At 47.9% G+C, this 144179-nt stretch overlaps 2 protein-coding genes across 5 annotated transcripts; one reads left to right on the top strand and one right to left on the bottom strand.

The window, feature by feature from the left end:
• The first annotated feature begins 25897 nt into the window (after positions 1-25897).
• LOC119950611 (mannan-binding lectin serine protease 1-like) lies at positions 25898-78995 on the top strand. 2 transcript variants are annotated; one of them, XM_038773197.1, is made up of 5 exons: positions 25898-26045; positions 28552-28768; positions 31590-31764; positions 72325-72456; positions 78171-78320. In XM_038773197.1, the coding sequence occupies exons 1-5, from the start codon at positions 25948-25950 to the stop codon at positions 78287-78289; spliced, it is 741 nt and encodes a 246-aa protein (XP_038629125.1). In that variant the 5' UTR covers positions 25898-25947; the 3' UTR covers positions 78290-78320. The 2 variants fall into 2 exon arrangements, with proteins under 2 accessions (XP_038629125.1, XP_038629126.1); XM_038773198.1 differs by lacking the exon at positions 78171-78320 and adding an exon at positions 78877-78995 and having other exon boundaries at positions 25912-26045.
• A 1368-nt stretch (positions 78996-80363) lies between these two features.
• On the bottom strand, positions 80364-117310 carry tardbpa (TAR DNA binding protein a). 3 transcript variants are annotated; one of them, XM_038822172.1, is made up of 6 exons: positions 116892-117310; positions 114347-114510; positions 113555-113695; positions 111848-112018; positions 110283-110427; positions 80364-80704 (listed from the first exon to the last, which is right to left on the bottom strand). In XM_038822172.1, the coding sequence occupies exons 1-6, from the start codon at positions 117127-117129 to the stop codon at positions 80622-80624; spliced, it is 942 nt and encodes a 313-aa protein (XP_038678100.1). In that variant the 5' UTR covers positions 117130-117310; the 3' UTR covers positions 80364-80621. The 3 variants fall into 3 exon arrangements, with proteins under 3 accessions (XP_038678100.1, XP_038678102.1, XP_038678099.1); XM_038822174.1 differs by lacking the exon at positions 80364-80704 and adding an exon at positions 106234-107405 and having other exon boundaries at positions 116892-117309; XM_038822171.1 differs by lacking the exon at positions 80364-80704 and having other exon boundaries at positions 108692-110427.
• Positions 117311-144179: the final 26869 nt, after the last annotated feature.

Raw genomic sequence — 144179 nt, 5'->3', positions numbered from 1 at the left:
TCAGCCCCCTCACGTTCCATGTGACCAGCCGAATCTGGGGGGTCCTCCCCCTCCCTCCGTGCCGATCAGCCATAGCTCTCCCTCAACCCACCACGTGCCCAGGGAACCCCCCCCAAGCCCGTTCCCCACGGTGGCAGACCCCCCTCCCAACCCCCCCCCCCCGAGCCCCCCGCCCAAGCCCCCCCACCCCCCCCAAGCTAGGTCCCCCCCAGCTGCGTTACCCCTAACATTGTACTTCCGTAAGTCAGCCGACTCCTGCTGATCCCGGCTACTCCCGCCATACCAGTGACCCCCCCCCCCCCCCCCCCCCCCCAATGCAACATAACCACCAATCCCCCCTCCCATTACCGGCCCCGCCTCCAACTCCTCCGGTGCGGGAAGAAAGCACCGCGGGGTCCATCTCGAACCCCGCGCTCCAGTCCTGATAAATCCTAATGTCCGCATTCTCCCACCTGCTGCTCCTTTCCTTCTTCGCCCATCTCAACACGCACTCACGGTCGACCAAGCACTGAAAGCGGGCCAGCACAGCCCTGGGCGGCTCGTTCAGCCTGGGCTTCCGCAGCAGCACTCGATAGGCACCCTCCAGCTACAGGGGTCCCCGGAACAACCCCGCACCCATCAACGAGTTTAACATCAGGGCCACGTAGGCCCCCAAATCCGAACTTTCCAGCCCCTCCGGGAGGCCCAAAATCCACAGGTTCTTCCGGCGGGAGCGGTTCTCCATCTCCTCCATCCTTGCCAACCATTTCTTGTGAAGCGCCTCGTGCGACTCCACCTTCACTGCCAGGCCCAGGAGCTCGTCCTCGTTCTCTGAAGCCTTTTGCTGCAGCTTCCGAATCTCCGTGACCTGAGCCGTCTGAGTCGCCATGAGCTCGTCCAGCGTGGCCTTAAACGGCTCCAGGATCTCAGCTTTTAGCTCCCTGCAGGAGCGCTGAAGCAGCTCCTGCTGCTCCCGCGCCCACTGCCGGTTCCCCGCCCTGCCGCCATCTTATTTTTTCAGCCTCGCACCTTCTTCTGCTGCAAAGTCGACTTTTTGACCGCTCCACTTCTAGTCCAGCCCATCCACCGGCCGCTGAGCACAGTGGATGTGTTCCCACCTGGGGAAAAGCCGAATCAGCGCCGTTGCGGGCCCTTAAAAGAGCCCGAAAGTCCAAAAATAGCGGGAGCTACCGAACGTGCGGCTTAGCTCCGCATCGCTGCAACCAGAAGTCCCGTCCCCGCTTCTTCAATGGCCTTGGTGAGATATTTTCACAGTTGTTCCCTCTGCTGCTAGAATTCAGCTTTCATAAAGGCCCTCATGTCAGCTTGAGGCCTCTAAGCCCGCCCTTCCCCCGCCTGCATGCTGGAAGAGGCTTTTATCTTTGCTGCAGCTTCAGCCAAATCTTTCACTGTTTCTGCGGGTCTGGTAACCAAGAAACATATCATTCCTGGGGGAAAGTACTCCTCCAACATTCACCTACGCCTTTTCATCAAAATTCCATTTTGATTAAAAAAGAGCTCTTTTCTGTAACCTTAGGCAGGAGCTGCCTTGTGTGTGACCACTCACTCCATGGTGCACACCGGAAGCCCTGAGGGGTGACTTAATAGGGATATTTAAAATTATGAAAAGTTTGGATAAAGTGGATACAGTGATAGTGAGCGATATCTTACCAGAAAATGACGAAATGTCAGTTCTGGTGTGAAAAACAGCCGTCGGCGGAATTTCACGTAGGATTTTGAGCCTTTTAAACAAAGGTTTTTTTCACCACATGAATCACCCCACACACTTGGCGGCCTTGCGCTGATTCACTCACTAATCACTGCAATCACTGGGGAGCTCCATATAAATGCCGCCCCAGCACTTGTTCCAGATCCATTGCCGGTGAGATGGCAGCCAGGAAGCCTACTCCAAGATTTTCCGAGGGAGCACCGACCAGACTTCTGGATGGAGTCTGGCAGGGATGAGCCGAGCTGTACCAGCACTCCAGGATGAAGCCCCATGTCAGGTGCACCCTGAGCAGTGAAGATCCTGAAGAATCATGGCTACCTGAGGGCTCCCCTCCGATATCTCCCTCGAAGGTGAAGCCACCAGGGTCACTCTTTTGTAGACCCTGAATGTGATGTCACAACAGCGCCCGGTGAATATTCCATGAGGGGAGGTGCTCGCTAATGACATGCTAATGTATAAAATGAGGTTCTTGGGCTCTGTAGCCATCTAAGATGGACACTGGGCTACAAAATGGAGAACTGCTAAGGCTGCAGGAAAAAACAGTCTTAGTGAGGACAAACAGCTTGCAGAAGACTAATTTGCATTCTGCACGTACAGAAACCAGTTTCTGGCCAGGTGCAGAGTTTCAGCCAAAGGTGCAAATGGGAAACAGATCTGCATAGTAATGAGGTGATCCAGATCCAGACCCCGCACAATAGAAACATTTAAGTATCAATGGATACTTTTCCGTAGACGCCCAGACAGAATGGCGCCAAAGCAACCAACACAAAGAGCCGTAGGGACCGCCCCACCCATCGAGGAACGACCCTCAGATTGGGGAGTTTGGAAGATATCGATTGGGAGAGGCCCAATCGATACCTGGCAGGTGAAAGAACCGCCCCAAGGGGGCACGGACTTCTAGGACCTATAAGAGTAGGTCCCGCACATGGTTCGGTCTGCTTGCTCCGGCCCAAGTCTGTTGTTTTGCTCCGGCCCAGACTTGTTACATCGCATCCTGACTCCAGTTTCATCACCGGCCGTTGAGCCTCAGCCACCGAACTGTAAGTGCCAATACAACGATCGCTACGTGATCCAGACCTTGCTAGATCTTGACAACTTTACGAATCAGAAAGTTGCAGACCAAGAACGGGACGAAGGCCTTGTTCCCTGACCTTGCCCGTTCCTGTCTAGATAAGTATTTAGTTGTTTAGTATTAGAAGTAAGTTAGTCTCTTTAGCGTATGCATGTGTATTTATTATATTTGTTATAATAAACACCAATCGTTTGGACTTACTAATCGGTGTACGGATTTATTACTTTGAACCTGACATTGATATACTTGTGACGGTGTCTCAATACGGCACCTGGCGACTCCGAGCATAATTACATATACAGAGCCATAGCAGTGTTAAGCACACGGCCTTTAAACGGAGGCGTGTTAATCACACTCCAGTAAAACGAGCAACAGCTCCCACGGTAGGACTCGCACTATTTCACTGGAGGGGGCGCGCAGTGGAGATTGCAAATCCCAATCATGCTGGAGAGCATCCGTTTTTTGATTCTCTGCGGATTTTGAGCGAGCCCATGCCGACTTTCTGACGGACGGAGAGAGAGGGCTCAAAATCACTCCCAATGTTTCTTATGGGGAACAGCACAACTTGAGGCCTTCACTATAAGATAGTCACCAAAAATCCAAAAGGGAACTAAAAAAAAATCTTCATCCAAAGAGAATGTGGCACTCACTCTCCATAAGATGTAAGAGCGAAAGTAGGCCATTCAGCCCATCGAGTCTGCTCCGCCATTCAGTGAGATGATGACTGATCTGATGTGATAATCCTCAACTCCACTTTCCCATCTTATCCCCATAACCCTTGATCCCTTCCTGATTAAAAATCTGTCCACCTCATCCATGAACACACTTAACAACCCAACCTTTACAGCTCTCTGAGGTAAAGAATTCCACAGATTCCCTACCGTCAGAGACAAGAAATTCCCTCCACATCTCTGTCTTAAATGGGCGACTTCTTACTCTGAGATTATGTCCTCTGGTCCTAGACTCTCTGACAAAGGGAAAGAACCTCTCAGCATCTACCCTGTCAAACCCCCTGAGAATCCGATATAACTCAACAAGGACACCCCTCATTTTTCTAAACTCCAATCTTCTCAATTCTCCTCAGAAGAAAATTTCTCCATCCCTGGGATCAACCTAGTGAACCTTCTCTGGGCTGCCTCCAATGTCAGTATATCTTTCCTTAGATAAGGGGAGTGGTTGCAGAAAATAGTCTAGATGCATTTAAGGGGAAGCTTGGAGATGAGGGTGAAGGGAATAGAGTTACGACGATAGATGTAGATGAGAAAAGATGGGAGGAGACCTTTGTGTAGCATGAATGCCAACATGGATTTATTTGTCTGCGTGGCTTGTTTCCATACTGTGTTTTCAATGTAATCCTATGTAAACGTAATTAAAGTCCCAATTAGGGGTAATTTTCCTGGCCAGGGTGGGTGGTGTGACCTCCTTCATCACTTGCGGTGTCCACTGTTCTGTTCTTAATTGGACGGCGGACCCTCAAGAGAGGTAAAGTTGCTGAGGTGGTCCCACAGCTGGGAGAAGTGGGCCTGGGATCCACCTTTCACCTCGGTGTCAGGGTCCCGGCACCCCACTTAAAATTCAGGCCAGTTTGTTTCTCCCACAGCTGAATATCTCCAACATTTTCTATTCTTTCATATGTCCTTCATCTACAGTTTATTGTTTTTGCATAGACCATTGGGTCTGCTGTCCCTGCTTTCCATGGAAGTACTAACCTCCACAGGCGTTAATTGTTTTTCGATGCAACGTGTAAATACCACTTTCTACAGATGTGGGCATGCAAGTAAACATTTAAAAAAATATTTAGTGTATCCAATTCATTTTTTTTCCAATTAAGGGGTAATTTAGCGTGGCCAATCCAGGCAAACATGGGGAGAATGTGCAAACTCCACATGGACAGTGACCCAGAGCTGGGATCGAACCTGGGACCTCGGCGCCGTGAGACAGCAATGCTAACTACTGCGCCAACGTGCTGCCCTGCGTGCAAGTAAACATGATGATTGCAGATCACCTTTGGCTTCAGCTTGGCATTCCTCTAGCCGGTACTATCAAATTTTGCCATAAAATAGGCATTAGGTCCCTTATTAGCATAATGTCTATTTCTGTCAGTTACCAAAGACATTGAAATATTGTGTGAAGTAAATGTTTTTATTTTAGATATTTTGGAGGTTTAGGGGATTATTTTGTGAAGCCGGCTAGTGGCCATGTATGTGTTGGTGTGTGAACATAATCTAATTATGCTGGGGACTGTGTGCCTATAGGGTTGGTGTCATCAAAGGAGCCGAAGTGTAAAAGCCATGCACTTGAAGTAAATTTGGCTAAGTGAATTTTCTATCAGCGATGAGACATGGATAGAAATTTGCATTTGGAGATAATGAAGGTTTTTTGTGTTCAGCTGTTAAATTTCAATGGGAAGTAAAAGGGGTTTATAACTTGGAAAAGGTCATAAAAAATATGGCAGATATAATACATTTTATTTGACCTGAAGGTGGTGGCAATAGGGAAAACATTTTTACCTCCTGGGAAAGGTGAATTTCAAAGAAGGATAAGGACAATGGAATCAAGATGAAAAGAGGCGAGGCTACTTAAAAAGAGAAACTGAAAGGTTTGGGTGAGTGGCCATGTAAGACCTCTTGGAGTGTGCCTTGTGCTGGAAGAGAACTGTCAGGAATTAAAGTGAGGCAGCTTCAGCTAACCCAGAAAAGTTTTTTCAGACAGCAGGGTTTTGTTTTGAAGTTTCTTTAATTTTCCACAGCAGAGTAGGAGTAGGATTGAAGCCCTGTGACATATCTCCTTTACAGCAACTGTGGGTTTGCCTTGTGGTAATATTAATTGGATTTTTAATAAATTAAATGTCTGTGGTAGTATGACTAGAGGTACTACGGTACCTGGGAATGTGAGCTACCATTGGTGGAGAAGGCTCGCTGCTCATTGGCCCAAGTGTTTGCTTTTCATTGGTCGGGACGTAAGGTAGCTCCGCCCAATGAGGCGGGGTATAAGGATCCGTGTTTCCAAACAGCCATCCTTCTTTCTTACTCGAGCTGCTGGGGAAACATCTTGTAGATTAAAGCTTTCAATTTGGACTACTCCTTTGTTTCAGTAGTTATTGATTGCGCATCAATGTCTGTAAGGGATTGTTGCCCAAAGGGGTGTGCATTTGTGAGTCGTCAAACCTAGTAGGAAATCATCATGGGGAATAATCTGTAAGATTAATTTTAACTGTGTACCTGTAATTTTGTGTGTTTAAATTATTCTTTCTTTTGCTAGTAAATGTTCTCATTTTAATATTTAATATCGCCAAAGGTGTTACTAGAATTTATGGCTTCTGACTTCAGTACCCGTATCGTCTTGTGGTAAAAATACCAAAAGAAAAAAAGAGTTGTGATAGCCAGGACAGGGGATGTTTCTTGCTCGGTTCCCGCCTGCTGCGGCCGTTGGACACCACTGCCTGTGATCGACGACACCGCGATGCACGGCTTTGCGACCCTCCCATCACCCGCCGCCGACCCACCCGCAGGTCGCAACACCGACTTTGAAAATGACTGCATTAGGGCAACGTCTAGGGGAAGACTGCTGCAAAGTTGGCACTTTTAAATCTTAGCTGGAAGCTGGACGAAAGGAAGAGAAGTGGCATATTGGTAATGTCCCTGGATTAGTAATCTTGTGGTGCAGGTGAATCTTCTGGGGACATCGATTCAAATCCCATCATGAAAGCTGGTGGAATTCAAATTCAATTTGGAATTGAAAGTTTGGGTGGAATTTTCCGCCACCCGTGGAGCGTTTTGCAGAGGCCGTCTGCCATTGGCTGGCTGTGGGATGGTTCAATCCAGCCGCTATCAACGGGTTTTCCCGGGGTTTGCGCCCTCCACCGCTGAGGTACCTGTGGTGGGGAGTCACCGCCAGCAGGAATGCTTTGTCCCTGGTCTCAGTAATGGTAACCATGAAACCCGATTTGGATGCATAGCCTGGTTTTCTGTTGTAATCCTATGTTGGAAAAACACACGGGCAGCACGGTGGCGCAGTGGGTTAGCACTCTGCCTCACAGCGCCGAGGTCCCAGGTTCGATCCCATTTCTGGGCCACTGTCCGTGTGAAGTTTACACATTCTCCCCATGTTTGTGTGGGTTTCGCCCCCACAACCCAAAGATGTGCACAGTAGGTGGATTGGCTACGTTAAATTGCCCCTTAATTGGAAAAAATTAATTGGGTACTCTAAATTTATTTATTTTTAAAGTTGGAAAAACCCATGTGGTTCACTCAAGTCCTTTAGGGAAGGAAATCTGCCATCCTTACCCAGTCTGGCCTACATGTGACTCCAGACCCACAGCAATGTGGTTGACTCTTAACTGCCCACTGAAATGGCCGACAGCCACTTACTCCAAGAGCAATTAGAGATGGGCAGCAGTACATCCGTAAAACAGTATTTTAAAAAAAAATCACTCTCTTGCCAGTCAATCAACTTTCTATCAAAGCTGAAACATCTCTTATTCCGACAGGACAAGACAGATTTTTTTTAATGTTATGTGGAAGATATAAAAGCAATTACAACTCAGGCAGTACTCAACCTCTCTAAAGGAGATGATTTCCTATGTGAGCTATCTGCAGCAAACTCATAAATGTGTCCTCTACAAACCAAGTTTAACAACTGCATTATCCAGGAGGAATCTTCCCCCTAAATTTTCTAATATCTTCTGGCAGGCAGTCTTTGATTTAACGGCAATGGTTGCATCCGTACAGCAGCTGGCTGTGGTGGGCAGGAGCATCTCCATTTTCCACAGCTTACACTGACACCTTGTGGTGAAACTGAGTCTTTGTGAGGGCAAGACAGCATGATCAGAAATAAAGAGCTCATATGTTTTTGACCCAAGCCGTATGTTGCGCAGTGGCTTAAATTGCTTAAATCAAACAGCGCACTCTCTTTTTAACTTGATGTGGAGATGCCAGCGTTGGACTGGGGTGAGCACAGTAAGAAGTCTGACAATGCCAGGATAAAGTCCAACAGGTTTGTTTCGAATCACTAGCTTTCAGAGCACTGCTCCTTCTTCAGGTGAATGCATCGTGCATCTTTGACTTTGTCTGCATGTATGTTTCTGGAACCTACATCTTCATTTATCGGAGGAAGGAGCAGTGCTCCGAAAGCTAGTGATTCGAAACAAACCTGTTGAACTTTAACCTGGTGTTGGAACACTTCTTACTCTTTTTAACTTGGGCATTGTCGCGTTATTCACCCTGGGGTAACACGGACTGCAACACGATGCAGATAAATAATAAAGCAGACACTGAACGTAGGCGTTGGTTCAATAAGATTTATTGAACTTCAGTAACGAAGCACACAGCTGTCTCTGGGTTGACTCTCTGCTACTCTAAGTAAACTAACTCTAACTATCCAGACCAGGCTAGCCCTGATCCATGTGTAGAAGGTGTTGAATGATTTGTGCACCCTGACTGTCACTACAGTTGTCACCAGTGGAAAGAGGCAGAGTGCTGATGCCTCGTGTGTTTTATAGTTGGAAGCCCCCTCTGGTGTTCAGCCTGGTGATTGGTTCTTTTCTGTTCTGTACATTGATTGGCTCACCTGGGTGTCTGTCACTGCCTGCTTTTACCTCATGATGTGCATGGCTGCATATTTTGATATCCCCCTTTTTAAAAAAAAAAATTGTCGGTTGCTTTTCACATATACGACATATTTACAGAAGTAACTATTTATAGCAATTGGTGAGTGAATGCATATGTATATGTAAGGTGTCTAGCATGCAGAAAAATAACAGTGTATATACAAAGGAACTATTTATAAGTCCAGTCATTGGGGCTGTTGTCAGATTCTTGTCGACCGCCTGAGAGGTGGAGGTGGGGATGATGGCATCTTGACAGGCGGGTATGCAGCCAGATTCGTGGCCTCGTGGAGCGAGGTGTCCGGAGAAGGCATAACGACCTCTGGGAATGTGAGATCCGGTGGTGGGCTGGCAAGTTTGCGTAGTGCCCTTCTGTTGCGCCTGACAATGGATCCATCAGCCATGCGAACCACAAACGACCTGGGAGCAGCCTGTTGAACAACAACAGCTGGAGCTGTCCAGCCTCCACCAGGCAACTTGATATGAACAGCGTCCTTCAGAGAGAGCACGAGTAGATCAGTAGCATGGGCATCATCTGTCAGCTTTTGCCGGGTTCTGATTTGCTGCATCTTTGCAGCACTGGAAGGTGATCCAGGTCAGGTAAATGAATGGCCGGAACAGTCGTCCTCTGGATCCATGGCGGGATCAGGGTCCATATCCAGCAGCCATTGCTGCACACTTTGAACGCGTCTGCATTGGAACTGGGATCGCTGGCCCCCTATCGGAGGTGCAGACCTGCACAAGGCCGCATAATGGCCAGGCTTCTTGCAGTTGAGACATCGCCTGCCTCTTGCAGGGCATTGTCGCTTTAAATGGGCGGTGCCGCAGTTGGGGCACGTCATTACGTCAACGTCGTGACGCTCCGTGCGTCGTGGCACATGCGCAGTGCAGTCAGCCACCACTCGCACCTGCGCAGTGTAGTCTTCGGCCGCGTCGTGTTCCCGACCGTGGTGCACATGCGTGGGACCCCTGGAAAAACGCGCAAAACGGCCGCCTTGATCGATGCTCAGGCTCCACATTCGAGCCTATACACTCTCAGCCTCGAGGGAGGCAAGTTGGTCCTACTTTGCCGACTTAAGGCGGGAATACCGACTTTTCGTCTGCTCATGGACTTTGCACATCTTGATGGCTACTGGCAGGGTCATATTTATTATTTTTAGGAGCTGCTCCTGCAGGGCGTCGGAGTGGACGCCAAACACGATCTGATCCGTGATGAGGGAGTCGGCGGTGTCACCATAGTTGCAGGATTGCGCTAAAATGCGAGATGAGTTAGAAAAGACAGGAAAGGCTCATCCTTACTCTGAAGGCGCTGCTGGAAGACATAATGCTCAAAGCTCTCGTTCATTTCGACTTCACAGTGACTGTTGAATTTGGCTAAGACAGTCTGGAACTTGGTCTTGTCCTCGCCGCCCTCGGCAAAAGTGAGTGAATTGAAGATTTGGATGGCCTGGTCCCCCGCAGTCGATAGGAGCAGCGCGATTTTTCAGGCATCGGACGCACTTTCGAGGCCCGAGGCCTCAATTTATAGACTGAACTTCTGCTTAAAGACCCGCCAGCTGGCGCCAAGATTTCCGGAGATCGGGAGCTGTGGAGGTGCCTGGATCTTTTCCATGTCGCTGGAAGGCAGTTGCTGGTCGTCAGTGAATTTTCGAAGGTAAATTACTTAGAAGCAGTAGCCACTCCTGGTATCATGTCGTGTTATCCACTCTGGGGTAACACGGACTGCAACACGATGCAGATAAACAATAAAGCATACACCAAATGTAGGCGTTGGTTCAATAAGATTTATTGAACTTCAGTAACGAAGCACACAGCTGTCTGTGGGTTGACTCTCTACTTCTCTAAGTAAACTAACTCTAACGATCTAGACCAGGCAGCTCTGATCCACGTGTAGAAGGTGTTGATTGATATGTATACCCTGACTGTCACTACAGTTGTCACCAGTGGAAAGAGGCAGAGTGCTGATGCCTCGTGTGTTTTATAGTTGGAAGCCCCCCCTGGTGTTCTGTCTGGTCATTGGTTGTGTTCTGTTCTGTATGTTGATTGGCTCACCTGGGTGTCTGTCACTGCCTGCGTTTACCTCATGATGTGCATGGGTGCATATAATGGCAGGCATGAGTTTGTTTATTTTACTTTTGTGACTTCTGCACTTTCAGAGGTGCCAACAATTTGGAGATGACATTAGCCCAAGGTGATGTCTGCTCTTTGAGAGTCAATGCTACTATTCTGAAGATGGGGCAGGACAGTCCGCCAAGACACTCTGTTCAGTATCCATCCCTCAACCGACATCATTAAAATTGATTGATCTGCTCTTTGCCCTTTGTGGGATCCTGCTGTGCAGAAATTGGCTGCCATATTTCCTCAAAGTTTAAGCAGGGACCAAATGACTGAGGGTGCAAAACAGAAAAGTTCTCACCCTCGATCACCATGGGAAGGCACATTGGGGACACGCTTCCTTAATTGACCGGAGACTTCTGGCCCTCCACCCCACGCCCCCGGCCCCCGCACCACTCCAGTCTACAACTTGCAGTGAGATCATGCCCCCCAACCTCTCTCTCTGCCCTGGAAATCTCCCCGAGCATCTCCTATGCTCCATTCCCCAGGTGTCCTGGTACTTACCAGCAGTGTGGTTCCCAGGAACGGTGCTGCAGTGCCTCTTCCGGCCACTGGAGCACTGTGCCTGGATGGGTTGGAGATCTCTTCAAGGTAGGGCTTCCTTCCAAGTGCGGACAGAAGTCCTGCCTGCTGCCAATCAGAGCTCATTTGAGCATAAAATGGCAGCGGGCCTGTCAGAGTTGGCAAGAATGCGTTCCCAGGGGAATCGTTAGGTGACAGGCTCCGAGCACTTGTCATCCTGAAAATTCAGGCCTATCTTCTTTTCTTGACACTTTTACAGGATGTTGGTCATTTTTTATTTTGTTGTTTAAGTTCACTGTAATCTCAGATCTTCAATGCCTTTTCAGTCTTTAATACAGCTGTGGATGATACAGCTGTGACAATCTCCTCTGGAGTTGAATCCTGTTCCTTTTCTGATGTTTCTTCCCACAGTTCTTCAGGGGAGCACCAAGCTCCTCAGAGTGTCCTGAGTTCTCCTCTTCTCATCCCAGAGCGTCCGCGGGTCAATACTCTTCAGTCTCCTCTTTTGGATCAGCCTTTCATTGAAAAGTCTTTGCTATCCTTACTTCACCCCACGACTGATGACTCTGACCAATAGGCATGTTATATGTTAAAAGAAACTTTAATTTAATCACCAAATTAACCACATTATCATCAAAGAAGCTGCTTCACAACTAACAGTTAAACAGTTCTTAAGCAAAAAGAAAAACTTTAACTTACTATCCACACTTGCCACTGATTCCACATGAGCAACCCGACACAGTTCAAAGTCCACTCATAAATAAAGTTAGCAATCAAAGAACAAAGAACAAAGAAAATTATAGCACAGGAACAGGCCCTTCAGCCCTCCCAGCCTGCGCCGATCCAGATCCTTTATCTAAACCTGTCTCCTATTTTCCAAGGTCTACTTCCCTCTGTTGCCGCCCGTTCATATACCTGTCTAGATGCCTCTTAAATGATGCTATCGTGCCCGCCTCTACCACCTCCGCTGGTAAAGCGTTCCAGGCACCCACCACCCTCTGCGTAAAAAACTTTCCACGCACATCTCCCTTAAACTTTCCCCCTCTCACCTTGAAATCGTGACCCCTTGTAACTGACAGCCCCACTCTTGGAAAAAGCTTGTTGCTATCTACCCTGTCCATACCTTTCATAATTTTATATACCTCAATCAGGTCCCCCCTCAACCTCCGTCTTTCCAACTAAAACAATCCTAATCTACTCAATCTTTCTTCATAGCTAGCACCCTCCATACCAGGCAACATCCTGGTGAACCTCCTCTGCACCCTCTCCAAAGCATCCACATCCTTCTGGTAATGTGGTGACCAGAACTGCACGCAGTATTCCAAATGTGGCCTAACCAAAGTCCTATACAACTGTAACATGACCTGCCTACTCTTGTACTCAATACCCCGTCCGATGAAGGCAAGCATGCTGTATGCCTTCTTGACCACTCTATCAACCTGCGTTGCCACCTTCAGGGTACAATGGACCTGAACTCCCAGATCTCTCTGTACATCAATTTTCCCCAGGACCCTTCCATTGACCATATAGTCCGCTCTTGAATTTGATCTTCCAAAATGCATCACCTCACATTTGCTTGGATTGAACTCCATCTGCCATTTCTCTGCCCAACTCTCTAATCTATCTATATTTTGTTGTATTCTCTGAGTCCTCCTCGCTATCTGCAACTCCACCAATCTTAGTATCATCTGCAAACTTGCTAATCAGACCACCTATACCTTCCTCCAGGTCATTTATGTAGATCACAAACAACAGTGGTCCGAGCACGGATCCCTGTGGAACACCACTAGTCATCCTTCTCCATTTTGAGACACTCCCTTCCACCACTACTCTCTGTCTCCTGTTGCCCAGCCAGGGTTACTTGCTGTTCTCTTTGTAGACCTTTGGAGAGAGGCTGTTTCAGGAGCAACCTGAAAATCCTTCCGTCTTGTCAGACACAAATCCTATGACAAAACTGCCCAAAGCACAGGCAGACCTGGCTCCTTCCATCAATAACATCATCTGTATTCTACTAAGATGTCCCATGCCTTGCTTAGCTAGGTCTAAACACCATCCCTCATTAATTATCTACACCCTAGAGAACCTCCAAAAACATAAACAATATTCTATTAGCCATCTCGGAGACGGTGGAATAGTGGTATTGTCACTGGATTAGTAAACTAGGGATCCAGAGTAATCCTCTGGAGGCCCAGGTTCAAATCCCGCCACTGCAGGTGGTGAAATTTGAATTCAATAAAAATTTGGAAATGTCTCACAAAAGCCCATCTAGTTCACTAATGTCCTTTAGGGAAGGAAATCTGTTTTCCAACCTGACCTGGCCTACATATGTTCCAGATCCACAGCAACGTGATTGACTCTTAACTGCCCCAAGAGCAATTAAGGACGGGCAATAAATGTTGGCCCAGCTTGTAACGTACAAACCCCATGAACAAATAAAACATTTTTTAAAAAATCTTTCTGTAAACAATGGTTAAAATCAATGATTATCTCACCTTTATGACTCCTTAATCACAGCTTTAGCAGACATACTGCCTGTGTGCAATTTAAGCCAAAGCTTTTAATAGCATTACTACAACAAAATATAAAATAAAATATCTAACAATTTCCTACATACATCACGTATGTGCCTACTCTATAACCTGCTTAGATGTGGTCCTAATAAATAAGTGTTAAGAAGATACTACAGTGTGTCTACGTCTGTCAAAGAACCATGTCGCATGCCTAGAATCCAAGTCACAAAATCCAATCTCGGAACACAAGGCTTTTTGGCTGTGCTGATTTAGGGATACAGTTGGCTGGCCACCATTAACTTCAAAGTTCCTGGGCCAGGGAGGGAACAGAACCACCAGACCAGTTGCTCCCCCTGCTGGAGAGTGTTTTTTCAACATGGTTAGAGTTGGGCTCGTTCATGAAAGGGTCTGCCTGGCCAAATGCTCACCATCAAGTTTTGTATTTGAATAAAAGTGACTTGCGTGATCATTGAAAATTGAAGCTGGACCACATCTGCATTAGTATCTCTGGAAGAGACTAGGGAGTGGGGGGGGGGGGGGGGGGGGGGGGGTTGGGGGGGGGGGGGGGTGATAAATGGCAAAAATTGGAGGAGGAGAATTGGTCAATTTATTCAACAGAACACAGCTGGGCAATGAACAATCTATATCCCTGTATAATCCATTGGAATTTGAAACAATTGCCTCATGTTTAGCTTACAGAGCCACTTCCACTTTGGCTGGCTCTGTAAAAACTTCTGTTGAAATTCCTGTGCTTTCTACCCCATTTATGTTGCAGGTCAAACCCACAAAACAAGGAGAGACTGAATACTTACAGGTCCTTAGATGTCATGATGTGGGTCTCTAATTTCTTTCTGTTAGAATCTCGGGTGATGCCAGGCATCGACTTGCCAGCCAGATTGTCCCATACTCCCATCTCACCAAGATGTCCTCAAGCTAACAGTAAAGTTGAAACAGGGGTGCTTTGAAAGCATTGCTGGGGAAGAGTGATGATATCCATCTTGCTCTTGAAATCCACTCCAAAATGGTCCAGCATCATGTGAACTCCTGATGGGGTGAAGACTGAGAACTCAACTCCCTACTCTCCCACACATACACACCCATGCCGGATATACAAGAGGGAGAAAGAGGTTGAGTATTGTTCCAGCCTGATTTGGAATTATGGCAGACATCACAAATCACGCAACCTCTCCAACTGGGAGAGCCAGTTTAGATCCGAGATCATGCTCGCTATGGACAAGTGGTTGAACGGACACCACATCCAACTCCTACCTCACATAGATAGAAAATGGTAGAAGGTGATGGAACAGTACAAGTGAGACAGCACATGTGTGCAGTAGCTTCCACAGGCACAACATTCTACACGGTTAAAGCAGTCATCTACACAATTCACAGACCAGAGATGCTGAGTTTATTGAGAGATCCAGATGACACTCAGATTGGTGAACCTACAGAATCACCTGCAGATTCTTTTCCTGCTCAGCAGAGCCGGAGAGATCATGAGTAGGACTCAAATCCCAAATCTCCTCCAAAGGAGCTGGCGACCCATTTGCGTCGTCTAGTGAAACCACCACAGCAGTTGTCTCTATAAACAAGACATTTAAGTCAGGGACTCTGGGGTGGAGGTGGGGGGGGGGGGGGGGGGGGGGGGGGATGTTATGTAGTGTAATGGGGAGACTGAGTAGGGGAGATGTAGTATAAGGGGTTCATTTTTACTGTGCGATATGCTGATAAACACAGTCCACACTGTCACAGGAAATGATGCAATGTCTCATGATCTTGCTCTCCCGTGGTGAGATTCAGCCTGCAGTAAGAGATGTTCCAATAAAGAGCTAACATTTTCCATAACTCAGCGGACACCCTAAATATGCGGTGTTAGCACAACGAGACCGAGAGTATTATAATTCCTGTGTCCCCTGCTGTGGAGACATTATTAATGTTTTCAATGGATTTTCAAAACGGCTAACATCAAAATTACGCCCCCCCACCTCCACTCCTTGATCTGTTTATGGGGCTTGGTGTCTGATGCACTGGAGAATCAGCCTAGACAATGTGTAGGAGGAGACGGAGAAGGCTGTGGTTGCTAAACATCCTGTAGCCAGTTTAGGCCCAACCTACAGGCCTCAATTCCAGCCGGCTGCCAAATCTCACTTAAATTTATGTGGCAGCTCATCTCCTCTCTACTCCTGTTAATCTAATGGCCTAAATACAGCACGGCCTTCTCATTAAGATTTCATTAGACTTTCGGACAAACACCTGTGTCACGGGCAAGTTCAGAGGCATTTATGCGCAACTTCTTCGAGAAGCAATCATCTTGTAATCAGGCTCTCTACTCACTGGTTATATCAAAGTGAAGAAAAAAAGAAAGATTGATATTCATGCTGAGTCCCTGCGCCGAGCTCAATCTGAACCCAAAGCACCATATCGCTCACTTCCAGCAAGACAGCAGCCTGTGTGCACTGCATGGGTGTGTGGGCGTGGGAGAGAAAGGAGTCGAGCTCTCAGTTATGGGCTTATCTTTCTCACTCCCAGACAAAAGCTTAATACAGTCAGACGGGGCTGCTCCATGAACATTTTAATGCCAGTGTGTGAAAGAGTTCATTTCAAATGGCTTAAACTGTCAAAAGGCGGGCTGAGGATGTCTGTGCAAGCTCATTAAGGGTTTGTCTGCGGTGGTCACAAATTTACCCCATGTTGTTTGGTATAAAGCTGTTAGGAGACAAAACATGATCGAGTGTACTGGCCAGGCAACAAATTGGAAAATGAAACCTGAAGGAATTAAGGAAGCAGCAGAGGAGTAATTTTCACACAGCAAAGCTCCCACAAATGATATTGAGATAATGACCAAGTAATCTGTTGTTTGCGATTTGGTTGACAGAAAGTAGTTGTAGTGGTGCCCTGGGTCCTATTACGTCCAGTTGAGAAAGCAAATGGTGTCTCTGTGGGAAAGTGCCCCTTTGAGGGGTGTGTTTTGGGAGGGACATGTGATCCGTTCTGCCAATCAGGCCAGAGTGCGCAAATCCTGGGGCTGAGCGCCTGTTTTTCCTGGCAGTTTGGAGTCTGGGGTTGTGGGGTGCAGTAGCCTTACCTCGATCTCTGTAAACAGTTACCTACCTTGATAAACCGTTTATTCATTCAACTACTTGGTGGTCGCTGTCATAATATACACACAAGTATATGATGGTGCAGCCACACACACTGACTGACACACTGAAAGACCAATCAACACACAGAACACAGCAGCCAATCACCAGACAGGGCACGGTCACTATAAAGCCAGAGGGCACTAATTTTCTCGCTCATTCGGGATGCAGCCTCTGAGACAGCCAGAGCCCGTAATCAGTAGCACGAACCATGTGCTAGCAGTATAGTCTGGTCAGGTTAGCCATGGGTCTTCAGTCAACCTAACATAGTGTCGACCCACAGTGCAAGTATGTTTAACAGCTCATAGTTAAATAAAATAGAGTTGTACTTCTACAAGTGTTGGTAGCCTGTCTCTCTCACTGCTCTGGTAAACGCAGTCCTCACAGACCCAGCATACCGAACACATCAGTCGCCAGTCATTTAAGATACGACATTAGGCGACAAGGATTCATCAGCGTGCCTTCCTACTGCGACAGAAATCAGGAGAGCAGGCCTTGGGAGGAAGCCTTTTTTTTGAAGCAAACTCATTCAGCTGTGTGTGTCAAAATGCCTCTTTTTGGGAAACTTGAGCCATTCGACCCTAATAAGAAACAGTGGGTGCTATATGTCGATGGGTGCTATATGTCGAATGCCTGCGCTATTTCTTCAAGGCCAATGACGTGGTGGGAGGGGGAGAGAAGCAGCGCTTAATCCTATTAACAGCCTGCAAGGCCCGACCCATAACCTAGTTAAGGATCTGAATTCTGAAGATGCTCCTGCCTCCAAAACCTTCAAGAAGCTACTGGAATTAGTCAAGGGACATTATCACCGGCAGCCCTTGGTGATAATGCAGCGATACCGATTTAAGTGAACGATTAGAACCCTAGGGGAAATGTAATCGACATTCGTGGCTCGCCCAAAACAAACTGCCGAACACTTCGAGTTCGGGTCCGCAATCAACGGCATGTTGGGATACAGGCTAGTCTGTGGTGTTTACAACACAGTTATACAAAAGAAATTAATGGCAGAAACACAAATTACCTTCAGGGGGCACTCTGCCATAGTCTCGGGTTTGTTCGAAAGATTACACATTCGAATGTCTAGCATTCTCTCAGTACTGCGCTGGGATGTCTGCCTGTATTATGCACTCAATTCTCTGGAGTGGGACTTGAACCTGCCAGTTAACTTGAGGGGAAAGTCCTATAAATTGAGTCACGGACCCATTGAAGATTAAAAACACAACATTCCAGAAAGATACAGCAGGCCCATCTGAGATGAACAATTTAAATATGGACCTTTCACGAGCAGTTTTAAATAAAGCTCCCTCCACTCTCTCTACTGCAACAATGTGCCACAGAGGAACACCGCATATTGCAGCTTATGGCTTGTTCCCAATTAGCTGAGCAATTATGGATCCTCTGGAACCACTTCCCAGTATTAGTCAGGTGTGGGGATACGAAAATTAGAGAGGATGAGAAGGTTTAAAGATACTGCGCAGTTGTCCACTTCGAGCAGAGAAACAGAATGGCAGAGTATTATTGAAATGGTGATAGATTGGGAAATGTTGAGATACAAAGGGACCTGGGCGTCCTTGTACACCAGTCACTGAAAGCAAGCACGCAGGTTCAGCAAACAGTTAGGAAGGCAAATGGTACGTTGGCCTTCATTGTAAGAGGACTTGAGTACAGGAGCAAAGATGTCTTACTGCAGCTGCCCAGGGCCTTGGTGAGACCTCACCTGGAGTAGAATGTGTAGTTTTGGTCTCCTTATCTAAAAAAGGATGTACTTGCCACTGAGGGAGTGCAACGGAGGTTCACCAGACTGATTCCTGGGATGGCAGGGTTGCCGCATGAGGGGAGATTGGGTCGCCTAGGCCTATATGCACTGGAATTTAGAAGAATGAGAGGCGATCTACTGAAACATATAAAATTCTGACAGGGATGGAGAGACTGGATGCAGAGGTGTTGTTTCCTCTGGCTGGGGTGTCTAGAACAAGGGGTGGCAGTCTCTGGATATGGGGTAGGCCATTTAGAACCGAGATGAGGAGAGATTTCTTCACTCAGATGGTGGTGGACCTATGGAATTCTCTACCACAGAAGGCTTGGAAGCCAAGTCACTGAATGCATGCAAGAAAGAAATAGATTTCTAGACTCAAGGAAAAGTGCGGGAGTATAGTGTTAAGATCGAGGATCAGGAGACTTCCAGTGACAGGCATATGCTGAGCAATCACACATCAGGTGGCTCTCCTCCAGAATACAGTAAAATAGGTACTTTTGGGCAGATTTAGCCTGAGAATTGGGACTTATTCTACCCGTAGACAGAAAAGGAAGAGAATAAGAGCAACATGCCAGCAAATGGGAGCTCAAGAGGCCACAGGGAAGCCAGAAGCGGTGGAAAAGTGCGGAAGCAGCGAGCGAGCGAGCGAATCGGCGGTCCAATGAGGCATGGGGTAACCGGCCACCCCCAAGAGAGAGGGAGACTAATGACCCAAACAACGGGCTCCTCCCCCCCACCTGGAGAGGGATGGAAGACATTCCTAACCAAGGAATTGTCCACGATGAAGGAGGAAATCAAAGTGGGGGATCCAGGTGGCGGACGCGCTGGTTGGCATGCAGACGGCGCTCAACGGAATGGGGAAGAAGCTGGAGGCTCAGAGGAAGATAGTCCAGGAATGCGAAAAGACATCGACTGGCCGGAGCAAAGGATTGTAGCTCTGGAAGCCAAAATAAAAAGGTTTGTGGTGACCCAGGGGGCCTTAAGGGGAAAGTCGAGGAACAGGAGAAATGCTTCCGCGCCAACATATTCAAATACTGGGCCTGCCAGGGGGGATCGAGTGCAGGGACTGACTATGTGGCCCAGATGCTGGGCAGCTTGGTCGGAAGGGACAGCTTCCCCAAGCTGCTGGAGATTAATAGGGCCCACAGATCACTCCAACCAAAGCCCAAGGCTGGACTGCAGCCAAGGGCCAATAATCACCAGGATCGGGAGAGTATCCTGCATTGGGCCTGGTAGACCAAAGTGATCGGTTGGGAAGGACACAGAATATCTGGTGTACCAAGACATTGGGGCAGACCTGGCAAAGCGCAGGGCCGGGTTTAACCAAGCAAAATCGGCCCTGTACAAAAACGGAATAAAATTTGGAATGTTATTCCCAGTCAGACTCTGGGTGTCATTCCACACCGGCAGAGGCAGATGAGCTTGTGTGGGTTAACAGCGTAGACAAAAGGCAGGTAAAGCAGCGATGAGGAAGACGCAGGGAGAGGAAGGAGGAAGAAAAGTGATGGACATGAATAATTATTACCGCCTCGCTTCGAGCAAGAGCACCAGCTCACAGGAAGGAAGGGGGCGAGGGCAGCGGAGCGCAGGAAAGGGTGAAGAGGAGACAGAGGAGGTGGGAGACAATTGATTGGGAATAGGCGGGGGAAATATCAGCCCCGGGAGGGGGTGGGGGGGGGGGGGGGGGGGGGGGGGACATCATACTAGCAGGGAAAACTAGTGCCAGGAGGTATGAACGAAAGGTGGCCCAACGGGGAAGGAGATCTGTAGGGAAGGGGAGGGGGGGGAAACCACAGGGGTAGGGAAGGGGATGGTAGGATGACGAATAGGGAGCGAGGTATGGGGGGGTGGAGGTGGGTAGAAAAGAGGACAGAGGAGGGAAGGGGCTCACAGGGGGAGCATAATAATAAGGAAGGGAAGGGTTTTACATTGGCTTCAGCATGTCAGGCTCGGGCTGAAGGAACAAGATGGTGCCATAAGCAGCCACTTTGGAGGGTGCCTCAACAAAGGAAAACCCCGGAGTGCAGGGACCTGACCTGACCTCATGTTGAGTACGGCAACCTCGGCCATTTTGGATGGCCCCAAACAAAAGGAAAGCCTGGAGTGCAGGGGCTCATCCATTAGATAGTTATGGGTGCAGGAGGGGGCGACAGAAGCCCTGACCAGGATAGCCAACTGGAACGTCAGGGGACGTAACGGCCCAGTGAAAAGATCCACAGTCTTCGCCCATCTGAGAAGTTTGAAAGCCGACATAGTCTTCCTCCAGAAGACGGACCTGAGAGAGAAGGACCGACTGCGCGTAAGGAAGAGTTGGGTGGGACAGACCTACCATTCCTGCTATGGGACGAGAGCTGGGGGGGGGGGGGGGCAGCTATTTTAATAAGCAAATTTTATTATGGCGACAACGACGGTTATGGACTAAGTGGGTCAGTACGTAATCGACATAGAATTTACAGCGCAGAAGGAGGCCATTCGGCCCATCGAGTCTGCACCAGCTCTTGGAAAGAGCATCCTACCCAAGGTCAACACCTCCACACTATCCCCATAACCCAGTATCCCCACCCAACACTAAGGGCAATTTTGGACACTAAGGGCAATTTATCATGGCCAATCCACCTAACCGGCACATCTTTGGACTGTGGGAGGAAACCGGAGTACCCGGAGGAAACCCACGCACACACGGGGAGGATATGAAGACTCCACACAGACAGTGACCCAAGCCGGAATCGAATCTGGGACCCTGGAGCTGTGAAGCTATTGTGCTATCCACAATGCTACCGTGCTGCCCTAATGGTCAATGGTCAGAGGTGTCCCAGACGAGGCACTGGTAGTCCTGGTAAACCTGCACGCACCCAACTGGGACGACATGGATTTTATAAAGAAGACTGGCGGAAATCCCCGACATAGATACGCACCGACTGGTTATGGGGAGGCACTTTAACTGCGTGCAGGACCCATTGAAGGACCGATCAAACCCCAGAATGGGGAAAATGACCCGGATGGCTCGGAGCTGGGAATGTTTATGGGACAGATGGAGGCAGTGGACCCATGGCGGTTCCTGCACCCAGAAGAGAAGGAATTCTAATTTTTCTCACCAGTACATAAGTTCAATACCCCCATTGACTTCTTTGTAGTGAGGAAATCGGCGCTTCCAGAAATAGCCACGGTGGAATACTCCGCGATTGTAATCTCCGACTACCCTTCACATTACATGGATGTGAGGTTGGAGATGGGCCATGCCCAATGCCCACATGGAGGTTGGACATGGACTTCTTGGCCAACAAGATCTTCTGCCAGAAAACATCACAGACCATAGGTGAGTAAGTTACGAACAACTGGAACGGGGAAATCTCACCTTGTGCGATCTGGGAGGCACTGAAGGTAGTGATTAGGAGAGATTATAGCCTGCAAGGCTCGCAGAGATAGGGAAGAGAGGGCAGCTAGGCAGCAACCGGTCGACTCCATCTTGGAGATTGGCAGAAAATACTCCGAGGCCCCGACTGTAGAGCTTCTGGCGGAGAGGAAAAAGCTACAAATGGACTTTAACCTGCTATCTACCAGGAAGGCAGTGCACCAACTCCGCCAGACACGGGGGATCTTTTATGAGCACGGAGAGAAGGCTAGCCGCCTGCTGGCTCACCAGCTGAGAAAGCAGGCAGCTACAAGGGAAATAGCCCAGGTGAAGGATAGCTGAGGCAGACTGGTAACTGAACCAGGCCAACAAAGTATTTGAGGCCTTCTACCAGGGAATGTACACCTCTGAGCCCCCCAAAGGGGACTCGGGGATGAAACGGTTCCTCAATGGGCTGGACATGCCAGTCATGGGGGATGACAAATGGGAGAGCTGGAAGCAACAATAAAACTGGGAGAGATCATGGAGAGTATCAGGTCCATGTAGGCAGGGAAGGCACTGAGACACGGGGATGAGACAGTTCCTCAATGGACTGGACATGCCAGTTGAATGGAAGTACCTCATTGAGGCTAGGGACAGGGTGAAACACCAATAAAATGCCCCCAAGGCGAGCGTTTGGACCAACACCAGCAGCTCTGAATACTTCCAGTTGCACAGAGGCACCAGGCAGGGATGCCCGCTGTCCCCGGACCATGTTCGCCCTGGCAATTGAACCCCTGGCAATCACCCTGCGAGACGCGAGAGGTTGGAAGGGTATCCAAAGAGTAGGCAGAGAACACAGAGTCTCGCTCTATGTGGATGATCTCCTCCTCTACATCTCAGACCCACAAAATGGCATGAAAGAAATCATGAAACTTCTGGAAGAGCTCGAGGCCTTCTCAGGCTCCAAACCCAACCTGGGAAAAAGCAAGATTTTCCCTGGGAACCGGAATGGGGAGGGGCAGCGCTGGAAGGATTCCCATTTAAAATAGCCTGAAACAAATTCCGCTACCTGGGGATCCAGATAGCCCATGACTGGACACGGATCCACAAGTGGAATCTGACCAGTCTGGCGGAGGAAGTCAAAAAGGACCTACAGAGATGGGATGCACTCCCACTTTCCCTGGTGGGAAGGGTGCAGACAATCAAGATGAACCAAGGTTCCTCTTTCTGTTGATATCCATGCTGATCTTTGTCCCCAAGGCCTTTTTCCAAAAAGTTGACAAAATGATTATGGCATTTGTATGGGGGAGGGGGGGGGGAGAAAAATTCAAGAATTCCTCGGACAACATTGCTGAGAAGAAATGGGTGCATTACTACCACTGGGCAGCCACAGCCGAGAGAGTGAGGGGATGGGCAAGGGAAGCAAACATTGAATGGGTGAGGATGGAGGAGTCCTCCAGAGCGGGAATGACCCTCCGGGCCCTCGCCATGGCTGCGCTCCCATCCCCACCAGCAAAACACTCAACCAGCCCAGTAGTAGTAGCTGTAGTGGGTGTATCTTTAAGAAATGGGTGGTTGTCAAATAGCTGCAGTGATGTCAGAGTGTGGGTGGAGCTGGGCTGTCTGTCTGTTTTACTTTTGCTTTGGGCTGTCAGCTACAGGGTGTGTTTAGTTACGTTTTGTGGATTGGGAGCTGCATCCAGAGAAACAAGGTGTGATTCTGATCTCTCTCTGTATGAAAAGAATGTCTTCAAATCACTTGCTAATTTAAAAGTGATAACTGCTCTCAGTAGAGAATTTAAACCTGATGTCTGTGTTGAAGATGGTATTTGTCTTGTTGATGATGCAAGGAAAGATTATTCTTCGGGGGGAGTATTTTAGTTGAGATGTTTACTGTGTGTGTTTAAAAATGTTAACTGGATTCATAGAATAAACATTGTTATTTTGTTTAAAAATACTTTTAGTTCTCTGTTGCACCACACCTGTAAAGTGGGCCCTTGTGCTCTCCATAAACAAAATCTATTTAAAGTTATGGGTCAGGTGAACTCCATGATACACTTTGGGGTTTTCCAAACCCTGGCCCGTAATATTACTAAGAACCTGGAAACAGACGAGCAACACTTTAGTTTAACCAAGGTGTCCACCATGGCCCCCATCTGTGGCAACCATGGATTTCCACCAGCCATGCTAGATGCCACCTTTAAGAGGTGGAGAGGATAGGGGGGTGTTAGCGATCAGGGACTTTTACATGGGGGAAGAGCTGATGGAGAGACTGGAACTATCGAATGGACAGGAATTCTGACATTTATAAGTCAAAAGCTTTCTCTGCAAGAAGACGGCGAGGTGCCCTCGAGCCCCGAGGGATGTTGGAGGAGCTGCTGGACGTGGACAGTATGGAGAAAGGGAACTGCGAGGACATATACGGACACGCTCACCACTGGACGGAACAGGGAAGAAATGGGAGGAAGAATTAGGGACAGAAACTTTGGAGCAAAGCACAGGGCCAACTCCACCACTTCCTTAGCAAAGCTAAGCCTCATGCAGCTGAAAGTGGCGCACAGAGCACATCTGACAAGAACCCGAATGAGCAGCTTCTTCCTGGAGATGGAGGGCAAGTGTGAACGATGCCAGGGAGGCCCAGCAAACGTTGCTTACATGTTTTGGGCATACTCCAGACTTGTCAGGTTTTGAACAGTCTTCTTCAAGGCGATGGCCAAGGTAGTAGTGGTGAGGGTGGAGCTGTGCCCGAGAGTGGCAGTCTTCGGGGTATCAGACCAGCCAGAACTTCATATGGGGAAGAGGCGCTTGCTTTTGCTTCCCTAATCGCTCGCTGGAGATTCCTGCTCGGCTGGCGATCAGCAGCACCACCCACAGCTGCAGGCTGGCTGGCAGACCTGTCGGAATTTCTCCAACTGGAGAAATACGCTCTGGGGGGCAACAGGGAAGAGTGAGACCCAAGGAAACGCCAAGGGGGAACACAGGGAGAGACCGACATGGGGACCAGAGGGCCCCTCAAAAGAGCAAAACACACGACAAAATAAACCATCTACGGCAAAGGGAAGGGCCAAGAATAGGACCTGAAGACAGTAGAAAAGAGGAGGGGGGAACAAAAGGGGGTGGAGACGGGGCGCCAAAATGTGACAACGTGGGAAATTGTAAATAATAACCATTTCATCCATCTCTTGTACAGTGTCAAAAATGTAAATTTCAATAAAAATATTTATTAAAAAAAAGAAACAGAGAATCAGCCACAATAATATTGAATGACAGAGCAGGCTCAAAGGGCCAAATGGCTTACTCATGCTCCCTATTTTCAGTGTTTCTATGTTACAAGGCACTCTGCAGAGAATATGTGAATGGTGCTGGCTTCCAATCAGCCTAGTACAACCAGGACCTAAACTTACTGGACTGACTAAAGGTCAATGGCAGGGTCAAGCCAGTTTTCGATGGGAAAGTAGTGACGAGAAAGTAGAGAGACCTCCCTTCTGCATTAAACACAAGCCCATGTGGCACCTCTGCGAAGAAATGTTTGCCAGCTCTTTTCCTTCAAGGATTAGGAGTTACCTGGGTGATCCTTGACAGATGAAAAATTAGGTGCAGTAAAATACCTAGATACCTATCTCGATATCTATTTAGCCTTTCACACAGATGCCCCTGTGATTACTGTCTGCATGGCAAGTATGTGACTTACTTTCTGAAATGAGAATCTAGAAACAAGTGCATCACCAGAGGAATTAATCCTCCAGGAAAGCTGTAAAGGAGGAAAGGGAATTATCAAAAGGGAATTCTATCGGAACGTATATTTGAACAGGCAAGAGAGAGAAAGGCTAAAACAAATGGGGCATGGAAAACAAGAGGAAAGAGTGTTCTCATCACTCGATACAGTAGAGAGGTCATTGAGGCTGACTTAAAGGGGCACATCTTCAATGAAAATATTTGCCAAATCTATTCTTTGGGAGAATTAGTTTGGTTTTTGGGCAGCCTTTTAAAAATATTTTGTAGAGGAGAGCCAACGTCTTAATGCGATTTATGAAATTGTGTTTATCAACAGTTGGCGGAAGGTTTAATAAGGGCAATGAGGCAGTATCCCTTTAAGAAGGCCTGCTGTTATTTTTACAGGGAAGGTGATAGCACAGTTCAGTAACCCCTGGTACAAGAAGCAAAAGGTTCATCAGACAGTAAACAATGTCACCAGATCTGCTCATGTGCAGACACCACAGGGACTCTCAGGAATCGAGGGTGCAGCAACTGAGAGGGGAAATGCAGAAATCTCTTACAATGTGGTAAGTACAACGGAGGGAGCATTAAGTGAGCAAGAATGGTCAGTAAACTGTACATCAATGGACAGCGTCTGAGCTGGAAGGATCTGTAGGCTTAATCTGAAATGTTGTTTTTAAATTTCATGCAAACGTTCTATCTTAAAACTGATTTTTTTTCTCTCTCACTCTCTCGTGATTCCATTACAGTACAAAACTAATATTTTTATTGGGGTCTGACAAGCAGAGTGAGTTGGAAAAGTGGAATTTCACATTCTTAGCCTGGGTTTTGAATCCAACCTGGATGGATGGGACAGGGAGACACCACCCTATTCTGTCAGGGCATTCCGTGAAATCAGTTTGGATGGCTCGGAACACGGGTTCTCCAGGGCATTAACACACATAGGGCTGGATTCGCCGATTCTGTGGCTTTGTCCGCAGGATCCGTCTGGTTTTACGACCAAAATGTGGGCGCTGCCTCCGTACCGATGCTTGCTGCGCCCGGTGGGGGGGGGGGGGGGTTTAGCAGCTGCACCACATAAAGCCTCAGCCGAAGGCCCCCCCCCCCCCCTGCCAGTGGTACAGTCCTCCTCCCCCTCCGACTGTGGCGCCGTAGGACACAGACCACAGCCGCCACATGGGGTCCCAGAGAAGTGAGAGCACACGCGCCCCACACCGTCAGGACTCGGCCCATCGGGGAGGGCCTCAGGTGACACTCTACCCATGTCCACTTCCATGCCCACCCCGCTCTATCCCCATAACCTACCCTACACATCCCTGGACACTAAAGGGCAATTTATCATGGCCAATCCACCTAACCCGCACATCTTTGGACTGTGGGAGGAAACCGGAGCGCCTGGAGGAAACCCACGCAGACACAGGGAGAAAGTGCAGACTCCGCACAGTCAACCAAGGCCAGAATTGAACCCGAGTCTCTGGCGCTGTGAGGCAGCAGTGTTAACCACTGTGCCACCATACTGCCCAGCATGGGAAGGTTTATATTTTATCTGACGCAGGGCTACAGGGAAAGAGCAGGGGAGCTAGCAGACGCACAATAGACTGAATAGCTTGTCTTATTCTGTGCTGTATGATTTGACGCAGTGGTTGATACTGTCCTGAGGCTTTAGTAAGGAATATTATTGAAACAGAGGGAGCTTTGCTTTACTCCATTAAACCTCAATTGTTGCTGGCCCTGAATTAAGGTTGTCAATGCTGGCTGGACACATTCCAGAAGAGTTTGGCAGAAGTGAAGTCAGCTGTTCAGCTGAATGGCTTCTTTTCTGTGCTGTGTATTTATATAGTTCAATGGAATACGTTTGAGATTGGCAGTTGCAAAGATACAGCTAAAAGCAGCCACAGGGCTCTACTCCATCGAGCTTTTCCATCAAGCTGGTCACCTGGTCTCGAGTCACATCAGCTGTCTCCATCGGCTGTGCGCATAGATTCAGGGTGCCACTGAGTGAGCCTTGTTCTTTGGTAACCCATAGCTATATAAATATCCAAGGTTCTGCCATGCATGGGTGCTGTTTCTATGCTGGCTCCTTCCATAATTTATTACACACAGTCTACCGTGTTGTGACGCTCTACACCAATGTGTGGGCACCATTGTTCTCCAGTCCCACATCAATCCTTGATCTACCCAAACAGCCTTATACTACACAGCCAAGCCTAACCTTGGTTTTCCTCCAACTCTGCAGCCAAGTGGGTATCATCTCACCTTCTCACATGATCTGTAGACCATTCAGACTTTTCCATCAAGTGGCCTCTGCCAATGCTGAGTCAGGCTTTTCCGTGGGTGGGCGAGTAGGTTCCTGGCGTAGGGAAGGTCAGCTGGCACATGAGCATGAGCTGTGATTGGCTGGCAATTTGTCCTGGTCACCTATGGGGTCAGGTGGTACCCAAGTGCGGGCTCTGATTGGCTGGCTCCCATTGCTGGGAGCCGAAATGCTCCCAGAGTTCTTTGTGTTGGCCACTGGGCAATTGAGGGCAGTTCCCGGGACTCCCAGCCATTCTGGATGGATTGGCTATCCTACACTGAATACCAAAGTGGAATAGAATGCCATTTCCCACTGTGGGCAGTCTTCAAGCTAAGGAACAACAATAACAACAACTTGCACTTGGCACATTTTATTGCTACACAAGTGCAAATTGTTGTTGCTTTTGTCCATTAGCTTGGAGACACTTTTCAGGGATTGACTAGACAGAATGTGACACTGAGCCACATATAGCTGGATATGGTGACCAAAGCCTTGGTCAGAAAGGTTTTGAGGAGAATGTTAAAGGGGGAAAGGTTTAGGGACAGAATTCTCGAACTCAGGTCCCAGCCAGCTGAAGACACAAAACAGTGGTGGTGCAAAGAAAAATAGAGATGTACAAGAAGCCAGAATTGGGCAAGTGCTTCGAGGATCTCGGGTGTGGGGGATCGGGAGAGGCAAGGACAAAAGATTATCAAAACAATTTCCTTGGAGTCTAGCAGCTGCTGCTCAAACCATTCCAAGTGATATACTTCTGTTATGTTAATCTCTCTTCCCAGGCTATTCCTGTGGGTCTCACTCCTGCGTCCAGCAGCTTTTGGATTTCAGTTGAATGACACGTTTGGGCAATTTCAATCCCCTGGTTTTCCAACTGCATATGGAGACAATATCTATCAAACCTGGAACATCTCTGTCCCTCGTGGATTTGTGATAAAACTGTATTTCTCACATTTCAACCTCGAGCCATCGTACCGCTGTGGCTATGACCATATTAAGGTATCTCTACTTTAGTTGAATAAATGAGTTTACTCAAACATTGGGCGGAATCTTACCATATTTTTTTCAAAGTGTCAGGCTCAGACTGAAAACTGGCGGGTAGCTCTCCAGTTGCATTGACCAACTTTCACTCCAAATCTTGAGACTCTTTAACAGAAACAAAATGAGTGAGCGTGGTTTATGCCATCACTCTGGTGGGACGAGGCCTGATAGAGCTGACACCCAGCTCCACAGAGATCGGGGCGCCATCTTTAACGGGAACCCCAATCAGAACAGAAGTTTTACTCTCCTCGCCACCCCATCCCATGGACAAGCTCCCCCCCCCAACCTCCCCCGTCCCCTACCACCACCGCGGAGGTATTGCTGGCATTCGCGACCTCAGTACCCACTCCCCCAAGCGTCTGAAAGTTCCTCCCTCACTTTGTGCTCTTCCCCTGCCCTCCCCACCATACATAAATGGAACACCCCCCCCCCCCCCCAACCACAGGGCTACCATGAGGACCCACCCCAGCACTACTCCCTGGCACAGGTTGGCACTGCCAGGTTAGCACTTCCAGGTTGGCATTGCCATCCTGTGCCTGGGTACAGTGCCTGGACACTGCCCGGGCATGCCCCTCTCCTGCCGAGGGCTATACTGTTCACCCCTGGAGGGAATGATTCTCATTTTTTAAAAACCGCAGTAAACCTCACCGACACCAGTATGATCATTTAGTGAGGGGGAGGAGTCATATGGCCGAGGAGGCCCACTAATAATATTAAAATGTAGTCAAATGTTTTCAAATGAGGTTCCTGCCCTTTATGGGCGTGAACCTCATGTCGCCGCCAGTGAGGGGTGGGAAAAGTCAAGAAATGCAGTCTCTCCGGAGAGAATCACGTTTTCCCTTCCGCGCCGGATTTTCCGTACACACCGCCATTTTCCCTGACGGTGATCCCGAGCTGAAAATCGCCCCAATAAAACAAAATATTAGGTAACCAAGATGTTGGTGAAATAAGCCTGGAACAACATTGGTGTAAGAATTAAGGGGAGGCGATGGTGTCGTCCCATGAATATATTTTTCAAAAATTAATCTGGCATGTTAATATTAACATTTGAAATCAATTTACGAAAGATTCTCTCTGCAGCAATTGCTAACAAAATATTAAAAGCATTGTTGAAAATATTTGTGATTTATAAACAAGAGAAATGCTAATAAAAATATATTTTTTTAAAAAGATAATGGGCGCGATTCTCCGCACTCCCGACGGTGCGGAGAATAGCGTGGCTCGTAAAATTTTATGGCCACGCTGTTCCGATGCCCTCCCGCTATTCTCCCCCCCCCCCCCCCCCACGCCCGACTCCCGATACGAATCGCTGCCGCCGTTTTTTTTACGGCCGGCAGCGATTCTCAGCTGATGGATGGGCCGAGTTCCCAGCCCTTTACGGCTGTTTTTACGAACGGCAAACACACCTGGTCTGGCCGTTCGTAAAAACGGCCGTAAACTGTCGATTTTTAAAACCATGGCACCGATTGGCACGGCAGTACCATGGCCGTGCCAAGGGTGCCATGGGCCCGCGATCGGTGCCCACCGATCGCGGGCAGCGGGCCCGATGCCCGCGCACTCTTTGTCCTTCCGCCGCCCCGCAGTATCCATTCGCGGGGAGACTGAGGGGCATCCCGGCCCGCGCATGCGCGGGTTTTGCGCAAATGCGCGATGACGTCATCCGCGTATGCGTGGGTTGGAGTCTTCCAATCCGCGCATGCGCGGCTGACGTCATATGACGCGTCAGCCGGCGCTAACTCTGGCAAGCGGGCTTAACGAAATTCGTTAAGCCCGTGATGCCGGAGCTTACGGCGTCGGGCTGCTAGCCCCGACCGGGGACCAGAATCGGTTCCTGGTCGGGAAGGGGGGGGCTGGCGTCAAACCCGCCCGGATTTGACGCCAGCCTTACGATTTCTCCCCATATGGGAGAATCGCGCCCAATATTTGTGATTGTACAGGAAATGCAGAGGAAATTTCCAAATAGAAAAAACAATATCACTGTATGCAACAGCGAAAGGTTTTCTCCCCGCCCAGTTGGTTGTCGAAGATAGCGGGCACTAGACTTTTATGTTCATGTGGCTGTAAATTGCATAATTACCAGCGGCAGATGTGACTAGAGACCCAACCGGTCATGTAGATCATTTCATGCCAACCTCAAAGGTTGTTACAGTACACAGGAGTGATTGAAGGCTGGAGAGTCGGGCAGGTAGTATCCGGAATGAAAGCCAAAATCCCATTATGCAGTTGGTACAGAGTATTGAGCAGAGGTCAAAGTATCAGCCAACCTTACTGTAAAAATACACACGTGAAGGAGAATGTGAAAATTATAAATGATATAGGCAAAGCAAGCAAGGAAAATTAAAATGGATTGAAATTGGCCTGTCTTGTATTAGCACGTAAAAATGTGTTAACATTTATCAGAGATATATAGGTTCTTGATTAATAAGGGAATCAGAAGTTATGGGGAGAAGGCAGGAGAATGGGGATGAGAAACATATCAGCCATGATTGAATGGCGGAGCAGACTTGATGGGCTGAATGGCCTAATTCTGCTCCTATGTCTTATGGTCTTAACATGCTGGTTTAAAATTTCCCTGTTCTATGTTCAAAATGGATTAATGCCCTTGTTAAAATGATTGATAGAGATATCTTGTACCTGCAGTTTGTTACTAATGGAGCACAGTGATTTAAGTCCTGAAGCAAACAAAAATAAAGTAGGTTTAAAATGACAGATGAAAGAAAAAGAAGTTTTAATATTTTTTTGAAGTGCCAACGTTTTCTTTTCTCCCAATTCTGTTCAGATCCTGACGGGACAACAGCTGGTCAAGCTCTGTGGTGAGACCAGTACAGATACAGAAGAGGTTCCGGGTGACAAACAATACTTTTCCACAGGGAACAACATGACAGTTATATTCAGAACTGATTACTCAAACGAGAAGAACTACACTGGATTTGCTGCACATTATGCAGCCGTGGGTAAGATTCCACTTTTACACCTGAATCTGTATCCACGAGGGACACACACACACCGTTTTTCAGAGTTGTGAATGGAACGAATGCAAGGAAATACCAACTTTGCAAAGCCCCACAGACTACCTTGTACCCAACTGGATTGATTATAAGATCTGTGTTGTGATATCAAATTCTGCCATAGCCTTGGGCCAATCCATGATTCCATCAAGTATTTGTCAATGGTTGGACACCGATTATATTTATTTATTTAAGGTAATTCATGGCCCCGCCATTAAGGCCCTGCCTTCTCACCCTTGACCCTCGCCGGGGCGGCACGTGGCACAGTGGTTAGCATTGCTGCCTACGGCACTGAGGACCTGGGTTCGAATCCCAGCCTTGGGTCACTGTCCGTGTGGAGTTTGCACATTCTCCCTGTGTCTGCGTGAGTTTCACCCCCACAGCCCAAAGATGTGCTGGGTAGGTGGATTGGCGACGCTAAATTGCCAATTAATTGGAAAAAAAAAATAATTGGATACTCTAAATCTATAGAAAAAGAAAAAAAAATCTTGCCCCTCGCCTGAGGTGTGGGGATCCTCAGGTTAAATCACCACCAGTCTGCTCTCTCCCCTCAAAGGGGAAAGCAGCCTACGGCCATTTGGGACTTTGGCGGCTTTACCTCACGTATTTCTTTATTTTCACTCCCCCTGCCCGAGCATTAGTGACCATTCCTTCAGCTATTGCTCATTCCTCTGGAATTCTCTCTCTTATCTAAACTTCAATTCTGCTTCCAAAGGCTCCCTTAAAATTCTAACTTCTGTTCATGCCTTAGGCATCTCCATAACAACATTACCACCTCTATTTTCTCTTCTGTTTGGTGTCTGTCTGATAAACTGCTTTAGGATGTTGCGCCAAATCCCCAATCCCGTATTCGTTGACATCCTGTGGACTGGGAACCTGCAACTGGTCAAATTTAAAACTTTCATCTTTGTGTCCAAATCCCTCCATGGCATCACCTCTTCCTTATTTCTGTAACCTCCCCTCACCCTGTGAGGTCTCGGTGTTCCACCAGTTTGAGCCTTTTGGGCATCCCCACTTTTTATTGTCCACGATTTGACAAATGTGTTTTCAGCTGTCTAGCCTTTATGCCCTGGAAATTCCACCTTAAATCTCTCTACTTTGCTGCCTAATAATGATAATCTTTATTATTGTCACAAGCAGGCTTACATTAACATTGCAATGAAGTTACTTTGAAAAGCGCCTAGTCGCCACATTCCGGCGCCTGTTCGGGTACATGGAGGGAGAATTCAGAATGTCCAAATCACCTATCAAGCCCGTTTCGGGACTTGTGGGAGGAAACCGGAGCACCCGGAGGAAACCCACGCAGACGCAGGGAGAAGGTGCAGACTCTGCACAGACAGTGACCCAAGCCGGGAATCGAACCTGGGACCCTGGTGCTGTGAAGCAACTGTGCTAACCACTGTGCTACCGTGCCGTCCATCCTTTCACTCCTTCTATAACATATCCCTTAAAACTTATCTTTTTGACTAAACTTTTGTTGTCTTCTCTAACTGGTCCACTGGACTTCAAAAGACACTTTTTTTCCCTTTCTCTCCATCGAATATTGTAAATGTGAAAACAATTTGTTGTATATAGTTCTCCACCACCCCCGCCGGTGATTAATGCCTTAATCACCAGTATTTTCCAGCCCCAGCACTGGTGGCATCGTCGTGGGTGGGACAGGAATATTTGGAAAGCCAGGCTCCAAATTTTCCTGTTCCGCCCGTGACAATGCCCACCCGTGTCAGGGCCAGAAAATCCTGCCTGATAGTTAACAAGATGATGCACGATCAATTGCACAAAGACTAGAGTTGGATACAACTGAGGCTTTATTGCTCTAAGATGTGTGGCCTCCCACAGCAGTTGGCAAAATGGCTGCAGCATGGAGGACACACATATTTATACTCCGCCTACTGGGCGGAGCCAGCAGGCAGGGTCTACCGATGTACCTGTAGTACAGGTGCTACCATACATCCTCTAATAGAAGTGCAACAGTGGTTTACCACATTCACACCCTGTTAAAATTGAGTACGGCGGGGGTGGTGGAGAACTATATACAACAAATCGTTTTCACATTTACAATATTCGATGGAGAGAAAGGGAAAAAAATTGTCTTTTGAAGTCCAGTGGACCAGTTAGAGGTTTAACTGGTCCTGGCTTTGATGTGCCGCTGGGAGCGACGTAGTGGTGGCGGCGTTGCCGATGCTGGTCTGATGTCCGGTGACTCTGGGAGCATGCCAAAATCCTCTTCATCCTCGGGCGTGGGCAGGGAAGGACGGATGGTCCTGGGGGGTTGCTGCTGGGAGCGCCAGGGGAGAGGAGGGTGGTGCCGGGTCGGGGGTGTGTGTGTGACCTGCTGGTGCCAGGTCCCTGAGGGAGATAGTATCTTGGCGGCCGTTGGGGTATGCCACGTAGGCATGCTGGGCGTTAGCGTGGAGCAATTGCACCCTCTCCACCAACGGGTCTGCCTTGTGGAGTCAGACGTGCCTACGGAGCAGGACGGGTCCTGGAGCTGCGAGCCAAATCGGGAACGACACCCCGGATGTGGACTTCCTGGGGAAGGTAAAAAGACGTTCATGGGGTGTATTGTTAGTGGTGGTGCACAGTAGTGACCAAATGGAGTGTAGTGCATCAGGGAGGACCTCCTGCCAGCGGGAGGCCGGGAGATTCCTGGACCGTAGGGCCAATTAGACGTTCTCCCTCTCTAACTGCCCGTTTCCCCGGGGGTTGTAGCTGGTCGTCCTGCTATGCAGGAACTGACGCAGCTCATCACTCATTAAGGAGGATCCCCTGTCACTGTGGATGTAGGCGGGGAAACCAAACAGAGCGAAGATTGTGTTGAGGGCCTTGATGACGGTGGCAGATGTCATATCGGAGCATGGGATGGCGAAGGGCAATCTGGAGTACTCATTGACCACACTGAGAAAATACATGTTACGGTCGGTGGAGGGGAGGGGCCCTTTGAAATCCACACTGAGGCGCTCAAAGGGGCGGGAGGCCTTCACGAGACGCACACGGTCTGGCCGGTAGAAGTGCGGCTTGCACTCCGCACAGACATGGCAGTCCCTGGTGATTGTCCGTACTTCCTCGACGGAGTAGGGCAGATTGCGGGCCTTTATGAAATGGTACAACCGTGTGACTCCAGGATGACAAAGGTTGTCGTGCAGGGTCTTGAGTCGGTCTACTTGTGCGCTGGCACATGTACCTCGGGATAGGGCATCTGGGGGCTCATTGAGCTTACCGGGGCGATACAAAATCTCATAATTGTAGGTGGAGAGCTCGATCCTCCACCTCAAGATCTTATCATTCTTGATCTTGCCCCGCTGTGTGTTATTGAACATGAAGACTACCGACCGTTGGTCAGTGAGGAGAGTGAGTCTCCTGCTGGCCAGGTAATGCCTCCAATGCCGCACAGCTTCAACGATAGCTTGCGCCTCTTTTTCGACGGATGAGTGCCGAATTTCTGAGGTGTGAAGGGTGCGGGAAAAGAATGCCACGGGTCCGCCTGCCTGATTGAGCATGGTGGCTAGGGCGACGTCTATTGCGCAGCTCTCTACTTGGAAGGGCAGTGTCTCATCGACTGCGTGCATCCCGGCCTTGGCGATATCAGTTCTGATACGGGCGAAGGTCTGTTGTGCCTCGGCCGACAGGGGAAAATGGGTTGACTGTATGAGTGGGCATGACTTGTCCGCATAGTTTGGGACCCACTGAGCGTAGTACGAAAAGAAGCCCAGGCAGCATTTGAGGGCCTTGGGGCAGTGGGGGAGGGGGAGCTCCATGAGGGGGCGCATGCGGTCGGGATCGGGCCCCAGAACTCCGTTCTGGACCACATAGCCGAGGATGGCTAAGCGGGTCGTGCTAAACACGCACTTCTTCTTGTTGTAGGTGAGGTTTAGGAGAGTGGTGGTGTGGAGAAATTTGGCAAGGTTGGCGTCGTGGTCCTGCTGATCATGGCCGCAGATGATGACATTGTCTAGGTACAGAAAGGTGGCTCGCAAACCGTACCGGTCGACCATTCGGTCCATCTCCCTTTGGAAGACCGAGACCCCGTTGGTGACGCCGAAGGGAACCCTGAGGAAGTGATAGAGGCAGCCGTCTGCCTCGAAGGCAGTATACGGACGATCCGATTTACGAATGGGGAGCTGGTGGTAGGCGGATTTGAGGTCTACCATTGAGAAGACCCGGTACTGTGCAATCTGATTGACCATATCAGATATGCGTGGGAGGACGTCGAACTGCGTATACCGATTGATGGTCTGACTGTAGTCAACAGCCATTCTGTATTTCTCCCCAGTTTTAACTACTACCACTTGGGCTCTCCAGGGGCTGTTGCTGGCCTCGATGATGCCTTCCCGAAGCAGCCGCTGTACCTCGGACCTGATGAAGGCGCTGTCCTGGGTGCTGTACCGTCTGCTCCTGGTGGCAACGGGTTTGCATTCTGAGGTTAGATTTGTGAAGAGGGAAGGCGGATCGACCTTTAGGGTCAGGAGGGCGCACACAGTGAGAGGTGGTACGGGCCCGCCGAATATGAGGATTAGGCTCTGGAGGTTGCACTGGAAGTCCAGGCCGAGTAGTAGGGCAGCGCAGAGGTTAGGGAGGACATAGAGGTGGAAGCCGCTGAATTCTACGCCCTGGACCGTGAGTGTGACCGTACAGTACCCCCGGATCGTCACGGAATGGGATCCAGAGGCCAGGGAGATTTTTTGGTTGGCGGGGTGTACCGCGAGGGAGCAGCGCCTTACCGTATCCGGGTGTATAAAGCTTTCGGTGCTCCCGGAGTCCGGCAGGCAAGAGGTCATATGTCCGTTGATTTTAATGCTGGTCGATGCGGTGGCCAGGTTGTGCGGACAAGACTGGTCGATGGTCACTGAGGTGAGTCGTGGTCAGTCATCACTGGTGTCGGATGATGGAGAACCGGGGGGGGGCACAGGCCCTGGAACACTGGCGGTGCCCATGTGCCATGGGGGGACAAGATGGCGGCACCTGAAGATCGTGAGGAGGACAAAATGGTGGCGCCCATGGGCAGCACATGGTAGGGGTTGAACAAGATGGCGGCGCCCATGGGACGCACGTGTTGCTCGGAGGGGAAGTTGGCAGCACCCGCTGGCCGCGCTTGGTCCGAGGGGGAGAAGATGGCGGCGGCCACTGGCCGCGCATGGTCCGGGGAGGTGAAGATGGTGGAGCCCATTGTCTGTAAACGAGGGGGGCGGGGGCGATAGCGGCGACTGCGCGGGCCTCTGCCCCTTCTTGCCGCAAGTCTTACAAAGACAGCGTGGGCCGGGCAGCGTTGGCGGGGGTGTTTCTGCTGGCTGCAAAAGTAACATCAGGGTCCCCCGGGGTTCGCTGGCTGGCGCATGGTGCAGGCGTATTGGCTGGGTAAGGCCCCCGCTGTGGCGGCCGTCTGTGGGGTCCACGATGTGTAGGAGGGGTGACCGAATGGCTGGGGGTGTAGGCCTGAACGTTGCGCAAGGCGAACATCATAGAGAGCGCGTGCTTCTTTGTCTCTGCCAGGTCGAGCGTGGCCCCTTCTAACAGTCGCTGGCGTATGAGGTCCGACCCAATCCCCGTAACAAACGCTTCCCGCATGAGGAGGTTTGAATTTTCAGTGGCCGTAACGACCTGACAGTCACAGTCCCGGACGAGTGGGATTAGGGCCCGCCAGAAGTCTTCTATGGAATCACCTGGCGACGAGCGTGTTCGTTCTTCTGAGCGTAATTCTCTTTAAGAAGCATAGTTCGGCGCCTCCTGGATTAGCAGAAAGACGCTGGAGCTGAACCTTGAGTACAGGATTTGTATCTTCTGAGCCTCCGAGACAGGGATGGGCACTGAGTTGATGTACGTCTTGAAACAAGCTAGCCAGTGTTGAAAGTCCTTTTTGGCATCGCTTGAATGCGGATCCAGCTGCACGCGATCCGGTTTGATACGGAGGTCCATCTTTTGAAAATCTTAGAACAATAAATTGATGCACGATCAATTGTACAAAGACTTGAGTTGGATACAACTGAGGCTTTATTGCTCTAAGATGTGTGGCCTCCCACAGCAGTTGGCAAAATGGCTGCAGCATGGAGGACACACATATTTATACTCCGCCTACTGGGCGTAGCCAGCAGGCAGGGACTACCAACGTACCTGTAGTACAGGTCCTACCATACATCCTCTAATAGAGGTGCAACAGTGGTTTACCACATTCACACCCTGTTAAAATTGAGTCCGGCGGGGGTGGTGGAGAACTATATACAACAAATTGTTTTCACATTTACAATATTCTAATAGAGGTGCAACAGCGGTTTACCACACAAGATATCAAATTTTGCTTGTAAGGGGTTGAGATTCTTTGCTACATTAAAGGCCCTACATAAATGAAACTTTCTGTTCACTACTTGAAGAGAAATATCAAATTTAGGGCAGCATGGTAGCACAAGTGGATAGCACTGTGGCTTCACAGCTCCAGGGTCCCAGGTTCGATTCCCTGCTGGGTCACTGTCTGTGCAGAGTTTGCACTTTCTCCCCGTGTCTGCGTGGGTTTCCTCCGGGTGCTCTGGTTTCCTCCCACAGTTCAAAGACGAGCAGGTTAGGTGGATTGGCCATGATAAATTGCCCTTAGTGTCCAAAAAGGGTAGGAGGGGTTATTGGGTTATGGGGATAGAGTGGAAGTGAGGGCTTAAGTGGGTCGGTGCAGACTCGATGAGCCGAATGGCCTCCTTCAGCACTGTATGTTCTATGTTCTAAATTGTAAGTTGCTGAAGGATATCTCGACACAGAGCTTGACTGATCACTGGAAGTGGGTTAGTATGAAGTGTGATTGATATTAGGACATTGAACTCAGCTTGCCCATCCAAGGGGACAATTCTTATAATGAGACAGTTTGTGAAGATCATGATTAACACACCAATTACCTCCTTCTTTTAATGAAAACTTGTCTAAATTTAAATTGATTGACTTCTCCCTCATCGTTTTGTTTGCTATATTAAACTGTAGCCATGCTGGCCACGCAAAATGGACACTGAGCCAAACTAAAATGGAAGGCTGCTGGGAAACAGACAGTTCAGCCAGAACAGCAGTCTGCAAAGAGCAGTTTGCATTCTGCAGCAGCAGAAACCAGTTTGGGCTCAGGTGAAAAGACCTTAGCTAGGTGCAAATGGCAAAACGCTTTGCATGCTAATGAGGCCATCAGACTTGAACACCCACACAATAGATACATTTGGTTCTGAATGGACACATTCCAATCAAGACCCAGACATCGAGGCACCAGAAACCTCCAAACAAAAGGACATAAGAAACGCCCCCTCCATCACGGAGATCCCCTCGCATTGGGGAATTAATCCAGTATCGATAAGAAATTGATCCAATAGGTAGAGCCCGCCCGAGAAGAGGGAAGGACAACGGAACCCCTATAAAAGATAGGGACCTCGTGTTGTCCGGTCTGTTAAACCCGTGCTCCGGCTCTGACTGACACCTGGCATCCTGACTCCAGCCGTTGAGCACCAGCCGCCGAAACCGTAAGTTCAACGCTCGCTACGCGATCCAAGCCCACTAGACTCCCAAGTGCCAGAACGCTTGCTGAAGGCTGCAGACAAAACCAGGACGAAGGCCTCGTTCTCTGACCTTGCCTGTTCCTGTTAGATAAGTATTCTGTTTGCTTAAGTTTAGTTGTAGCTTAGTCTCTTAGTGTGTGCATGAGCATTTATTATTAACTGTATAATAAATATTGATCGTTTGAACTTGACTAATCGGTGTATCGTCTTTATTACTTTGAATTTGACCTTGGAATACTTGTGACGTTGCCTATACGGCAACTGGCGACTCCAGAGCTAAATAATTACATAGAACAGAGCCTAGCAGTGTTAAGCACACGTCGAACTCGGAGGCGTGTTAATACACTCCAATAAACGCGTTTTACGCCCATAGTAAAACGTGCAACATTTAGTGGCGACATCCGCCGGGACCCTGTTTTAAGTGGAAACACCACAGTGTCCAGGACCCTGAAATTTGAATTAGAACTCCAAATTGCAGAGAAAGAAAGAGATCACAAGTATTCAAGGTGTTCAAAATAATAAGCGTAATTCGGAAGTGTGTTTAGTGCATGCGTACTAACAGGGCTGTAAGGTAAAACTGAAAGCTTTTTGTTGCGACAAACTTTCGGTAGTTTTGTGATCGGAAAATAGCGTAAGCCGTACCCTTTTCTCGAAACACCACCCCAACAACCCCCTGTTCCAAAATTATAAAAAGAGAGTCAGAGGAAATGGCCATGCAGGCAATGGAACGTCTGATGGATCCAGCAAAGTTTGTGGTCGCAGCGACCAGCAGCAGTAGCAGAGTAGGCCAGTGTCCCACGTGGGAGCTGGAACTCCGCAAATATCTGCAGGGAAAGGGATGGCCCCTTTGGAAAGAGTTTTGTGCAAATGAGGAGACAGGTCCCGGAAGTATAGGTCATACTTGGTGGGAGAACCTCTCTCAAATACACAAAAAGAGTTTAGGTAAAGCACGCAAGCCGATGGCGATTGTGTCCTGCTTGGCACAGTTGCGAGGCGCAGAGGAGGTCATCAGGACGCTCCGGGCAGATTTAGAGGAAAGGAACCGAATGAGTAAGGTCGATGTCAGGGACATCGAGAAAGAAAACCTGGAATTAAAAGGGAAGTTGGCAGAGAAGGGTAGAGAGGTGGATGATGCCAAGAGGGCTCACCAGTCTTGTCTAGCTCATCTGAACAGTTCCCAGACCCAGTATGAGAAAGCCTATCAGGACGTGCAACGTGCCGTTCTGATAAGACAGGAATCGGAAAAGCAGGTGGAGGCATTGCAGAGGCAATGTTCCGATCTCAAAGCAGCTTTGAGAGCACTCCATGCTGCAACGACCGAACAAAGACAAAGCACAGTTGACCACGCGAAATGCAGGAAACAGATTGCGGAACTGCAATCTCTGCTTTCGGTGCAGAATGGCTTCCAAAGTACCTTTGGAGCACAGTTAGATGGGGAAAATGCCCCAGATTGGCAGGAATTAAGCGAGACAGCGCAGCGTTATGTTCAGGGAACATGTGCGCCCGCAGCTCAGCAGAAACGACAGGCACCCCAACCCCCCACAGCTCAGATCATAACCGCACCCATGAATCCCGTAACCACACAGAGGAAAGCCGAATCAGAAGGCGCCCCAGACATAACTTACACCACCCCTTTAACAGTAACCCAGCTAAGGGACGCTTGTGAAAAGATCACTCCGTTCCTCCCCACCGCAGACCCCCACCAGTTTTTCGCTAAAGTAAAACAGCAGGCTACCATGTACGGCCTGGATGAGAGAGAGCAGGTTAAGCTCACCGTGCTGAGCTTAGACCAGAGTGTAGTGGCAGCCCTCCCCGACCCACAAAACGTGGCAGGAGGCAGCCTAGAGGAGATGCACACTGCCATTTTAGATGCCATCGGGTACAATAGAGGTGACCCCGTAGAAGGATTGAATAAGTGCAGGCAGAAGAGATCCGAACACCCCACAGCATTCGCAGGAAGGCTGTGGATTCACTTCAGCGCAGTTTTCGGACAGCTAGATAGAGCGCATTTAACCCGCGAAAACATGGTTAAGTGGACGCGCACAATTATCTCACACGCAACAGAAGCAGGACAGAGCGCTTGCAATAGTTACGACCCCTCAGAAGAGGCCCATAACGAAAAATGGGTCCTGAAAAGATTGTCCCGCGCTTGGGAGCAATCGCTTCAGGCAAAAGGAAAAGTTAGATCCCCAGAAGAGGCTCAGGCTGCTGCAGATATCCAAGCAGTCAGAGAGCACCAGAAGCCCGCATGGGTAAATGAAGGCAAGAGCAGCCCACAACAGAAAGGACAGGAATGCTATAACTGTGGACAGTTAGGGCATTGGGCAAAAGAGTGTAATGCACCCCAGCGATCTCAGAGAGGCCAGCAGACAGGCACTCTGAACCGCAACAAAGCAAAACCCATCCACAATGTAGCAGTACAGTCAGGACCCACCAATGTGGACGAGACGAACTGACGGTGTTCGGGCTCCCCCACTTGGGTCTGTGACACACTATGGGACTCATCAGGGAGGCCCGTAGTCACGGCAAAAGTCAAAGGGAAGCCCATAGAGTTACTGTGGGACACAGGAGGATCCCGCACCACCATTAACTCCACAACCACGGCACACGCAGACACGTGGCCGACCACCTCCACCATCACACTTAGCGGGTTCACCGGACACTCGCAGCAGGGACATATCACAGCACCCGTAGCGATCCAGCTAGGGAACATTAGCACAAGACACCCCGTAGTTTTAGTAAATCTTCCCCGGACAGCAGAGCACATCCTGGGGATAGATTTTATGCACGCTCATAGCTTGTCGTTCGACCCAGTGAACCAGTGTGTCTGGCGAATGGCGAGATCAGACAGAGCCCCAGCCACCCTCACAGTAGGAGACTACGCTAATCGGATTAGCGCAGTGGGAGAGTACTCATTCGACCTGACTACACTCCACACCGACCGACAAATTAAGGCCCTACTAAACAAACACAGGACAGCATTTGCAAGTCACCGTCATGACTGTGGCAGAATGACTGGACAAGTTCATGTTACCGGACAGGACCCCCGACCACAAAAGCAGTATAGATTTCCCCTCGAGGCAGAGGTGGAAATAGAAAAGGTTATAGGCAGCTTGTTGGACCAAGGTGTACTGAGAACGGTAGCCTCCACCAACAATGCCCCTATTTGGCCAGTGAGGAAGCCCGATGGATCATGGCGTCTGACCATCGATTATCGGGAACTCAACAAAGTAACCCCCGCAGTAGCCCCAACGGTAGCTACTAGTCCCGAGACCATGCTCAAGCAGGGTCTCAACGCCAAGTACTTCACGGTATTGGACATCAGTAATGGATTCTGGTCAATACCATTGGCAAAAGCGTGCCAATACAAATTCGCATTCACTTTTAAAACGCAGCAGTACACGTGGACATGCCTCCCACAAGGATTCCACAATTCACCCTCCATTTTCCACCGACAGCTGGCAAGTGGATTAGAAAAATTTTCCCGACCCGAATGTCTGGTACAGTATGTAGACGACCTACTACTGCAGACAGACACAAAGGCAGAGCACATTTCGCTTCTGGCCGAACTCCTGGAACTCTTAACTGAAATTGGCTGTAAAGTTAACCCGAAAAAGGCCCAAATATTGGAAAGTAAAGTGATGTATTTGGGATCAGTCATCACGCACGGCAAACGCGAGATCGAATTCAAAAGAATTGATTCGATTGTCAAATTGCCCCTTCCCCAGAATGTTTCAGCCCTCCGGTCGTTTTTAGGACTGGTTGGCTATTGTCGGAACCACATCGACGGATTCGCGACAAAAGCCGCCCCACTTTCAGACCTCCTTAAGAAAGGAGCCCCCTGGGAATGGCTTCCGCAGCATACAGGCGCTGTGGAAGAGTTGAAACGAGCCCTTAGTGCAGCACCCGCGCTGCTAGTCCCCGACCAACTTTCCCCGTACGCAATCGAGGTAGCTAGCACAGATCTAACCCTCTCGGCCGTGTTGCTTCAGGAACGGCACGAGCAGCTAAGACCAGTGGCTTATGCCTCCCGACTGTTAGACCCGGTAGAGCAAGGATTTTCGGCCTGTGAGAGGCACCTCCTTGCTGTCTTCTGGGCAGTGCAGTATTTCTCATACATCACCGGACTCAACCCCATCACCATTCTAACCGAACACACACCCACACAGCTACTACTAGACGGTCGACTGAAGGACGGTTCAGTTAGCCAGATTAGGGCAGCTAGGTGGACCCTACTTTTACAAGGACGGGACATTACAGTGAAACGGACACGCACCCACACATACTTAGCAGACAACCTCCAATACCCCGGACAGCCCCATGACTGTGAAATTGTAGCTCCCCTGCATAACACAGGACCCTTTTTAGCAAAAACACCCCCCAGGAAGATAGGGAACCCGAAACAAAGCCCCCAGCCCACAGACACGTGTGGACCCTTGAGGATTTATGTAGACGGTTCCTCCACAGTTTTAAATGGTGAGCGTATCACAGGATGCGGCATCTATGTAGAGGACGCGCAGGGGCGCGCTCTCGAAGAGATAGCTCTTAAGTTACCAGGTCACTTAGGCGCGCAGGCAGCAGAGCTAGCAGCCATAGCGTACATAGTGGACCACCCCGATTCTTTCCCCAGCCCAGCAGACATATATTCGGACAGCTTATATGTCTGTAACAGTTTAACCGATTTTCTGCCCCTGTGGAGGACACGAGGTTTTGTCTCCGCAGACGGAAAACCCCTTCCATCAGCCCCCTTACTCCAGCATATCCTAGAGAAAGCGAAGGACAGGACCTTCGGCATTATAAAAGTTCGAAGCCACCATAGGTCATCACCCCCTGGGAATGTAAAAGCCGACGCGTTGGCTAAGGCAGGTTCCAGGAGAGGACACTTATGGACCCCCCCAGCTAGCGCACCAGCTAGCGCCCCTGTGAGCGCAGTCCAAGTCTCACAGACTGATATTACAGATCTCGTGGCAGCACAGCAACAGGACGGAGACCTCAGGGAGGTTTTCAAGGGAAACTTTGTGCCTGCTTACGAGCACTTTAAACACGCACTGACCACACATGAGGGTGTGATCATTAAGGACCGACTTTATGTGGTCCCACAGCAGGACAGGAATCAGATGATTGCCTTGTTCCATGACGGACACGGGCATCAGGGAATTGATGCAACAACGAGGCACCTCAGGCAACTCTGTTGGTGGCCTAATCTCAGGAATGATGTAACGCACTACATAGAGAATTGCCTGATTTGTGCTCAGAATAACCCGGAGCGGTATTCTAAGAAAGCACAACTTCGGCATACTCGCCCAGTTAACGGCCCTTGGACAAACCTCCAGATCGACTTTATAGGTCCATTGCCCCCTTGTAGGAATGGCTATAAATACGTTCTGGTGGTGATAGATACCTTTACCAAATGGGTAGAGGCATTTCCCTCACGAACAAATACAGCAAAGACAGCTGCAAAGATCCTGACCCACCACATCTTCACGAGATGGGGTTTACCCCGAAGTATCGATTCGGACCAGGGATCTCACTTTACAGGACGGGTCATGAGGAACGTCCTGACAATATTCGGAATCAAACAGAACTTCCATATTGCGTATCATCCACAGTCCAGCGGGATTGTGGAGCGCATGAATCGGACCCTAAAAACTACCCTCAGGAAAATGGTCCAAGAGAATAATTCCACATGGGATTCAGTGCTCCCCTTTGCACTTATGTTCATAAGGAACACTGTCTCCACATCTACAGGATACACACCACACACACTCATGACCGGACGCCCTATGAAAGGTACAGAATTCCTTTTAGGACTGGACATGACAAGCCCCGAAGTGACGGCCCTCACACATGAAAAGGCAGTTAAAGATCTAGTTGAGACTGTGAGGTCTGCACAGCTCGCAGCCGCAGTCCAGCTAGGGAAACGCCGACAGCAACGGACTGCCTGTTTCAATAAGACCGTCCACACCACAGAATTCCAGGTTGGGCAACAGGTAATGTTATCTGTTTATAACCCCAGCAGTTTTTTGGCTCCAAAATATTCCGGTCCCTACTCAATTTCGGACAAAATTAGCCCCTCCGTTTACAGAATAAAGTATCCTAATGGGAAGACCGCGTGGTTCCATATAAACCAGTTAAAGGCATATGGAACACAGGCCAACCATGCTCACCATGTCCTGCTGGATGCAGCAGAACACTCCACCCCGCCCACCAGAGACACTTTTCCACCATCCCCCTCACAGACCAGTTCATCAACGGACTCGCCCACGACTCCGCCCACAGACCACTACAGACCACGCCCCGACACGCCCACAAGCTGCCACAGCAGAGACAGCAGGACTGACACTGACTCTGAAGACAGCGACAGCACACAGCCATACAGCCCACACTGCACCAACTACGACCCCGACTCCAGTGACCCCATGGAAGTCACTTACCTCAAATATCCGGAACCACCACCCGACCCCGACTACCCCGACAACACACTCGACGCTACACAATGGCACAGGGACAATTCCTACAGACTTGTCCGCAATGATGAAAGTGACCCCCGGTCACACAACTCCAAAATAGCATGCCTGATCCACACAAGGGTGTGGGATCCGGGAGAGCAGGACGACACGGTGTCTGACTCCCGACACGGCAACCCCTTTGTGACCCTGTTCACAGAGGCAGAATCAAAGTGAGGTGTCCAGATGATGTAAGATAGGAATCGTTTGAGGGAAACGATGTCCTTTCTGATGGAACCTGCACGTATGTTTGTCTTCGTTTTATGTTTGTTTGTTTTCAGGAATGTAAATGTTTCAGTTGGAGGATGGACATCTTCTTTTCAGCTGAAAAGATTGTGACCACCTCACATACACGTTAGCTTGTCTGCCGAAACTTTTGAGAACTTCGGTTTGATTGGAGATCTTTTCCAAAGTTGTAACACTTGTGACAGCCTGGTGAGCAGCTCACCGTATCGTCTAAAATATCTGAAGACCAGCTCATGTCCTCAGTTGGAGCATCTTGGCTCCCTTGGTTTTTTAGGTGCCCCTCTATTCGGCGAAATAGAGGCTGCAAGTCATGGTCAACACATTCGTACCCGTTTCTTTCCAGGTTACTCAGGCAGTGGACAAACGGCACTGAGGACCCGCCCTGTCTGAGAACCAACCCTTGGTCAGCCAAGCTCGGGTATGGCACAGCACGCCCTACCCGGGGATCCCATCCAACTCGTACCCGTAGCGGCCCATACGCAACTCATTCGGATGTTTGTTTCCAAGTTTGTTTTCATTTTACGTTAGGTAGCCCTTCGGCCGCCATCCCACATGCTATTTACATCCGGGAACATTCGGATGGTAAATCAGCAAAGCCTGCGAGACGGCTCGCAGAAGGAAGGATTGTTAGGTGTATGCTGGTCTTTAAATTCGCTTTTTGAAAAAAAAAAAATGAGGGGAGTCACAGGGTGTGACTTAGCCAGTCATTTTAAAGGGTCAATTGGGTTTTGAAAGACAGATGCACTAACAAGTAAAGGTCTTAAACTGTGTATTGACAGATACTGTGCTTGATCCCAAAGGTTTCAAAGGACGAGACAGAGGTCGAAGCCAGGATTGTCAATACCGGAGGAAGAAGGAAGAGAAAGAAGAAGAACAGCAAAATGATGGAAGCCCACTTATTACTGTTCAATGTCATATGTATATGTGTGGAAACAAGACACGTTTCCCCCACAACCCCCACCGTAAATGTTAGTACAACAAACCCCCAGTGCTCAGCTCTGATCAGCGAGGTTCAGACCTGGTGTACTAAATTCATGACGTGGTACTCCATGTCCTACATAATCGAATCACTGTTGGTGATCGCGATCCTCACCATCCTAGTGCAGACCCTCAGGTTGAGGAAATGGAAGAGGAGAGCCTCTCGTTCCAGCACCTCACCCATCTATAGAGTGCAATCCCCCATCTTCGGATTCCACCAAACCCCTCAACCCCTCACTGATTACAACACTCTGTAAATAAAATTCAGCCATGTATTATATTGTTCCATACTCGACTGCCGAGTTGGGAAGTGTGATGTTGTGGTGTGAATGGTTAAGGTTTTAGAGTGATTAAATGTTTAAGTTAAGGTTAAGGTTAATAGTGATAGGTAGAGGTTCCCAGTTGTAGTAATGCATGTCCCTTTGACTTAGGGCCAAGTAGAAATGTTAGTTAAAATTTTTTTTCTCTTCTTCCCATAGTTTAGAACAGAGTAGAACAGGAACTGGCAAGAGGTCAGAACACAAGGAAGGCAAAGTACATAGGTGATCCTTCACAATAGTATGATTGTGAGGATCACAAGGAGGGAATGTAGCCATGCTGGCCACGCAAAATGGACACTGAGCCAAACTAAAATGGAAGGCTGCTGGGAAACAGACAGTTCAGCCAGAACAGCAGTCTGCAAAGAGCAGTTTGCATTCTGCAGCAGCAGAAACCAGTTTGGGCTCAGGTGAAAAGACCTTAGCTAGGTGCAAATGGCAAAACGCTTTGCATGCTAATGAGGCCATCAGACTTGAACACCCACACAATAGATACATTTGGTTCTGAATGGACACATGCCAATCAAGACCCAGACATCGAGGCACCAGAAACCTCCAAACAAAAGGACATAAGAAACGCCCCCTCCATCACGGAGATCCCCTCGCATTGGGGAATTAATCCAGTATCGATAAGAAATTGATCCAATAGGTAGAGCCCGCCCGAGAAGAGGGAAGGACAACGGAACCCCTATAAAAGATAGGGACCTCTTGTTGTCCGGTCTGTTAAACCCGTGCTCCGGCTCTGACTGACACCTGGCATCCTGACTCCAGCCGTTGAGCACCAGCCGCCGAAACCGTAAGTTCAACGCTCGCTACGCGATCCAAGCCCACTAGACTCCCAAGTGCCAGAACGCTTGCTGAAGGCTGCAGACAAAACCAGGACGAAGGCCTCGTTCTCTGACCTTGCCTGTTCCTGTTAGATAAGTATTCTGATTGCTTAAGTTTAGTTGTAGCTTAGTCTCTTAGTGTGTGCATGAGCATTTATTATTAACTGTATAATAAATATTGATCGTTTGAACTTGACTAATCGGTGTATCGTCTTTATTACTTTGAATTTGACCTTGGAATACTTGTGACGTTGCCTATACGGCAACTGGCGACTCCAGAGCTAAATAATTACATAGAACAGAGCCTAGCAGTGTTAAGCACACGTCGAACTCGGAGGCGTGTTAATGCACTCCAATAAACGCGTTTTACGCCCATAGTAAAACGTGCAACATAAACCTAGTCAGTTCTTCACTTGAATTATTAGTTAGTTCTTCCCCTTGAATTATTTTAAATTTTTCCTTAATCGCTGATATTTTATCCTTCGCCAGTCTGCATTTCCTGATTTCAATTACAATATTACCCAATTATGTAATTAAGGGATGCAATTAATCTTAGCTTCTTCCTACCCCTTTCATTTATTCCCTCATAAACATTTTTTTGCATTAAAGTTTTTAGCAGCTCTTGCTAAATTTGTATATCTTTGTTGTTCTTCCAGTTCATGGGATCCCGTCCTTTCTTTTAGTTTTATAATTTTTCTGACTTCCCTTGCTGGCCAAGGTTGTTTAATGACACATAGGGTGGGATTCTCCGATTGCCGACACCGATATCGCATTCGGGCGTTTGGGCGGAGAATCCGTTTTGACGCCAAAATCGGGGGCTGCGCCTGTTTTCGGATGCTCCATCCCCTGCAAAACGGCATCATCGGTGAGTAAGCCGCACGCCGTTGGGACGGCCTCAGGACATCACCTGAAGGCCCTCCCCCCCCCCGATGCTGCGCCTCCGATGGGTCGACTTCCTGACATTGTGGATCACTTGTGGTCTGTGGTCTCGTCAACCTCATGTGGCAGCTGAGGACTTTGTCCAGAGCCACTACAGTCGGTGGGGGGAACCGTTCCACTGGCCAGGGGGGGCTTTGGCGGGGGCTGGGGGGGGAGACTGTTGGGGTGGAGCCATCTGGAAGGCCGGGTCCACGCAGGGCTGGCGCCATGCTGTACAGCGTGACCGCTACAGGTCTCCGCCGTGTGCATGCATGGCCACGGACCGGGCAATTCTCCGTCTTTATCTGCAGAGTGAGCCAGGTGTTTTACATGGCACAGCTGTTAGCCCCCTCCCCGTTACATGGTGCCGCTGCTAGCCCCCCCCCCCGTTACATGGCACAGCTGCTAGCCCCCCCCACCGTTACATGGCGCAGCTGCGAGCCCCCCCTCCTCCTACCATTACATGGCACAGCTGCTAGCCCCCCCTCCCCCACCGTTACATGGCACAGCTGCTAGCCCCCCCCACCGTTACATGGCGCAGCTGCGAGCCCCCCCTCCTCCTACCATTACATGGCACAGCTGCTAGCCCCCCCTCCCCCACCGTTACATGGTCCAGCTGCTAGCCCCCCCCTCCCCCACCGTTACATGGTGCAGCTGCTAGCCCCCCCCACCGTTACATAGTGCAGCTGCTTGCCCCCCCACCATTAAATGGCACAGCTGCTTGCCCCCCCATCATTACATGGTGCAGCTGCTTGCCCCCCCCTACCGTTACATGGTGCAGCTGCTTGCCCCCCATCATTACATGGTGCAGCTGCTAGCCCCCCCCTCCCCCACCATTAAATGGCACAGCTGCTTGCCCCCCCCATCATTACATGGTGCAGCTGCTTGCCCCCCCTACCGCTACATGGTGCAGCTGCTTGCCCCCCCATCATTACATGGTGCAGCTGCTTGCCCCCCCACCATTACATGGCACAGCTGATAGCCCCCCCTCCCCCACCGTTACATGGTGCAGCTGATAGCCCCCCCCTCCCCCACCGTTACATGGTGCAGCTGCTTGCCCCCCCTCCCCCACCGTTACATAGTGCAGCTGCTTGCCCCCCACCGGGCAGAGCATCTTTGCGGGGGCAGCGCCGACTTTCTGGGTGTAATATTAGACACATGGGGCAAAATTCTCCGACCCCCAGCAGGGTCTGAGAATCGCCTGGGGGCGCCTAAAATCCCACCCCCGCCATGGCAGAGATTCTCTGCCACCCAGGAAGTGGCGGCGGCGGAATCTCGCCACTCCGATCGGAGAGGCCCCTGCAGTGATTCTCCGGCCCGGATGGGCCGAAGTCCCGCCGCTGGGAGGCCTCTCCCGCCGCCGAGGTTTAAACCACCTCTGGAACGGGGGCTCAGCGGCGCGAGCAGGCCCACGGGGTCCTGGGGGGGCGGGGGGGCGATCGAACCCTGGGGGATGCCCCCACGGTGGCCTGGCCCGCGATCGGGGCCCCCCGCTCAGACTCCGGGCCAGTGCCCTGGCTGCACTATTTTCCTCCGCGCCCGCCACGGCCTTCACCATGGCGGAAGCGGAAGAGAACCCCACATCGCGCATGCGCGGACCGGCGAAAGCCTTTCGGCCAGCCCCGCTGCCGGGGGCGCCGGTTTTTTGCGCCAGTCTTCTGGTGCTAACCGCTCCGGCGCGGGGCTGGCCCCCAAAGGTGGGGAGAATTCCCCACCTTTGGGGAGGCGCGACCCCTGAGTGGTTGGCGCCACTCCCCTACTCCGGGACCCTCTGTCATGCCGGGTAGGGGAGAATGCCATCCATGGTCCGGACATAGCCTCAATATCAGAGAATCCAGATCCTAGAGTTCTTGTAGTTCAGGGCTTTGTACATTTCTTATATTCCAACAAATACATTTTGGAACGCTTCACTGTACATCCATTGTTTGATACATTAATTGTTCCGCCCAATCTATCGGACTCAATTCCTGTCTCACCTCTTCAAAATGAGCCTTCCCTAAATTTAACATTTTGGTGCATGACTCCCCTTCTCCCTCTCAAATCTATAAGGCGAGATTCTCCATCAGCCGATGCCTGAATTGGGAAACTTGATTGGGCGGAGAATCACGTGTGAGCTGAAAATCGTGGCCGGCGCCAAGCGCCAAACGGATTCCCGTGCTCCAGCCTCTCGACAGCACTGTGAATATGTTCTACCTGCAGGCCAACATGGTCATGCAAATTGTACAGTAAACGCTGTTGGCATGTCATTAACAGGCCTGCCCTGGTATTTACCCTTCCTCCAGCGATGGTCCGCCTCCACCAGGAGGAATTACCGACGGCGAGATTCACTTGTGTCATATAAAATTGAGAAGCAGGCACTGTGGTTGCTGAGGGAGAGGGAGGAGGTAGGACATGTTCCCAAAGATGCAACTACTGGATGAGGTGGCTTCTGCCAGGGCTGGGTGGAGTAGCGAGGGGTGGCCAGAGGACGGGCCGTCACCTTGACGACCACCAGGAACGGGTGTCCTCCCCCATTCCCCCATGGTGCCAGATGAGCCCTGATCTGGCAGAGATGTCGCACTGTCTCTCTGCTCGGTCCGGCAGGTCCTTGAATGTCAGCGTGGCTGCCCAGGAATGGGGTGTCTAGGCACGGCTGCTGTCATTGCCACGTCCTGCAAGGCAGCCATCTTGCTGTGCACTCCACTGACCGCCCACCATGGCCAGTGGTTGCACAAAGAGACACCGGCCGTATGGGCACCCCCCCCCACACCACCCACACCCGGGCGCCACCCTGCTGGCCAGGCATCACACAGCCCACCGAAGGAGGACACCCACAGTAGATCTCACAGGAGGGCACCGGACAGGGGACGCTGAGCATACAACTGGCATGTGGAGGGCCAGCCACCGATATACCTTCCGGCAGAGATGGGTGCCGGGGCCAGAGGCCTCCCCCCTCCCCCCCACCGCCCGGTGCCGGGGGCACTGATGGGGCCAGGGGTACAGTGCAGAGGGCAGAGTGCCATGGGGAACAGCTGGTGATGGGTGTGGGAATGGGAGGGGAGGAGAAGGTGGGACTGGGACATGCAGGGTCAGGGGCTGCAATGAGGCCAGTGCCACCGTGTAGCCTGCTGGGCCTGATTGGGTACGGCAGTACGCACCATGCTACTATATCTGCACTTTAACCCTGCAAACAATAGGTTTTGGTTTCCAATGAGGCATGGTTGCCATCATCTTAACTGCCACAGCCCTAGCGGATGCACTGTGGCTGTATGAGCAGCAACTGCTCAGGGAGGGCCATGCAGCAGTTGAGCCTGCCCCAGAGGAACAGGGGCCAGCTGGTGAGGGTAGAGAGCCAGCTGCCCAACATACCGAAGGAGGTGGGGAGGAGGCGCCGCATCACACCTCCTGTATATCGGCAGCGCCTGACATTCAAGGACCTGTCGGACCGATGCAGAGAGAAAGTGTGAAATCTCTGCCAGATCAGGGCGTATCTAGCACCCTGGGGGAATGGAGGAGGACATCCGTTCCTGGTGGCCGTCAAGATGACGGCCGCCCTGAACCTTTAAACCATGGGGTCCTTCCAGGTGCCGAGTGGGGACCTGTCCATCAACTTGCAGACCTCAGTGCACAGGTGCATCCACAACATAATGGAAGCCCTGTATGTCCAGTTGGCACAATACATTACCTTTGGCGTAGACTAAGCCCATCAGGTTGCCTAGGCATTGGGGTTTGCCACCATCGCCAAGATGCCCCAAGTCCAGAAGGTGATCGACAGGACGCATGTCCCCCTGAAAGCACTGGTGCACGAGGGAGTGGTCTTCACGAACTGAAAGGGGTTCCACTCCATGAACATGCAATAGTGTGTGATCACGAGATGCATATTATACACATCTGTGCCCAATACCTGGGCAGTCTGCACAATGTCTTCATCCAGGTACACTCAACAGTTCCCGACACCTTCAACGCGCACCCCCGGGTGAGGGGTTGGCTCCTGGGTGACGGGTTATCCACTGCGGTCGTGGCTGATGATGCTTATCCGGAGGCCGCAGACTGAGTCAGAGAACCACTACAACGACGTCCATGCAGCGACCAAAGTGATCGAGCAGTACAACAGCGTGCTCGAGATGCAGTTTAGGTGCCTGGACCGCTCTGGAGTGGCCCTCCAGTATGGCGCTAGGAGAGTCTCCCACATCGTGGTGGCTTGCTGCGCCCTCCACAAAATCACGCAGCAGAGGAGGATGACGAATGTCAGTCCTTGTCCGATGAGGAGGATGCAGGTCAGCCAAGATGGACAGGGCATGGGGCCCGGGGGTTGCTGGGGGTGGAGGCGAGAGGGGTGCCACACGTGCCATAAGGGCATCACAATCCATTGGGGACTCACTTGCATCTCTGATGCCTGGGCTATTGCCTGATCTCCGGCCACACTGACCAGGTCCAACGCCCTCTGCCCAGCGGTGGTGAAGGGTCGAAGGTATGGTAGGCCGCATCCAGTCTACTCTCTCTCTCTCTGCGGTTGTGGGCTGCCTTCTCCTGGGGACAGATACTGCACAGTGTAAGACACTTGGACGCGGGCAGCACGGGGGGGTGGGGGGGGGGGGGGGGGGGGACGGTGTCTGCGGCTGGCAAGTGTGGTTCAATCGCCTTCTGCGGGGGGGGGGGACTATCGATGTGTTGAACTGGGGTTGCTGCCAAGGTCATGGAGGTGGCCTGGGGATTACCCACCCTCGCCCAGTGCGGCCTGCCAGTCCACCTTGGGTGGGGGTGATACCAGGGGTGGCGGCACGGCTGGGGGCTGGTTACCCACCCTGGCTGCCCAGAGGATTTGGGCAGCTTCTTGCGACACTGCTGGCCAGTCCTGGCGGTGGGGCCGACGGCGCTCACGGCCTCTGCCACCTGCACCCAGCCCTGTTTCTTGTCCCCAGGTGGCAGCTGCCTTTCTATCTGGGGAACAAGGTGCCCCGCCTCTCCTGTGTGGCATCCATCAGGGTCTCAAGCTCCGCATTGGCAAAGCGGGGTTCCGCTCTTCGGGAATGATTGTTAATGGGGAGTGGAATGCTTGTATGCGGCTGCAGCTCGTCAGGTTCTCGGGTGCCAGTCCCGACCCCGCCACCATGCATTGGAATTGCACTAGTTCCACTTGCCGCTACAGTTAGCCCATTAACGGGTCCTGAATTACTCTGGGACCTGCCCAGTTTTTGTCAACGTAGAACACTCGCGTTTCAGTGCCGGCATTGGCACTGATGGCTGGATTCTCCGATTTTGTGGCTATGCCCGGAGCATGGGCTGGGTTCTCCGATGCAGACGCCAAAATCGCATTCGGCGAGGGGATGGAGAATCCCCAATGACGCCGAAATCGGAGGTGGCGCCGCTTTTGTGGTGCTCTGCCCCTGAAACGCCATATGATGCTTAGTCCATGACCGGACAAGTGGACACGTGTGGTCTCAGCCGTCGGGAACTCAGCGTGGCGGCTGCGGACTCAGTCCAGCACCGCCACAGTCGGGGGAGGGCCGATCCGCAGGCAGGGGCGGCATTATTCGGGACCCGGGGCACTGTGGGGGGAGGGTGCGGTCCAGGGTGCGTGAGCCGGCCGAAGGGGGGAACGACTATTTTTTAAAATACATTTAGAGTATCAATTCATTTTATTCCAGTAAAGGGGCAATTTAGCGTGGTCAATCCACCTAGCCTGCATATCTTTGGATCGTGGGGGCTGTGGTGAATGTGTAACCACTATAATTCACACTGTACATTACTGTGTCCCTGTGGGCTCCATCTGTGAGCCGTTGCATGGCTCTGCCCACAGGGGGAGATGAGGAGCATGTACAGGGCTCCGCCCTCGGCTCCGCCCCCTTCATGAACTATAAGTGCTGCGGTCCTGCGAGTCTGCCTTCAGTTCAGCATAGTCGCAGGCAGGCTCAGTTGTAAGCCAATTAAAGCCACAGTTTACTCCAACTCATGTCTCTAGTTGAATTGATGGTCGCATCAATTTAATCGGATTAAAGAACTACTATGGGATCAGCCCTCAAACCTGACCGACTGGAACTCAATCCACAGGCTGCAGAGGCAAGGGAAATTCTTTTGCATTGGCTTTGGTGCTTCAAGGCCTACCTGGCTGCGTCGACGACCTCCTCTGTTACAGATGAACAGAAACTAAGTCTTCTCCACACACGGGTGAGCCATCGTATTTCTACTCAACTTAATGAAGCTGACTCTTACACCCAGGCCCTCGCGATGCTCGACCGCCTGTACGTGTGGCCCATGAACAAAGTCTACGCGCGACACATCTTCACAACTCATCGCCAGCGCCCTGGTCCCTAGATGACTATCTACGCGACCTCAAAGCCCTAGCACGCGACCGTAACTTCCAGGCCGTGACAGCCTTTCAGCACATGGAACTCACCGTACAAGATGTGTACGTTGCGGGAGTCCGATCATATTATGTGCGGCAGCATCTTCATGCAACCCCATCCTGGACCCCCGACCAAAGGCTCCCCCAGGCCTGCGCCACGCGGCCACCCGCCCACCACAGAGGACTATTGTGCCATTTCTGCCGCCAGCCCCAACACCCCCGACAGCAATGCCCGGCCCACAACGCGACCTGCAGCAGCTGCGGGCGAAAAGGGCACTTCGCTAAGGTCTGCCTGGCCAAATCCAAAAACTCGAACCTCACCTCGAACACTCGCTCCTCCGACTCTCAGGCTCGCAGACCCCATAACTTGGCAGCGTGTCTGCTGACTCCGCTTCCACACAACATGTGCGAAACACGGGGGCCGCCATCTTGGCCATCCTCCTCCACGCGGCCAGCCACATGCGATCCATGGGGGCCGTCATCTTGGACGCCATCTTCCTCGCCGCCCGCCACTTGCGATCCATGGGGGTGGCCATCTTGGGCACCATCTTTCTCGCCGCCCGCCACGTGCGATCCATGGGGGCCGCCAACTTGGCCATCACCCGCTACCCAACTTGAATAGTCATTGCGGGGCCACTCCAGCACCGCTGACCACACCGCCGTCTACCCTCAACTCAGCGCCGTCACCTTGGACCAGTCGTGGCCCAAGCACCTCAAAAGCTCCATGGTGGCCGTCCAGATCAACGGCCACGAGACACTGCGCCTCTTCGACTCTGGGAACACCGAGAGCTTCGTTCACCCGGACTTGGTAAGGCGCTGTTCGCTCCCGGTATTCCCAACGCGGCAAACAGTCTCTCTCGCCTCGGGGTTGCACTCAGTCCAAATACAATGGCGCACCTCAGCGACTCTAACGATACAGGGCGCCAATTATACGAATTTCAAATTGTACGTGCTCCAATGTAACCTCAGGAGCCTCACACTTAGCTTCGGCGGGCCCCTGCCCCACTCACTATATGCAGCCTAGCAACCCTGGAAGTCGACCCCCCCCTCACTCTTCGCTAACCTCACCGCCAACTGCAAGCCAGTGGCCACTCGTAGCAGGAGGTATAGTCTGCAGGACAGGGTGTTCATCAGATTTGAAGTCCGGCGCCTATTGCGTGAAGGAGTCATAGAGGCCAGTAACAGCCCCTGGAGAGCTCAGGTGGTGGTCGTCAAAACCGGGGAAATGCTCCAGACCATTAACCGGTTCATGCACCTTGATGCGTACCCCCTCCCCGGAATGCGGACATGATAACCAGATCACACAGTACCGCATATTCTCCACGGTGGATCTGAAGTCTGCATACCATCAGCTCCCAATCCGCCTGGAGGACCGCCACTACACGGCGTTCGAGGCAGACGGCCGCCTCTTCCATTTCCTCAGGGTCCCCTTTGGCATCACAAACGGGGTTTTGGTGTTCCAAAGAGCAATGGACCGAATGGTGGATCAGTACGGGCTGCGGGCCACTTTCCCGTACTTGGATAATGTCACCATCTGCGGTCATGATCAGGAGGACCACGACGCCAATCTCCACCGATTTCTCCAGACCGCCCAAAATCTCAACCTCACCTATAATAAGGAGAAATGCATTTTCCGCACCACCAGGCTAGCCATCCTCGGCTACGTCGTGGAAAACGGAGTCCTAGGACCTGACCCTTACTGTATGCAACCCCCTCTTACAACTCCCTCTCCCTCACTGTCCCAAGGCCCTCAAGAGGTGCCTCAGATTTTTTTCGTACTATGCCCAGTGGGTCCCCCAGTATGCAGACAAAGCCTGCCCACTATTTAAGGCCACCCTCTTCCCACTGTCAGCTGAGGCTTGCCAGGCCTTCGACTGTATTAAGGCAGACATCGCTAAGGCCGCCATGAGTGCAATAGACGAGTCTGTCCTGTTCCAGGTGGAGAGCGACGCCTCAGAGGTCACTCTCGCTGCTGCTCTGAACCAGGCAGGCAGGCCAGTAGCGTTCTTTTCCCGAACCCTCTCCTCTTCCGAACTTCGACACTCCTCAGTCGAAAAAGAAGCCCAAGCCATTGTGGAAGCCGTGTGGCACTGGAGGCACTACCTCGCAGGTAGGAGGTTTACCCTCATCACCGACCAAAGATTGGTTGCCTTCATGTTCCCCCGCTGCCTTCGCAGCGGGGCAAGATCAAAAATGACAAGATCTTGAGGTGCAAGGATCGAACTCTCCACCTATAATTACGATATCGTATATCGTCCTGGGAAGCTCAATGAGCCCCCAGATGCCCTGTCCCGCTGCACATGCGCCAGCGCGCAAGACAACCGTCTTTAGGCAATCCACAATGACCTCTGCCATCCGGGGGTCACCCGGCTCGCCCATTACATCAAGGCCCGCAACCTGCCCTTCTCCACTGACGAGGTTAAAGCCGTCACCAGGAATTGCTCGATCTGCGCGGAGTGTAAACCGCACTTCTATAGACCAGACAAGGCCCACCTGGTAAAGGCATCCCGGCCCTTTGAACTCCTGAGCATCGATTTCAAAGGGCCCTCCCTTCAACTACTCACAGCATATATTTCCTCAACGTTATAGATGAATTCTCCCGTTTCCCCTTTGCCATCCCATGCCCCGATATGACCGCCCATACAGTTATTAGAGCCCTGCACAGTGTCTTCACCCTGTTCGGTTTCCCCAACTATGTCCACAGCGACAGGGGTTCGTCCTTCATGAGCGACGGACTGCGTCAGTACCTGCTCAGTAAGGGCATCGCCTCGAGCAGGACTACCAGCTATAACCCCAGGGGAAACTGGCAGGTGGAGAGGGAGAACGCGACGGTCTGGAAGACCGTCCTACTGACCCTACGGTCCAGGGATCTCCCAACCTCCCACTAGCAGGAGGTCCTCCCCAATGCACTCCATGCTATTAGGTCCCTCCTTTGTACGGCCACGAATCAGACTCCTCATGATCGCCTATTTGCCTTCCCTGGTGGAACTAGTACGGGGTCTCGCTTCCGCCCTGGTTGAGGACACCGGGCCCTGTCCTCCTCCGAAAACACGTTCGGACACATAAAACCGACCCCCAGGTCCAACTCCTGCACTATAATTCACACTGTACATTACTGTGTCCCTGTGGGCTCCATCTGTGAGCCGTTGCGTGGCTCTGCCCACAGGGGGAGATGAGGAGCATGTACAGGGCTCCGCCCTCGGCTCCACCCCCTTCAGGAAGTGTAAGTGCTGCGGTCCTGTGAGTCCGCCTTCAGTTCAGCATAGTCGCAAGCAGGCTCAGTTGTAAGGCAATTAAAGCCACAGTTTACTCCAACTCATGTCTCTGGTTGAATTGATAGTCGCATCAGGGGCGAAACCCACGCAAACACGGGGAGAATGTGCAAACTCCACATAGACAGTGACCCAGAGCCAGGATCGAACCTGGGACCTCGGTGCTGTGAGACTGCAATGCTAACCACTGCACCACCGTGCTGCTGTGGGGGGGGGGGGAACTATTTTTACAGGCCAGGTCCGTGGGCTGCGTCTGCCATTGAGCACGGCGCGGCCGCCGCCGTTCGCATAGGCGGCCACAGACCCGGCAGTTCTCCGGGCCATATCGGGAGCTGGAGCTGGGAGACTCCCCGTCCCGGAGCAGGGAATCGGTGGCCGTTTTGCGCCAGTTTTCATGGCATAAAACACCACCGTTTTCACACCAGCAGGGGGTTTGCCACTTAGCCTCCCAAATGGAGAATCCAGCCCACGCATGTATCTAATCTTACAACTAAAAGGTCGGCGCCGATCATCCGCCCGGCTATCAGCCGCGCCACATAAAGCCCCCGGATTTACCTGCAGATATGGATGGGGAATTGCCGGGTCCGGTTGCATCATACAACATGGTGCGGCTTCACCCTGCCAGATAGAGCCCTCCTGTAACCATCCCGGACCAACCCCCATCAGACGCCCCAGCCCCTGCTGAAGCCATCCTGGCCAGCGGAAGCCCCCCCCCCCCGCCGTCCGCCCGCTGATCGTAAATTCAATTTATTGAGCGTAATTATCCAAAATGGCGGGAGAGGCAGAAAACGAGGACCCGCCAGGCGCCAAACTGTTTGCGATGCAACCGGCCCACGCCCATTGGCAAAATCGGTATTTTGCCGTAGCCTGTTGAGAAACCAATTATCACCACTTAAGCCCTATTGCCAAACAATTAATGGGAGCCACCCCTTGTCCAATGGCCTCCCGTCAGTCAGCAGCCTCCCCTGCAAGTGGTCACGCCGGCGATAATTAGTACTCCTTTTGAAAAATGTGATCCTGGTGGAAGGGCTTCTGTAAGGAGCCATGGAGGTGAGTAGCCATCTTTGCTCACAGGCAAAGAGCCCTGGGGTGCTGGGCTTGCCACCCCAGTGCTCGGCGGGGGGTGAGGACCCTCGGTTAGGGGTGGGGGACAGTCCGCAGGGGTGGGCCGCCATAGGCGGGTGGGGGGGGGAGTTGCTAGAGGGGGCAACCGGACAGCAACCACTCGTGGCACCACCATGCCAATGTCTGGATCGTGTGCACCCATTCCTGGGGCAGCCCTTGTCCTTGCTCGTCTGCCCCACAGACCACCGATAACCCCCACTAACTGCCGAGGCCTCTGGCCGTGCGGCTGAATAGGGAATTGGCATTCACAGTTAAGTGAGCACGTCACACAACCCAAGTAAATTCCTGTGAGTGGGTAGGCAATGTAGCATGTGGGAGTCATCGCCTAGAGTCCCAATCAGACCGCAGTGCCTGGACACTGTGCCTGAACACTGCGGGTGAGAACACTACACAAGCAGCAGCCAACATCCGTACACCAGGGAATGGGACACAGCTCCAGGGACATGCCCACAGCCGGAGGGTGGGTGAGTGCCAGGGGGAGGGGACCAGCGCCCGGTCCAGGTGACGTTTTGAGCGGGTGTCCAGGGTACAGGGTCTGGCGTCCGGTGAGGGGGGCCCGCTGCAGCCGGGTGTGCGTGGGCACAGCGTACCAGGTGGGGGGTATCAAAGAGGAAGATATCCCAGGAGTGGAGCCACCGCAGTTTGTCAGTCTAACACCCTCTCCTAATGCCTTATAGATATTGAATGCTATGGCAGGGGTTTTGGACCCAGAACAGACCCCCCGTGGTGCTTCTGGTAGCCCAGACGGCCAGACACCAGAGACGGCGGCAGCAACAGCATCAGCAGATGCTCGAGGCTGCGGCCCATGTGCCAGACCCTGCCCCACACCCTAAGAACCCGGCCGCCCATCAGGCCTGGGAGGGACCCAGTGGGGGAGTGCTGTGACGGCCCAGTATGTACAGGTGTCGCTGGTCATTGGAAATAGATGATGGAAGTGGATGCCGCAGGAGGCTCCACCTCAACTAGGAGACGTGCAGCACCTGTGTCATGTCCTCGTGGACTTGGCTCCACATGGAGGAGGAGGACACCTGCTCCCAGTGGCCGTCAAGGTCACCACAGCCCTGAACGTTTATGCCTCAGGATCATTCCAGGGCTCAAGCGGGGACCTGTGTGGCATCTTCAGGTCAGGTGGCAGCGGCAAGGGTCCGGGACATGCCAAGAGGGCCAGGGATGCCCTTATACTGGCCAGATTCACTTAGGATGTGGCCTGGTCCATCATTGCTACCTCACAAATGCCCCACCCACCATCTCCCAGCCTCCCAGGATCTGTGTAACATCACTCCAGGATGCTGGGACTGTGTTGGCACCGTCAGCACTGACGAGGGCAGGGGGTAATGATAACCCACACAGAGCTGAGCGCTGGTGCTTCTCAATCTATGCCATTGTCTGACCCCTGCCTGTTTGCTGAGTGCGTGCTCACACCACCCATCACCTGCATGCGGTGTGTCTCGGGCGGGGGGGGAAGTGACAGAGGCATCATACTGGTTGTGCTCAAGGGTGTTTATTGTGTGTAGCAATTCCCCACTTCCCCACCCCCACTCCCACCCTCACCCCCTACCTTCCCGGTGCCCTCAGTGATCCTCAATGTGCTTAGCTTTTCTTGCTCTATCACTATGTCGAGGTGTTTCCCCAGGATGCACCTATGAGGAGGAGGCAGCCAGCTGCTTACCTTGTCCCGTGTCATTTGATGCCCCTGGCGGGCGTCCTCTGGGGCCGGAGGGCCCCGGCTCACTTGGTGGCACATGCACAGCCTGTCCCGTGTGCTGGCTGTCAGACGCGGCCTCATCAGAGGGGTGGAACTCGGGGGAGCTGGTGGCTACTGTCATCATTCCGTGGGACGGGTCCTGCTTGGCACCCTGTGCCCGCTATTCCGCTGGGTTCCCATATGGCCTTGGGGTTCATCATGGGACAGAGGGGCAGCTGGCTCGAGCCGTGGCTGCCCCTGCACCATCTGGCTCTGCCAGCCCTGGTGGTTCCCCATGGACTCACCATTGTGTCACCGCCCTCTGTGATCCTCCTCAGTGACTGGGACAAGCTCCACAGCGTCTCGGCCATTCCCATTTGAGAGCAGGACATGTCCCGCAGAATCTCATCAAGGTCAGCCTGGTACTTGGTCACGTCCCTCAGTGAGACGGACATTCTGCCAAGACTCTCGGCCGTGGCCGTCACCAACAGTGCAACGCCTTGGACACCTTCACTAATGGTACCAACGTTGTGTAACAAGCTCTCCACTACAGTCGCCATCCTAGGAGTGTTGGCCTCGATGCCACGCATTGCCTGCAACATCTGTTGCGTCCGTAGCCTCTGGGACTCCTCCAAGTGGCTATGGACCTGCTGGAGCATTGCTGACATCTCCCTCTGAATATCATGGCCGCTCCCTAACGTCTCCATCGGCTCTGGGATGACCTTTTCCACAGGCTCAGCATCAGGCTGGGACCCAGCTGGGATCCAGCAGACGTCTGACTGCTGTCTCACCTGGGGGGTTCTTGCCTCCACCTGATGTGCATCATCAGCTGTGTCGTGCTCAGCAGATTGTGCCCCAGAAGCCTCTCCACTAACATGACCCACCGAGGTGTATCTGCGCTGGTGGAGGGTGGGGATGACAGCTGTGCCGCGACTATTAGTGGCATCCTTGGAGCTCTCCCCCAAGGAGATCTCATGGGAGGCAGGAGACGGGCCATCCAAGATGGGCCGGCTCTGTCGGCTGGAGGACCTGTGGGAGAATGGACATGTGGTCAGCGGGAGGGGTGGGTCAATCAGTAAGGCAATAACAACTCACGTGTGACAAGTCTTTTGACTGGCGCCCGGTGATTTCTCACCTCTGCAGCGTTCGCCAACCTCCGCGTTGGTGACAGCTCTGTCCTCGGCAACCCCAATCACCTCCTCGGCACGATTCTCGAAGGTGATGGGGATTCTTATGTCCACCCACCGCCAGTCTGGGCCCTCGCCCAGCAATTGTGGGAGAACATTGTGGTGAATGTAACTCCGTAATTCACACTGTATTGTGTATACATGAGACCATGCATTTGTAAGCGCAGTTGCATTGCCCAACCACTAGGGGGAGTAGCGCTGGGAATGCTTAGGAGTTTGTACAGGGCTCCACCCTTGGCTCCGCCCATGACTCCTCCCCCTGGACTGCTGTATATATACCAATGCTCAGAGCCAGTCGTTCAGTTCATCGAGAGTTCAACGCGGAACAGGCTGGCTCTGTTGTAAGTAGATTAAAACCACTGTTCATATCTTAAAGCACGTGTCTAGTGAATTGATGGTTCCATCAAACATTTCCTGAGGAGACACAGAGAGGGCATCGTCAGCCACACGCGTGGTTCACAGTGGTGGGAGGGGCGATAACTGAAGGGTTGGGGGGAGGGGTTGAACTGAGTTTTGGGGGTCATATGGAGAGTTTGGGGTAGATGGGCCTGTGGGGGCGGAAAGCTGTCGCAGGGTCGGGGAGCGTTGGTGTCTCCACATTCGTGCTGCCCAGTGTAGGTTGTTATCCTTTTTCCAGCACTGGAGGCCAGTCTTCCCGGTCACACTCCCGGTGCTCACAAACGTCGCCACCTCATCCCAGGCAGCGTTGGCTGCCTTATGGCTGACCCTCTGGGAATCTCAGGGGAACAGACCATCCCTCCTGGCCTCCACTGTGTCTAGGAGGCTCCCCAGATCTCCATCTTGGGGATGGTCTCCTGGGCACCATTTCTGTGGGCTGGCTGGGGTTGGCTGAGCAAGTGCAGCTCAAGTGCTGCTAGATCTTGATAGCAGGGGCCTGGCGAGTGCGGTGCCGGCGAATCAGTTGGTGAGCGTTCATTTGAGGCAAGAAGCCCGAGAGGCCTCGTTAAGTGGACTAATTAACGTTGAATAGCATTGCCGGCCTCGCTGGATCTGCTTGCTACCACACTTTAAAATCTTTCCGGAGAACCACACCCTCTGATTCATTTCCGAGAGGAAAGTCAGTGTGAATCGCTTTGGCTGTTCCGTCGCAGTTCTCCCACACTTAGTCCTTTTTTGGGGGCCAGGGTGAAACCCACGGGAAAAGTTATTTTGGGGGCCGGCAAATGCAGCCTCACAGAGATCAGGGTGCCACTTTTAAAGGGTTCCCCATCCCAAAGTAAGAGTCCCCATATAAGGATCCCTGGCATTGGGACATTGGGGCCGTCCAAAAGGGTCTTCCTTCATGCCCTGTCCCCTTCTAGTCAGCACAGACCCCCCTCCACCACACGGTGAGCGGCGCTCCACTATGGAGTCAACAAATGCCCCCCTTCATGGCCATGCCCCCTTTCTGGTCCCACATCTTGAAGATGCCAACCTGACACTGCCAGGTTGTCAGGAGGCCCTGCCCATGTTCCAGATCACCCAGGGGCTCCAGGGGCCTTCGAGGCACCCGGAATTACTTCACGTTTGGTCTCTAGTGATGGAGACCAGCAATGATTCCCGCCGGCCTCAGCTGCGCTGGTGGTGGGGGAGAATCCCAGGAGCCAGGATACTCTGGGCGGGATTCTCCATTCCTGAGGCTAAGTGCTGGCTCGAATGGAGAATCCGCAGAAGGTTCACATCAAAAGAACCGGCGCAAATCCCTCCCCAGTATTCCAGACCCGGTGAGGGGCTAGCACCAGCGCCGTGTGAAACACCCGCGGATCGTGTCGAGAATGGCCGGGTCGTGGGCTGTGCATACACATGGCTGATGACCTGCACCGGTCGCACCTTACAAAATGGCGTTGGCCCTGCAGGTAACCTGACCCGCCGACCGCGACCCCACAGATCCCCCCTCCCCCCGCATCGGCCGACCCCCTCCCAGACCCCAGCTCTGGCAGATGCTCCCCCAACCAACGGCGCAGATCCCGGCCGAGTGTGGAGGCACCGGACACAGTCAGCAGCCGGCACGCCGGCTCAGACCACACATCGGGAACTCGGCCCATCAAGGGCGGGACGGCCAGCCAATTACGATTTCGGCATCGGGCAACGGAGAAATCAGCCCTCTGCCTTTGAATGATCTAAGCATATTTTAATGCTAATTTAAATATTCCCGTCTGCTTCATACCCAGCGAGGGCATGAACCAAATCGTATCAGGTGCAGCAGGAAGGGAGCACCGTGCTCTCTATGGCGTCCGGTGTGAACCCTATTTACGGGGTTCTCTCACTATTCTCCCAGAATAGCAAGATGTGCATCAGCACAACATGGGCGGAGAATCACCCCCATTATGTTCCATTAAAAATTCTCAATTAAATAGATTTATTCAGAATCAAGTCGTTTTCTCAATATTCACCACTGCTCATCTACCAAAATACTTTTTAGTCTAATTTCCCAATCCACTTTATCCAACTTGCCCTTCATACCTATGCAATTGACTTTATTAAGTTTGATTTTCAAACCTAATGTAAAATACATGAACCTGGAGAGCTGAGGAATTAGTTGCGATAACAACGCAGTTATAACTAATCTTTCCCAGGTGATCCCTTATTAGTCCCATCTTAGAACAAGATCTGAAGTAGCCTCTGCTGGTGATTCCACAGGATTGTAGTAAACTCTCTCAAATGTATTTGTGCTGCGAATGGGTTCCTTCTAATCTTGGAAGGTTGAAATTGACAGACCCACAAAACGGATGGAGGACTGGAGAAAGGTTAGATGTTCCATTTTCCCCCCCAAAGCCATTGGGTGGTAGAGTAGCACAGTAGTTGGCACTATTGCTTCACAGCTCCAGGGTTCCAGGTTCAATTCCCGGCTTGGGTCACTGTCTGTGCAGAATCTGCATGTTGTCCCTACGTCTGTGTGGGTTTCCTCCCACAAGTCCTGAAAGAAGTGTTGTTAGGTAATTTGGTCATTCTGAATTCTCCCTCTGTGTACCCAAACAGGCGCTTGAATGTGGCGACTGGGGGCTTTTCACAGTAACTTCACTGCAGTGTTAATGCTTGTGACAATAAAGATTATTATTATTATCAGTTATGTCTTCCCCTACAATTAAAGTATTGACAGATTCAGGCCCATTACTCATTGCAAAATCTTTGATGGCATGTTGTCTTGTTGGTTCAAGAGTATATTATCCCAGACGACTTGCACAAGTACATTCAGAATTTGCTGCTTTTGGGGTTAAAATTGTTTTACTCCCAGTCTATATGACAATTCAACTCCAGTTATAACTGCTTTGGAGGGCAGCACGGTGACGCAGTGAATTAGCACTGTGGCCTCAAGGCGCCAAGGTCCCAGGTTCGATCCCGGCTCTGGGTCACTGTCCGTGTGGAGTTTGCACATTCTCCCCGTGTTTGCGTGGTTTTCGCCCCCACAACCTAAAAGATATGCAAGCTAGGTGGATTGGCCATGCTAAATTGCCCATTAATTTGATAAAAATGAATTGGGTACTCTTAATTCATAAAAAAATAACTGCGCTGTAGGGCGGCACATGGCACAGTGGCAAACACTGAGACTGCAGCACTGAGGACCTGGGTTCGAATCCCAGCCCTGGGTTACTGTCCGTGTGGAGTTTGCACATTCTCCCCATGTTCGTGTGGGTTTCACAAGGTGTGCAGTTTAGGTGGGTTGGCCGCACTAAATTGCCCCTTAATTTGAGAAAAATATATATATAAATAAATAATTGGGTACTCTAATAATAATAACCCGTTTATTGTCACAATTGTGAAGTTACTGTGAAAAGCCCCTAGTCGCCACATTCCGGCGCCTGTTCGGGTAAGCTGGTATGGGATTTGAACCCGTGCTGCTGGCCTAGGAGCTGGTTTAGCATAGGGCTAAATCGCTGGCTTTTAAAGCAGACCAAGGCAGGCCAGCAGCACGGGCTTTTCACAGAAACTTCATTTGAGGCCTACTTGTGACAATAAGCGATTTTCATTTCATTTAATTTAAACACAAACCAGCCCTTTTATATTTATAAAAAAATGTATTTCTAATTTATAAAAATTTATAAATTAAATTTATAAAAGAAGAAAAATAAATAAATAACTACGTTGTTATTGCAACTAATTTCTCGGCTCTCCAGCTTTATGTATTGTGCTGTGTTAGGGCTGGTTTAGCTCAGTGGGCTAGACAGCTGGTTTGTGATGCAGAACAAAGCCAGCAGCACGGGTTCAATTCCCGTACCAGCTTACCTGAACAGGCGCCGGAATGTGGCGACTAGGGGCTTTTCACAGTAACGTCATACTTGTGACAATAAAAGGTTATTTTTGATGACTGGGACTGGTTTAGCACAGGGCTAAATCACTGGCTTTGAAAGCAGACCAAGGCAGGCCAGCAGCATGCTTCAATTCCCGTACCAGCCTCCCCGAACAGGCGCCGGAATGTGGCGACTAGGGGCTTTTCACAGTAACTTCGTTTGAAGCCTACTTGTGACAATAAGCGACTTTCATTTTATTCATTTCATTTCAATCTAAAGATCCATAAACAAATCACATCAAAGTCTTGTATTCTTTTCTGCTTCTGAATTCTACTTCAAGTATTTCTACCACGTTCTTACTCTTATCCCTCTTTTGACTGTTGTACATAGCGTCTCTTGTCAATACTGCTCCTCTTCTTCCTTTTCTTATTAGCCTGTTCTTTCTAAAGACCTTGGGCGGGATTCTCCTTTGGTGGGATTCTCCGCCAGCGGGATCCCCCGCTTCGCTGGGATCGCACGTGCGTTAGCGGATTTCCCAACGGCGTGGGAGTGCCCACAACGGGAAACCCCATTGACCGGCGGCTGGGGCAGAATATCCCGCTGCCGGTGGGTGCGGCCGAACCAGAAAATGGGAGAATCCCACCCCTTATTACCTGGAATATTTATCTCCCAGTCACCCCCAACTTATCCCCAAGTCTCAGTCATATCCCTTCAGCTAAATTTCTGCTTCTAATTTATTATTTCAGTTTTCATGCAGCATTCAGTAGTGTGTAGATCATTCACTTGAGCAGTAGACCCTCTTTTACCCTTTTGCCCTGATGTTTTAATACACGTTTTTAACTTAACACATTTGCTTTGGCACTTCTTCAGTCAGGTGGTTTGAAGCGCCTCATTCATTGAAACTGATTTTCTGAATATTTTCTTTATTCAATTAGGTGGCTGAAATACATGGGAAACACATCACACTAAGCTTCTATTTCCATACCAAAGATTTGCAAATAAAAGTTCCCATTCTGATATTTTTGCATTGCGAAGAAGTGCTGCATCCTTTCTGGACCATTCAACAGCTGACTTCACTTTCTCGTTTCATATCGAGCAGTTTTCCTTTGATTTCGCTTCCCGCCTCTCCATATAAGATGCTGTCACTTACAGGGTTGCAGGTTCGTACATCTGGCAATGGACTCCCAAAATTGACCATCTCTCATATATGAGCCAAGAAATTTTGCATGTTGGCAGACTGAACAACTTGGACGTCAGTGACTTTAAAACAACTTTAGAACATAGAACATAGAACGATACAGCGCAGTACAGGCCCTTCGGCCCTCGATGTTGCACCGACATGGAAAAAAAAACTAAAGGCCATCTAACCTACACTATGCCATTATCATCCATATGCTTATCCAATAAATTTTTAAATGCCCTCAATGTTGGCGAGTTCACTACTGTTGCAGGTAGGGCATTCCACGGCCTCACCACTCTTTGCGTAAAAAACCCACCTCTGACCTCTGTCCTATATCTATTACCCCTCAATTTAAGGCTATGTCCCCTCGTGCTAGCCACCTCCATCCGCGGGAGAAGGCTCTCGCTGTCCACCCTATCTAACCCTCTGATCATTTTGTATGCCTCTATTAAGTCACCTCTTAACCTTCTTCTCTCTAACGAAAACAACCTCAAGTCCATCAGCCTTTCCTCATAAGATTTTCCCTCCATACCAGGCAACATCCTGGTAAATCTCCTCTGCACCCGTTCCAAAGCTTCCACGTCCTTCCTATAATGAGGCGACCAGAACTGTACGCAATACTCCAAATGCGGCCGTACCAGAGTTTGGTACAGCTGCATCATGACCTCATGGCTCCGGAACTCAATCCCTCTACCAATAAAGGCCAACACACCATAGGCCTTCTTCACAACCCTATCAACCTGGGTGGCAACTTTCAGGGATCTATGTACATGGACACCGAGATCCCTCTGCTCATCCACACTACCAAGAGTTTTACCATTAGCCAAATATTCCGCATTCCTGTTATTCTTTCCAAAGTGAATCACCTCACACTTCTCCACATTAAACTCCATTTGCCACCTCTCAGCCCAGCTCTGCAGCTTATCTATGTCCCTCTGTAACCTGCAACATCCTTCCGCACTGTCTACAACTCCACCGACTTTAGTGTCATCTGCAAATTTACTCACCCATCCTTCTGCGCCCTCCTCTAGGTCATTTATAAAAATGACAAACAGCAACGGCCCCAGAACAGATCCTTGTGGTACGCCACTCGTAACTGAACTCCATTCTGAACATTTCCCATCAACTACCACTCTCTGTCTTCTTTCAACTAGCCAATTTCTGATCCACATCTCTAAATCACCCTCAATCCCCAGCCTCCGTATTTTCTGCAATAGCCGACCGTGGGGAACCTTATCAAACGCTTTACTGAAATCCATATACACCACATCAACTGCTCTACCCTCGTCTACCTGTTCAGTCACCTTCTCAAAGAACTCGATAAGGTTTGTGAGGCATGACCTACCCTTCACAAAACCATGCTGACTATCCCTAATCATATTATTCCTATCTAGATGATTATAAATCGTATCTTTTATAATCCTCTCCAAGACTTTACCCACCACAGACGTTAGGCTCACCGGCCTATAGTTACCGGGGTTATCTCTACTCCCCTTCTTGAACAAAGGGACCACATTTGCTATCCTCCAGTCCTCTGGCACTATTCCTGTAGCCAATGATGACCTAAAAATCAAAGCCAAAGGCTCAGCAATCTCTTCCCTGGCTTCCCAGAGAATCCTAGGATAAATCCCATCCGGCCCCGGGGACTTATCTATTTTCACCTTGTCCAGAATTGCCAACACTTCTTCCCTACGCACCTCAATGCCATCTATTCTAATAGCCTGGGTCTCAGCATTCTCCTCCTCAATATTATCTTTTTCTTGAGTGAATACTGACGAAAAGTATTCATTTAGTATCTCGCTTATCTCCTCAGCCTCCACACACAACTTCCCACCACTGTCCTTGACTGGCCCTACTCTTACCCTAGTCATTCTTTTATTCCTGACATACCTATAGAAAGCTTTTGGGTTTTCCTTGATCCTACCTGCCAAAGACTTCTCATGTCCCCTCCTTGCTCGTCTCAGCTCTCTCTTTAGATCCTTCCTCGCTTCCTTGTAACTATCAAGCGCCCCAACTGAAACTTCACGCCTCATCTTCACATAGGCCTCCTTCTTCCTCTTAACAAGAGATTCCACTTCTTTGGTAAACCACGGTTCCCTCGCTCGACCCCTTCCTCCCTGCCTGACTGGTACGTACTTATCAAGAACATGCAATAGCTGTTCCTTGAACAAGCTCCACATATCCAGTGTGCCCAACCCTTGCAGCCTACTTCTCCAACCAACACATCCTAAGTCATGTCTAATGGCATCATAATTGCCCTTCCCCCAGCTATAACTCTTGCTCTGCGGGGTATACTTATCCCTTTCCATCACTAACGTAAAGGTCACCGAATTGTGGTCACTGTCTCCAAAGTGTTCACCTACCTCCAGATCTAACACCTGGCCTGGTTCATTACCCAAAACCAAATCCAAAGTGGCCTCACCTCTTGTTGGCCTGTCAACATATTGTGTCAGAAAACCCTCCTGCACACATTGTACAAAGAACGACCCATCCAATGTACTCGAACTATATCTTTTCCAGTCAATATTAGGAAAGTTAAAGTCTCCCATAACAACTACCCTGTTACTTTCGCTCTTTTCCAGAATCATCTTCACCATCCTTTCCTCTACATCTCTAGAACTATTAGGTGGCCTATAGAAAACTCCCAACAGGGTGACCTCTCCTTTCCTGTTTCTAACCTCAGCCCATACTACCTCGGAAGAAGAGTCCCCATCTTGCATCCTTTCTACCACCGTAATACTGTCCTTGACTAGCAGCGCCACACCTCCCCCTCTTTTGCCCCCTTCTCTGACCTTACTAAAGCACCTAAACCCCGGAACCTGCAACAACCATTCCTGTCCCTGCTCTATCCATGTCTCTGAAATGGCCACAACATCGAAGTCCCAGGTACCAACCCATGCTGCCAGTTCCCCTACCTTATTTCGTATACTCCTGGCATTGAAATAGACACACTTCAAACCACAGACCTGAACACTGCCGCCCTCCTGCGAAGTCAAAACTGTGCTCCTGACCTCTCTACTCTCAATCTCTCGCACCCCAAAGCTACAATCCAGGTTCCCATGCCCCTGCTGAATTAGTTTAAACCCCCCCAAAGAGTACTAACAAATCTCCCCCCCAGGATATTGGTGCCCCTCAGGTTCAGATGTAGACCATCCTGTCTATAGAGGTCCCACCTTCCCCAGAAAGAGCCCCAGTTATCCAGAAATCTGAATCCCTCCCGCCTGCACCATCCCTGTAGCCACGTGTTTAATTGCTCTCTCTCCCTATTCCTCATCTCACTATCACGTGGCACGGGCAACAACCCAGAGATAACAACTCTGTTTGTTCTCGCTCTGAGCTTCCATCCTAGCTCCCTAAAGGCCTGCCTGACATCCTTGTCCCCTTTGTATGTACAAGTCTTTAAAGGCACTTCCCCGATATGAATACAGCATGAAGCTCCTCTGATGGCTCGAGAGGACACTGCCTGGCAGTGTTTCCTCTCAGCTGTACATCTGTGCTACAACTCTCAGAAGTCTCCATGCAGGCCACGCACAGGTCAGCCCCTTTAAATTGCCATGTGCGTGCAGATATGCAAAAAAAAATGATCACCTGTGCACTTGAAGAAAATTGGATTGAATGTTGCTGTCTGGTATAGTAAAGAAAGGTAAAGAGGAACTAGTGTGGGTTTCCTTCTGGCGCTCCGATTTCCTCCTACAAGTCCCAAAAGAGGTGCTGTTAGGTGAATTGGACATTCTGAATTCTCCCTCAGTGTACCTGAACAGGCGCCGGAGTGTGGCGACTAGGGCCTTTTCACAGTAACTTCATTGCAGTGTTAATGTAAGCCTACTTGTGACACTAATAAAGATTATTATTAAAACAGCCTGCATGTACTCAATGGATGGTCACTTGGATAAGAACATAGGTCTTAAGAGAAGGACCAAGCCATTTGGCCCTTCTAGCTTGTTCTGCCATTCAGTAAGATCATGGCTGATCTGAGTGTGGTCTCAACTCCACCTTCCTACCTGCCCCCCATAACCCTTGACTCCGTTATCGAGCGGAACTAGGATTTAGGAGAGGAGTGATCTGCTTAGGAGCAGGAGTAAGATGAGGTGCCAAATGGTTGTCTACGGAGCCAAACCCAGTGTAAGACAGTGTAAACAAACAAAACATAACAATGTGGATTTCAGCTTTGACCTTCTGTCATATCTTGTTTTAATAGATATTGACGAATGTGATCAGGCAATTTTTGAAGAGCCGTTCTGCGACCATTTTTGTCACAACTACCTAGGAGGGTACTACTGCTCCTGTAAGCTGGGGCATTTTCTAGACTCAGATAATAGAATCTGCAGAGGTAAGAAAATCAAAATTTCATGTGTGGCTCAAGAGCTGAATCTCTATCCAAAGCTTTGTGTTGGATTCTCCGTCACCGGGATGCCCAGAATGCATTCCCCGATAGGTTGCAGAATTAGGTGTCGGGGCAAAATTGGGAGTGGCACTGGGGAGTCCTTACGGGGTCCCACTATTACAGGGGTCGATAAGGGGAGGGGGGGGTGGGGTGGGGTCAGGTCACCCCCATACGTGGGGGGGGGGCACCCAGGCATTCCGAGGCGGGGGGGTGCTACTGTGCGGTGGCGGGGTGTTGGGGGTCAGGGCCATTTGCGGTGCAGGTGTTGGCTGGCCACGGGACTCCACTCAAGAAGGCAGCTGGATAGCGGGAATCCCATGGGAATCCCTTCATATTCCAAGCCATGCATAAATTTGAATTGCATCCCATATTTTGACCACAAGGGGATTGTTAAATTAGTGCAATTCAGCTCCGGCAGGAGAGAGCGGGTGGGGTTCTCCGCTTGCCGATGTCAAAATCGTATTCGACGATCGATCGGAGAATCTCTTTTGACGCTAAATCGGGGGCGGTGCCTGTTTTCGGATGCTCCGCCCCCTCTAAAACGGCATCAGCGGAGAGTAAGCCGCACGCTGTTGGGACGGCTTCAGGACGTCACCCGAAAGCCCTCCCCAGATGCTCCACCCCCAATGGGCCGACTACCCGACGGCTTGGGACACGTGTGCTCTGAGTTTTCGTCAACCTCGAGTGGTGGCCTCAGACCTTGTCCAGCGGCGGCAGTCAGTGGAGGGGCAGCCATTCCGCTGGCTGGGGGGGGGGGCTTCAGCCGGGGCTGGGGTGGCGAGGGCGGTTATGGGGGGCATCCGAGGCCAGAAATGAGCCCGGCCGGGTCCGTGTGCTGCCAGAGCCATGTTGTATGGCACGACCGTTGCAGGGCGCCGCTGTGCACATGCGTGGCCGCGCACCCAGCAATTCTCCCAGCTGTTTCTGTCGGGAAAGCCGGGGCTTTTACGTGGTGCGGCTGATACCCACTGGGGGGGAGCATCGGTGCGGGGGCAACGCCAATTTTTTTCATCAGAAAACTAGACACCTCCTCCGGACATTGCCTCAAAACATAGGAGTTAGAGAATTCAGCCCAACATATCCCAAATGGAAAAATTTCTGGCCATTATTTTGTGTCAAAGGTCACCCAAAGAATACTGCACCAGGCCACATTCTAGAAACATTGCAATGAGGTTTAGGATGGGAAGCAGTCTATTCTTAGGTTTTTCAGGTATCCAACCTTTGCTGTTGTGTGGATATACTGCGTTGGACAGCCGAGCAGAAGGTGCTGAATCTCATTCTCAACCGTTTCACGGGTGGGCAATATTCTATTTAGTTTTTTAGGATTCAAGTTGATGCTGCTCAGACACAGGGAATATAACCATACAACAGGTGCTGAATTTCATTATTTCAACTATTTCAAAGGGGTTTAGGGTGGGAAATATCGTTGTCTTTTTGTTTTTTTTTAGTTTTTCAGGTCTCCAGTTGGGGTGGTACGGTGGCACTGTGGTTAGCACTGCTGCCTTCCAGCGCTAAGGACCCGGGCTCATTTCTGGCCTCGGGTGCCTGCCTGTGTGGAGCTTGCACTTTCTCCCCGTGTCTGCATGGGTTTCCTCCCACAGTCCAAAGACGTGCAGGTTAGGTGGATAGTGGTTAGCACTGTGACTTCACAGCTCCAGGTTCGATTCCCGGCTGGGTCACTGTCTGTGTGGAGTCTGCACGTTCTCCCCGTGTCTGCGTGGGTTTTCTCCGGGTGCTCCGGTTTCCTCCTACAGTCCAAAGATGTGCAGGTTAGGTGGATTGGTCATGATAAATTGCCCTTAGATTCCAAAAATGAAGGGTTATTGAGTTTTGGAGATAGGGTGGAAATGAGGGCTTAATTGGGTCAGTGCAGACTCGATGGGCCAAATGGACTCCTTCTGCACTGTATGTTTTATGTTCTTAGTTTCAAAAGGGTTAGGTGGAGTTACTGGGTTACAGGGATGGGGGGAGTGGAGGCGTGGGCTTACGTAGCGTGCTCTTTCCAGTGGCCGGTGCAGACTCGATGGGCCGAATGGCCTATTTCTGCACTTTAAATTCTATGATTCTATGAAGGTGATAGGAGTACCACATAGTGAGCTTTTGATTTCAAGTGGCGAGCAGCATTTTGCAACAGGAAGAAAGGTAGGAGCTAATCATTTGATTTTACTACGGGCCTTTCAATTGTTCATTGGAAACTGGACCAATGCTGCCTCTCAGTGGCATTCCTGTGCCTTCTTTCAATGGAGAAAAAAGCAGTAACTAAGTGTGTGGAGCTCTTGGAGCTCAAGTGAGCTGTAAGTATCCCCAAGTCACAATTATTTTACTTTTGTGTGGAATATCCACACTAGTCCAGTGATTAATCAAACAAAACCAGTCCATCTGCAGAAGGAAGGCATTCCAAGACCATGCATTTTTGTGTGTTTTTCTTCCTCCTTATATAGATTACTGTTAACTTTTTCTGTTCCACACATCACCATGTATTAACCAATGCTTTGGCTTAGTTTTGTCTGTTGCCGAGCTCTGTTTTGCCTGATTTTTTATTTGACTGTATCGATGTGGAATGTCTCACAGATATAATTTGCTCTGTTCTTTGGTGCTGCAAACTAAGTTTTACGTAAGAGTACAAATGAGACTTGAGCTAAGTGAAGCAATGCGCCAATTAGGGATGAGAGCTAAGCGAAGCAATGCGCCAATTAGGGATGAGATCCAAAGAGGTGTGGAAACTCTAACTGACAAAGTTAACCCATGATTTTGAACTTCTACCACAATTCAATGTGCTCTATTGTTATTCAGGCATTAACTGATTTAAATTTTGGACATAAACTTCATCAAACACAAATTTTGCTGATAAAGTGATTAAAACTGTCAAACTATTAACACAGAATTTAGTTCCAATAAAGAAGAATCACTGGGTTACATTAACAAATGCATACACAAATTGGTGGCACAATGGTTAGCGCTGCTGCCTCACAGCGCCAGGGACCTGGGTTCAATTTGGGCCTTGGATGACAGTGTGGAGCCTTGTGTCCACATGGGTTTCCTCCAGGTGCTCGGGTTTCCTCCCACGGTCCAAAACTGTGCAGGTTAGGTGGGGTTATGGGGATAGAGCGGGGAATGGACCTAGGTCAGGTGCTCTTTCATTGAACATACAGTGCAGAAGGAGGCCATTCGGCTCATCGAGTCTGCACCGACCCACTTAAGCCCTCACTTCCACCCTATCCCCGTAACCCAATAACCCCTCCTAACCTTTTTGGATACTAAGGGCAATTTAGCATGGCCAATCCACCTAACCTGCATGTCTTTGGACTGTGGGAGGAAACCAGAGCACCCGGAGAAAACCCATGCACACACGGGGAGAACGTGCAGACTCCGCACAGACAGTGACCCAGCGGGGAGTCGAACCTGGTACCCTGGCGCTATGAAGCCACAGTGCTATCCACTTGTGCTACCGTGCTGCCAGAGGGTTAGTTCAGACTCAAAGGGGCAAATGGCCTCCTTTCGTACTGTAGCAGCTCGACAGTAATCCGACCCGGGGGGGGGGGGGGGGGGGGGGGGGCCTCCACGGTGGCCTGGTCCACGATTGGGGCCATCCGATTGGCGGGCGGGCTAGTTCCGTGCAGGGCCTATGTTCCTCCCCGCCGGGCCCCTGTTGGGCTCTGCCGTATTGCCCGGGGAGCCGGTATGGAGATGGGAACCCACGCACATGCGCAAACTCGCATCAGCCATAGTGCGCATGCCGGCCGAGGCGTGCCGGCTGTCAGGTCACGGAGCTGCGGACACCACTCCGGCACCATACTAGCCCCCTAGGAAGGGGTGGATACCTGCTAGTTGAGCCCCATTGACGCCGGAGTGGCTCGCGCCGCTTTTCACGTCGACGTCAGAACTTGCCCGCGGGATTGGAGAATCCCGGCCATAATGTCCTGGCACAGGGCCTCCAAATGATGGTAGGCCCCCAAAAGGCAGAATAGTCCTGTAACACCACTCAACTGATTGTTGAAAAATGTTATAAAGCTGCTCATTCGATTCTGCTGATGGGCTAACTTGTGACCTCACGAGAGGGCAAGGCAGCAAAGCCATCGAAGGGCTATGCAGCAGACCCCAAGGCCATTGGGGTGGGTGTGTCATCCCGGGAGAGATGGGGAGACATCCCGGGCTTGGGGGCGGGGGAGCAAAACTGAAGCCGAGCACAGGGCTGCACTAACTTTAAATCCGTCACTTAGGCCTCTTTGACTATGTGAAGTTAGGCAGGAGATGGGCCAATAGTAAGGATGCCATCATTTTCTGGTGATTTGGCAGCTTCAGCACAACCCATTGTTTATACATGTCCCACTTGTTTGGTATGAGGATGCCACGCTGTCTTACTTCTGAGGATGTACCATCTCACGACTAGCAGTGAGAGCTAAGGATGGCTTTGAATCACAGGGTCTCATTGGCCTTTAAGAAACTCGCTGAATTGGCATGTAGGTCATTCACAGTTGAAATATTTCATTCCAACTGACTTGCACGCTATTTACTTACAGACATTTCATATATTGTCTTGGACAGCATTTAGACTTGGGTGATCTTTGCTTTTTACGTTTAGCACTTGTCAGCCACCATAATTCATGGTGGACCATTCATATCATAAAAAAGAATGCTGCGATTCTATATGAAGGGATGGCGATATATTTCCAAGTCAGGATGGCGTGTGGCTTGGAGGGGAGCTTGCAAGTGGTAGTGGTGTTCCCATGCATCTGCTCTGTGCTGGTCCTTCTAGGAAGTGGTAGTGGTTGTGGGTTTTGAAGTGCTGTCAACATAATTAATTGCCCCACGTTGCTTCACCGGAGCACAACGTTTTGACAAGGAGACACAGGAGATAAAGCTTGGTTAAAGAAGTAACTTTTAAGAGAGCCTTAAAGGCGGAAACAATGGTAGAGAAGCAAATAGGTTAGGGAAATAGCAGAGCTTGAGGCCTATGCAGCTGAAGTCAGTTCCACTAATGGCGGGTTGATCAAAATTGGGATGTGCAAGAGGCCAGAATTGTAGGAGCTCAAAGATCCCAATGGGTTCTCGGACTGGAGGTTGGAGACATGAAAATGACCAAGAGAGGAGTGATGAAAGGCCATCTAAGGGATTTGAAAATAAGAATGGAAATTTAAAATAGACCCATTGTTGGACTACCAGTCAGGGGTGATGGGTGAAAGTGATTTGGTGTGCATTAGGATACATACAACAAAAGTTTGGATGCACTCAAGTTTAAGGAGGGTGGATGATGGACAGCTGACCAGTAAAGTATTGGAATACTTGAGTCTAGAGATAGCAAAAGCATAAAAGAGAAATTCAGAAGCAAATGAAGTAAGACCAAGGCGGAGTGGGTGATGTTACAGAGGTGGGCACAAGTAGTTATGGTGATGCTTATTTCAGCGTTAAAGTGGGCAACAATATTGCAAACTGTCTGGTTGGCAGTCAGAAGGTTGTCAGGGGTGGAGCTGGTGGCGAGGGAATAGAGGTTTATGTGAATGATCATACACAATGGATTTGGGTCTTTCCAGTATACGAGAGAGGATTTCTCTTCGTCTAGGACTGCATGTCAAACAGCTTGGCCAATCAGACGCAATGTTCTTGAGAGGTGTTGTGGGCAACCTATATGTTAAAGCTGATATATTTTCCAATTATGTCAGAAGGGAAGCTTGGAGAAGAGAAACAGGATGGGGAACCAAGTAAAGGTCCTTTGAAGGCTCCAGAGGCAACAACGGGGGTACAGGAAGAGAAGCCATTGCAGGTGATTTTCTGGCTATGACTGGATAAATAGAAATAGAACCAGAGAAGGGCATCCAACCTAGTTGGAAGATGGTGGAGAGGCGAGGGAACAGGATGGTATGGTCAACCATGCAGGCTGCTGATGAGGAATAAAAATGCAACTTGGTATAAGCAGTGTATGTGAATCAACACTGTCACAACCAATGTGATTACATCATGACACTTTAAACATCCCCTCTATTTCCATAATGGGCAGTGACAGAAGGAATAATATTAGTAAAACATTTGGATTTACTTCTTAAAAGGCAAAATAGATTAAATAATTAATCAAAGTAAAAATAAAATAGTAAAGAAAGGATGGTCCACAAGAACAAAATCACCATGGTAAGAAATATTGAAGCATTTGAAAGTTGCTACGTTTTATAAAGGTATTAAATTTACGCATTAAATTCTGGGGTTATCCCTGGTGTTTCAGTAGTTTTATTATCTTGACAATTGTTTCAGTATCAAAATAGAGTAGACTGCTAGCGGTCTAAAGGTTAATAATAGTCACCATATGTTTCAAGTATTTGTTTAAGAAGTTAGTTTTCTCGGCGCCACTAAGATTATCTTTGTTTCCTCTTCTAGTCCGCAAGGGATAACTATATATCCGCAAACCATACTTCATACGTCAGCACATGGGGGCATGATGACATGCCGGTGTTAATGTAGTATTACTGTGTGTGAATAAAACTGAACAACACTGACTGCTGTTTTCATTGATTTTCATTTTCAAATTGAGAGAGCCATAGATTTTGGCGTGGGCCACCAGAAATCAAACAAAGTAGGATCACTTGTCAGGTTTTGGATCAGCAGAGTAGCTTTAAGCGAATATTTGTTCGATATTGACAAATGAAAAACCAGCAGAAAAGTCCCGAGTTAATTTCTGAGTGTAAAAACAATTCTTGTTCGGACAGGTACAGACCACTTTTTAATTGTCACGTTGCGTAAGTATGCATAATTTAAAAACATATATCAAATACAGCCCACGAGGCAAAGGGTGGCCATTCAAAACTTGAGGAAATTTTAGAAGCCTACATTGACTGTAGAACAGTGTTTTCAAACTTTTTTTTCCCGGGGACCCATCTTACCAACCAGCCAGCCTTCGGGACCCACGCTGGCCGACCTTTGCGACCCACACCAACCGACCTTTGGGGCCCATCTTCGCAACCCAGCATTTTCTCTGACCTTGTTTGCTGCTGACAAAAATGGAGGAAATGGTTTTAGGTCCATTTGGCCCTCGTACATGCTCCTCCAATGGAACCTGTTGGATGAAGGTGAAGCCTTCCGGTGTCAGAAAGTATGGAGTCTCCATCTGTCCAAAGTTCTGCATTTTTTTCCTGTTAAATGTTACCAAACCCCCCCCCCCCCCTTGAACTTGTAAACAAAAGCTGCGACTGTTTAAAAAAAGCGGGCGCACTGCGCATGCGTGTCTAATCCGTCGCGCATGCATAGTTTTGCGCATGCGCACCGATGATATGGCATGCACAGTGCAGCTGCATTTTTTTATATGTTCGTGGCCATTTTGAAGGCTGCTTGCAGCCAGCGTTATTAAAAGCCGGCTGCAGCGCACGGATTTGCGTGATCGGGAGCACAGCGACGGCTCCGCGACCCTCCTGACATCCGCCCACGACCCACCCACAGGTCGCGCCCCCGAGGTTGACAATGCCTGCTGTAGAATGTTTGAGGGTGTCTCACAGGCTTAACATCCTGGAAACGAATGAATAACAGTAGAAGGTAGGAGGAGTGTCTGCTTCATATAATGAGCGTTATTCCAGAACAGGATAATGCATTTGCAATTTAGGAAAAATAAGAAAACTGTGACTTGATACTATATTCATATCTATCCTTTGCTGTCAACTAAACAAAAATTGCTTGAGAAAAATAGATGATCGTAGAACTGATGAAATTCTAAATAACAGAATTGGATTCAGGCAACACATGCAGTGGCTGAAATTTGGAAGTCTGCCAATCAGGAATGTTATTTTCTCTCCCATCCAATCTGTACTTCACATCGCACCCATTCCACCCCCCCCCCCCCCCAACCGGAGATTCAATAATTTTGAGCATAAAGCTGCAGTTGCAGAATTTTTTTTAATTTTGGGGAAAAACACACAAGTCCTGCAAGGAGTGGAGCAGGCTGAAGGCCCCACAATTTTCAGACTATCGGTTAAACAGTGTATAAATAGATTTGCAGGAAACCGATGGATCTATGAATCTGCTTCCAGTTGTGGCAAGGTGGATCCAAGCAACTTGTTTTGCTTTTCTGTAGTGTCAAAGGATTAGGCATGTTGCCAGCTGGTTCATGGAGACCAAATGCAAAATGGATTGCATTACATGCATGACTGGATCCTTAACATGTCTTTATCTTGCCACCAGTTCACTGCCATCTTCCCTTCCCACTCCATGGCGAGATCTAAAATACAAATTGTACAACAAAAAGCTGATGTTTATATAGTGTCATGCCTCTTCTCACATTTAATTAAAAGTGGTGTTTGTTATGCAGATTGTATTTTCCACATAGCAACACCCCACAAAAAGTAATGTGGATGAATGAATAGCTAATCTGTTTGGTTTACCAGAATTCCCTGCTCATTTTTGAATAGTGCCATGGAAGTTTAAAAAAAAAATACATCTCAACAGGCAGATCTGCAAGATGATACCTCCTGACATTTGACTTTGACAAGTTCCACCTACTGAAAAACAAACAACTTTGTTACCAAAAGTTCCACAACATTAAAATGTTTAGAAAAAAAACATGTAACTTAAATTCCACCCATAAGGTGGGCTATTAAATGAGTGAATACTTTCAACAATACTGATACAAACACCTCTGCAGAATTTCAGGGTCCCTGGGCAAACCATTTTTGAACTGTTAAATCTTGTAATTTGTGATGCTGAAATAATCTTTAAGATTACAGGGATAAAGATTATCTGATTCGACAGGTAGAAACAATTTTAATTTGCTTGTTATTTTTAACTGATGAGACATTTTATTACATTCAAAGCAGTTTTTCTTCATAAATAACTGATTGTGGAAATGTTTTTTAACTATCATCCCATCACAACTAAATTATTTCAAAAATTAGCCAATTCGGACTAATCAAGATTTATTGTAACTAAATGCAATGACGGTAAATATTGTCTTAAATTTTAAGCAAATAGTAAATCTACGCTACCACTCAACAAGTTATGCAGTTGGCAAACCAGCAGCTTTGCGGATTAAGTATCAAAATTAGAATAATTTATTTCAGCTAGGCACTGAGTAAATGCACAGTATTTAAGGCAAGTATGCATGTATGTTGGCACATGTACTGGTTTAAGTAAATACATTAACTGTCCTGCAATTTATTGCCATTAATCAATGCAATAGCAATATTGCACTGAAAGATTAGAACAGTTCTCCAGATGAAACTACCCTGTCTTATGCCAATGTTCCAATTGCATTACAGAAATTGAAATGGAGGAGGGTTCAGCTTTGTCCTTGAATTTATGGAATTCTTTGTTGTGGAAATTCATCCTGATGTCCTATGTATGTAAACCCCTTCAAACATTTGTGCTCAGACTTCATGCAAACCCCGCTCCCCCGGTTTCTCAAATCCCGATTCCCCTGATATTTTGCTTCTCTCCTATAAAGCACGGTATCTTGTTGACTTAGTCAAATGGGCACCACCAACCCTCCAAGATCTCAGTCATTATTTATTAGCAAATCTATAATTCTTGGTATGCTCTAAAAATTGTGTAGGTTATGCCTTAATAGCCATACACCAACTTACCAGCAGTGAAAAGAATGGGCCAAATTCCAACTCCTTCTCAGCCTATCCGAGGATCAATTACAAAATTGCTTACTACTATTCTTGCTAGATCCACTATAATAATCTTTATTAGTGTCACAAGTAGACTTGCATTAACATTGCAATGAAGTTACTGTGAAAATCCCCTAGTCGCCATACTTCGGCGTCTGTTTGGGTATACGGAGGGAAATTCAGAATGTCCAATTCATCTAACAAGCATATCTTTCGAGACTTGTGGGAAGAAACTGGAGCACCCGGAAGAAACCCACGCAGACATGGGGAGAACGTGTAGACTCCGCACAGACAGTGACCCAGGTCGCGAATTGAACCTGGGACTCTGGCGCTGTGAAGCAACGGTGCTAACCACTGTGCTATCGTGATACCCTCAACATCAACCAATTTGAATGTCCGAATGTCCAACAGAGCAGTTAGTAAGTATTCCAGTATTATTTTGTTATTAAACTTAGTACGAACAAAATTAGAATTTCTTTCTGATTAAACTTTTAGAAGTTATCAAACTCCCCTCGTTGGGAGGGGGTTTGGGTGGCACGTTGTTCAGATCGCGAGCTGGACTCTCCACCAGTAGGTTTCCTGGTGGCGTGGGGTGACCAATGGGAAATCCCATTAGCAGGTGGCAGAATCCTGCTGCTGGTGCTCTGCCCAGGAAAATCCAGCTGGCGGACCCTTACTTTTGGCAAATCCAGCCTGTTTATTCTCAGGGGACTTGACAGGGTAGATGACAAGAGGTTGTTTCCTCCTGTTGGACAGTTGAGGACCAGAAGGCATAATCTCAGAGTAAGGGGTTGCCAATTTAAGACAGGAAGAGGAATTTCTTCTTGGAGGGTAATGAATCTGCAGAATTCTTAACTGCAGAGGGCTGTAAAGGCTGGATTGTTAAGTATGTTGAAGGTTGAGACAGACAGATTTTTAATCAGTAAGGAAATCAAGCATTATGGGGATAAAGTAGAGTTGAGAATGAGATCAGATGAGTCATGATCTTATTGAATGGCAGAGCAGACCCAATGTGCTGAATGGCCTACTTTAGCTCCAATGTTTTATGGTCAAGATGGGACTTCGCCTCCACAAGAACTGTGCGGTGGGATACAATCATAGTCAGATTCATCTGCAGCTGGCAGGTTGGTGAGGATTAGGTCAAGTATGTTTTTCCCTCACCAAAGACTTAGTCCAGCAGCTACATCCTTTAGGACTCGGCCAGCTGTCTGCACCGGGGCTACCAAGATACTCTTGATGAACATTTAAATTCTCCACCCAGAGCATGTTCACCCATGCCACCCTCAGTTCTTCCAACAGTGGCAGTCAACATGGAGTACTGATTCATCAGCTGAGAGGGTATAGGGTTATCAGGTTTCTTTGCTCATACTTAGCTACACATCTTGGGGTGTGGTTTTAATGTTAGGGCTCCCACTTTACCACTGTCACCACCCCTGCAGGGTCTGTCTTGCCAGTGGTACAGGACATACCGAGGGATGATGATGTGTGGGGCATTCTGTTGTTGCTACTTGACTAATCTGAGGTAGCTCTTCCAATTTTGGCACAAGCCCCATGATGTTAATAAGGAGGACTTGGCAGTGTTGAGTTTTCTGTCATCATTTCTGGTGCCAAGGTTGTTGCAAGGTGGCTCTTCGGTTTCATTCCTTATCCATTTTTTCATAGTGGTTGGGTAGGCCATTTCAAAGGGCACTTTAAGAGCCATCCATTTGTCAGGACAGCAGATTTCTGTCCCTCAAGGGCATAAGCAAATCAGATGGATTTTTATGACAATGGTTTCCTGGTAATCAATTCTGTTTTTTTATTTAATTCAAATTTCACCATCTGTCGTGGTGGGATTCAGATCTGGGATCCCACAGCATTACCCTGGATCGCTAGTTTAGTGACAATACCACTACACCAGAGTCACTGCCCTCAACATCAAGCAGCATTTGACTGAGTATAGTATTAGGAAGCTCGAGCAATACATTCTGGTTGGAGTCACGCTGGGCATAAAGTAAGATGGCTGTGGTTGTTAGAGGTCAATTATCTAAGCTCCAGGACATAATTGCAAGATCAGGGTACTATCCTAGGCCCAATTCCTTCCATCATATATGGAAACTGCTCAGCGCCATTTGCGACTCCTCAGATGCTGAAGCAGCAGTCAATGTCCAAATACAAGACCTGGACAATATCCAGGCTTGGGCTGACAAGTTGCAAATAATATTCATGCCACACAATGACCATCTCCAACAAGAGAGAGAATCTGCTCCTTGACATTCAATGACATGAACATTACTGAATCTCCCATTAACTTTAGGGTTACCATTGACCATAAACTGAACCAGACCAGCCATATAAATACCATTGCTATAAGTGGTCAGAGGCTAGGATCCTGTGGCAAGTAACGTCACCCAACACCCCAAAGCCTTTCCACCATCTACAAAGTACAAGTTGGGAGTGTGATGGAATACTCTCCATTTGCCTAGATGAGTGCAGCTCCAACACTCCAGAAGTGTGACACCATCAAGGACAATGAAGCCCACTTAATTGACATCCTATCAACAAACATGTTGGGGCTGAGAATTTAGAGGCTGTAATGATAGCAGTGAGGCAGACACTGTCAGGAAAGCCTTGGGACAGTCTTCGAGGTCCATGATACACACACCCAATTTTCCCCCGGCTCGCAGTTTGCTGGAAGGAGTGAAAACATTTTGCACATGCAGCCTTAGTGTTTGCTAAGTGTGCCTGATTTTATTTATGGTTCGAAGTTCACCCCTAGGGAAATGAAGAGAACAAGCTTTGCACAGGCAGTATTAGTGTACGCTTTAAGCATGCCTGAATTTTGTTTCAGCACATTGATCGGCATCAAATCGCGATATCGATCAGGTTTATATATCATGATGGAGATAGATGTGCATTGTCAACCACACCACCATATTTTAAGTGTGCTGCAACATGCATGCCCATGCGTTGCATTAGGCCCAGTGAAATACCATTTTCACAAAATAGTTTTAAAACATTATGATTTTCATGTGTTCAAAGTTAGCACTTGAATTGTTAATGAAGGTTACTATCCTGTTTTATTATAACACAACACTAACACCCCCCAAACACTGGATCTCTCAAGTTTTTATTCTGGGTGGGTCACATCAAGTCTGGGGCATTAAAAAGGGGTCACACTAAGAAAAAGTTGGGAAGCATTGCTCTACAGGACATCTGTACAAAAAGGGTAAGCATTAGCATTCCTCTTTGACCAAACTGAAGAAGCACCATATAAAAAGAGTCTCAACCCAAAAATGAAAATTGAAAGAATTCATTCCGTGTAAAATCATATACAAAAAGTGGAAAAGGAGAAATAGCACTGTGAGCTAGTAGGGTCAAAGAAAAAATATTTAGCAACCTTTTAGATGCTGTCCCAGAATAAATAAAATGTTGGAATCAGACTCTAAAATTTTCCAAGTACTTTTTTGTGGCAGAGGCTGTTGACAGTAATTAACACCATCACACTACCAATAATTAACTTATTTGAAAGGAAAGCCCCAACTTATTTATTGGATAATGAGTGTACAAATACCGCAACTTCATCCCTACATGTATTTCAATGCCATGTTTTGTGGTGATGCAATAACGTATTGCTACTTGTGATGTTGCCAACAGTTCAGCTAGCAACTTAATTTTTTGCACTCTGCTGTGTACATGCAGAATCAAAATGTTATTGTCCAGCTTACTCCATAATAATGGTGAATGTCGTTCACCTCTGTTACTCAGTGCAAAATGTAGCCATTAACTTTTTAAATCGTGCAATTTTCAATGTGCTTTGAGGCAGACAATTACAAGTATTTATAATAAAGATAAAAGCAAATTACTACAGATGTTGGAATCTGAAACAAAAACAGAAAATGCTGGACAATTTCAGGTCTGACAGCAGCTGTGGAGAGAAGAGCGAGCTCATATCAGAGGCTGGATGGCACAAGGCTTTGACAAAGTCATCCAGACTCGAAACGTTAGCTCCCTCTTTTCGCCACAGCTGCTGCCAGACCTGCTGAGATTGTCCAATATTTTCTGTTTTTGTATTTATAATACATCTGCATGCTGTTATTTCCAAGGATAAAAATTAAGCATCGAATTCCAGGATTCTCTAATGGCTCAATTTGCACTGCCAAGCATGGAACGAAGATAGCAGACCAGGACAGTTCCAGCTTAATATCTTTAGTCTGCCCTTAGTTAGCTGATCCCAGCTCGAACAGCAGATAAATTACAAATTTGCAAAGGCATTGCTGATACTAAAAACCTTAAATAGACGCAAACATTCAGCAGTTCAGGCAAATCTGTGGAGAGAAACATAGTTAACATTTCAGATTGCTGACATTTCATCACAATTGGAGAAACTAACAATTTCAGTTTCGAAGCAACTGCTAAGCCAAGAGAAAAGGGTGGGAAAGCAAAAACACAAGGGTAGACCTTTGACAGGATGGAAAATAAGATCACAATTAGGAGCAGTAAGTTGTAGGTCACTCGGCCCGAGTCTGTTCCTCCATTCAATGAGATAGTGGCTGATCAACTCCACTTTCCCACCTTATCCCCATAACTCTTGAGATAGGATTGAAGGACTGATTTTAAAAAAGATGGGATAAGACCAAATGGATGATAATGGAATAATAAGCAAAATAGTTTCAAGGCTGAGATTGATAGGTTTTTAATCAGTAAGGGAATCAAGGGTTACAAAGAGAAAGCAGGAAAGTAGACTTAGTGTTGCATCAGCCATGACTTTATTAAATGGCAGAGCAGGCTTGAAGGGCTGAATGGCAAACTCCTGTTCCTATTTCTTAGTCTTATGGATTTAGAGATGTCTAAATGGTGACAGCAGATTCATCACCAATAAGTGTTATGAGAAAGTGGAAATAATGAAATGATCAAACTTAATGTCAAGGCTACACGGCAATGAAAAGCCTAATGTAAGAGGTGTTGTTCTTGGAGCTTGCATTGATTGTGATTGGAACCATGTAGGAGCCTGAAGGCAGGTGTCGAGAGTGGGAACTGCAAGGGGCTCAGTTATGCATGCAGATTGAATGGAGCTCAGCAAAAGTATCAATGTACCCAATGCAGAGCAGGCAGCAGCATGAGCAACAAATACATGAAGTAAACTGATGTTTCTGCCATGTATTTAGAACCCTGAACAGTGGGAAAAAGCACAGACTGCACTTGCATATAAAGTTGCTGGAGGAAAGGGAAAAAGTGTTGACAGGGTATCAGAGGCAATAGTTCCTTTGGAATGCTGGAAGGGCAAGATGTGTTGGTAACAAATGTAAAGGTTGGTGGGATGGGTGGTGAGGAGGAGGTGGACTCTACTGTCATGCTCCTGGGAGAGAGCAGAAAGGATGACAAGAAATGCTAAGTTACCAGTCAACCACTGTGTAGGGAATTGTTGGTTGAGGAAAAAGGAAGACATATCGGAAGCATTGGTAAGAAAGTAGCATAGACAGACCAGATGCAATGGAGACAGGGAAACTAGGAGATTGGAAGTCAGCAAGCAAAGTATGAAGAGTGATTGAAGTAGCCACACAAGTGGTTGGACTTACAGTAGACACTGGCAGATCCCCAGCCTCAAAAATGGAGATCAATTATTTCCTTTGGTGACTATGTACCATAAAAGGGTGATGGTGGGAAGCAATATTGATTACATTTTCCACCTCAGGCTAATAGCAGGAAATGGTACCATGGGGGGGTGGGGGGCAGTGTTCCCTTGCAGAACTGGCATGGGGTGGGTAGAGAACAATGAGGTTCAAACCATGGAGTGGAAGGAAGCCGAAGTGTCCCAGTAAGTGCAGTTGGCCTCTGCATCCAAGGCATGGGGTTGCAAGCTGTCCAATTACTGGTTAGGAATGTATGCATGTTTACACATGGATTCATGCTGATTGAGAACATAATAATCGCTTATTATCACAAGTAGGCTTCAATGAAGTTACTGTGAAAAGCCCCTATAGTTGCCACATTCCAGCGCCTGTTCGGGGAGGCCGGTAAAGGAATTGAACCCACGCTGCTGGCCTTGTTCTGCATTACAAGCCAGCTGTTTAGCCCACTGTGCCAAACCAGAATTGTGTAATAGAGTAGGTACCAAAAGAGCAATTATCACCTATGTGACAGTATTCCACTGGGCCAGAACTTCCCATGAAGTTAAAATTTCTTCATGAGGACAGCACGGTGGCGCAGTGCAGCCTCACAGCATTGAGGTCCCAGGTTCGATCCCGGCTCTGGGTCACTGTTGGTGTGGAGTTTGCACATTCCTCCTGTGTTTGCGTGGGTTTTGCCCCCACAACCCAAAGATGTGCAGGGTAGGTGGATTGGCTATGCTTAATTGCCCATTAATCGGAAAAATATATTTTTAAAAATTCATCAGATGTGGGCATTACTGACAGTATTTGTTGCCCTTAATGAACCTTAGCAATCCATCTGGTGCAGGTACACCCACAATGCTGCTAGCAAGGGAGTTCCAGAATGCTGATCCAGTGAAGGAACAATGAAATAGAGCCAAGTCAGGATGATGCTGCTTGGATGGGATCTTGCAGGCACTGGTGTTCCCATACATCTGCTGCCCTTGTTCATCTTTGTGGTGGAGGTCATAAATTTTCACCGGTGCTGTTGTAGGAGGCTTGGGTTCATGCTGTTTCAAATACAGTAGTGGTGTTATGATGGAGTGGGTGAAATTGTCATTGGAGTCAGTGATGGAGTGAATGCAAGATGATGGGTGGGTTGCAAACATGAATGACTATCCTTACCTCTGACACTGATAGTGTGCGCATCATTGATGAAGCAGCTGAAAGTGGTTGGGTCTAGGACACTACCCCAAGGAATTCCTACAGCGATGTCCTCAGACTAAGTTGTTTGGCATGCAACAACCATACCACCTTTTTGTGTTGGGAGTGTTTGCCCAGATTCCCATTGATTTTAATTTTGCTTGGGCTAATAATAATCTTTATTAGTGTCACAAGTAGGCTGCAATGAAGTCACTGAAAATCCCGTAGTCGCCTCACTCAGGCGCCTGTCCGGGTAGAGCGAAAATTCCGAATGTCCAATTCACCGGACTTGTGGGTCTTTTGGGAAAAAACCCATCTGGTTCATGAATGCCCATTAGGAAAGGGAATCTGCTGTCCTTACCTAGTCTGGCCTACATATGACTCCAGACCCATAGCAATGTAGTTGACTCAACTTCAAGGGCAATTAGGGATGGACAATAAATGCTGGCACAGCCTACAACCATATCCCATGAAGGAATAAAAAAACCTACATAAAAGGCATGAAATCTAATTTGGGTGTGAATCAACTGAAAAGACAACCAGGTCAGCCCAACCTTATTGAATTGCTTACTCAAAGTCACATGACTGAAAAACTGAACAGCAGGTTGCTACTGTTTAGGCTTAGATACACGAGGTAGTTGACCTCAAATCTCTAACCAAGCCCAGAAGTCAGTATCTTGGGCAGCACTGTGGCCTCACGGCACTGAGGTCCCAAGTTCAAACCCAGCTTTGGGTCACCGTGTGGAGTTTCCACATTCTCCCCGTGTTTGCGTGGGTTTCACCCCCACAACCCAAAGATGTGCAGGGTTGGTGGATTGGCCATGCTAAATTGCCCCTTAATTGGAAAAATGAATTGGGTACTCTAAATTCATTATTTTTAAAAAGTCAGTATCTTGGGGGGGGGGGGGGGGGGGGGGGGGAAAGAGAAAGTGATAAGGAACTGTAAATAGAGGACCATCTATTTCACTTCAGAGACAGACCCATGAGTTCCTAAAATCCCAATTATAAAACACAGAATGAGACTACTCAACTCATCCTGTCAGCTCTTTGGTAGAACTTCTCAATTAATTCCCTTCATCTAATCTTTCCCGTTTAAGACGCTTTTCCTTTATCAAAAGCTTTTTTGAATGTTACAATTAAACCCACTTTCATCACACTTCAAGGCAGTGCAATCATAATTCCTCACATTAGTTCAAGACATTTCTTGCTATTTTGCCAATCGCCTTAAACCCATGGTATTGACCCTGTTGCCAATGTTTTTTCTTGTTATTCAATCAATATTCATGATTCTAAATACCTTAATGGAATCTCCAGTAAGGAAAACAACCAACTTCTCCAATCTCTCCACAAGGGAAGTTGTTCATCTCTCATACCATTCTGGTAAATCTCTTCAAGGCCATAAGCATCCTTCCCAAGGCATGCTGCCAGAATTGTATATAAACTTCTTGCTGACTCAACCAGATTGATAATTTAGCAACTTTCTTGCTCTTGTACTACATTTCTCCAAGTCATGGATTCAATTTTGAGAAAACAGGTGACCACTGGTCCTAAAACCTTCAGATTTGTATATACACCTCATTCATTTCTGGATCTACTTTGTCAGTTAGTTCATTTATAGTCTCTCCCCATTCTTTAAAAAAATTGTATTTCATAGGGCAGCACGGGGGCAGTGGTTAGCACTGCTACCTAAGGCACGGAGGACCCGGGTTCGATCCCGGTGCTGGGTCACTGTCCATGTGCAGTTTGCACATTCTCCTGTATCTGCGCGTTTCATGCCCACAACCCAAAGATATGCAAGTTTGGTGGATTGGCCATGTTAAATTGCCCCTCAATTGGAAAATAAAATAGTTGGGCACTCAAATTTATTTTAAAAATGGATTTCAGTTGTGTTAATTCCACCCGCCACATCTACACATTATACCAGTCAAGGTCCTCCTGAAGTCTGCAACTGCCGTCCTCATCCTCATTATTTACACGAGTTTTGCATCATCTACAAACTTGGAAATTATGTTTTGCATACCCAAGACAAGGAAATTTATATTAAAAATAGTGGTCCTAATACTGACCACTGGGGAACAGCACCCTTCCCCACAAAAACTGTTTACCCCTGGCCAAATTGTATCTAATGTACCATGGGCTTTAATTGTGCTAACAAATCTATCAGATAGTACTTCATAGAACATTAACTTCAATACCTTTTAATCATTACTTCAAATAACTAATTCGAACACAATCTGCCTTTAATAAATCCTTGACTTTCATATATTAGCCCATACTGTTCCAAATGCAAAATGTTCAGAAATATTGATCTGAAGTCACCATAGACATTAAGAGGTTGCCAGGTTAGCCCTTCACTCAAGGATATTTATGATCCATGGAATTACTCCAATATCCAAGTGGAGTTAGATCATGGCCAGAATGTACTCAATTTCTGCCCTTCCTGGAATTCTCTCTACTTGAATACTAAGGTAGCTTTATTTTTTCATTCTATTAATCACTACTCCATTGGCAGCAAGGGGCTGGTTTAGCTCACTCGGCTAAATCGCTGGCTTTTAAAGCAGACCAGCAGCACGGTTCGATTCCCATATCAGCCTCCCCGGACAGGCGCCAGAATGTGGCGACTAGGGGCTTTTCACAGTAACTTCGTTGAAGCCTACTCATGACAATAAGCGATTTTCATTTCATTTCCCTAAAGCAGAGGCACAAAGCAGTTAAATACCTCAGCCACACCCTCTATCCTCAATCTTTTTTGGTACGCAATTGGCTATTGTGTTGGCTCCTATTCTATTTTCATACTCTTCTCTTTACCCCTCTTCCTTGGTACTCAGCTTGGCTTTCTACTGCATTGACCATACATTTGCCGAATGTCCTCCTTTTATGTCTCATTTTAATCTTTAGCTCTAGTCTGGGTGGGTTGTTATTTTGCCCTTTATGGTTGTTAGTCTACTCTCTACCCAAACCATAATGCTCTTTGAAGGCCTTTACTCAATCAGTGGTTTGGCAACACATTTTGAATCCTGCTCACCATGGCCAGATCCTTTTCAACTCACTGTTTGGCTGGACTGGGGAAGGAACATTTTTATGCTAGATTCTTCATTTTTCTATTCTAAATCTGGTATCAGTTTCCCAAATGCTCACCAGAGGAAGCATGCTTTGCCTACAATTAGAACTGGCATCATTTCACTGGGATGGAAGCACATTAACCATTAGCATAATTGTATACATGTATTACCACTGACTCTTGCATCTTACTGTACTTGTCTCATTGTTGCTATCCAACTATGTACATTCAGTTCTATTGTTTCTCAATTCCAACCACTACCATTAATGCCCAACCATATCTTCCAGTTCTTTCGAAGAGTGATCTACAGACAGGAATTCCCAATCCTCTCCTCTTAAGTCAGGCAATTACTACCACAATATCATGATCCCATGTAATGATTTACACATGCAGCTTACCAACTTTATGCTTCATGCATTTGCACTCCAAACACAGCTGCTTTGCATCTGACCTGCCCAATTCCAGTTTCTCAACTATTCTTTACTGAAAGACACGCTACCAAAGCTTTTGATTTGCACTCTAAATTAAGACTGGAATTAATAACTGCCCAGCTTTGCTCAAATTCAAACTTGACAGGTTAACTGAGTGGTCAAGGCATTGCCCTGGGGAAATTGTGGCTGCCCAAGCTATTGAGCTGAAGGAAGAATTTGTGGATATATTCCTTCTCTCTGCTAAGAACTGTAACATGCGAGAGAATGTGGCTTCCAGCTTACATGAGAGGTATTGTCAACCAGACTTAAATCTCAAATTGGCTTTCAGTGCAATTCTCAACTCGATCAGGATTGTTTAGCAAGTGTTACCCAATCTTTTTTTATTTGTTTCTCCCAGTTCTCCAGCATCTCTCTTCTGTAATGTTGCACGTTGGTGCCCACCCAACACCTCCTCTTTCTGGACCAATTAACCTTCCTACAAAGACATTATTTTCAGCTCTGGTGAAGTGCACCTGTTCACTTCAAACTGGTTCCAATGCCTCATGGCACACAATTTGGCGAAGGGAAGAAATGCACAGTAAATAAATTGTTAAATTGACTTGCCCGAGTGTGCATCCTTTCATCAACATAGGTTGATTTTGTATAGTACTTTGTAACCTTTCACGTGCAACTCTATACATTAAGCAGTTAAAACAGAACAATCGTACATTTAAAACATTAATCTGTATTACTGACGCAATTAAATCAGCAAGTCCCTAGATGCAAACTGATGAAAATTTGAATTACACTTAAGGTTTGAAATTGCACTTAGCAGCACTCGATCAAATAAATCTTTAAATTACTTTTTGGATTGTGTTTTCAAGAGATCTTGTTTGAAGTTGGACAAAGGTGAGGGTAGAAGAGAACAAAGACAGGGTGAATAACACGTGCCAGAAACAAGATGGCTTTCAAAACTCCCATCCATAATTATTCTGACAAAAGGACAATTAGCTCAATATAAATTTTGGCTAATAAAACCCAAGTATGTTCATTTCACCTTCGAGGGCGAGAAGAAATTTGATAGAGATGCCCAAGTGGGGCTTGGACGATAGAAAACACCATTTCTACTCTATTTAAGAAGCAATGGTGGCCTTTTTAAAAAAAACACTCAAGTTGTTAGGATAAGGAATACACTGCTCAAGCATGTAGTGGATAATTATTAAAAGGGTAAGTTTGCAGGGTTGGCGAGAAAAGCAGGTGAGTGGGACTGGCCAACTTGCTCTTTGCGGAGCTGACATGGACACGACAGACCAGAAAGCATGAGCTTGATAGCTGGTCAAACTCTCAAATATAAAGAGGTAAATCCAAATGTTTATTTTTCTTCAGGTTCACCGATCCTCTCTGCATCATATAGTTCACAGAAAAGTGGACTTTAAACTTCTTCACGGTTCTTAGAATATTCATCTGTACCACAAAACTATGAATCACCCCTATAAAACTGCTGGATATCGCAAGAGAACTGTTCCAGATTACACTGCTTAGAATACGGTACTGAGTTAGCTGTACTTGGCTGTTAATGCAACAATTGGCTTCAGCGTTTGAGGATTAGGCGAGTGGGTGAAAATAAGTCGACTCAGTTTCTTCTTCAGATCACTATCTATTGATTACTGTGTACAATAGCAATAAACACAAGTTCTCATTTGTATTTGCTAGATAGTGACTGCGCCCAGAAAGTAAGCTTGCTGACACTCACCATCAATATTGCATAAAGATGGGCCCCTTGAATAAGATATGGTCAACTGATGAGCATGAAATGTTTGCCTCAGCTTTGCTTGCAAACTTTCAGGAGGGGCAGAAAAATAGTACAAGAAACTCGGAGAATAGGAACAGAATTGTCTTCTACAATGCAATGTTCCATTTAGAATTGTCGACAATGCGTGCATTTTTCATATATTGACAAGAATTGGGTTTTCCAAGGTAGCTCACTGTTTAAACCATTATAAAATACAAAATACACAAGTGAAATAACTGACTTTAATATAATTTTTGAAACAAGAGGACATGCCAATTCCAGATCTATTCATATTGAGAGATTACATCTAATTAAAAAATAGAAAAGATAGAGTGAGCGGTTGATTGTCCATGCCATGGGAAGGAACAGGATCAGAGCAAATCAAGCATAAACATCATGCAGCAGGACAGGAAGGAAATTGCTGGAATGGAGTTAGAAAACACAATAGAGTAAACAATTTTTCATTTATCAAACCCACTCAATGTTACTGTAACTAGTTTTGCTGCCACCACATTTAAAAACATGCAGCAAATGATTCTGGAAAGGATAGGAACGGTTAACAGTTTCCAATCTGAGATAGTAACATTAAGAAAGTTTATGACTATTATATTTACTCACTTGATCCAAAGGTGACATTATGTATTTTCTAACTCACTGGGAAGCTCATTTAAGGCATTTTAAAGGTTATGAGCTGGCTGCAGACAGAGGCCAAATTCTTCCTTCAATAACTTTTGTCTGGAATTACAGAGGAATTAATTTCTGGAGTTTTAATACTGTCATTAACCTTCCAATACTGGTTTTGCATAGCTTTCTAGACAATGGACTACATATCCAGAATAAAATTCCAAAAGGATTTGTAGACCTGGCTGGCCTACACAATGGAACTGACTCTTAAGAGCTCAAATAAACCAGGTATATACACACACAAATGTGACTCTTCAGTTTTGCCTATAAAAATACAAGTCACCTTAGAATGAGGAGCAGTGGTTAGCACTGCCGCCTCAGCACCGAGGATCCGGGTACGACCCCGGCCCACTTTCAGTGTGGAGTTTGCACCTTCTCCCCACATCTGCGTGGGTCTCGCCCCCACAATCCAAAAATATGTGCAGGTAGGTGGATGGGCCTCTCTAAATTGCACCTCAAGTGGAAAAGAAAAGAATGAGCATAGTCTTCAAAAATCTAATGTGACTCAATGCAGCTCAAGGAAGAAACCTAGTCTCCATTATGTACTCCATCTTGAAGAACCTTTGTCAAAATTTCTAAGATATATAAAGACTGAAGCTCAGAAATAAATTATAAAAAAGAATCCACTGAATCAAGCAATGGCTTAATGGTAGGCGATGAGAAATGCAAGATCTAGTTGTAGAAAGGCTAGTCCCGATTTAGTTCTGTACGATTTTGTTACCAACTGTTAAGAGATTAGAAAATATATTCTTGTGAATAAAACTTCATACCAATAGGACCAATGAAAAAGTCACTCGTGATTCAACATTTGCAATGTCGACTTTGACACCGCCTTCAAAAAGACAACGTGGAGAGAATGACCAGGATTGTAGGTTCGTAATTAAGAAACCACAGAACTATTTTCATCAAGCTAAAAAGCAGTGCATGCAAGCTTTCAGATTGATAGAGGTGGAAGAATAGCTTGGTTTACCTGGAGCAGTGAAGATAAACCTTAAGATCCTTACCTCAAATACAACCAGCAGGTTTGGCCTACAAGTTGTCATCAGGCAGTTCAATTGTTCAAAAGGTCTGCTGTGACACTATCCACTGAACAACAATTCAGGTATATGGCACCAAAATACAAACTTTTACTTGCGTAATTTATATTCAGGCAAATTTTTCAACCCCTATTATCACAGAGCTATTTCACTTTTGTGGGTATGCTGGAAATGTCTCGGATTGCCTCGATGGGGGAGTTTTTGAAGCACTACCAGAAACTGCCAATGCTCACTTAGCAAGTTTGGTTGGTCCTTGGCCATAGACTGGAGGGCAGCACTTTGTTAGATTTTCAAATCTCACTGGGGCCAGGACAGGGAGACCACAACTGGTCAATCACCAAGCTGCATAGACAGCAGTCGATGAAAAGTCATGTCGCCCACTATCCTCTTCGCCCTAGAGGAAATATTACAGCAGATAGCAAGTTATCAATCTGGAAAAGGAGGTAAACAAACAGATCCATGAAAAAAACATTTACTTTATGTTTCTTTGCAGTATGCAAGAGCAAGTGAAAGGATCACTTTCACACCTTGGGAGCATTTACAGTAGGAGTGAGCATGTCCTTCGTAAGCTTGAAAAATACAGGACAGAGCATCTCTTTTCAATAACTGGATTCCAACTGCTGCATACATAGTAGTTGCTGATTTGAATGGTGCAGTATTGGCCCCTTGACATTCAATAATAATAATAGTCTTCATTGTCACAAGTAGACTTACATTGACACAGCAATGAAATTACTGTGAAAAGCCCGACATTACTGTTGCTGAACCCCTGGCGATCAGCACATATTGATTGTAAGAAAGGGGGGGGGGGGGTGAGTTACTCACCTCCTGACTCCCCAACCCTGTCCACTATCAACAAGGCACAAGTCAAGAATGTGATGGAATATTTTTCACTTGCCTGAATAACTGCAGCTCCAACACTAAAGAAGATCAACAGTCTCCAGAACAAAGCAACCTGCTTGATTGGCATCCTCATTCGCTCCCTTCCACCACAAATCAACAGGGACAGCAGTGTGTACTATCTACAAGATGCATTGCAGCAACTGACCAAGCCTCCTTGGACAGCACCATCCAAACACACGCCCGCAACTATTTAGAAAGACAAGGTCAACAGACACATGGGGAACTTCCAGATGGTAAGACACTCACCATCCTGACTTGGAAATAAATCGCTGTTCCTTCGCTGTCGTTTGTCAAAATTGTGAAACTCCCTAACAGCACAATGAGTGTACCTACACCATATGGACCGCAGCAGTCAAACGGAGATAGACAATAATTGCTGGCCTAGCCAGTGATGTTCACATCTCAAATTAATAAAAAACAGAAAATTGTTTATCTGAAGTGGAAGCTAGTTCAAAAAATCTAATTATTCATTAAGGATATCAAGGGGAGGTATTTAACTTTTACAATGTCATTGCTTTAATAAAATTAAATTGAAAAGTTATTTTAGATCAATGACAATGGTACCTGGATGGGGATTAACAAACAAGTTACTTCACAGAAACTTGAATACATACCCGAAATTGTTGGCCATCACACAGCAAAGTTTGCAATACTATAACTGATAACATACCCGAGTGTGTGGTTTTAAGGGGTTAATTTTACAAAGGATACGAGGGCTTGAGGGTTTAGCCAGGTCAGCTTTATGGAAGTGTATTCAAATATTGTCAATTACATTTATTTGAAAAAGATTATACATACACGCCTAAAACAAGCCTAATCTTGTACTTCAGCAATCATGAAAACGGGATTCTTGTACAGACCACTCCTTTCCTCATTGGCATTGGAACCGTTTAAAATCAGGTCAAACAGACACTAAATGTCTGTACTTCATAAAATATTGAGTGCAGAGATTGGAGATATGACCATTTTAAAATACAGTTTACCAATGGCAATATGGGCCAGGATGTTACAGGCTTGTCAGTGCTTCTCCAGCCCCCCCCCCCCCCCACAGATCAAATCAATTAATGTCCATGGAAAATTCATATTTATTACTGCCTGTATTCAAATACTGCCATTATGACATGCACAGGGTTGGACAGTGTGACTAGTTTCCCTAATATTCGCCAATTAACTTACATATCATGTGAGAGTACCTTAAAGAAATGGGTGTTGACTCCTGCAATGATGTCAGAGTGGGTGGAGCTGGGCCGTCTGTCAGCTTTCTACTTTCATTTTAGGCTGTTTCCTGCAGGGTGTATTTTAGTTTTGTTTTCAGAGCTGGATAGCTGCAGTCACAGCCAGGTGTACGAATCTCTCTCTGTAATCTAAAGACTGTAAATCGATCCTGGTGATTTAAAACTAATAGCAGTAGTGACTTTAACCTGATGCGCTTCTGGTAAAAGGTGTTTTAAGTCTTATGGATGTTAAAAGGAAAGCTTAAAGGATTACTTAAGTGTTGTATTCTTTGGGGTGTGTGTTTGAATTAATGGTTGCTAAGATGTACTGTGTTTTAAAAAGGTTAACTTGAGTTCATAGAATAGACATTGTTTTGCTTTATAAATTACTTTTCCATTTCTGCTGTACCACACCTGTAGAGTGGGTCGTGTGCTCTCCATACCACAATCTATTAAAAGTTGTGGATCAGGTGAACGTCATGCTACACTTTGGGGTTCTCTAAACCCTGGCCCATAACAAATTGGGCTCTCTTCCAGGAAAAAAGTCTATCTATTGGATTGGCTGAGTGAACTTAAAGACAGTGACTTTTCAGGTATGCTTTTTAGTTTAAGTGGGGAGTGTGCTGTGGACAATGGCTCTTTCAGGAGCTCTGAGGTTTTTGGGGGAGACTGTCACATACAGTACCTTACGGACAGAGACTAAAAGCAGACTGTTAGATTTGGCAAAAACATTGCAGTTAACATTACCTGACAAAATGAGAAAAGATTAGGTAATTATGGCAGTGGCTAAGCATGCCCGAGATACAGTTTGACTCATTGGAAATAGCAAAAATCAGTTGCAAATTAAAGAAATGGAACACGAGAAAGAATTAAAGCAGCTTGAATACAAAGAGAGGAAAAAGAGAAAGAGGAAAAAAGAGAGAAAAAAGGAAAACAGAAAGAATAGCCCTAGCAGAACAAAAAGAAAAAGGGAGATACAGATCAGGGAAAAAGATAAAGAGTTTGAACTTCAGAAAATGGCCCTGAAACGAGTCAGTTAAAATTAGTAGCCGTAAAGGGAAATGCAGTTGGTTGATAGTGATGAGGATAGTGAGAAAGAGCGTCACAGTCGAAGGCTTGGTTGGAATCTATTTAAATATGTCCAAGAATTGCCAAGGTTTGACGAGAAGGAGGTAGAAGCCTTTTTCATTTCATTTGAGGTGGCTAAACAAATGAAATTGCCACAGGACATGTGGGTATTACCAATTCAAACAAAGCTGGTAGGTAGAGCAAGTGAAGCGTTTGCATCACTACTGGAGGAAGTAGCTGGGTCATACGAGGTGAAAAAATCTACCTTAGGTGCATATGAACTAGTGCCTGAGGCCTACAATGGTTTAGAAATTTAAAGATTTGGTCAAACATACATGGAGTTGAAAGGATCAAACAGAGTAATTTTGATAGGTGGATAAGGGCTTTGAAAATAGACCAAACGTATGAAGCTCTCAGGGAAATTATACTTTGAGTTTAAAAATTCAATTCCTGATGTAGTGAGAACTCACGTGGAAGAGCAGAAGGTTAAAACTGTGAGGTTATCATGATTATGAATTAGTTCATAAATCAAAGCTTGGTTTCCAACATCAGTTTCAGCATGTGAGGGATAGAAACTGGTGACATGAACGGTGATCTGATGGGAGATAATAAGGAGAGTGTACCTCAGACTAGAAAAGAAATCCAGGAGAACAAAGAAAAGTACAGCACAGAACAGGCCCTTCGGCCCTCCAAGCCCGTGCCACCCATGCTGCCCGACTAAACTACAATCTTCTACACTTTCTGGGTCTGTATCCCTCTATTCCCATCCTATTCATGTATTTATCAAGATGCCCCTTAAATGTCAGTCGTCCCTGCTTGCACCACCTCCTCCGGCAGCAAGTTCCAGGCACCCACTATCCTGTGTTAAAAAAAACTTGCCTCGTACATTTGCTCTAAACCTATGCCCCCTAGTAATTGACCCCTTTACCCTGGGGAAAGTCTCTGACGGTCCACTCCGTCTATGCCCCTCATAATTTTGTAGACCTCTATCAGGTCGCCCCTCAATCTCCGTCGTTCCAGTGAAAATAAACAAGAGTTTATTCAAACGCTCCTCATACCTAATGCCCTCCATACCAGGCAACATCCTGATAAATCTCTTCTGCACCCTCTCTAAATCCTCCACATCCTTCTGGTAGTGTGGCAACCAGAATTGAACACTATAAGTGTGGCCTAACTAAGGTTCTATACAGCTTGCCAATTCTTATACTCAATGCCCCGGCCAATGAAGGCAAGCATGCCGTATGCCTTCTTAATTATCTTCTCCACCTGTGTTACACCTTTCAGTGACCTGTGGACCAGTACACATAGATCTCTCTGACTTTCAATACTCTTTTAGAGTTCTACCATTCACTGTATATTCCCTACCTGCATTAGACCTTCCAAAATGCATTACCTCACATTTGTCCGGATTAAACTCCATCTGTCATCTCTCCGCCCAAGTCTCCAAACGATCCAAATCCTGCTGTATCCTCTGACAGTCCTCATCGCTACCGGCAATTCCAACCTTTGTGTCGTCTGCAAACTTACTAATCAGACCAGTTACATTTTCCTCCAAGTCATTTATATATACTATGAACAGCAAAGGTCCCAGCACTGATCCCTTCAGAACACCACTAGTCACAGCCCTCCAATTAGAAAAGCACCCTTCCATTGCTACTCTCTGCCTATGACCTAGCCAGTTCTGTATCCACCTTGCCAGCTCATCTCTGACCCGGTGTGACTTCACCTTTTGTACCGTCTATCATGAGGGACCTGGTCAAAGGCCTTACTGAAGTCCATATAGACAACATCCACGGCCCTACCTGCATTAATCATCTTTGTGACCTCTTCGAAAAACTCAAGTTAGTGAGACACGACCTTCCCTTCACAAAATCATGCTGCCTCTCACTAATACATCCATTTGCTTCCAGATGGGAGTAGATCCTGTCTCGAAGAATTCTCTCCAGTAATTTCCCTACGACTGACGTAAGACTCACCGGCCTGTAGTTTGCTGGATTATCCTTGCTACCCTTCTTAAACAAAGCGACAACATTGGCTATTCTCCAGTCCTTTGGGACATCACCTGAAGACAGTGAGGATCCAAAGATTTTTGTCAAGGCCTCGACAATTTCCTCTCTAGCCTCCTTCAGTATTCTGGGGACATATCTACCGTAATATTTTTCAAGACGCCCAACACCTCGTCTTTTTGGATCTCAATGTGACCCAGGCTATCTACACACCCTTCTCCAGACACATCCACCAATTCCTTCTCTTTGGTGAATACTGATGCCAAGTATTCATTTAGTACCTCGCCCATTTCCTCTGGCTCCACACATAGATTCCCTTTGCCTATGCTTCAGTGGGCCAGCCCTTTCCCTGGCTACCCTCTTGCTTTTTATGTACGTGTAAAAAGCCTTGGGATTTTCCTTAACCCTATTTGCCAATGACTCCTTGCTTAAGTTCCTTCCTACTTTCCTTATATTCCACACAGGCTTCGTCTGTTCTCAGCCTTCTAACCCTGACAAATGCCCCCTTTTTCTTTTTGACAAAGCCTACAATACCTCTCGTAGGAGGGTGGAAAAGAAATGAAAAGTTTCAAATGTTTTCACTGAAATAAACAAGGCTATGTAAAGTTTTGGTGGTTGAAGAAAAGCACTGGAAAGGCTGATGTGGTAAAACAGGATAAGACAATAGGGTTTATTAAAGTGGTAAAGGAAAGCCCAAGTGAAGCGAAGATGGGGCAAAAGATTGTACAGCCTGATCAAGAGGTGATTGATAGGAAGGTGCCAGATCTCTTTAAAGAATTTACTTGTGTGGGTAAAGTTTACTCATGTGGATCAGGAGGTGTAGGTAAAGAAGTCACAATTTTAAGATACGGGAGTGAGTCAATCTTTCATAGTAAGAGATGAGTTATGCAGTTTGGGAAGAATGTTGCCAGAAAAGGTAGTAATACGTGGAATTCAGGGTGAGAGTAGTGTTCCATTATATGGTAAGGTTGGAAAGTCCAGTGAAGAGTGGTGAAGTGGTAGGAGTAATAGAGAAACTATCTTGTGTAACAATATAGCTGGATCGCAGGTGGGAGTGATGCCTACTGTGGTTGATAAGCCAGTGGAAAATCAGACAAAGTGTTGAAGGACAAATATCCTAGGATCTTTCCGGATTGTGTAGTAACAAGATCGCAAAGTCACAGATTAAGTCAAGAGGAGAATTCAAAGAGTGAAGATGATGTTGAAGTTCAATTATCAGAAACGATTTTTGATCAGATGGTTGAAAAAGAACAAGAACAGGTGGAGGATGAGGCGGATATTTTTAGTTCAGGAAAATTGGTGGAGTTACAACAAAAAGATAGAGAAATAAAACAGATGTATCAGCAAGCATACACAGAAACTGATTTCAGAGTGCATACCAGAGTGTTATTACCGTAAAAGTGATGTCTTGATGAGAAAATGGAGACCGTTACATATGCAGGCGGATGAAAAGTGGGCAGAAGTTCATCAAGTAGTATTGCCGGTAGGGTATAGAAAGGAGGTGTTGAGAGTTGCACGAGGTACCAGTGGGAGGTCATTTGAGAATAAGGAAAACTCAAGCTAAAATATAAAAACATTTTTATTGGCCTGGATTACAGAAAGGTAGTTAAATTATGTCAATCATGTCACACATGGCAAGTGATAGGGAAACCTCAAACAGTGATAAAACCAGCACCCTTAATACCCATTCCAGCATTTGAGGAACCTTTTACAAGGGTCCTAATTGGTTTTGTAGGACCACTTCGTAAAACACAAAGTGGGAATCAATATCTTTTGACGATAACGGATGCGCCTACTAGGTATCCAGAGGCCATTCCAGTATGTAATATTACAGCTAAAAAGATTGTGGAGGAGTTACTTAAATTCTTTACGAGATATGGACAACCCACAGAAATACAATCGGATCAAATTTTACCTCAAGGTTATTCAAAGAAGTTATGGATAGCTTCGGAATAAAACAATTTAAATCAACTGCGTACCATCCAGAATCGAAAGGGAGCGTTAGAAAGGTTGCATCAGACATTAAAGACAATGTTGAGGGCTTGTTGTCACGATTATCTAGAGGATTGGGATAAAGGAATTCCATTCGTACTGTTCGCAATTAGGGATGCACCTAATGAGTCAACCAAATTCAGTGCTTTTGAAACTAATTTTTGATCATGAGGTAAGAGGACCACTTAAATTGATTGTGTGAGAGAAATTGGAAATGACATTGGATTAAGTGTCAAATTTTAAAGAACGATTAAATACAGCAGGTGAATTGGCATGATAACATTTGAAAGTTGCACAAAACGTGAAGAAACGGGTAGCTGACAAGAAATCCAAAGTTCGTAGATTTGCCAGTGGAGATAAAGTTTTAGTACTGTTACCAGTGGTAGGTGAACCTTTAAAAGCAAGGTTTTGTGGACCGTATCATATTGAAAGGAAATTAAGTGAGGTGAATTTATGTGGTTAAAAACACCAGATAGAAGACTCACCGTGTGACATGTGAATGCTTAAAAGGTACTTTGAAAGGGAAGGAGATAAAAAAAGGTTTTAATGATTCTAACTCAAAGTGACAAACCAAATCCAGATGACTGAATTTGACGTTCCTCAAAATTAAATTGGAAAATGAGGAAGTTCTTAAAAATTGGGATAAATTGTTGAGTTACCTTCCAGAGGGAAAACGAACTGACCTGAACGAGTTATTGATATCACATGGGCAAGTTTGTGGAGATAAATTGGGAAGTACTAAAATGGCTGTACATGATGTAGATGTGGGAAATGCTGTTCCAATCAACCGATATCCATACAGACTTAACCCTTTAAAATTGGTACAGGTTAACAGATTAAGAGTATGCTTAAAAATGGCATAATTGAAGTGGGTTGCAGCCAATGGAGCTCACCCATAGTCATGGTACCAAAACCAGCTGGTAGCCACGATTGTGTGTGGACTATAGAAAGGTTAATGCAGTTACAAGAATGGACCCTTATCCTATCCCACGTTTGGAGGATTGCAATGAGAAAGTGGGACAATCAGCTTTTATTTCCAAACTCAATTTACTGAAAGGTTACTGGCAGGTGCCTTTATCCGAAAGGGCGAAGATTTCAGCTTTTGTGACTCCAGATAGTATGTACCAATTCAAAGTTATGCCATTTGCCATGAAAATCACACCCGCCACATTTCAACGGTTGACTAACAGTCATTTCGGAATTACCCAAATGTGCGGTGTACATCGATGATCTGGTCATTTTCAGCCAGACAGGACAGAACATTTGAAAAATCTGAAGGAGTTATTTGATCAACTTCAGGAGGCAGGTATGGTGATAAACATAGCCAAAAGTGAATTTGGAAAAGCCCAAGTTACTTTCCTTGGCCATACAATCGGACAGGGTCGAATGGTCACAGGATGTGACACCAAGTTATTGAGGTGTTTTCAATACACTCAAGACTAAAGGAAAATAATGAGATTTCTTGGCATGAGTGGATTTGATCGAACATACACTGATGGGACTTGAAGAAACTTCAAAATTTTCAGTGGACAGCGGACTTTCAACAGGCACTTGACTGCCTGAAAGCTGTGATAACCAATGCTCATGTGTTGGAGAATTGAGGGCAGCACGGTGGTTAGCACAGCTGTCTCATGGCGCTGAGGTCCCAGGTTCGATCCCGGCTCTGGGTCACTGTCCGTGTGGAGTTTGCACATTCTCCCCGTATCTGCGTGGGTTTCGCCCCCACAACGCAAAAGTGTGCAGAGTAGATGGATTGGCCACACTAAATTGCCCCTTAATTGGAAAAAATAATTATACATCACTCTAAATTTATAAAAGAAGAAAAAAGTGTTGGAGAATTGCAAGGGACTCTGGTCAGATTGAACTAAAGTATCTGACTTTAAAGAGAAATGCCGAGGCCGAGAAATGGATGGATCGTGCAGAGACCTTGTTGTTCAAGGAGACTGTCAATTGAGAAGGATTTCGGTTGGAGGAAGAACCGGGGGGGGGGGGGGGGGGGGAAGAGAGAATAATGGACTATATCATACCTGTTAGCGTGTGTTGTATTTTTGAAACGAAAAAGTATATTTACTGTGTGCATTTCTTAAAGGATAGCAAAAAGGTAAAAAATGAAACCAAACCAGAAGTTGATGGTTTATTTTTTTGGGGAGAGGTGTCATGTGAGTGTACCTTTAAGAAATGGGTGTTTACTCCTGCAGGGAAAGCAGAGCGTGGGTGGAGCTGGGCTGTCTGTCAGCTTTTTACTTTTGTTTTAGGCTGTTTGCTGCAGGGTGTTCAGCGTTTTCAGAGCTGGATAGCTGCAGTCACAGCCAGGTATACAAATCTCTCTCTGTAATCTAAAGACTGTAAATCCATCCTGGTAATTTAAAAGGAAAGCTTAATGGATTACTTAGTGTTGTATTCTTTGGAGGTTGTATTTGAATTAATGGTTGTTAAGATGTTCCCTGTATGTTTCAAAAAGGTTAACTTGAGTTCACGGAATAAACGTTGTTCTGCTTTAAAAATTACTTTTCCATTTCTGCTGTACCACACCTGTAGAGTGGGCTGTGCTCCACAATCTATTAAAAGTTGTGGGTCAGGTGAACACCACGCTACAGTTTGGGGTTCTCTAAACCCTGGCCCATAACACAAATAAGGATCTTCCATGTCCTTGATGTGTTCAAAACTTTGCAGATTAATTATTTTCAATACATAGCATCTATATACATTCAGACACTTTATTTATGGGGCCTCACCAGGCACAGAGACATTCCACCTGTTCAATCTATTTCAATGGTGCTGACTGAGGAATAATTTGGCCAAGCCACCAGTGCACTTCAAATAGTACTAGGACATGTTTCACTCACCATCCAGGAGAAGATATCTCATGGATGATACACCAGAGGGCTGTCAGTACCCATGGAAACTATATCCCAGCATGAATACAGTATACCTTAAAAGAGAATAAAAATAGAGTGCCCCATGTAACTTCTGTGCCTTTAAGTGGAATTTTGTGATCAAAATTTCTGAAATACAAAGATCATTGGCATTTAAAGAGACAAGTTAGCATTCTGGATGCTAATCTTACATCACAATTGGAAAATCCATATACCAGTAGATTTCTAGTTCCGGTAGACCAGATCATTTGGCTAAACCAAAAAAAAAACAAGTTTGATTTGGAGCTTTTCGCATTTCATGTCAGGATGCAGAGACAAAAATGTTTAGTCAAGCCAGGATTTTATTAAGAATTCCCTACAATCACATTTTTTTTTTTTAAAAAAAGGGCTTCAAAACACACTGAACTCAAGCAATCATTTATTAAGCCCTGCATTCGCAATAAACTCGCAGAAAACAGACAAACGTACACTCTTGATCGAGATGGACACTGAGCTCACCCAAGTCATCTCTGGCAGGCAGCAATGCCACGATACACTCCACAAAATATTGTTCCTTCATAACTCCACATCACTTATCCACACTTACATGTCAGTAATACAAAAAATACATCACCAACCATTCGGCACACACAGTAACAGGAAGGGAAGGGGGGAGGAAGATACAAAAAAATATTCAGGGGTTGAAACTAAAATCAAAAATATAGATGGTCCAACTTGCAGCCTGTGACAAGGACTCCGACTTGATAAAATTATAAATGCAGGTTGATTTATAAAGTTACCAATTTTTTCATGGACACTTTCCATTTAAGGTTTAAATAATTTTCAGAATTAGAATTCAGAATAATTTTATGAAATCAGAATTTGCAAATAGTCTAATTCTTACCATTAACAACTTAAAACCAAATAAAAGTTAAACTCATTTTTACAATTTGTGGAGCCCAAATGTTCCATGGTTTCAACCCCTAGAGATATTCATTTCACTGAACACATCCAGCGTTTTCCAATTACTCATGTTACAAGCAATATCACCAGTCTTTTTCCTCATCAGTCACGGACGTCCCTTGTGAATGCAAGAAAAAAAAAACACCATTCGTACTGTATCCCACTTCTCCTCTGCATTCTCTCACCATGCCAAGGGATTGAGAGCCACATCTTGCCATGTTTAAAAATGCAATATGCACCACCAAGTCTCTGCACGCGCTCTCCTTCCTCGCTCATACCAGCCCTCTCATTCGTTGGCAACACCATAGCATCAATCCCACACCAGGCTTCAAATCAAGTCATCACAGCTCTGTGCCACATCATCTCGCTTCACAGCGCTGATAAACGAATCCGTGAAAAGAACAGTAGAGGACAAAAATGGAACACCCACCGTGGTCCCTTCGAACAGAACCTGCATCTCCATGTAGCTTGAAGCAATGCAGTGAGATGGTTTTAGAGAAAGCATTTTCTATACAGCATGTAGGTGTTCATGCTTGGAGATCCAGACCACTTCCTTAAAAAGATATTTCAAATTCTTGAAAAATCTACACAATACACTTAAATACGTTCCAGTCGTCCTAAAGATTTTGCAGACTACATTTATATAAAAGTTTTTGTACAAGAGCTATCACTCATTTGCATCTATACTGTGATACGATGGACACACTGCCAGATCTTTTACCTGACGAGGGACGACATTAATTTTAAGATGGACAAAATGTGGATGGAACAGTATAACCTAGTGCAAATGGGTATTCATTGCTAGGCGCTAATAAGACTAACCAACAATTTTGGTGCAACGGTCAATGTAACCTGGAATGCCAGCAGCTCACAAGTGTCTTCAATTCGGGTATTTTCAGGTTTTTCATACGGCTTTTATATAGCATAAGCAGCTCGATGTGTAATGTAGAATGGCTCGCGTGTGCAATGTAGAATTTTCCAATGTTGCTTGCCAATCCACAAGGCAGCCAAGAGATGTTTGAAAGAATGTTACGTAGATTTAACAGTAAAACTGTTGCACAATCCAGTGTTGACTTGCAGTCGTTTCAAACTTTTAGAAAAGCATGCACCCATGCAAGGTACTTTCACAGATGAAATTTATGTCCGACTTCCAAACAAGTATTTAAATTAAGATTCCAAAATTTAAAAACGTTATACTAGCCTTTAATCAGCCCATTACTGTTGGTATGAAAATTATGCTTTTCTAAAATAGCTTTTAGCAAACTAGTATTTTATGGATAATCAAGTGTCAATTTAGTTGGTGTGATACCAGCTCAGCCAAACTACCAAAAGATACCGTTTTAAGTCAAGTATCACTGTCTCTAGAATCAAGATTGTCTGCTCTGATTAATCACAGTAGGATGAAGGTACACTGCCAATGGTATTTTCATTACTGCAAGGCAAGAAATAGCAAAGACATGGAAGACAATAACCAGGTTCGCCCAAGTTGGAAGGCAAATCAATGGAATTTGAAAACAAGGTACAATCATAGAATTTACAGTGCAGAGTGCAGGAGGCCATTTGGCCCATCGAGTCTGCACCGGCTCTTGAAAAGAGCACCCTACTTAAGCACACACCTCCACCCTTTCCTTGTAACCTCACCTAACCCAAGGGCAATTTAGCATGGCCAATCCCCCTAACCTGCACATCTTTGAACTGCGGGAGGAAACCCACACAGACATGGGGAGAATGTGCAGACTCTGCACAAAGAGTGATCCAAGCAGGGAATCAACCCTTGAGCTGTGAAGCAATTGTGCTAACCACCCACAATTAATGACAAATATTTGTACGTTTTTTTTCTGGTCAAACTGTTCTATTCTGGACTATATTAGGTACCAGTACGAAAAAGATAAATTCCTCTATCCCCTTTATTGTGCCAGAAATATGCATACAACGGATACAATTAATAATGGGTGCAGACTCCATTAAAAGTATGCAATGGTCAAGACAAAATGAAGCTCCCCGATGCATACCTTAATTAAAAAATACTGGGCAGTAGATTGAAGCAAATTCTCAAGTGGATCTCTCCAATCTTGTCCCTGACAGATTACTCTGTGGAATGCCTTTACACCAACTTTCTTCACTGCACCATGTGGCTAAAAGGGCTGGTTTTGAATACCTTTCGACCAGAATGGAAATAAGTACCTCCATAGTGCTACAGCCAAATACTCGTCCACTACCAGTCAGGACAACAGACAACGTTGAGCCGATTTTGTTACACAGAGGTGATCAAATGAATCAGTTGTGAATGGTATGCCATTTACAAGGGACCAGTGAGTTTGTTTGGTCCACATACTAAAAAAAACTGTATTGGATTTTTTTCTTCCAAAAACTAAATATTTTCAGTACCTAGTCATCTCTCCCCACCCAATACAAAATATAGCATGGTTAGAACACAAGGTATTGCCTTCCAGAAACAGAAAAAGTAATCTCCTTGGTGAAATGAAAATATGCTATTTACAAATTAAAAAATTATTCCAATCCACTTGCACAGCATTGAGTCAAGAGTTGAATCTGACTCAAGAACAGTGTAGCAATTTATAATTGAAATCATAGCTTCATAGCCTACAGCAAGAATGAAAAAGCTGAAGTTACCCATGTTTTTTGACACTTAACTTTGCCATGTGGCTTATTTCACTAACAAACAGTTAACACAACTTGGGGGGGGGGGGGGGGGGGGGGAGAACAGGGGAGGAGGAGGAAGAAGGAGGATTAACATTGTGTGCACGCACCTTATAAAGCATATTAAAGACTGAAACTCATGACAAGATACTGCAGTGAGTTATGGAGAAGCACGATTGAACTGCAAGTGCCACTTCTCATTACAGCAGCTTTCAAAATTTACCTTACTGTCAAGTGTCTTGAACGACATCACAAAACACACCACTTTAAAAAAAAAATTGTTTCAATTATGCAGGAAAAATGTCTGTGGAAAAACTATTTTACTTACCATTATTATAATTCTAAACTCCTTCTGCACATTTGCGAAATACCCGAGATTAGTTTTACATTCCCCACCCCGACGATTTGGACTCCATGCTAGATCCAAAACCAGATCCAAAACCAGGACCAGCAGAGTTGGATGTTGATCCCCACCCTAATGCACCAGAATTTGAGCTGTAAGAATTATTATTGGTTCCAAATGGTTGATTCTGTTCCCTTGGTACATTTCCCTGATTTTGTTGTGGGTTTGCCCCAGCTCCACCAGATTGGTTCTGTTGACTGGCTAGCATTCCCATCATTCCCCAGCTGCTCTGTAGGGCGGCTTGGGCAGCAGCCATCATAGCTGGGTTGATACTAAAAGCCCCAAAATTCATTCCTCCTCCACTCATATTACTGTTTGGACTGCCACCTAATCCCCCTCCACCACCTCTATTGTTTCCAAACCCACCCTGATTGCCAAAGCCTCCTGTGTTGACACTGTATCGTCCTCTATCTATCTGTTGCCTAGCATTCAAATGCTTAGGTTCTGCATTGGAAATGTGCACGCTGACCCCCTTAATGATCAGATCTTCACCACAGAGAGATTGGGCAACCTGTGAAAGAAAGCAAATTATAATGAAATGTGAGCAAGACAACAAATTAATAAATAATAAGCACTAATTAAACAAATACATTCAGTTCAGTTCTTGAATACATCACCCATGAAGCTACGTCAAAGAATCAGTTCCAATTTAGTTATAGACATGCTGGAATCAGGAAGGCAAGTTATTCTATCTTGTGGTTACTAGTCAAGATATTGTACCAGTACATTGAAGGACTAGTAAATCATTTCTGTTATGCTGCTACCATTATTGTTCCCCCAATCTGAAACTGACAAAAGTACCGCAGCACATGCCTAAAAATTTGTATTTATCGAAATTCTAGTGAGGCATTAATATTTGCCAGAGATAGATGACAAAGTTAATTATCCAGCACTTAACATCAACTTAAAACATGGCTGAATGGTTTGAAACATCTCCAGAATTTTGCTTCTAGAGCTCATGAGGCTCAAAAGCTTTAACCCAGTTGCAAAGTCACTAGGACATGGTTATAATGATGATTACTGTTTCTTTGACTAATGTGTTAAGCTGTAACAAAAGCAAATGAATAGTTGAGTAACGAAAGCGGTCTTTGGCCAAGGCTTGATTTAACCCAAGAATCACACCTCAGGCGAAGGGCAAGCTCGAGAAGGTAAGCCTTTATGAATAACTTCAGCCAGCATCACAAGCCAGCTGTCTATCCAATTGAGCTAAACCATCCCCAATTGTAAAATATGCCCCTACAAGTTGTCAATTGGAAGATCAAAAGAGAAGAAAATTGGCAATAACGGTTAAGATAGATATTTCTACCGCTCCAGAAATCTCCCATCAACTGCAACTACATGTAAACAATTTTATGCAAATTAATCACCTGACAATCACACCTAATACATGTCTAATCAGACCCCAGTTTCTTGCTAAAATCTACATGCGCATGTTATAAGCAATGAACAAGAGTCTACACGCAATTGGGACCGGTGCTTTTGGATATGAAGCACAGAACATTTCAACATCCAAGCTATTTTTTTCTTTAAATTTGTGCACAGGCTGTTCATTTGAATGCATAGTTCAAATTTTATTTTTGCACAGACATGCACAGTACCTTCCCAGGTTACTGTCGCACACAGTCCAACAGTTTCTGGCCCCCATTTTGGAATAGTAGCATGAAAACCAGAGATTGTCAAATTACAGCACCAATATTCTTTCTACTTTTGTTAGACCAGATATTTAACTGAGTTTTTTTCTGTCAATGCTCTAGTCACAAGCTTGGACCACCAAGTTGTCGTTGAGCAGGTTTCTGATCTAATATTTCCAATGTCACTGTTATCTCGAACATAATATAACAGACCACAGGCAATACCATCAACAATTTACTCACTGTGGAAAACACAAGTTAATGGTATATATTAATTTCACTTTCCCAAAAGAAACTTACCTGGTCATCAGCAAACGTGACAAAAGCAAAAGCACGGAAAGGTTTGGGAATAAATACATCAGTCACATCTCCAAACTGGGCAAAGAACTGACGAAGTTCGTCAGTACTCATGTCCTCAGTGCAGCGACCCACAAACACTTTTCTGCTTCTCAAAGGCTCGTCTGCATTTTGCTAAAAAAAAAAGAACACCACACTAAGAAAAACATTTCTACAGATTAAATGTTCCTTCTTGGTTAGATTTGTTGCTTAAGCAATTGGTGACAAATTAAATTTGATGGCTGTTAAGACATAATGCATTTATTCACATTTCAAAAGGCCCATACATATATAACTGACCTGCAGCTAAATGTAATTAGCAAACTGAACAATGAAGTAGCAAATGATTGAGAAATTTAAAAACATTTAAATACAGAAAAACACTAGACTCAAGGATACATCATACCTTTTTGCTACTGAACGCCATTTCCCCCCAGCACAAATGCTTAGCGCTGCTACCTCAGTGCGAGGGACCCGGGTTTGATTCCAACCCCAGGAGACCGTCTATGGAGCTTGCACATTCTTCCTGTGCAGGTTTCCTCTGGGTGCTCCGGTTTCCTCCCCCAGTACAAAGGCATGTAGTTTAGGTAGATTAGCTATGCTAAATTGCCCCGGGTGAGGTTAAGGGGATAGGGTGGGGGGTTGGTGCAGAATCGATGAGCCCAATGGCCTCCGCCTGCACTGTAGGGATTCTATGATCCTAACAGGCTGAACCAGACCATTCAAAACCTCGCTGTCATATTTGACTTTATTTGTTGCCATCTACGAGCTCAATCACAAAGGCCATCTACTTCCATCTCCTCAACAATGCCTGTCCGTACCTCTACTCATCTGTTGCCATAACTCCCAACAGTGCCTGCTACCTCTGGACCGGATTACAAATGTTCATAACGGATTCCCATGTTCACCCTACATAAATCAGAGTACATACAATTGCTGTCCATGTTGCCAGCTTGCACCAAGTCCAGTTCCCCCATTCTTGCTGACTACATTTATGTCTGGTTCGACAAATTTTAAACTTCACATCCTTATTTTTGAATCCCTTCATGGCCTAACCCAATTCCTATCCCTGTTATTTCCTCCAGCCCAATATCCCTTTGAAATCTCACTTGCACATCCCTATTTTTAAACTGCTCCATCACTGGCGGTGTACCTTCAGATGCGCAAGCTCTGAAATTCTCTCCCTACTCTTTTCCTCCTTTAAGGTACTCCTAAAATCTACATCCGACTAAACATGGCCATCTAGACTAATATCTTAAGTAGCTCAGGGTCAAATTCTGTTTGTTAATACTCCTGTGAAGTTCCTCAAGTTTGTTAAGAAAAGCTAGATATATGAGCCCATGGTATTCAGAAAAAAAAATACAGCTGTACTTCAGAACACAGTTTCAAAGCTAACATAGTTCTGTATACGGATTTAAAAATGCTTAGCTCCTCCAAGTTACAGCAACACCCACAGCTCAGGTGAAATTCCTGATTATGACTTTGCTCACTAAGGAACCATCCTGAGTTTCAAAATCAAACGTGGGTTGCACAATTGGCTGTGCAGCGTGTAGGCAAATATTAAATACTTTTTTCAAATTGGATGGTATTTGCTTTATTGGCTTGATCCCATTTTCTCAAGTAAATTGCATTCCAACTATTTCAGTGGAGAAATAACCCCCCCTGCCATACCTTGGAATTAGGCAGTTTGCAGTCACACCATCGCCCATCAATCATGTGCCGTTGTGACATCGCCTTCACTTGCGTTTCATATTCTGTGAATCTGACAAACCCAAAGCCTTTCGAGTTCCCAGTCTTGGTGTCCCTCTTCACCTGTGAGTAAGTATGATAGAGAATGAGTTTCAAAATGTGCAGCTATAACGGTGAAACATCAACAAAATAGTCTCCACAAACACTGAAAAACTCCATACTCCCCACTCGAGATTGATCGGTATTTGTTAAAAATGAGATTAGGAGACTCCATAATACCACAAACAAGACTTTAACTTCACACCACTGCATAGATTATTCGCATATGAAAATGGCTCATCGAAAATGCTACAAAAACAAGTCTCATCCACCCATTAGTAATCTGAAGTCAAAATTACTACACTGATCTGGAAATTCCATTTAAACATTTGAAAATGTAATGCCCCAATTGTATTCCCTTTGTTATGGGTAAGAAAAGTTTGCATCAGTTACACACATACACACTTTAGAATCTGCACAACCGTGAAACACTGAAATAGCACGTACATTTTTCATGTTGCAGACATCCTTGTTCATTTATACAAAGCACTAAGATTAGATTAGTCTCCTGAATTCAAACAGGTCCGAAATTGAATCAATATAATCTTCGATTGCAAAACTGGTTACAACAGCCCAATTAAAATAAATTCTAGTCATGCAAGTGGGGTGTTTGCTTGGTGCTTACCACACACTTGGTGCCTTAAACATGCAAGTGAGCTATAAATAGAACTTCACCTGCACCATAATAACTTCTCCAAAAGTACTGAAGTAGTCCTTTAAATCTTGCTCGGTTGTCTTCCAAGGAAGTCCAAGAACAATGAGGTCAGAAGTTTTCTGGACTGCTCTCTTCACCTTCACAGCTGAAGATGCATCAATTTCATCCATTTTCCTTTTGTTGTCTAGATACAATGAAAAAAACTTGCCATTTAATTATATTGTGCACCAACTTGATTGTTGTGTAATTTTACTGGAACACAGACTGAAAATGTAGATATTCGTTTTACTTTCAATGCTGGTGCAATGTTCTATTTTATTGGAATTTATTTTGCAGTAGCAACTGTAGCTGCTCAAAGTAATACTTGTCTAATGCACAACAATAGCAACCTGACATTTTCACAGGTGTTTAAAAAAAATTGCAATAACAAATGCCACACGAGCTACACACCATCACAAATCCAAATGCTTCTCCCCAGAGCCTTAAATAGCAACCAGAAGTCTTTTTGTATGGACAGAATATAAGCAGGCTTGCCTAACAGCAACAAAACAAATATTCTCAGAACAGGCAGCTGTAAACTAAAGTCACGAGGTAACAAAAAAAATGTCAATATAGCTACAACACCTGCACTATTGCAATTAGTCACTTTAACCAAAGGGTGAGCATTTAATAGCATTCATTGAGAATTTTAGCCTGGTAAATTATATTACTGGACTGGTAATCGAGAGGCTTGGTCTATTTGTCCAGAGACAAGAGCTCCAATCGACATAGCAGCTGGGGAGCTTAAATTCTGTTAAGTGAACTGAATCTGGAATATAAAACCTAAAGTCACTATGGGGATCATGAAAATACTGGATCGTCATAAAAGCCATCGGCTTCAGTGCCCTTCAAGGAAGAAAACTGGACACCCTTTATCTGCCTGATCTAACTTCAATGTGGTTGACAGCTATTGGCCAGATATGGCCTTGCAAGCTCTTCAGTTACAGAGGACAATAAAATACCAGTCTTGCCAGTAACTCATCGTGGGAATAAATAAAAATAGCTCAGAAGATCACATGGGCATAGAAATAAAATTCTAATTTATTGAACATTTTTTAAATGAGCACATTAGTTTGGAATTAACATTTAAGGCTATGCACAGGAAATCAATTCAATTATCAAGTACAAACACCGCTTATATCTCAACAGGAAAATTGTCAGAGGTGTCACTGCTGACATTTAGTGGCTAATACTAAAGGAAAAACTTCACTAGAAAATTAAACCACTGGCACTATGGATCGCAATTGTAATAAGCCTAGACTAGCCAACTTGTTATACACTGTGACATCAAGAGACATGGGACTAGGAATCAGAGGACACAGCTGCCTTTTAGCGCCGGAGGCAAAGATTTAATTCTGGCCGTAGAATGTTTGCGCGAATGAGCAGAACAGTAGCACAGTGGTTGGCACTGTTGCTTCACCGTGCCTGGGACCAGAGTTCAATTCCCTGCTTGGGCCACTGTGTGCAGAGTCTGCACGTTCTCCCCCTGCCTGCGTGGGTTTCCTCCCACAAGACGTGCATGTTAGGTGAACTGGACATTTCATTCCCCCTCAGTGTACCTAACAGACACCGTAGTGTGGCGACTAGGGGATTTTCACAGTAAGTACATTGCAGTGTTAATGTAAGTCTACTTGTGATCCTAATAAATATTATTAGTTTCCTCCCAGTCAAAAGATGTACAGGTTAGTTAGACTGGCCATGCAAAATTGTTTCAGGTGTCCAGGGATAATGCGCAGGCTTACATTGGTCTGGGAACGTGACTTGGGTAGTGAGATCTTTTGGAAGCAGACCCGATGGCCAAACAGCCTGCTCCTGCACTTGGGGATTTTATGATAATCCATGACAAAATACCAAGTACAGAACCAGTCCTTTACAAGGGAGTAAAAAGTTAGAAATTAAAAACACAAAATGCTGGGAAAACCCAACCAGTTCTGGCAGCATCTGTGGAGAGATACATGGGTTAAATAGTTTCAAGCCTGTACGACCTTTTATCACATTTCTAGCCAACTTCAGCTCTGGCCCGGCCACGTGGCCGACACCACCTAGCATTTTCTGCTTTGGCTCCAGAATCCGTAATATTTTAGTTATTGCTTTTAAGTAAATCGGAAAAAATGAGACGATGCTTCACCCCACCCGCCCCAAAAAAAATCCTGAAAATGTTTAGCTCAAAACTTTTAGTCAGTGGGCTCTTCACCCAAGAGATACATTGGAGGGAAGTTAGGGAGGGCCACCTTAATACCAGGCTACATCAATGGCGTGGCTGTCCAGATTTCAAATAACACAATGGCTCGGCTCAGAAGCTATGTGTAGGCAGTTAAGTAAAATCCTTCCAAACGGCGGGGGGGGGGGGGGGGGGGGGGGGAAAGAGAAGGAATGAGGAGGGAAAGAGAAGGAATGAGGAGGGAACAGAATTTGAAACGAAAAGTAATGAGTGCAGCGGTGCCCGCCCGGCAAGCCGCGACCTTGGCCATTCCGCGGGGGGGGGGGGGGGGGCGCGAAGGAGTTGAGGGGGGAGGTTGCACCCACCTTTCGGGTAGTTGACCACATAGACCAGGTTCCCCCAGCCATTGTCTGGAGCGTGCAGGATGCCCTCCACCAGGCGCACACCTCGCATGCACTGGTTGTCCGGGTTACGGTAGCGCAGGCCGCAGGCGCCCGGGAACTGCGCCGTCACTGTGGAGAGCAGCACGGTGCCGTCGTCCTCGGACGGAATCTCCATCGGCTCCTCCGACTCTTCCTCCGCCACACGGATATACTCTGCCATCGCCACGGTGAAAAGCTGGGGGGATTACACAAAACTATGGAGAAAAAAAATAAATATAACGACCGAACCCGGTTGAGGGAGGCGCGCGCGTTTCGAACAGAGGGAGAGCGGGCAGCAACCGAGCAACTTCCTCTCTGGATGAAGATACAGCACAAAATGGCGGCAACAGCCTCCCCACACGCGCTCTTTACAGCTTCTGTGCGTTTCGTAGGCGGTTTCTGCACGATACGTCACCGACTAGTGCGTTAAACGTCACCGAAAAACCGCCTTGTCCCACTCCCTCGGCTGCCCGATCATGCGCATCATTCGGCTGGTCGTGGGGCGTCTTCCATTTCTTCTGCGGCAGGGGGAGTCGGCGCGCGTATTTTTTCAAACTTGATTCCCCCCCCCCCCTCCCAGATGCTCGTTGCGCACCGCAGGCGTTCTCATTAGAAATTTAATTCGGGTTACTGATCAGTTGTCGATGCGTGGAGGCAGGGGACTGCATGTGCAGAACGTCTGCTGGTATTACCGTTTCATGGGTTCCCCCCATCTTGCATTAGGATGGAGGCGCTCGGTTTGTCTGTTGGTGATGGGCGGGGCGGGGGTTCGAATGGCCTCCTCTCTGGAGAAAGGAACATCTTTGCAACTGACTGATTTGAATGCTGCAATAAGCAGAGCAGTGATGCAGAACAATTACAGATGATTATTTGGGCGGAAGGCAAAGTCTCATTGTCTCAGCACCTCACACAATCTTTAAAAAAAAAAACACTGCCAAGATAACCCTGAATAAGGTCCTGTCACCACAGCTATTTAAAACTTGAATGTGACTCCTCGGGAGGCAAAAAAAACTAACACCAAAGCGTGCATTGAATGCAATTTTTCTTGCAGTGGGGATAGATGTACCACAGCAACCTGCATTTATCCCGCGTCTGTACGCAGGCTCTTGGACACCTGCGACCAGTTTGAACTGGCCTCAGGAGCCAAGGTAAACCACGGCAAGAGCGAGGCCATGTTCTTTGGGAACTGGGCCGACCGATCCTTTGTCCCCTTCATGGTCAGGTCAGATTACCTGAAAGTGCTGGGGATATGGTTCGGAGCGGCTGGGGCGTGCACCAAAAACTGGGAGGAACGCATTGCTTAAGCAAAACAGAAACTGGGCTGGTGGGAGCAACGCTCCCTCTCCATTGTGGGCAAAACACTGGTCATCAGGTGTGAGGTACTCTCGGTGTTACTGTACGTGGCGCAGGTCTGGCCCATCACTCGGACCTACGCCGCAGCAGTCACCCGGGCTATCTTCAAATTCATTTGGAGATCCAAGATGGACCGGGTCCGAAGAGACATAATGTACAAGCCTCTAGATAAAGGAGGGAGGAACGTACCCAATGCCGCCCTCATCCTGATGGCCACCTTTGTGTGCAACTGCATCAAGCTGTGCGTGGACCCCGGGTATGCAAACACCAAGTGTCACTACATACTGAGGTTCTACCTGTCCCCGGTGTTGCGAAGGATGGGTCTGGCCTCATTCCCGCGGAACGCTCCAAGCAGTTGGACCGTGCCGATACACCTGTTCTTCGTGGAAATTTTTTTGAAGAAAAACACCTTTGACCACAAAGCAATGAAGCAGTGGTCAGCACGTAATGTCCTCGAGACCCTCCGAAAAGGAGACTGTGGAGGACGTTGGATGGTTCCCTGAGCAGACTGTCAGAGCCATCTGGCAGAATGCCTCATCACCAGAACTTTCAAACAAGCACCAAGACCTAGCTTGGCTGGTGGTGAGAAGGGCCCTCCCTGTCAGATTCTTCATGTACACCCGAAGGCTCAGCATCAATGCACGCTGCCCTCGGAGTGGATGTGGGGGAAATGAGACAGTCACACACCTCCTTGTGGAATGTGCCTTTGCAAAGCAGGTCTGGAGTGAGATGCAGTGGTATCTGTCAAGGTTCATCCCGAGCAGCTCTGTAACACAGGACTCTGTGCTCTACGGACTGTTTCCAGGGACACACACCGAAACAAATATCAACTGCTGCTGGAAGGTCATCAACTCGGTGAAAGACGCTCTTTGGTCTGCCTGAAACTTGCTGATCCAGTGCAAAGAACTGTCCTCGACCGAGTGTTGCAGACTGGCACATTCCAAGGTCCAGAACTACGTGCTGAGAGACGCACTCAAGCTTGGGGCAGCTGCCGCCAAGGCGCATTGGGGAAAGACCACAGTGTAAGGTCTTACCAACAAATGTACACCGAGGGGTTGGTAACAGTGTAAAACCCCTCGGCCCGGGTCTTCAATACCACAATGTATGAAAGAAGCAAAACAATGTAAATATTTAAGAAAGAACTGTAACTTATTGTAGGATACGTGTGTAACGTTATCCCAATTGAATTGAAGAAAGACAAATGAATGTAACTCAGATGGAAATGCACAGTCAAGACAATTTGAAATGTTCTGTAAAGTTTATGATAAATTTTATGAATAAAGTATTTTTTTTTTGAAAAAGAAAACCTGCATTTATCCAGCACCCTTTAATGTGTGGGCCGGTTGGCTCAGTGGGAACATAGATGGCGAGCCTGTGGCTGAGAACAATGCCAACAGTACGGGTTCAATTTCCATCCTGGCCGAGGCCGACTTTAGTCATGCCTCTTGCTAGCAAAGGGTCCGGGTCCACTCCCTCCTCCACTAAGACTGGCTAAGACTGCGAACACTCCTGCCCAGAATCTTCCCAATTTTTCACAACCCCAAAACATGTGTGCATGATTCGCTGAACCCCGCCCACACCTCTCACACTCAGCGCCGGCCCTAGGGTTGCTGGCGCCCCGGGCAAGCTGAACATCGCGCCCTTGGGGGGGCGGGGCCGAGGTGGGGGCGGACCCGAGGGGAGGGTGGGGGGGCGGACCCGAGGGCGGGGCGGACCGAGGACGGGGCAGGGGGGGGACCGAGGGGGGGGGGGGGAGCGGACCGAGCGGGGGGGCGGACCGAGCCAGGGGGGCCGCCCTGGGGGAGGGCGGCCACCGCGCATGCGCTGGTTGGCACCGGCCCAACTGCGCATGCGCGGGACCCGAGTCTCTGGCGCCCCCTAGCACATGGCGCCCCGGGCGACTGCCCGAGTTGCCGGTGCCTTGAGCCGGCCCTGTTCACACTCATCTGCTACCCCCTGAAAGAACCCACTCATTCTCGCCCGAGTCATATGCACCCTGTGCACCACCTTAAGCTGTATCAGGCTCATCTTGCATAAGAGGAGGTCCCGTTTACCCTTCACAGTGCCTCACTCCATACTCCCCAATTGTCTCCATTCCCAACTCCGCTTCCTATTTCCCCTTGATCTTCACCACCCGCTAGCCTCCCTGCTCCCCCAGCCACTTATATATATCCCCAATTCTTTCCTTAATGCTGCCCCGTGGCGCCATGGATCGGGTTCGATTCTGGCCTTGGGTGACTGTGTGGAATTTGCCTGTTCTCCCTGTGTCCACGTGGAATCTTCCAGGTGTTCCGGTTTCCTTTCACGGTCCAAGGGTGTGCAGGTGAGGTGGATTTGGCCATGTTAAATTGCCCCTTAGTGTTCGGGGATGTGCAGGTTAGGTGGGTTTACTGGGGATCGGGCAAGGGAGTGGACCCTGCTAGGGTGCTCCTTCAGCGGGTTAGTACAGACTCGATGGGCTGAAAGGTCTCCTCCAGTGTAGGGATTCTATGGATTTTAATGTGAAATGGTGCCTCTCAAACCATTTAACCAACTCTTTAATCGAGTGAAGGAGGTCTTATGGTACAGCGAGGTGGGGGAATCATGTAACTACCCTTGAGCCAGAAGCTCCATATACAGGTCCCACTCCAGGACTTGATGGCCGAGCAAGGCGCATTCTCAACATGGCCAAACAGATTTTGCACCAATCTGCAAAATTGTTTCAGCAAATGCAAATAGCAGCTGGTAAGAGTGGGAAAGATTCTTGGTCAGCCATTTGGTGGAAAGAAAATTGGAGCTATCATCACAATTCATAGCTTGGACTACAACATGCATGTCGAAGTGTATGTTGCCATATTAACTCTGACATCTGGGTGGGGATTGTTGCTCGGTGTGCTTTTACTTAATTGCTCTGTTTTAATAACCTTTGCTCTAGAGTCGCCAGGTATCTTTCTGATACCACCACGCGGTTCAAAGCCAAGTGCTGTTCAATAACTCAATACACCAGTTAGTAAGTTTCAAATCAATACACAATTATCATACACACAGTCAATCACTACTCATGCATAAAACTCTATTTACCAGACTATCACTACAACTAAAGGCCTATAGTTAGCTTATGAAAGGCCCACCAGGTCAGAGGAACAATGGCCTTTGTCCGGTTCTGAATCTGCTGGCTTCGAGCTGGTACGGAATAGTAGCTAGGAGCCTCTATCTCGTAGCGTGCGTTGACTGGAGACTTACTTGGTTGGTGCAGCTGCTAGGCAGGTCTCTTCTCGCTGAGAGTCATGGTGAAGAGTTCTTTGAGAGCTACCAAGAGAGCCTGCCAAGAGATCGAACTGAACTTGGGGACTCTACTTTATAGTCCCCAGGGGTTTCGCGCCCTTGTGGGCGGAACCCCGGACCTGGTCCCAATTAATTGGACCATGTCCCAATCGGTTCTATCGATTTCTCCAATACTGGAGCTGTTCCCTGATCGCTGGGCGGTTCCTATGTGTCCGTTGGCCTGTCTGTGTCCTGGCTCCCAATGGCGCCGGGGAGTCTGTCTTGGTCCCGATTGATTCAATGTTTCTAATTATTCCTGGGGATTGCTCATTAATATGTAGATGGCTACTGGTTTCGGTTCTGTCTGGGTTCTGCAAGTCTTAATACACAGGAAACCTTGCAGCCGCTTGTTTTCCTGTGCCTGGCCGATTTTCCCTGTATTCTTTGCGGGCATCCATTTTGGAATCGGGAAGTGGCCACCCCAGGTGGCTACAGGATGGAGGGGGTAATTGCCTGGACCTTTTGGTGTTCAACTTCCTTTATGTCTGGTGTGAATTCAAACATGCTCTACCTGTGGTGGGGGGGGGGGGGGGGGGGGGGGGGGGGTTCACTGAGGGTCGGACCTCCCTCCAGGCAGAGAAATCAAGAAGGAGAACAGGTGGGGATGTTAACGATCCCTTGTTGGCTGTGATTAAATACCTATCTACTTTTAACGTGCCAGGGGTTTGCATGAGCGATTGTCAAAACAACATTTTTACAAAAAAAATTTTTAAACTAATTTTATTCAAACTTGCATCAAAGTAGGTTCCACCAAATAAACACCCCTGGAAATATTATTCCCAACAATCAACTATACAGTTTGTACAGATTTTTCTCCCTTTTTCACCCACCCTCCCCATCACCCACCCCCCTCCCCCTGCAACGAACAGCTCCTCCATCCTCCCCCGCCAACAACTTAGCCAATACTTTCACATCCGTGCTCAATAGTGATATGGGTCTACACGACCCACATTCCACTGGATCCTTCCCTTTTTTAGGGGATTAGTGTGATTACTGCCTGCTTCATCGTCTCCAGCAACTCCCCTTTCTCCAGTGCTTCATTAAACGCCCCCAACAGATGTGGTGCCAGGTCCGCCGCAAATTTCTTATAAAATTCTGCTGGGTACCCATCCGGCCCAGGGGCCTTCCCCGACTTCATACCCTTGATATTATCCAGCACCTCCCTAATCCCCAGGGGCTCCTCCAACGCCTGCCTCTTTGCTTCCTCCACTTGGGGAAATTCCAGCTCGTCCAGAAACCACCCCATGTCCCCCTCCTCTCCTCCTGGATCTGCCTCATAAAGTCCCTGGTAATACTCTCTAAATGCCTCATTTATCTTCCCTGGCTCTGACACCACATCCCCAGTCCAGATCTTCAATATTTCCCTGGATGCAGCCTGCCTCCGCAGCTGGTGCGCCAGCATGCAGCTCGTCTTCTCCCCATACTTGTATTGCACCCCTCTTGCTCTACGCAGTTGCCCTACCGCCCTCCCCATTGTCAGCCTGTCAAATTGCCCCAGCAACATTTTCCTCCTCGCCAATCCCTCCACGTGGGCACCCTCGAATATTCCCTGTCCACCTCCACTATCTTGCTCACCAGACAGTCACGTTCCGCCCTCCTTGTCAAAACAACATTTAACACAGCCACAAAAAGAGACATTAATAGAAAAACAACACATTGGATGCTGGAAATCTGAAATAAAATCAAACTGCTGATAACTAATTCTGATCTGTTTCTTTCTCCCCAGTTGCTGCTGGTCCTGCTGAGTAATTCCAGCATTTTCTGTCCTTATTAAGGAGATATTAGGACACGTGACAAATGCATGGTCAAATAGGTTTTAAGGATAGAAGATAGAAATTTAGGAAGGGCATTCCAGAGCTTCGGGCCTTATAGGACATTCAGAAATAGGAACTGTAGCTGAGGGTGAGACTTGCATAGGCTATCCAACCACGATGACATGTACTATGCACATATAAACTGCTCAATATCAAAAAATGAAAATACTGGATAACCTCAGCAGCATCTGGAAAGAGAAATATAGTTAATGTTTTGAGTCTCGATGACTTGTTCAGATTTCCAACGTCCGCAGTATTTTGCTTTTATAAATTTCTTAAGCTTGACTAACCTAGTCTGTCATGCTTTCAAACACCGAGAGCAACAGGACTGATAGGAGATAGCTTGTTTACCTCAAAACAGCTGAACAATGTAAATCGTCCTGTTCCCATACTGAGTTGGGCAGTCTTACCAGGACTATGAAAAAGGAGGCTGATTAAACAGGCTTTGAAATAGGTCTTGGAAGTCTGGAAAGCAGATGTGTGGGTGCGTCCTTCAGTGTCACTGACTTGATAAGAACAACTAGCTATTAACTAACAGCCAAGCACTCCGGACAACTGCCCACTTGAACAATCTGAATCAAGTACTGCCGAAAACCATCAGAAAGTGAGGATCCACGCCTTCACCACTCCCACCCCCCTCCCCCCCCACCCCCCACCGCCCCACCACCACTCCGCATACAGACAGTGAAGAAGTACTGAAATCATTCAATGTTTATGTTAACTTAAGAAGTAACAAAATCCTCAAAAGGATTAAATTTAATAAACATGTCTCGCAGCCAGGAGAATCTGTCGAGTCCGGCTTCCCATGGCGGCCACGGAGTGAATGGTCGCACACAGGGCAGCTCCGGCGTGAAGGCATGGATTTGAGCTCTTTCTACCTGAAAGCGGGAGAATTTCAACAGGAAAGTGTAGCCGAAGTTCCTCCCGGGAGTGGCATGTCTGCTGGTTATTAGACCCGGCAGAAGAAGGTTAAAGACCTGGCCAAGGAACTAGAGGAGACCTGTGGCGCAGCAGCAATTGGAAAGATGGCGGAGGGGGAAGGGTTGTCACAAGTTGGTAAACCCCAGATGGAGCAGATGCTAACGTTTATCAGAGAGGGGTTCCACCACTAAAGAAAGGAGATGCAGGAAGATCGGTCGAAGGCCAACGAGGGAGTGGTAGCACCTTTGAAAGAATCGATGGAGAGAGTGGGGAAGTGCTTGGAGGCACTGGAGTCGCAGATCCGGGAGATGGAGAAGGTGATGTCCGACCATAGTGAGTTGGTGGCATTGGAGGAGGAGGTGGGGCTCCTGGGGGATCTTTGCAAGTTGCTAAGGACAAAGGAGCAGGAGAACAGATCCAGAAGGCAGAACCTGCATATTGTTGGCCTGCCCGAGGGTGTGGAATGCACAAGAAACACGAGGTATATCTCAAGGATGCTGGCGGGGCTGGTGGTGGAGAGGAGTGCTGGACAAGCCCCCGGAATTGGATAGGGCGTAAAGGTCCCGAAAGCAGAAGCCAAAAGCAGGGGAGCCACCACAGGCGGTAATTGTGAGGCTCCATATGGAGAAGAAGATCCGGAGGTGGGCCAAGGAGAAGCGGAACTGAAAATGGGAGGGAAACAGAGTCCGAATCTATTAGGATATTGAAGCAGAGCTGGCGAAAAGGCGAGCCGGGTTCAACAAGGCCAAAGCGGTTCTATACCGAAGGCAGATCTGGTTTCAGGCACTGCATCCGGCAAAACTGTGGGTGACCTTTGAAGGCCGGGAATACCATTTTGAAACCCCAGAGGAGGCCAATGACTTCATCAGCGACCATAAACTGTAGAGAACTGAATGTAGATGGGAGACGGAGGAGCTGGAACAACAGAGATCGGAAGATCGGGTACTGTGGGGCCGAAGAGTGTTTTTTGTTTCTCGGATGGGGTGATTTTGTGGATGTGATTGTTTGCTAAGGGGCAATCAGTTGTAAGGGGACAACTGCCTCCTCCGTTTGTGGTGTTTCTTTTCGGAGAGGTGACCTGTAGCTTTGGATCTATCTTAGTTGGTGTGGTGGAGGATGGGTTCTACAGGGAGCCGTTTGTACAGACCAAGGAGGGAAAGGAATGGGTAGGGGTGGCTCAGAGAAGCCTTCGGGCAGGAGCTGCCATGCTGGCAGGTAATGCTGGTGAACAGAAGTGAGGTGGGGGAGGTGGCCGTGGGGGTTGCCCAAGTGGGGTGGATGAGGGGAGGTAGGGTTGGGGTGGGGGGGAGGCGACTGGCAGTGCTGGAGTAATGTGGTCATGGATGGAGAAGGGGGCCATCTCGGATGGGCCCGGTTTAGGGTGAAATTAAAGGGTTGGAAGGCGACAATAGAGGGGAATGGAGGCGCAAGCCTCCGGTAAGGTTCGCAACATGGAATGTACGGGCACTAAATAGGTCGGTGAAGAGGTCTCTGGTCTTTGCGCACCTGAGGAGCTTGAAGGCAGGGGTGGTCTTTCTGCACCTTTTCCCGGGTGAAGGATCAGGTTAGGTTGAGAAAGGGATGGGTGGGGCAGGTATCTCACTTGGGGTTTTATTCAAATTCGCAGGGATGGCCATCCTCCTGAACAAAAGGAAGGGGTTTGGAGGTGCCAATGAAGTGCGGTACCCAGGGAAGTAGATACTGTATTGGATGCCCCCCCCCCCCCCCCCCCCCCCCCCCGCCGTGGTGCTAGTGAACGTTTGTGTACTGAATTGGGATGATGTGGGGTTTGAGAAGGGGCTGCTGGAGTGATTCCAGACCTGGAAATGCATCAATTGATTATGGAGGTTGATTTTAATTGCATGCTAGAATCAAGGGTAGACATGTCAAGCCCTAAGTCAATGGGAAGGTTGAGGATGGTGAAGGGGCTAGGAAGGTTTATGGAAAGGATGGGAATGGTGGTTCTATGGAGGTTTAGGAACCTGGGGTTGCGGGGGGTGGGGGAGTACTTCTTATTGCACGTGTACGAGGTCTATTCCAGAGTTGACTTTTTTGTCGTAAGCCGAGTGCTGTTGGTGGGGGCGGCGTATGTGGGAATCGTGATCTCTGACCATGCGCCGCATTGGCTGGAGGTCAGACTTAGCTTGAGACAGGAGCAGAATCCGGGATGGAGGTTAGACTCAGGGCTTTTGGTGGTTCAGGGGTTCTGTGAGAAGATGCGGTCAGTGATCAGAGAATATGTGGAGTTGAATCAGAATGGGGAGGTATTGTGGCCACATTGTGGGAGGCGTTGAAGGCGGTGGTTCTGGGGGGGGGGCGGGGGGCGGTTATAAAACATAGAACAGTACGGCACAGAACAGGACCTTCGGCCCTCGATGTTGTGCCAAGCATTGTCCGAAACCAAGATCAAGCTATCCCACTCCCTGTCATTCTGGTGTGCTCCATGTGCCTATCCAATAACCGCTTGAAAGTTCCTAAAGTGTCCGACTCCACTATCACAGCAGGCAGTCCATTCCACACCCTAACCACTCTCTGCGTAAAGAACCTACCTCAGATATCCCTCCTATATCTACCACCCTGAATCTTATAGTTATGCCCCCATGTAACAGCTACATTCACCCGAGGAAATATTCTCTGAACGTCCACTCTATCTATCCCCCTCATCATCTTATAAACCTCTATTCAGTCGCCTCTCATCCTCCTCCGCTCCAAAGAGAAAAGCCCTAGCTCCCTCAACCTTTCCTCATAAAAGCTATCCTGCAAACCAGGCAGTATCCTGGTAAATCTCCTTTGCACTCTTTCCAATGCTTCCACATCCTTCCTATAATGACGTTACCAGAACTGCACACAATACTCCAAATGTGGTCTCACCAGGGTCATGTATAGTTGCAGCATAACCCCGCGGCTCTTAAACTCAAGCCCCCTGTTAATAAACGCGAACACACTATAAGCCTTCTTCACGGCTCTATCCACTTGAGTGGCAACCTTCAGAGATATGTGGACATGAACCCCAAGATCTCTTTGTTCCTCCACATTCCTCAGAACCCTGCCATTGACCCTGTAATCCGCATTCAAATTTTTTCTACCAAAATGAATCACCTCGCACTTATCAGAGTTAAACTCCATCTGCCATTTTTCGGCCCAGCTCTGCATCCTATCAATGTCTCTTTGCAGCCTACAACAGCCCTCCAACTCATCCACTACTCCACCAATCTTGGTGTCATCAGCAAATTTACTGACCCACCCTTCAGCCCCCTCCTCCAAGTCATTGATAAAAATCACAAATAGCAGAGGACCCAGCACTGATCCCTGTGGTACACCGCTGGTAATTGGTCTCCAGTCTGAACATTTTCCATCACCACCATCCTCTGTCTTCTATGCGATAGCCAGTTACTTATCCAATTGGCCAAATTTCTCTCTATCCCACAACCTCCTTACTTCTTCATGAGCCGACCATGGGAAACCTTATCAAACACCTTACTAAAATCCATGTATACGACATCATCTGCTCCACCTTCATCTACACACTTAGTTACCTCCTCAAAGAATTCAATCAAATTTGTGAGGCAAGACTTACCTTTCATGAATCTATGTTGACTATCCCGGATTGAGCTGCATCTTTCCAAATGGTCATAAATCCTATCCTTCAGGATAGTTATCGCATTCAAGGAGCACAGAGACAGGAGAAAGAGGGAGGAGTATGGATGGTTGTTGGACGAGATAGTTGAGGTGGACAGCAAATATTCATGTGATCCCACCAAGGAGGGGTAGCGGAGAGAAAGAAGTTACAGGGGCAGTTTGATAGGTTGATGACGGGGAAGGTAGTGGGGCAGCTATGGTGGGCGAGGGTGGTGCAGTATGAATATGGAGAGAAGGTGAGCTGTACGCCAGCCCATCAGCTACGGAGGAAGACCGCGTCTAGGGAAATCCTGAGAGTATGGGCAGGGAAGAGAGAGTTAGTGTCGGAGTCGGGGAAGATTAATGAGGGGTTCATCGAGTATCATGAGAAGTTATATAGGGCCGATCCGGGTGAGGAATGGGATATTTGGCGGTTTTTGGATGAGCTAAAATTCCCAAGGCTGAATGAGGAGAAGAGGCAGGTGCTGGAGCAGCCGCTGGCGCTGGAGGAGCTGCGAGGGCTGAGAGAGGTGATGGATAGCATAAAAGGGATGAAGTTGGGGAAGGCCCCTGGGCCGGACGTTACTCGGAGGAGTTCTTTAAAGAGTTTGCGACGGAACTGGCACCACATCTATTGGGGATGTTTAGCGAGGTGCTGGAGAAGGCGGAGCTGCCCGAGACACAGGCCCAGGCATTGACCATGCTAATCCCAAAGAAGGGAAAGGACCCGGTGGGTCATGCAGGCCCATATGATTGTCAAATACATGAAAGTGCTGGCTAAGTTAGTGGAGAGGAGGATAGAAGGATGCATTCCGGGGGTGGTTGCAGTGGACCAAATGGGTTTCGTGAAGGGCAGGCAATTTTTCAGTAACATTAAATGATTATTAAATATGATCATGCCTCCGTCGAAGTGATGGATACCGGAGGTAATGGTTTTTATGGACGCGAGAAGGCTTTCGAATGGGTGGAGTGGCGGTACTTGTTTAAAGTTTTGGGAGGATTTGGGTTCGGGCCGAGGTTTGTGGCGTGGGTGCGTCTGCTGTACGTGGCCCCGGTGGCGAGTGTACAGACACATGAGATGAGTTCACGGAGCTTTGGATTGCGTAGGGGAAGGAGGCATTGGCTGCTGTTTGCGCTGGCGATAGAGCTCTTGGTAATGGCCCTGAGGGGGTCAGTAGAGTGGCAGGGGATTGTGTGGGGGGGGGGGGGGGGGTGCGTGGAGTGAAGGGAGTAGGGAACACTGGGTGTCGCTATATGCAGACGACCTGCTGCTATTCGTATTGGACCCATTGAATTAGTATGGGGAAAATTATGGGCAAACTAGTTCAGGGCCTTCTTGGGCTATAAGCTGAATGTTGGAAAGAGTGAAGTGTTCCTGGTGAATGCGGTTTGTCGGGGAGCCAATTTGGGGGTGTTGCCATTTAGGGTTGCCAGTGACTGGTTTAGGTATTTGGGGGTTCAGGTGACGGGGGTGAAGGCGACGATGTACAAATGGAACCTGACAAAGTTAGTGGAGGAGGTTAGGGAGGACTTTAGGAAATGGGATATGTAACTCAACATGAGCAAAAGCGAGATCTTCCCGGTACACCCACAAAGAGAGGCGGGGGGGAGGGGAGGGGGGGGGGGGGGGGGGGGCAGCACTAACGGGACTGCCGTTTAAACAAGCCCAACACAAATTCCGCTACCTGGGGATCCAAATAGCCCATGACTGGAAAGGGATCCACAAATGGAACCTCACCAGTCTGACAGAGGAAGTAAAAATGGACCTGCAAAGATGGAACACACTCCCAAGGGAGAGTACAGACGATCAAAATGAACATACCGCCCAGGTACCTCTTCCTACTTAAATCCATCCCGATCTACATCCCCAAGGCCTTTTTCAAAGTACTAGACAAACTAATCATGGCGTTCGTATGGGGGCGGGGGGGGAAGAATGCTAGGATACCAAAGAAGGTCGTAGAAAAAAACAAAATCCGGGGGGGGGGGGCTAGCCCTCTCAAACCTACAATTCTACCACTGGGCGGCGACGGCCTAGCGAATAAGGGGATGGATCAAGGAGCCAGAAGCCGAGTGGGTGCGCGCGGAAGAGGCCTCCTGCAAGGGGACCTCCCTTCGGGCCCTTGACACGGCAGCATTCCCATCCCCACCCAAAAAACACTCCAGCAGCCCGGTGGTGATAGCCACCCTCCAATCCTGGAACCAACTAGGGGAGCAATTTGGCCTGACCAAAATGTCGGACAAAGCTCCCATCTGCAACACCCATAGATTCACACCAGTGCTGACTGACGCCACCTTTAAAAAGTGGGGACAGGGCAGAGGGACACTGACAGTCAGGGACCTATACACGGACGGCAGGATCGCAACAATAGACGAACTGACAGAGAAATTCCAGCTAGCCAGGGTGAACGAGCTAAGGTACCTGCAACTCAAAAACTTCCTACGAAAGGAGACAAAGACGTATCCGCAACCGCCACGACAGACATTACTGGAAGAGTTACTGGACGCAAGCATCCTTGATAAAGGGAACTGTAGCGACATGTATTTTTTTATTTTATTTTTTAAAATATATTTTGATTACCCAATTATTTTTTCCAATTAAGGGGCAATTTAGCGTGGCCAATCCACCAACTCTGCACATTTTTGGGTTGTGGGGGCGAAACCCACGCAGACACGGGGAGAATGTGCAAACTCCACACGGACAGTGACCCGGAGCCGGGATCGAACCTGGGACCTCAGCGCCATGAGGCAGTTGTGCTAACCACTAGGCCACCGTGCTGCCCTTGTAGCGACATGTATGACCGACTGGTAGAGAGGGCCGACACCGTACTGGACACAACAAGAAAGAAATGGGAGGAAGACCTGGGGATTGAAATAGGGTGGGGACTCTGGAGCGAAGCACTGCATTGGGTCAACTCCACCTCCACATGCGCAAGGCTCAGCCTGACGCAGCTAAAAGTGGTACATAGAGCCTACTTAACAAGAACTCGTATGAGTAGGTTCTTCCCGGAGGTGGAGGATAGATGTGAACGGTGCCAAGGAGGCCCGGCCAACCACGCCCACATGTTCTGGTCTTGCCCCAGACTTGCGGGGTACTGGACAGCCTTCTTCGAGGCAATGTCCAAAGTGGTGGGGGTGAGGGTGGAGCCATGCCCGAAAGTGGCGGTCTTCGGGGTTTCGGACCAGCCAGATCTATTCCTGGGGAGGAGGGCGGATGCTCTTGCCTTTGCCTCCCTGATCGCCCGCCGTAGAATCCTGTTTGGCTGGCGGTCAGCAGCACCACCCAAAGCTGCAGACTGGCTGTCCGACCTCTCGGAATCTCTCCAAATGGAGAAAATCAAACTCGCCATCCGAGGGTCAGACGACGGCTTCCACAGAACGTGGGAGCCATTCACCCAATTGTTCCGGGTCCTGTTTGTGGCCAACGAACAAGCAGAAAAATAGCCAGGTAGCCAAGAATCAGGGGAAAGTAGCCGAGGCCGGGTAGGGAGGGTCAGAGCGGCAGGGGGGTGGGGGTGGGGGGGGATAGCATCTAGACCTAAGAGAAAAAAAAGGCGAAGCATAGGAGAGGGGCAGGGAGGGAGGAGACAGGGAACAATAGAGGGAACCAAAGAGGTGGGGGGGAGGCAAGGAAACGAGAGCCGGAAGGAGGGCACTGGAAACGATAACAAACTTGCTATCTCCAGGAGCAGAGAATAAGGAAAATCCGGGCAAAAGACGGGACGAATGGCTGAAGCGGAGGTGATCGCGAGACGACAACGGCAGCGAAAACCGTCCGGGAGAAGCAAATGACAACACCAACACCAGATCCATTCGCGTACTGCCCTCTGTAATTGTTCTGTAATTGCTTCCCTGGCGCCCAAATATATATTCACCCCTCCAGTTTCCACCCCCCCACCCCCCACAAACAGATGCCTACTTATGTGCTAAAAAAATATTGCCAATTGTACAGAGCTGCTGTTGTTGAGCTAGCACATAACACCCTACCAGTTATTTTATTCTAACTTTTTTTTGTTGTTGTTTGTTTTGTTTCTTGTGTGTGTTCCCTTCTCTTCTATGTATATATATTTGTACGCTATTTTGTGTACATAATGGAAAATATACTTTGTTCAAAAACCCAAAAAAAAATTTATAACAAAAACCTGATACTGGTGGGGAGGGTCCAGGTGATAAAAATGAATGTTTCAAGGTTCCTGTTTGTATTTCAGACCCTCCTGATCTTCATTCCGAAGGCCTTTTTCCGGAAACTAGATGCAACCGTTTTGGAGGTTATATGGGGCCTTTCCTTATTCTCTGCTCCTGTAGTTGGCACAGTGGTTAGCACTGCTGCCTCATAGCTCCAGGGTCCCAGGTTCAAGTCCGGCCTCGGGTGACTGTCTGTATGGAGTTTTCACTTTCTCCCCGCGTCTGTGTGGGTTTCCTCTGGGAGCTCCGGCTTCCTCCCACAGTCCAAAGATGTGCAGGTTAGGTGGATTGGCTATGATAAATTGCCCTTTAATATCAAAAGGTTAGGTGGGTTACAGGGTTGGGGTGGAGGCATGGGCTTAAGTCGGGTTCTCTTTACAAGGGCCCGTGCAGACTCGATGGGCTGAATGACCTCTTTCTGCACTGTAAATTTTATGATATGGGCGGGGAAGTTACCTAGGGTGAAGAGGGCTCTGTTACAGAGACAGAAAGGGGGTTCGCGTTACCATATTTGTTGCACTACTGTTGTGTGGTGAATGCAGAAAAGGTGAGGCGGGGGTGGGAAGGAGAGAGGTTAGGATGGAGGAGGAGTCCTGTCAAGGGCCCATGCTTTAGGGCCATGGTGACGGCTGTACTTCTGCTGGCACTGAGGAGGTACACGGAGAGCCTGGTGATACAGTCTACGATTAGAGTGTGGAACCAGTTGAGGAGACACGGGTTTAAGCTGGGGGAGACGGGTGGCATGTGTAGGAGGTGGAGAGAGGTGGCGCTGGTGAGGGTGAGGGATTTATATCTGGAGGAGAGATTTTCAGGTCTGGAAGAGCTGCAGAAGAAGGTAGAGTTTCTGAAGTGAAGTGAATTCAGGTATATGCAAGTGAGGGACTGTGGGCAGAAGCAGTATACCTTATTGGAGCGGTTGCTGCTCCTGGAGTAGAAGGGGAGGGTAGGATTGGGTATATATATATATGGGTGGCTGTGGGAGCACAGGCGGAGAGGATTAAGGAGAAATGGGAGGAGGAGCTGGGGACCGAGATAGGTTGGGGAGTGTGGAATGAAGCGATGCATAGGATAAATTCAACCTCATGTGCGAGGATGAGTTTAATTCAATTTAAGGTGGTACATGAAATGAAATGAAAATTGCTTATTGTCACGAGTAGGCTTCAAATGAAATTACTGTGAAAAGCCCCTAGTCGCCACATTCCGGCGCCTAATCGGGGAGGCTGTTGCTGGAATCGAACCGTGCTGCTGGCCTGCTTGGTCTGCTTTCAAAGCCAGCGATTTAGCCCTGTGCTAAACACATAGGGTGCATATGACTTGGGCGAGGGATGAGTGTGGGCCGACAACTGCGAGCAGTGTGGGTGAGGACCAGCAAATCATGCGCATATGTTCTGGGGCTGTGAGAAGTTGGAGGTAATCTGGGAGGGGGTGTTATCCAAAGTTGTGGGGGTAGAGGCCGGGCTGCAGCCGGTGGTGGCGATTTTTGTGGTATTGGAAATGCCGGAGTTGATGGAGGGGAGGAGGAATTGTTATGGCCTTCGCCTCTCTAGTTGCCTGGCGAACGATTCTGTTGGAATGGCAGCCAACAACACCACCGGAAATGGTGACCTGGCTGGGGGACTTGTACGACTTTTTCCAGCTGGAAAAGATTAAGTTCGAATTGAGGGGATCAGCGGAGGGCTTTGAGGGCCTGTTCATGACCATGCTCAAGGAATTGTAAGGGGGGGTGGGAAAGGGGGGAAAAGGGGGGAAAATGTGTACAAACGGAACTGTGATGTGTAGTGAATGTTATTTGACTAATTTATATTATATGAATATGGATTAAAATACATTTTTAAAACAAGAGAATCTGTCGACTCATTAGTGATCTTTAGAGGGTGGCTGAAGGATGTGAATGTGGAGACAGAAATCTGAACTTATCAGGGCTGGAATAGTTGTAGGAGTAGTGTACAGCGCACTCAGACATGCTCCAAGCAAAGGAAGATAGAAACATTCGGCCCATCGAGCCTGCTCCGCTATTCAATGTGATGTTGCCTGATCCACTATCACAAGACCCTACCTTTTGATGCCTGTAATGTCCGGAAATCTATTTCTTTCTTAAATATATTCAACGACTTGGCCTCCACAGCCTTCTGTGGTAGAGAATTCCACAGGGTCGTCAGTGCCGTAGGCAGCAGTGCTAACGACTGCACCACCGTGCCACCACTCACAATTTCACCTAGCTTTGTGTTGTCAGTAAACTTGGAAATATTGCATTTGATTCCCTCATTGAAATCACTGATATATATTGCAAATAGGTGGGGCCCAAGCACTGATCCCTGTGGTACCCAATTAGCCACCGCCTTCCAATCGGAAAAAGACCCATTTATTCCTACTCTGTTTCCTGTCTGCTAACTAATTATAAATCTATGCCAGCATATTGCTCCCAATCTCATGCTGTTATGGGCCAGGGTTTAGAGAACCCCAAAGTGTATCAAGGAGTTCACCTGACCCACAACGTTTAATAGATTGTGGTATGGGGGAGCACACGGCCCACTCTACAGGTGAGGTACAGCAGAAATGGAAAAGTATTTTTCAAAGCAAAACAATGTTTATTCTATGACCTCAAGTTAACCTTTTTAAAACACACAGTGAACATCTTAGCAACCATTAATTCAAATACGACCCCAAAGAATATAACACTAAGTAATCCTTACTTTCCTTTTAACATCCATAAGACTTTATAAAAAACTTTTAACAGAAGCACATCAGGTTTTAATTCACTACTCAGAACAGTTATAATTCTGAATTCACCAAATAATCAAGAGATAGTCTTTACATGGCAGAGAGAACAACATTACATATTCAGTGGCTGACTGCAGCTCCAACACTGAAACGAAACCAAAAAAACACAGACACACCCAAGCTTTTCTTAAAGTGAAACTAAAAGCTGACAGAAATCCCGGCGAGACTCATCGGACACTGTTCTGCCAGGCTCCGATGGCCCCTCCCCCCACCTCACCTCCGTTCACTGGCCGGCTTAAACCGGCCTGCCTGGAGGCCCCCGCCCGGGTTTCTTTCCCCCTTGACCGGCCCCAGGAAAATCCAGAAGTCCCCTTTAGCACAAAAACCCTGCATACACACCCACACCCCAAAGAACCCTCATTACGACTGAAAGTCCCATTTCTTTCCTTGTCCAAATATACACAACGTTGGCTCCTGTAGCCCATACACCAGCACGCACTGAACCAAAAAAGAAAAAATACAGTCATGAGGCTACATTGGTACATGACCATAACTCAATTCTGCCACAGTCCTTCTGCCTTTGCAAACTCCTCCGCTGCTTCCGCCGTCCCAAAATAAAAGTCCTTGAACTTGTAGGTCACCCTCAGCTTCGCTGGATATACAAAGCCGCACTGCACCTTGCTAATGTACAGTGCCCTCTTCACCAGGTTGAAGGCAGCCCGCCTCCTCGCCAGCTCCACCGTAAAATCCTGGTATACGCGTATACTAGCTCCAGCCCACTGCACCACCCGTTTCTGCTTGGCTCAGCACAGGACATTCTCCTTTACACTGTACCTACGGAAGCACAGAGTCACTACCCTTAGCGGCTCACTCGCGTTTGGTACAGGCCTCCCCGACCGATGAGCCCGATCCAGTTCATATCGGGAGTGATCCTCCCCCTCCCCCAATAGCTTCGCCAACATCGCGGCAAAATACTCAGTCGGCCTCGTTCCTTCCACTCCTTCGGGCAGCCCCACAATCCTCAAATTCTGTCGCCTGGATCTGTTTTCCCGGTCTTCAATTTTGCCTCGCAGATCCTTGTTGATCTCCATCACCTTCCGCATCTCCTTACCCATCGAGGTAATTTGATCACTGTGCTGCAATAATGTCTCTTCCACTTCCTTCAGCGCCTCGCCTTGCTCCCACACCTCCGCCACTGCGCTCACCACCGCCATCCTCACCGGGGTAATCGCCTCCTCCACCAGCACTTTCAAAACCGCCCCCATCTCCTTCCTCATTGTCTCCATGTGTTTTGTGAACTGCCTTTCGAATTCCATGGCCATCACCTTAGTTATTTCTTCAGCCATAAGCAATGCAGCCTCCCCTGGTGCTCAAGCCTCCATTTTCTTTACCGACCCCGCGGTGACCTTTCCACTCCCCGACGGGCTTTCAGCTGTTTTCACGGTCGATTTTTTACTGATCCTCGACATTTCCCTTCCCTGTGCTTTCTCCTGACTTTTACTGCCTTCGCTGCCCCAATGACCGGGCATTAACCCCGGACAATGCCGTTCCCGAACGGTAGCCCTCCAACGCGCGGCTGCCTCCAGCCCGCCGTCACCAGAAGTCGACCAGTAGAGTGACTTTGTGGCACTGTGGAGCAAATCGCCCCCACAGGCGTGACCAATGCTTTGCAATTTCAACCTGATGCGTTCCACGTAACACTTAAGGAAGCTGTAAAAGCCAAAACATCTAAATGGACAGAAGACCCAAAGATGATCAATGAGGTTGAGACTGAACACGTTTTGGTGTGAGAGACAAGGGTAAATGCTAGAAACCGGAAGGAGCAAGTAGCTCTGGTTGAACAACAACTGGGCATGTGGGAGCGACGCTCCCTTTCCATTGTGGATGACCATCAGGTGTGAGGTGCTTTCACTGTCACTGGATGTGGTGCAGAACTGGCCCATTCCACACTCAGGTGCAAAAAAACAATTTTGACCACATGTTCTTCAGGCAGTGTCTGTAAGTAATGTTCCAGAGGCTCTGCGGGGAAAGGAGATGGTAGATCCTATAAATGGTTTCCTGACCACAGTGTCAAAGTCATTTGGCAGATTGCCTCAATGCCAGAACTTTCAAACAAGCACCAACGATGTTGCTTTGCTGGTAGTGAGAATGACCCACCCCCCACCACCCCCCACCCCATAAGATCGTTCCTAAATGCCCGAACGTACGTGCAAACATACAAATTAAGAGAAAGAGTAGGCCACTCGACCCCTCAAGTCAGCTCTCGCATTCAATAAGATAATGACAGATCTGATTGCAACTTCAACCCCACACCATTGCCTATCCTCAATACTCGGAGTCTCATCCCCTCTGCACATTATCCTTGATGTGGCCGTGCTGGGGAAGAGGCCATTATTCACCTCCTTCTGGAATGTGTCTTTGCAAAGAAGGTCTGGAGAGCGATGCAGTGGTTTAAATCAAGGTTCATCCTGAGCGCTCTGTGACACAGGACTCTGTGCTCTACAAGGATGCACACAGGGATAAACATAAACGGTGGCTGGAAGATCATCAACTCTGTGAAAGATGCTCTTTGGTCAACCCCAAGTTTGCTGGTCTTTGGTCCAGTGCAAAGAAGTGTCCTTAACCGAGTGCTGCAGACTGGCACGGTCCAAAGTCCAAGACTACACGTTGAGGGACATGCTAAAGCTTGGGGCTGCCGCCTTAGAGACTCACTGGTGAAAGGTTACTGCGTACGGCCTTTCAACCATAGTGTACTGACGGGCTGGAAAATTTGTAGCATCCTTCGGGTTGTATGGCTGATATTCAAAGTACTTTTGGGCGCCATGGTGACACTGTGGTTAGCACTGCTGTCTCACAGGGCCAGGGACCCGAGTTTGATTTTAGCCTTGTGTGACTGTGTGGAGTTTGCAGGTTCTCCCTGTGTCTGCGTGGGTTTCCTCCAAGTGCTCTGGTTTCCTCCCACAGACGAAAGGTGTGTAAGCTAGGTGGATTGGCCATATTAAATTGCCCCTTAGGGTCCAAACATGTGTCGGCTAGGTGATGGAGATAGGCCGGGGGAGTGGGCTTAGTTCGGGTGCTCTTTCAGAGTATCAATGCAAACTCGATGGACCAAATGGCCTCATTCTGCACTGTAGGGATTTCTCTGATTTTATGATTCTGCAATACTTTGTGAATATCAAGAATGTCTAAGTTGCAATGAGGCACCTCAGAAAGGATCATGCTGTATGAAGGAAAGTTAAATTTTACTGCACTTTATGTAATATTTCAATTTAAAATGTTTTGCCCATACTGCATGCTGGAGATGAAATGTATATGACAAATAATCAAAAGAATTACAGTATTTATTGAGGTAACCAGGATTGGAACATACTGTATGCACTTCCTGTAATTTTCAAGTTGAAATGTCTTGCCATAGGTCACTATCTGTGCAGAGTCTACAAGTTCTCCCTGTGTCTGCATGGGTTTCTTCCGGGTGCTCCGATTTCCTCCCACAAGTCCCGAAAGACGTGCTATTGGGTGAATTGGACGTTCTGAATTCTCCCTCTGCATACCCGTGCAGGTGCTGGAATGTGGCGACTAGGGGATTTTCACAGTAACTTCATTGCCTTGTTGAGTAAGCTTACTTGTGACAATAAAGATTATTATTATTAACAAATTTTATGGATAAAGTATACTTTTAGACGAGAGAAATTACTGCTATATCACAGCAAGGTGGTGTTAAACTTGCAAAACCACAAGATCTTTTGTTAAGATTTATTGCTATTTTGTGATATTCAAACCTGAGGCCAACCCCACTGGCCTTGTAGTGTCATGGGTCCCACTGTGGAATTTAGAGAATGTGTAACCAAACACCACGCACAATTGGTTCTTTGCATTTTTGTATTTCCTTGGCTCAAATTGCCGACAGTACTTTATTCCAAGTGTGGCCAAATGATGGCATGCCGCGGATGTCCAGTTTCTCAAACGTAGGAATATGCTTGTTGATGATGTCAATTTAAAAAAAAGAATGGACTGAACTATATGTCAGCATGGGTGGGGTTCATGAACAGTGTTAAAAATTTCATTCTGTTCGAGCCCCAACATGGCAGAGCACCTGAAGGTGAGAAAGGCGTGGGGGAGTGGGAGCGGTGGCTTCATGGCAATTCCGGCCCTAAACATCAACCGTGCATAAATAATCACAGCCAGCCTGAGGGTAGGCCAGACTGTCTCTCATCTCAGTCTCATTTGAAGAGAAAATTGCTTTTCAAGTGAAGTACCAAGCCCATAAGTAACAGAATGCGACTGTGGAGAGGTTTGTCAAGTGGCACACTTATTGCATGGAACACCAAGCAGATGCAGAAATATTGAGATTAAAAGGTAAACGAATGTGGTGATACAAAGCAATTTAAGCAGAGGAATCATATCCCCAGGGATTGCAGCCTTGGTTGTGATGTGTTTTTGGTTGGGTTGCATTGGGCAGGGACCACCCCCCTGAAGCCACTGCTAGGCTGTGGCCTCCCCTGCCAAACCCCCCCCAATTAAGGGGCAATTAAGTGTGGTCAATCCACCTATGTTGCACACCTTTTGGGTTGTGGGGGTGTGACCCAAGCAAACTCGGGGAGAATGTGCAAAGTCCATGATGTACCATCAATTGGACTCGAGACACGATGAAGATCCAAACTATGGCTTTAGTCAGCTAGTTGTTAGCCTGGTGGTCGACTTCAGAGAAAGGCCGACCGGCGGGAACTCTGGGTACTTATACCCTGCCTCGGAGGTGGGGTCTACTTGCCTCTCGACCAATTGGTGAGCAGTCACATGACTAGTCCCAGCCAATCGGACGAGAGTCACATGACCAGCCAGAGCCAATGGGAAACCCATGCTCTGCACCAATGGCAGTGCTCACATTCATACCACCACAGTCCACATGGATTGTGACCCGGGGCCTGGATCAAAACCGGGTCCACACGCCATGAGGCAGCAGTGCTAACTACTGCACCACAGTGCTGCCCACCCATGCTCCTGTAACCACATGGTGAAGCAAGTGCCTGCTCTCCTTCATCTCTCTATAATTTTGATCCCCAGGGTGCAGTGTTCTTTTTGGGTTTTGCTAACGGTAGATGGAATGCAAGGAGTGGGTTAAAGGGGAGGGGCCTCAGCAGAGTTGAAAGCCCAGACCTTTCACTTTTTAATTTTTATCCCATTCTTAAAATTACAATACCAAAGCGCAGAGTGGACAGGGTAAAACCCTTAATCCATCTCATTGCTTGCTTAAAAAACAATTCAAAGTCAAATTGAATCCAATTCATGATCTCCACAAGAGAAAGACATACAAGATCCAAGCTGACAAGGAAAGGCATTGCACTTAATTTTGGGTTTGATCTGACGCTTGACCATAGCCAAAAGGCCGAGAAAACCCAAACATTTGAGCAATCAACATTCACGGGACACTTAGTGAAAATCTGGGCTGTCCCGGCCAAACCAGAATGTCTGGTCACCCTACCCTGCCTGTTTCTGTCCCATGTTTCTTCCTGGTATCTGTGTCCTTATCTACTTGTTCATGGCATCCTACTCTGATTGCTACTACATGCGATACTGTTTCTTTCATAGACTCCCCCCTTTCACCCCTCTAATTGAAATTATTTTGTGTTGTTCACTCACTGTTCCCACACCACTCTTTATCCGTCTGGGTAGCCCCTGTCTGCTCCACCACTTCTTTTTATTTTAGAAGATATTTGCTTTGTAAATGTTCAAATTCTGTCAGCGGAATATCAATGCCAGACATGCTGGAATCTTTTTACCCTCCACCAGACTGAGCAGTGTTCTGGTGCTCACTTGCTCTGATTGAAGTCATAGAATCCCTACCGTGCCATTTGGCCCATCGAGTCTGCACAGAGCCTCTGAAAGAGCACTCTAACTAAGCCCACTCCCCTGCACTATCCCCATAACCCCCACCCAACCTGCACATCTCTGGACACTAAGGGCAATTTTAGCATGGCCAATCCACCTAACCTGCCCATCTTTGGACTGTGGGAGGAAACCAGAGCACCCGGAGGAAACCCACGCAGACACGGGGAGAACGTGTAAACTCCACACAGTCACCCAAGGCTGGAATTGAACCCGGGTCTGTGGTGCTGTGAGGCAACAGTGCTAACCACTGTGCCACCGCATGTATTGTCAATGCCCCTTTAACCAGCATCGGGGTTTGAATCCCGCAGCTGCACCAGATTTCCACCTCTCAATTGCCACTTCGTTGGACTCATGCAATGATCAGGGAGCATTTTGGATTGAGTTCACACCTACCCCACAAAATCCTATCCCTCCCTGTACCCCTGCCATTTCTGTGGTCGTGTATCATCTAATAAATGGGGATATAAATTGAATCTCCACCCTCTCAACAAAGGGTCAGGATATTTATAACTGAGCAATATAAACGAGGAAGATCTAGGTTCAATTTACTGTAGTGTGCCAAGCATGACTCAGTAGCAGCAGTCTCTGAGGTGGAAGGTTGTGGGTTGGAGTCCCACGCCTGGGACTGGAGCATCAAACCTGGGCTGGCATTGCAGAGTGCTGAAGGTTTGGTGCACTGCCGGTTCAATAAGGACAAGGGGCATCCTCACCGAGTAAAAATAAGGACAAAGTTTTATTTACAGACAATATATACACTTCTCGCTAGACCCCGACTGGGTTCCTCTTCAGTCTGCCTTAATGGCCGACCTTATATGCTCTGGGTAATTGAGGTACCCTGCCCCTAGTGGAGGGGAGATGCACAAGCATTCCCATCCCGTGAGTCCCATGTGGGAAATTACTGCCCAAAGTGCTGCCTTTCACATGTGACATTGCACTTGAGGCCCTGTCCACTTTTTCAGATGCTGATACTAACAAAAGCAGAAGACCTCTCCACAGTGTCCTTCTGAATATTTCATTGCAATTTGTGGGGTTTTGCTGTGCGTCAATTGACTGCCGTGGTACCTACATACATGTTTAAGAGTGTAAACACTTCAAAAGTACATCACTGACAGTTAAACTGATTTGGTGCACCCTGAAACCTGGATAGCAGTGATGCAAGTCTTTTTTTCACGCGATGGTGGGCTTTAGGTGCCGCAGTAGGTGTGATCCACTTGCCCTTTGGAGGGGGATAACCCACTGGGATTCCAATTCCAGCAGGAGTGTCAGCCCTTTGCTAATCAGGCTGCTGATGCAGAACCCAGCACTCACACATCTCTTGGGTGAGGCACCAGATGGTGAATATTGTCTGTGGAAAATAAATGTGGAAAAAAAAAATCAACATTGCAGGTGTGCGGAAAAAGGGAGAAATCTGACTAAGAGAAAAGAGAAAAGAGAGGTTAGCGATATGTCAAAGGACAACTTGAATCAAGGAACAGATGACCCAAGTGGGGTGGGGAAGTGGTGGCAACGGTGAGGGAAAAACAGGTCAACGGAAGAAAAGAAAATAAATTGATGGAAATAAAAGTGGGGTGAAGGTGGAGGAGAGAGCTTCACAGTCTGAAGTTGTTGAGCTCAATGTTAAGTCCGTAAAACTGTAACGTGCCTCATCAGAAGATGAGGCGCTGCACCTCCAGTTTGTGCTTGGCTTCACTGGAACATTGCAGCAGTAAAAAATTTTTTAAAGCATAGATGGTCAACATCTTTTCCCAAAGGTAGGGGAGTCTAAAACTAGGGCATGGGTTTAAGGTGAGAGGGGAGAGATACAAAAGGGTACAGAAGGGCAATTTTTTCACACAGAGGGTGGTAAGTGTCTGGAACGAGCTGCCAGACGCAGTAGGAGAGGTAGGTACAATTTTGTCTTTTATAAAGCATTTAGACAGTTATATGGGTAAGGTGGGTATAGAGGGATATGGGCCAAATGCGGACAATTGGGACTAGCTTAGTGGTAAAAACCGGTGCCCTGATCTCTAAGTGAGCTTGTGGGTCTGCCAAACCCCCCACCCATGGGCAATGCCATCCCTGACACACATGGGCACTACCCCACACCCCCTCCAAGTGAGGATAACCCACTATGGGGATCCTGGGGGCCCCCTCTTCTGGATACCCAAGCCCCCTTACAGCACCCCCTCCCGTCCAGGACCACCACCAGTCATCCCCCAACCTCCCGGAGGCACCTACTTACCTGCCCTGCACACCGCCACCAAACCCTCCCTCCACCCTCTTTTCATGGGCATGGCCCTCCCCCCTCAGCCCCTAACCCTTGGCAGTCCCATCCTGGAACTCGGGCACCCTTACACTGGCACTGGCACCCAGGTAGTGCTCCTGCCAGCTTGGCAGTGCCATTTGGGCACTTTGGCAGTGCTAGGATGGCAGTACCAAGGTGACAGCTGGGCAATGCCAAGGTGTGCGCGTTCCAGCGGGAGGGCCAGAGAGCCACCATGAACTATCCCTGACCACGCAGGGGTCTCCCATGGGCCAGGAGACACCTCAAGTGCTGTTCCACTTGGTCCACGTCTGTGTGGACCAGTGCTGGACTGTGCCCGGCTGTGGCCTCGCTGGCGAGGCCGACGGATCCCACGATGCCGATGGATACCAGGTAGGTTTGCCGGAGCCTGTTTCAAACCGGCTTCGGCGCGCCATTCCTGACTCCAACACCTCGCGGGACTTAAGTGAATCCTGCGAGGCATGAAAACATTCACAAGTCGCATCGTGCTCAAGGGAGAGTGCAGCGCGGCGGGTGGATCGGTCCCAGTGTGTCCTTGTTATATCTGTTACACATAGCAGTTCCATAGTCCGAAATTGGAGAATTCAACTTCTCCAGTAATACAGCAGAACTGTAGGTTTTTCTCATGGTTTCAGTATACTCACTCCGATCTAAGGATGCTCAAATTGACCTCTTAAGGCTCTCCTGCCTGGCACTTGGTTGTACCAAAACGGGCTAATTCGGCGTTGAGAATACTGGCCAGTCTTTTGGATGACAGGAGGGATCCGAAACATTCCTGCTGTAAATGTCAGCCGCTAATCCTTCCCCCTTTTCCTCTGACAAATGTGGCATAGGTCCATGATAGGATTTTATTGTGGTCTTACACTTTTTATGTTGCATGCAGCACTGAATGGTTTTCCGTAAGAGTAATATTCTCTTGCCAAATGTCTATCCTGGTTATTTCCCACCGGCTAGTTAAACGATTTCGAACTGGTATAGAATAGTAGCTAGGAGCGCCTATCTCGTAGCGTGCGTTGACCTTAGACTTACTTGGCTGGTGCTTGGCGGCCTCTCGTCGCTGAGAGCCAAAGGCCAAGATGAAGGTGAAGAAGAGAGCAATCTGTCTTTGGGGTCTCCTCTTTATACCCCAAAGGGGCTTCGCACTCTTTTGGGCGGGCCCTGAGCCTGGCC

Source organism: Scyliorhinus canicula, chromosome 16 (genome assembly GCF_902713615.1).
Source record: "Scyliorhinus canicula chromosome 16, sScyCan1.1, whole genome shotgun sequence".
Classification (NCBI taxonomy): Eukaryota; Metazoa; Chordata; class Chondrichthyes; order Carcharhiniformes; family Scyliorhinidae; genus Scyliorhinus; species Scyliorhinus canicula.
The sequence above is the reverse complement of the archived record's forward strand: the minus strand, read 5'-3'. Positions and strand labels throughout refer to the sequence as shown.

Bases quoted from the DNA above. Each gene is read 5' to 3' on its own strand.
- LOC119950611 (XM_038773197.1), top strand. From the start codon at position 25,948: ATGTCACCAGATCTGCTCATGTGCAGACACCACAGGGACTCTCAGGAA. The intron at 31,765-72,324 runs GTAAGATTCCAC...TTGTTTTAATAG, and splicing joins TGCACATTATGCAGCCGTGG to ATATTGACGAATGTGATCAG. The intron at 72,457-78,170 runs GTAAGAAAATCA...CAATTATGTCAG, and splicing joins AGATAATAGAATCTGCAGAG to AAGGGAAGCTTGGAGAAGAG.
- tardbpa (XM_038822171.1), bottom strand. From the start codon at position 117,129: ATGGCAGAGTATATCCGTGTGGCGGAGGAAGAGTCGGAGGAGCCGATG. The intron at 112,019-113,554 runs GTATGGCAGGGG...TTTTTTTTTTAG, and splicing joins GCAAACTGCCTAATTCCAAG to CAAAATGCAGACGAGCCTTT. The intron at 110,428-111,847 runs GTAAGTTTCTTT...TTTCTTTCACAG, and splicing joins TCACGTTTGCTGATGACCAG to GTTGCCCAATCTCTCTGTGG.